Consider the following 144179-nt stretch of genomic DNA (forward strand, 5'->3'; position numbering starts at 1 on the left):
CACAATCATGGTGTTTTCACTAATAGTTGTCTGAGAAGAATATAAAATTGTTATGTCTTCAAGAAATACAATTTTCGCCACCTAAATGTGTCGCCGAATACAACACTGATATAATCTATTAGCACAGAACAATTCTATACGACTAATGAATTCATGATTGCACAGTGACACACTTGTTTAATATGTACAATTTTACAAGCTCAGTATATATATATATATTTTAATATTTCTTCCTACGGTACGTTTGTTATATATGTTTTTATCATGTCAAAATGAATTCGTAGAATATTTTTGACATAAATATTTAACCAATATTTTAGAATTGTATGTGGTTGTGTTCACGGTGTCTTCAGAATATGTAGCCCTGTTGGTGTGGTACAAAGAGGATGAATAAAATGTAGGAGTTAAGTGGTGATAGATAAAGCTCGTGATTAAGTATGTTTTCTTTACCCAGCGGAAATGCACAGGTAATGAGAGTAAACCAAGGTGACAGACACTTTGGTTTACTCTCATTACCTGTGCATTTCCGCCCTAGGAACAGCGTCTGTAGTGGTACTGGCTATATCAGCTCTTGGCACAGTTCCTGCTTTGGTACTGTTTATGACCACCATTGGGTCTGCCACAGTACCGGCACCTGTACTGGTTTTGCTCGACCCTGGAACAGATCAGCGGTGGGGCAGGTTCCGCACTGCAACTGCACCAGTACTGATCCTTCCGGCTCTTGGCACGGTAGACCTGACCCAGTACTGTTTCTGTTGGTTCTTGCGCAGTACCTGCACCAGTACATGTGGTTCTGTCCCTGGCTCACTTCCTGCGTGCTCCCTTGCCACAGCCTGTTGAAGGCTCCGTGGGCGCCTGGCCGGGTCAGAGCATGAATGTGGCTCTCCCGGCGCAGGCTTCCACCACCTCCACGCCGGGTGATCTCAGACTTGCAGGCCCTGGTTTCATCTGCTTGGCTTTGTTATTTCCATTTCTGTCCCCGTTTATCGTCAACAAGGAAACACGAAGAAAAACAAACAAAGGTTGGGCTAATTGAATGGTTTGGTGCATGTTCCTTCTCCACCCCGGCCGGTGACCTTTCTCCTCAGCTGTTGTCCTCGCCCACCCTGCTCCCTCTCCGCCGGCGCTCCGCGTGCAGTCAGCTTCCGGTTACGCACTGCGCGGAGGGTGACCGGAAGTACATCCCTGGGTCAGCGTCGGGCGGCACGTACCAGCCGTAGGAGCGCGTCTGGGCGCCCGCGTGCCCAGCAGAATTACCAGAGGGCACTGGGTATCGGGAGGAGATGAGGCCGGTACAAGAGACACACAGGTGCAGAAAGGTGAACACACCAACTTGGCACATTTTTTGATTCTCCTCAGTTCAGACAAAACCGAGACTTTCCCAAGGCCACTGTGAAGGCCCCATACCACTTTCTCTGTGGTAGCGGATGCATTTCTTGGTCACGTTACCTTGATGGGAAAGGAATGACCGTCGACATGCTTGTCTTGTTGGTCTTACAATTTTACATCCATCGGTTACGACATTAAAAGTGACATTTGCTAAACAACGCACTAACTGCCCCTTCCGTCTGCCCCTAAATAAACTCTAATTTATTGCAGTTGCCCACGCCAGCCCTCCCCTTTCATTATCGGCAGGGCACTTTCAAGCAGAGTTATGTTTTTCGGCCCTCATACAGTCGCCCTCCCAGCTCCTGATGCTTCACCTTGCATGATGTGGCTGTCGCAGGACCAGGCATACCTCTTGTTTCACCTTTCTTTTTCTCCCCCGCCCACTTCTCCCATCCTTCCTTTAACCGATATCAAAATCTCTGTTCTATCTAAACATCTAAACTACCTGCTCCCAGCTACAACACACTGCTGTTGAGTGCAGCAGAACTATGACCCCGCTGCATGGCATCACCATAACAGTTGTGCAGCTGCGGTGTACCTTGCTAGCCTAGCCCCCTCTTCTAAACTCCCCAGGAGAGAGGGCAGTTCCCTCCCCTCCATTTTGAGCCATCATTCTGACCTGACTTCTGTAAACACACAGTATACCATAGCAAATTATAACATATCCCTAGTATGCCAAATTCATATTTTTAGTTTATATACGTTTTTGGGGGTTTGCGCAGTGTTGTTTTTCAAAACTGAAATTATTTAAAGACAGCAGGCACGGTCCATCCTTTAGGGCGGAGGGGCCACGCCCCCCCCCCCCACCTTTTGCCCCTCATGAAGAGTATCTGTCAGGCTGAACAAAGGTCAGCCTGACAGGCACAAAAAAAAATTCTAGCATTCGCGCCAAGAATTTTTCAATTCTATTAAGGACACGGAGGCGAGGATTATGCTTCTCTTTCCATGCTTTATTTCACAGCAGCCAATGAACATCATAGAAAGTAAAAAAAAAATAAACTACATGACCCAATATTAGTCATAACACGTGATCAACCATAGAGGAGGCAGCCTATAAAGTGTTGAATCACACCTAGCCACTCCTCTTTCTTTGTCTAAGTTTAAGATTCAAAAATCAAAATCCAAAAGTCGCCACAGAAAAAATCAAAGTCTTAACCAAAAACTTGCAAACGAAATCTCGCAAAACAGACGAACTGGCATCCCACTTGACTGGAAGAAGAACGAAATTGTGGCAGATCGCATTACTTCTCATCATTACCTAGAAAAATGAAAAAATTCAGGCCATAAAAACTGAATAACATAAGAAATACTTATATTACTAAAATAATAGGGTGGGATAGCACTGACGTACAGTAATTTGCACATAATATCAACAAAATGTCATGACACACCAACATCATATATTACAGTGCAGCAGGATAATCCTCGCCTCCGTGTCCTTAATAGAATTGAAAAATTCTTAGCGCGAATGCTAGAATTTGTTTTATTCTATGTCAGGACCGGAGGCTCAGATTATGCTTGTTCAAAGCTGATTCACCACTACTGATGCTATATCAACAATAGGTTTATAATAAAAAGTTTTAAACGTAGAAGGCGAAGACCAATCTGCCGCCTTTAAAATGTCCTCCAAACTAAAACCCAAAATTAAAGACTTCGATGCCATAGCTCCTCTGGCAGAATGCGCACCAAATTTAGAAACATCAATACCTGCCTCACTCAGCAACCAACGCATCCACCTAGCGAGAGTGGCTGAGGAAACAGGATGATATGGTTTAACTAATGAAATGAGTAATTGACCCCCATATCAGAACGAAATTCTTCTGTACTCACCTCGTAAGCTTTAAGACATTGAACCACACAAAGCTTGGGGTTGTCCACAAAACAAGGGTAAGACACAGACTTCAGATTACATTTGGTTCTACGCGAAATGGAGAAAGAGACTCCTTCAGGAGAAAAAACTCTCCCCGCCAAATCTGGAGCTCTAACATCTGACACTCTCTTACATAATATCAAACACAATAACATGGTGAGTTTAGCTGATAACTGTTTCCTAGACAAATATCTATTAGCAGGCCAGGATTCTAAAAATCAAAGAACAACATTAACGTCCCAAAGGGACGAATAACGGGGCCGAGGAGGATTAGCTAACCTGATACCCCTCATTAATTTACACACAATAGGAGACTCACCAATGGGTTTACCCTCTACTGGTAAATGCCCTGCTGAGATAGCGGACCTGTAATTATTAATAGAACGGTATGCCAAACCTGACGCTGCTAAGGAGGACAGGAAATTCAGGACCAGACAGCTATTTGCTGAAGAAGGATCTGCACTCCTAGAACTACAACAAGCACTCCATCGCTTCCACGCCGAAGCGTACCTCTTGTGAGTACTGGAGGACCAGGAACCTGCAATGAAGTCGGAAGACTCTTGCGAAAGTCCTGGGATGACCCATCTTTGCCTGAAAGACGCCATGCCATCAGGGATAGCTTGCCTGACAGGATCAATGGATGTAACAAGCCCTGAGGGTCCTGGAGGATATTCTCCCGGAAGGGGTGAAGGATCGGATGGTCACAACTCAGTTCCATTGCTATTGGAAACCAAGCTTGCGATCTCCAAAGGGGTGTCACTAGAACTAACTCCGCTTGCTGACTCCTGATCTGGGCCAAAACCCTGGGAATCATCAAGAAAGGAGGAAAGGCATAACTCCGCTCCTGAGACCAGTCCTGGAGAAACGCATCCTTCCTTAATGCCTCCGGATCTGGCCTCAAACTGAAAAAGCGTTTCATCTGCCGATTGAGGCGAGATGCAAACAGATCGATCGAAAATGGACCCCACTTCGCCGATATAGTTCGGAAAACTCTGGGATGTAACCTCCAATCGCTGAAATCCCTCAGGTGGTGAGAGTTCCAATCGGCCACTAAGTTGCTGGCCCCAGGAAGGTACTCCGCCACCACAGAAATCCTGTGTTGAAGGCAAAAGTGGCAGAATTCCTTGTCTATCTCCGCCAGAATGCGGGAGCGAGTTCCCCCCAACTTGTTGACATATCTCACTGCCGAGATATTGTCCATGCGAAGGAGAATACAACAATTCGCTCTGATGGGAGAAAGACTCTTGATTGCAAAGGAGCCTGCTAGGAGTTCCAAGCAATTTATGTGTAGACTCAACTCTGAGCTGGACCATCTGCCCCTCGTGGACACTGAGCCACACCGGGCTCCCCAGCCCCAAAGACTGGCGTCGGACTCTATCACTACATCCGGGAGAGAGCTGAATATGGCTCTGCCATTCCAGGCTTCCATATGATCGAGCCACCAATGCATCTCTTCTCTGGCTTCCTCCGACAGGGGAACTTGATCTGCATAACGGAGGCCCTTTTGAAGATGAGAAATCTTCAGTCGTTGAAGGGCTCTGTAATGCAAGGGACCCGGGAAGATTGCCTGAATCGAAGAAGAAAGCAGGCCCACCATGCGCGCAATCGCTCTCAAGGAAACAGTCTGTTTGGATAATAGACACTTCAATTCTCTCTTGATTGAACGGATCTTCACGGAAGGAAGGATCAGAAGGGACTGTAACGAGTCTATCTGGAACCCCAGAAATTCTATCTGATGGGAGGGGACCAGAACTGATTTTTGGGCATTGATTACGAAACCCAGACTCTGAAGTAGAGACACAGACCACTCGAGGTGATCTAACAGAAGGTCTCGATCTTGAGCCATGATTAAGATGTCGTCTAGGTATACAATTAGCCTGACCCCTTGGGAACAAAGGAATTCCACTACTGGACGCATAACCTTCGTGAAACACCAAAGGGCAGAGGACAGACCAAAGGGGAGAACCTTGTACTCGTAATATTCTGTCTCCCAACAGATGTGGAGGAAAAATAGGAATGGTCAAGTAGGCGTCCTTTAGATCTAAGCAGACTAACCAGTCTCCCTCTTGGAGAACATCTCTCAGTAAATGGATACCTTCCATTTTGAAATGACGATATAGCAAAAAACCGTTGAAATCTTTTAAGTTTAGAACTAGGCGCGAACCTCCTCCTTTCTTGTCTACCAGGAAAACTGGACTGACAAAACCTGAAGGGTGATGGGGAACTTTGATAACGGCACCCTTCTTGAGTAGAGCCGAAATTTCCGCGGAAATAAGACTGTGTTCTTGAAGGGAAAAATATCCCTGCCTGGGGAGGCATGTTTGATAAGGGGTCTTGTAAAATTCTAGCTTGAACCCCTGCACGGTCTCTAAAACCCAGGCATCTGATGAAATTATACGCCAATTCTCCAAAAACTTCTGAGTTCTGCCCCCCAAATTTACTTCTGAACTCAAGACCAAGCTCACCTGTGGCTCCCGACTCCTGGGAGAAAGATTGTTGTCCTTTGGCTCTCCCTCTGCGGAATCTGCCTCGACTGTATCTAGGTCTTGATGGGTAAAAGGTAGACGAGGAGTCGTAACCCTGATAGCCCCCTCTTCCTTGTTGGAAGGATCCACGATGGGGGCCTTGCTGATTGAAACGGCCGAAGGCACGCCCTCTGTAGCGTCCGGCCCCTCGAAAAAGTGGACGTAGCACTCTCCGGATGGATCCTTGTGCCTTGTCCAAACTGGCGTAGGTGGATACAAACTTAGAAAGTTCCTTCATGAAGGGAGACCCAAAAAGCAAACCCTTGGCCACGGGGCCTGATTCCGATGCAGCGAGGTCCGCCAATTTGGGATCCAGCTTCATCAAAACCGATCTGCGACGTTCCGATGAGATAGCGCAATTAGCATTGCCCAAAAAACAAAAAGCTCTCTGAGCCCAGCCTACCAGGATATACGGGTTAATGGGGTCACCCGATTCCTTGGCTTGAAAGGCCAGTTCCAGGATCTTGGTTAGAGGTCCGGAAATGTCTAAAAGTTTATCTTGGCAGCCACGCCAAGCGTGATCGATACCCTTCTTAGGATCCTTGGCGGAATTTTTGAGGAACGTAACAAGGGTAGGATCTAACTCCGGAGTCTCTGTAACCTTAGAGGGAAAATCAGGTCTGGGGCACTCAGACCTTAATCTAGAACGAATATCTTTATCAAATCCGTGTCTAATATGGGCTTCGACATAATCAGCCACCTCAGGGGGTGGTAACCACAGAGGGGATCTGGGATGCACGATGTCCTCTGGCTCGATAGTCAACACCTTAGGGGTAGGGACCTCTTGGTGATGGGCTTTCTTCTTGCGTTTACGAGGAGGAGCATCCTCCTGCTCGGAAGAGTGCTCAGATGACGAAGAAGAAGAGGCTGGATCCTCCATCGCTTTCTTTTGTGAGCCCGATTTGTAATCATGCTCTCTTGCCATATTCCTTATAAGAGATTGGAAATCCGCAGAATGCGGGTAAGAAGTCTGTTTAGCAGGCTGCGGGTTTGCCGCAAAGGAAGAATCTCCCATGGTAGGGGCGCTCACCGGAGCTGCCCAAGCCTGTTGATCCACTAAGCCCAAAAGATGATGCTTGATGGGCTGGATGGCCTGAGCCAAGGCCTGATTAACTGAGTGACGCACACCTGCGTCTAGAGCATACACTAGGTCCTGGTCAAAAGAGCCAGAAGCATCATCCATATAATACAAATCCTCGGCTTGGTCATCATAGCCAGCCATACTGATGGGTAAGCAGTATAATCAATAAATAGTAAATCAGGGCATAAACCAAAATAATAGACTTTAGTATGTGGAGGGAGCAGCCCTGATAGGGTTAAAAAACCCTTAAACCAGGCCCAGCCTGAATCTGAATTATTTCAACCCCAGTGTCCAAGCACTGGGGCGTAATAGAGAGCTGAGCCGGTGGAGGAACACTAAAGGGCTTAAAGCGCTAAGAAACGCTTTGGTTTTATGAGGCATAGCCTCTAATAATGTCCCCGAGGAGAGGGGGTTATTAGCGCTGAAGCGCTTAAATTTTGAGAGGCAGAGCCTCCAGAGATTGCCCTCGTGGGTGAAGAAAGAAAATCTAATTAGGAAGGCTCCGGCAAGCTCGGATACGAGCGCCGTAATTAAGCCCCCCCGGACGAAGCACAAAGGCAAAAGGAAACGCTCTGCACGAGCAAGAGCAGATCAAAGGGAAATACCGCTCCGAGTCGAGCGTACAACAAAAGGCGTCCTGGGGAATTCCGAAATGAAGCGGCCTGGCAGAGCGAGTCGGGCCCTTCAGAGATACGAAGCTGACGGCTTCACACGCGGTGAAGGAGACAATGGGGACAGGGGAAGGTAGACCCATAAAACGCGCTAACGCTGAGCGCGGGTCATACAATTAAATAAAAAGGAAGAAAGAACCTCACCGCCAATAAAAAGGACTGCGCCTGAAGCGCGAGTCCTCGCTCCCTTGCTCCCACTCCACTGCTGAGAAAAGCAATCCAAAGGACGCTTATAAGGAGGGGAAAAGCCCGCTCCACATGTTAACATATACCAGTAGTAAAAAGGAAATCACACTTACCTGGCTGCGGAGCAGCAAAGAAAGAGGAGTGGCTAGGTGTGATTCAACACTTTATAGGCTGCCTCCTCTATGGTTGATCACGTGTTATGACTAATATTGGGTCATGTAGTTTTTTTTTTTTTACTTTCCATGATGTTCATTGGCTGCTGTGAAATAAAGCATGGAAAGAGAAGCATAATCTGAGCCTCCGGTCCTGACATAGAATCTTCATTTTCAGCTCAGACAGCCAGGAGTGAGATATGCGCGATTTGCACAGACTCCTGGCTGCCTTAGCTGAACTTTGCTGGGCTGAGGAGGTCACTGCTCCCGGGGCCGTGACCTCCTCAGCTCAGCAAAGGTACCTCGAGGCCCTCCCCTGGGTGACCAGGAAAGCGTCACCCATTGACTTCGACCTGGGCGCTTCAGGTTTAAGCCCTGAAGCGCTCAGGGCGAGTGTCAATCAGTGACACTTCGTCACAGAGTGGGGTGGGGTCAGCAGTCTCACTGGCTCCATCCCACTCTGTGACGAGGCTGGGACTGCTGCCTTCCCTCATTGGCTGACCTAAGGTCAACAAAATCAGCCAATGAGGGAAGGCAGCAGTCCCAACCCTCCTGGGACCTCAAGGCTGAAGGTAAGTGTGTGTGTGTGATGTTTTAAAATGAATGTTTGGTGCGTGTGTGTGTGCATGCATATTTGAATGTTATGAGTGTTGATAATGGATGTGCGTGCGTGGGTATGAAAGAATGAGTGTGTGTGATGTTTTAAAATGAATGTTTGGTGCGTGTGTGCATGTTTGAATGTTATGAGTGTTGTTAATGGATGTGCGTGTGTGTGTGTGAAAGAATGAGTGTGTGTGAACTTTTAAAATGAATGTTTGGTGCGTGCATGTTTGAATGTTATGAGTATTAATGGATGGGCGTGCATGCATGTCTGTGTGTGAAAGAATGAGTGTGTTTGTGTGTGCTTCCCGCCCGCCCCCTCCCTCCTAAAGCTACCGGCCGCCACTGAAAGACAGTGTCGGATTAAACCCTATGGAGGCCCCTACGCAGTTGAATTTTTGGGACCCCCCCCTCGCAAATTATCTCCTAATACGTTTTTCATTTTACCAACCAACAATTTTAATAAACCTATTTTATTACACAAAACTAAACATTACATGCACCAAATTTTTTAACAAACTGGCATCTGACAGAAGATGAGCTTTTAAGAGACAAACTTATGTGAATCTGATGTGCATGGTTTATGTACTTTAAGTTGTTAATGGGTACACTACATAATACAGTATTTTCTCTAAAGAGTTTTTAATTTAATATTTTTCGTTTGTTTGAGTTGATTCATTTTTTTCTATCTTTTGGAAACAATTTAAGAAAGCTTGATTGTAATTTTCCTTCAAGAGCAAATCAATGTAAATTTGATCCGTTGTTGCGGAGCCCCTAATAGGAGTGAGGCCTATAGGCCATTGCCTACTTTGCCTATTTGGTAATCTGGCACTAATTCAGGAACACATTTTTGACTCACTGACATAACATACTAATAACTCCATTGGGCCTCGCTTAGTGCCCTATTACAACATGCCAACTATGTATCTGACATTAAAAAAAATTGAGCAAATAAAATCTAGAGATAGCCTGGGTCAATAAAAGCGAAGACCCCTATGGTCCTGCCCCAGCTCTTCATTTGGAATTGTTGAGTCCCTTGATAGTGGGGCAGTGGTGAGGGTAAATTAGGCTGAAACTCGCTGTCTCTCAAGCATATGTACTCTTACTCTCCCCATCCTTATGTTTGTTATTCCTTCTGTCTGCTCATCTCATTATCTTCATTCCCTACTTCACAAGAAGGTAAAATACCTGAAGAACTTGTGTTTCTCTGACGTGAGTCTAAAATTACAAAATGGCTTAGTGTTCTAAGAGTCTTTTCTTAAGATACACAAATTACCCATCAACCTATGAGCTCGGACTGCAGCAAAGAAATAGGTTTAAAACATATCCTAGTAAAACGTAATGCAACAACACTGAATGCTTATGTATGGTAACTACTCTTCTGTAAAGCGCTCTGTCACGTATCGAGTCTTGCTTGTAAAGTGTTCTGATATCCATTGGGTCTGGTTTGTGCCATATAAAACTACACAACTCAAGACAGTTGTTAAGATGATTTTAAAAACAAATTTGCCTTTCCTGCATAAAGAGAGTTTTAAGACTAGTAAATCAGTAAATCAGACCCTAAGTACTGAAGAAATAGGAGTAAGTCTTGGTGCATGGTTGCACTGGCTATTCATTGTGTAGGGCCTACTCTGTATAGCACTGCTGGTCTTAAATATAAGATCCTACCTGGCTCTCAGATGCTGCTAGTTAGGTGTTAAGACAAAATATCGGAACCAAAAATATTGTGGGACAAAATACTGTGTCAAGAGCATTGAGGACAAAAATATCATGAGTGTAAGTTTCTATTGGTAAGGAAAGTTTTACTGAATATAACTCCACATACATGTACCTTGAGGACATATATATTTTCAAGGTATGTAGATGTGCAGTTAAGAATAGTACATATATACTTACCTATTTGCAATTACATTCTCAATATTTTAGTCCTTGATATTTTTGACACGAAAGTCGGTCCTCACAATATTTTTGGGTCCAGTATTCTGAAAAGAGGCGACAGAGATTCTCAGTGAAGCCAGAACTATATCACTCACTGCTGTTGAACACATTGCTTCTGTTGGGCCTTAAAATAAGTAACAAAATCAGTCATGTTCCTTAGTCATGATTTGCTTAGTCTGTGTATAAAGATGCCTTTTTGAATGTAGTGTATCTGTTGGTAAAAAATGAATGAAATATAAAAGAGCTGTTTCGCATAATATCAGAACCCACCACCTCACGCTACAGGCAAGGAAATAGTAACACAGCTAAGCTGTTGTTCTCCAAGTCCCATCAAAACTCCATCTCATCCACTGATCAGCTGTGTATCACTCTACTCTGACTCCACTCCCTTTTTCTGCCATCATTATTCCCCTTTAATGTGACTGCATGTCTCCATTTTACTTAGCCACTGTAATTGTTTCCCATGCCTAAAATCACATACGTTCTTGCTGTACAGGATTGTCACATGGGGGATGGGGCGGGACAGAGGATGTAGTGTGGTGAAGCTGTATGCCAGGACCCTTGAGTTCCAGGCAGACTCACTAGAGAAATTACATACATTGATGGGAGGTGTTAAGGTGTGATCATTAACGGTTATGATGTAATCAGAGTGTACTGTGTGATTGTGTGCTGAGGAATAAATACGTCTGCTATAGAGCTCCTCATGTGGCATTTTCATTTGTATGCTGCCGGACTGGGGAGGACGCTACAACTGACAACGAGCTTGGGGTATGTCCCCGAAGAAACAAGACTGTATTCCCCAAGAGTTTGCAACAGTACAGCCAACTGCTTATGCGTACCACATGCACTCACATCAATGAGAAGCAGTTCAAAGTTGGCGTGTTTGCAGTCAAAGCACCACTCCAGCCCTTATTTGGTCCTTGAAGAGCTTGAAGGCCCTACTGAGGAGAGTCTTCGGAAAGACCACCAGAATCCATTGGTAAGGCCGAAAGAAGAAATACTGTGATGCGCCATAACACAGAGCCATCATCGATAACAGTGAAACGCTAAAGTCAGTGACAAGTAGGTACAATGCAAAAAGCTAAATGCAACAATGATCAAGTGCGAGAAACTGAATTGTTACTCACCATCAAGAAAGAGGATGACAATCTATGACCTCAGATCAGCTGTGTTGACCCAAATACAAGCACACTGCCAGTGCTTGCAGAAGTCACAGGAACAGGTATGCCTTCAACAGCATATGCCTTCAACGGTAGCAGAAAAGAGCACACAGTACGATGCAGCTGTGTTTTTTAAACCACCACTGCGATTCAACACCACCAGAAACAGAATACTGGCACCAGGTAGACTGCATGGATCAAGATGTTCGATAACTTAATAGTTGACCCTATGAAGTAGATGATAAAAAAGTCATTAAATATTTTTTTTTAAACTTGTCGGTGACAGATTAAGAGAAGTATTAAAGAAAATCTTGCATACTGATGCAATATCGTACCATCAGATCAAAGAGCCATTGAGTACCAAGTTAAATTTGATGCAGAATGTCGACTATGAAAGGTACATTTTCAATCAAGCAAGACAACAAGCTAGTGAAATGAGGGTTGAGTTTGTGGAAAGACTTGTAAGATAAGTTAATTTAATGATATAAAGCTATACACCTCAGAGTCACCAATTGCTGTCTCTTAGACTCCTTCAGATGACATGTTGAGAGAGATGCTCAGTTTAGAAAAAATACTAATGGCTGCAAGAGCCGATGAAAAAGCAAGCTGCTGATATGAAAGCTGGAGCAGCGAAAAATGAATCACCGTTGATCAGGAAATGCAAGTACTGGCAGATAGATACACAGAAGTCTGCATCTTCAAAGAAGGAAAAGTTGTATTTCTGATGTGGGTTTTCATTTCTGCATGAAAGTACATATCCAGCCATAGGGCAGACATGCAAAGGTTAAAGGAAAGAAAACCACTTTAACATTGGTGTTCAAAGCAAAAGAGAAACCAGATACATCACAACCAGAAGAGAAAATGCATGCCAGAAGAGTCCAGAAACATTCTCGCCACAACCACAAAGGGGAAAAGCAACATCAGTTACGACAAGTAGAAACCAGACAAAGTTGATCATTATCAAGCTCATCTTACAACGGCTTTTCAACGTCAGATGGATATGTGATGATGATGTCGACCAAAGAACGACATGCGCATGTCGGTTTGGCTGCTTGTAAAGAAGAACAAAAGGCAACCCATCAAACGAGACAGCTGAGTTCATTTGAACACTGCCTCAAGATTACAATAAAAGCCAAGAGTTGCCCCATAACCTTTACCATAGACATTAGTGTATCAATGAACATCATGCCAGTTGAGAAGTTTAGTAGCCTGTCTCCTGTTCCATGCCACAACCCATCAAACACTAAGATATACACGTGGGTTGCTTCTAACCCATTGCAAAGTCAAGGGTCATTCACAGTGACAATGCAATAAAAAATAGTGTCCATGCAAGCACCAATGCATGTTCTTCAAGGAACTTTTTCCAGGGAATGCCTACCCAGGTTTGCCACCACTGCTGACATGGGACTGATACCTCTCAGTTACATCCTACACACTCAATCTGAATTTGTGAGTCAGTTTGCACCATTGTGTATGGCCTGACGACTTAAAACAATGAAAGCGCAACCACATTAATGAGGGCATTCACCCTGTTGCCCAGAGACACCGCAGAAGCACTTTTCACTTACAAGACGTTATGGAGACAAAAACAGGCATGATATCATTGAGCGTTAAACCGGTCCTACGCCATGAGTTTATCCCATAGTGGTGGTGCCAAAATAGGACAGTGGAGGCGCAGTGCGCATCTGTGTTGATATGCACCAAGATAACAAAGCAATCAAGATAGAAAGACATCCTGGGCCACACACAGAAGACAGGATCATGCAACTGAACGGTGCCAAAATCTTCTCCCGTCTTGACCTGAACAAGGGATACCATCAACTCAAGCTGGAAGAGAACTCCAGGTAGATCACTACTTTTTCAACTAATGTTGGTTTGTTCAGATGCAAAAGGTTCTGTTTTGGAGTGTCATCAACTACAGAAATATTTCAGGATGTTATACATTGAATAATTCAACCTGTCACACATGCTTTTAATTACAGTAATGACATACTGGTATTTGGAGTAACAAAGGAAAAGCATGACTCTTACACAAATGTGTATGTTATTTGCTGATGCAGGTCTCACTCTGAATGTAGCAAAGTGTGAGTTTCACAAGACCAAACTTAAATTCTGTGGATACATATTCTCTAATGGGGGAATGACTCCTGACCCAGATAAAGTGCAAGCACTGTCAGCTTCTTGCCCCCCACAATATGTTACCATGCTGTGATCCTTCTGAGGCATGGCGAGTCATTGCTCTAGATAAAGTCATGATTTTGCTACAGTGAGCTCCCCATCGAGAGACTTGACAAACCAAAATGTTCCTTTCCAGTGGTCTGCAGAATGTGATCAAAGCTTCAAAAGAATAAAACATGCAATTGAGAATGCAACCGAAATGGCCTATTCTGACCCTAAGTTACATACTGAGATCACAGTAGATTCTAGCCTGGTGTGGTTGCAGACAATCCCTGCTCAACATAATGGTCATCCGAATGCTCAGAGACATATTGTGGCCTATGCCAGATGGAGCCTGTCTGACACAGAACGTGCCTATTTTCAGCCGGAAAAGGAGAGTCTAGCCGTAGAGTGGGCCTGCAAATATTTTCATGCATTCTTATACGTAAAACGTTTCACTGTCATTACAGACGACCAAGCACTGCTCACCATTTTTGGAAACCCAAAAGCCAGGATGCCCCATCACATTGAGAGGCGAGGGGTTGTGACTGCAAGAGGATGACTATGTGATTGTACACGAGCTGGGTAAAGATTAGAACCCTGCTGATTACTTTTCACAAGTACTACTACATAGACACATTTCAACATCTAAAACATCTGAGGAGTACATTAATTTCATTGCAAGGTCCAGCACGCCAGCAGCCCTATCCATTAAACAGATTATTGCTGCTACTAATGCCGATAAGAACATGCTTATCTTCAAAGACATCATTGCAACTCAGTCATGAAAGAGGGGCACTCGACCTTTTGCTGTCAATGTTTAAATACATTTTTTTTTTTTTAAAGTACAATCTGTGACCAAGGAAGGTGTTATATTGAGAGGTTTGCGAATTATCATACCAGAGAGTCTAAGACACCAAGTCATTGAAGTAGCCCATGAAGCACATCATGGCATTGTAACCACCAAATAAGCCCTAAGAGACTGAGCGTGGGTCCTGTGCCTAGATGAGCAGGTGGAGAAGGAACTAAAAGAGTGTCATCTTTGCAACTGCCTTTCCCCTAAAGTGACGCAACACCCCTTGACAATGTCTGATCTTCCTACACAGGCTTGGGAAGGAGTTGTTTGATAAGGGGTCTTGTAAAATTGATTTCTTCTAAACGGAGGGGGGGCTAGGGCGTCGGCGCATTCGGTGATCCAGGAGTTGAGGTTGCGTGCTGCGGGGTTGGCGTCATCGGAGGAAGGCGGGGGTGACTTGGCGAGTGTCGTGGTGAGTTACTCGCTGATGATTTCATTCTATTACCTGTGGGGGGCCCTTTGGGCGTGGGTGCGACTGCTGGGTGCATTGATGGTGAAGTGTAGGCAGTGGTGATCTGTCCAGTCTCGGGTGGAGATGGTTTTGATGGCAATCTGGTTGCTTGAGGTAAAGATGGGGTTCTACTGTGTGTCCTGTACCGTGCGTGGGTGCGGTGATCAGTAGCCTGAGGCCGAGGATGGTGAGGTTGTCTAGTAGGGAGGTGGTGTTTTGGTTGTTGTGGCCTTCGAGGTGGAAATTCAGGTCACGGAGGAGGAGGTGAATACTGGGCAGGGACTAGGCGGCCTGTAGACCAGGGTGCTGTATATGGAGGAGTTGTGGTCGGCATGGATTAAAAAGTGAAGGTGTTCCATTGCGTTGCAGTGCTCCTCCGTGTTGGTTGTGATGCGTAGTGAGGACTTGTGTACAATGGCAAGTCCTCCGCCGGGACGGGAGGGCCGGTCTTTCCTTAGGATGCTGTAGCGTCCGGTATAGCACTGTCGATGTCTGGTCCAGAGGTGAAGTTGGTCCAGGTCTCGGTAAGGAAAGCAATGTATGGTCTGGCGGAGTCGATCAGGTCCCAGAGTTCAGTGGCATGCTTATGGAGGGAGTGTATATTCAGAAGTTGCAGTTGATGAGGTTATGGTGGGCGTCAGTGTTTCTGGGTGTGCAGTGTTGCTGTCAATCCTCTGAGTGTGGTGACGTACACAGAACAAATGGTGATGGAGCATTGTCCTGGAAAGTCCATCACACAGGACTAGACAGACTTTAAGCATCTACCTTGATATTTGTCAACTCCTTCAATTATGAATGAGGTGATACCGCTTAACAGTCCAGGTCATGCATCAGAACTTTTGCCAGAGGTGTTAAGGCGTGGTTAATGACGGTCATGATGTAATCAGTGTGTTGTGTATGATCGTGTGGTGAGGAATAAAAATGTTTGTTATCGATCTCCATGTGTGGCATGTTCATTTGTAAGCTCCCAGGCTAGAGAGGACGCAACAAAGGAGACATAATGCTTGAGGCCCCCGTGCTTTTCTAAGTCTCACATTCCTTCATAAAAATGCATTTACAGGCATTTAAGTGAACAGAAGCCTGCTGTCTTATTGATAGAGGCTGCTGTTTAGCCATACCTCGAGATGGTGCCAGACACCATGCTTTGCTTCCTCTGGAGTACATTGATCGTTTTATAGTTATCCGCCTGCCTCCACACCTTTCGCATGCTCCACAAGATCTTCCAGTGGCTCCCAGCAAACACCAGAAGGACCGTCACGCAGGCCCTCAACACCAGCAGACTGGCTATGGAAACACGCTCTATGTAGGAATCACAGCATGCCTCCTGAAGAGACTCCATACAATACAGAACTCAACGGCAAAACTCATACTCGCTCTCCCCAGAAGGACCCAAATCACCCCCATCTCAAGAAACTACACTGGCTCCCGATTCAGAAGGGATGCAAGTTTAAAATATTGACCTGACAACGTGTCCCAAACTAGATAATTTATTCACTCTGGGACTCGTTTTAGGCTGATGAATCTTTTGACCCTGATTGAAGTCTCCTTAAGACGAGATAACTAGTCAACATGTCAATTAATAATGAATAATTCCGTCAATAATCACAATAGAAATTCAAATTAATCAATGACATTAATAATACTCGAACACCACCATGACCTTTCAGTCATGAATAACCACGCCAGATTTTAGCAAGTTTATGATATTTTATTCCCTATTGATTACACTCTACTAGCTAGTTTATTAGAAGCACATCAACATTGTCATAATATGGCAACTCGAATAAGATTTCATCAAAGCAAAGATGATGAATATTAGAACATAGCACAACGTCAACATGGATTAACTTTAGCAGAGTTTTATTAGCGCGTTGTTCAACAAGGCATAGATTCAGTCATTTGTCTATTTGCGTCCGTTTAGTGAACCCCTTAACTAACCTTGAATTAGCATTGGCATGTTGGGCTTCATGCAAAACAATTTTAGTAACACAAATTTAGAAAACATCTAACTATGGTCTCTGTCAAAAGAAGCAGTTGGTACCTAGAAAGGAAAGGCAAACAGACAATTACAATTTCATCATCATATAGTTACCCTTCGTAATGGGTCAGCATACAGAGTCGGTCTTTGTCCTCAGGACATCAGTTGATTCGCCATCAGCCAGGAAACACAGCAAAGTTCAGTAAGAAGGGACACTTCCCTCATGAGGAGAAGTATAGAACGGGCAAGATAAGGGTGAGAATGGGTTGAAGAGTCAAACTACAAAGTCTTTAGGCAGAGTGACAAAGTGTCTGGGTAATAGCAAGAATAGTTTGCAATGGCATCTCTCTCTCTCCCCCCCATGGCTCCTTGTGTCAAAGGGTTTTATTCCTTTTCTGTTGTACAGTCCCCTAATTTCCAATTGGGCAGGTTTGGCACACCACTATCTCCATCCAATAGTTTACTGCTCATCCTGTCAAAATTGTCACCTCATAACAGTTCTCACGTAGTTCATTGGTTCTTGTGATTGACGTCTCCAACTGGTAGAATGTCCGGTATGATTTCATATTCTCGTGGTCCTCTCGCATCCCCAGTCAGTAGTTCCATTGTCTATACCGGTTTAGGCGACCTTGTACCTGTTGCAAATCTACACTGTTGCATTCAGCAAGAATGTTTCCTTGAGCAAGTCGAATTTCATGAGAACGGATCTACTACAGTTACACTCATCTTCTAGCTTCTGCAAAAATACGATTACATGTCCTTCAGCAAGTCAGCACACTGCACGTTAGAAAACACATTTAATATGCAACCAGGCAGCTAGGCCCCGACTCATGCTAACTAAGGCCTAGTGAATTAATTAGCAAAATCCTTAACGTATAACTCTTAATACTAATACAAAATCATATATTAGTGCATTATTATTTAATTAGTAGTCAATTTCATTAATCATCGTATATAATGGCGGTCACTCCGCTCGGGCACATTTGAAACGCACGTTTAGTAGAACACAGCAATATTTTCTATGCAGCATTATTATGCATTAGTTCGCAAACATCTTCATGTTAATTTTGATTATAAGAGCTACGCTCCAACAGACCCATGCCTACAAAGCTCTGCACATCAAAGGGCCAGCATACATCAACAAACGCCTGAACTTCCAACAGGTCAGACACCTCCAATCAACTTCCTTCTCACTCGCAGACACCCCACTGATCCGCTGAACCAACAGCGGAGGACGCTCCTTCTCAAACTTGGTAGCCAAGGTTTGGAACAACCTCCCCTTGTACCTTAGGACCGCACCGTCACTCCAGTTATTCATAAGAGAACTCAAGACCTGGATGTTCGAGTGATCATTCCTCCACACAGCAGTATACATCTCCGGTGCCTCGAGACCCTCACAGGTGATTTGCTGTGCTTTATAAATGTTTGATTGATTGAATAGGCAGACGTTTCCAAATGGCCCCAAAGTGGCGCAAGTTAAATTTTGTCCAGAGCCCTCGAAGAGGCTTTGGACAAGCCTGTTGTCACATTAGTGCATAAAAGAGGAGATATGGGATTAACACGTGGGAAAGAATAACTGTGACTGGCTTCACCTAATGGGAATGATGAAGGAGCAGAAGCGATGCACTAGTGAGCATTGGCTGAGCACTAACCTGGTCTGGATTTCAGAGGGAAGGGTTTGATCTTCTGTCATTCCTCAAAGTGCTCTAGCTCCACAGCAGATCCGCCAATTATTTATCACTCAGATGGGAATTGTGAATTCAGTTCCTTGAGCCCTCGAACCCTAGAGATGTTAACTGCTGGCTACACATTCCCACTCTACTGATTTATTGGACCAACAAGTGTTTTGATCTACAAACCAGTAAATAACAACCAAAAAGAGTTGCTTTGAAGCAACATGTGTGGACATTTTCAAATAAAAACCTACAATGACCATAACCCAATGGGATTTGAGACTATGGGTTATTAAGTTACTGATGTAATTGTGAGGAAGCAGATATTTCACTCTGCAACAGGAGACTATAAAGAGAGACAGAACAATTAAACTCAAGAACCACCATTGAAAATCAATATTGCTAACTTGCTAGTGTGCAAACAGTAGGTTGTAACAGACTCAAATTGTGAATAATTGCCCTGATTACAATGCAATGAGATTAAAGAATTTGGGCTATGAAGCCATGGACTGGTTGGAATTCTCTATATAACAGATGAATGCAAAATATGTGAACACAGCTCACTAAGCAATGGGAGCAAAGGAAGAGAAGAAGCATTATGAAAGTTAAGGAACTTCCCTGACAGTTATTGTTGCTACTTACATTGTTATGGTTCATTGTTGACCTACATGAAGACAATTGATCCAATACCAGTAGGGAAATATTGAGCAACAATGTTTGAAAATAAGACTCTTTATGTATGAGAAATGATGTGGGTCAAAAAAAAATCCTAATACTGAAGGTAGTGTGGAAAAACTGACATTTGAAGCCTTTTTTCCAGAGATACTCTCTGCCTGACAGTCTTTGATGCAACTGGAAGGCTCTTGTTGTAAATGCATGGAACTTTTTTAAAAACGTTAGTTCTACTACATATGTATTTGGGTCACAGCAGACACAGATCACTGTCCTTGGTGACTAGATGTGACTCAAAAGATGTACGAGAAGCCTTGGAAGATGCTGTCAACTTTCCCCACAGAAGGCATGTATGTTGCAGAAACTGTCAAGTATTTTTAATGTCTTCCTCTTGGAAAGCTCTGTTCTACCCATGGCATCCATTGAGTCCCCATCTTTCCTTTGCCTGACTCCATCCACGGAAGGCACCCAGAGAGCAGAAGAAAAACAGGGTTGGTTGGAAGTGGAAGTTCCATACAGTATTTTAGATTCCACTGTGTAGGTTGATGGATCTTCCTGCTATCCACGGCTTTAGATTTAACCAAGTCACTTTTGGAGCCTTTCTAGCACTTTCTTGTTCAGAATTGTTTTACAACCTTCAGGTTTTCTCTTCCTATCACCTCTCCCTTGCCATTGTCTCTGCCTCTTGTCCTTTCTTGGTATATGGATGGGGACCTACAAGCAACTCTGGGTGAAGTTGAGAGAAGCATACTATTGGGTCTGGTGGCTGGAGGAACTCTTTAACAATGGCCACCAAGATAAACAAGTGTCTTTAATAAATACTGTCTGGACTTTCTACAGGCAAAACAGTCCAATAGATACTACCCACACTATTTTCTAGGGAGATCAGTGACGCCTGGTTATACCCTAGGTCAAACTGTCATCTAAACGATGCTTTGAATTCTCATTATAAAAGTGGCAATAATCCCATTCTAAAGTACTACCAATCCACCTCACGCTCAGATGATCAACGATTGATTGTATTTTGACACTTCTTACGGGTCTTTTAAATGCTTGTGCTAGGGAAAAACAGAACAAATGCATTTGCGCCCATTAATAGCACTAATGTTGATTTAAAACCTAAGCACAAATTGGAATTGCTTCTGTGTTGGCCAGATAGTTACCAGTGGCCGGAAGCAAATGAATGCCAATTGCATGTGATGTGTCCTGTTATCAGCCTCGATCAGATGCAAAAGCATTTTTGCTGACCAGGCACAAATGGTATTTGCGCAGGGGTGTTTCAGCACCTAATTTTAGAGAGCAGAATAAATGCCCAACAGGACAAACTGCCTAAATTATTAACCTGAACTAAAAAATTGCCCTCACTTTGCTGCTTGCTCATCCAATGTGAGGTATACAACTGCTTACAGAAGGTGACCCGTTGCTGTGCTGAAAGGTCTGTGTTTGTGGCTTTGAAGTAGGCAATTTTCTTTGCGTTAACAAAGGCCAGTTTCAGAGATGGATTAATAATGGGAGTTTAGGAGACTCTATACTGACATACATTGCTAGGGTGTAAGATTACAGTGGTCTGTGCCTGACATGGTAACTGCCCTGTGAGACTAGTCGATATGGTGCCTGAGATAGATTTGTATTGTGTGAGAATAGGTTATGTGCCTGAGATGGACTGTTGTTGTTTGATGTTAGGAGGTTCTGTGCATGAAATGGATTGTTAGTCATTGACGGGTCACCAGAAGTGCATGTACTCAGTACCGGGCACTACCAACCCATTTAATGCACTGGCCATGTTGTGTCTAAAATGGTTTAATATTGCCTACAATTAAGAGGCTCTTAGCTTGTGGTGGTTTATTAGTGCCTGAACTTAGAAGGCTCTGTCCCTGAGATGGTTTATTAGTGTCTGTGAGGTGGAGAGTCTATGACGTGGACACTTTATTAGTGCCTGATAAGGTGCTGGCCTCGTGCGAGACCACGGGAGAGTGGGATGATAAGAGTGTGTGTCTGAGAAGGATTCTGAGTTTTAGCTCTATGGGTCTTCAATGAATTCTGGGCTTGATGCGAATATTGGGGTTAGAAGGGTCTGGACCAGAGGCTCATAATTTGAAAACCCTGAGGGTAGAGAGATCTGTGGCGCGGCACCTGCGTGTTAGTGCCTGAGATTCGTGCTGACGCGCGCCTGGCCTGGTTTATTGCCTCCAGGCTGGAAGGCTTGCTATCCTTCCTCTTCAACCCCCAGACAGCTTCTCTCCGGCGCTGTCTGTAGTCGCGGACAGCGGTGCTGACGGAGGGCTGAGCGGTATCCATCCCAGTGTGACGCCATCACCAGCGAGAACGTGCCTGCAGCCCCCCAGTCCGGCGACGCCCCCTCTTCCGGCTCCGTTGGGACTAAAGGGTTGGACGCCTGCTCTGTCTCCATCCTCCTTCATCGTAGTCTGACGCTGAGCCCCACCACACGACAGCCTCTTGCTTGGGGACGGGGACTCCGTCTCTGCACGTGCGCACCAGACGCCCACCCGCACCCAGTCAAGTACCGACTGCCTGGCCCGGAGACAGACACACAGACAAACTCATGATCCAGACAGGTGCACGCACACACTGAAGTACCAACTGTTGTCTCATCCACACACAAGCACCAGCCACGGCCAGTGAGGTAATCAGTGCTGTCTGACACACAGATACATGATCCAGACACGTGCACGCCCACACTGAAGTACCAACTGTTGTCTGATCCACACACAAGCACCAGCCACGGCCAGTGAGGTAATGAGTGCTGTCTGACGGACAGACACATGATGCTGACACGTGCACACGCACACACTGAAGTACCAACTGTTGTCTGTTCCACTCACAGGCACCAACCACAGCCAGTGAGGTAAGGAGTGATGTCTGACGCACGGACAGACACACATGATCCTGACACGTGTACGCGCGCACTCTGAAGTACCAACTATTGTCTGTTCCACACACAGGCACCAGCCACAGCCAGTGAGGTAATGAGTGCTGTCTGTCTGACTCAGAGACAGGTACACAGACACAGATATACATATAATCTAGACACAGGAGCGAACACACACTGAAGGAATACCTGTTGTCTGATCCACACACAACCGCAGCAAGCGAGGTAATTAATGAGAGCTGTAGATGCAGACACACAGACCCAGAAATACATATAATCCAGACACAAGGGCGAACTCAGACACACACACTGAAATACCAGTTGTCTGATTCACACACGAGCACCCACCACAGCCAGTAAAGTGATGAGCGTTGCCATCCAGTTACGCTATCCCACAGCGTTTTTGTTTTGCTTTGCTTTTGCCGCCCTAAGTGCGACTAAGTAGGGGTTTCACCCCTCATCAGCCAGGCTAGCTTGAATCCAGTGGCACAGTGAGCCCGGGACCCACGTCTGGGCATACCCGGCGCACTTAGGGCGGCAAAAGCAAAGCAAAACAAAAACGCTGTGGGATAGCGTAACTGGATGGACGGAATGCGGAACCAATCAAACATTCACCCCCAGTCACAGATCTGGGTTTAATCCATCCGTTATTTTGCTCACCATGCCACCCCAGTTTGAACCCAGCCATATGCAAATCAGTCTTGACCCTGTTCCTCATGGGAACAGTCCAGCCCGAACTGCCAGGCCAGGTTCTCCCTGGACCGGAAACAAGCATCCTAGGACCGGTTTCGGGGTTTCACCCCTCATCAGCCTGTGTGTGGAACAGACAATAGTTGGTACTTCAGTGTGCGCGCGTACACGTGTCAGGATCATGTGTGTCTGTCCGTGCGTCAGACATCACTCCTTACCTCACTGGCTGTGGTTGGTGCCTGTGAGTGGAACAAAGCAAAACCATCCATCCGTTATTTTGCTCACCATGCCACCCCAGTTTGAACCCAGCCATATGCAAATCAGTCTTGACCCTGTTCCTCATGGGAACAGTCCAGCCCGAACTGCCAGGCCAGGTTCTCCCTGGACCGGAAACAAGCATCCTGGGACCGGTTTTCGGGGTTTCACCCCTCATCAGCCAGGCTAGCTTGAATCCAGTGGCACAGTGAGCCCGGGACCCACGTCTGGGCATACCCGGCGCACTTAGGGCGGCAAAAGCAAAGCAAAACAAAAACGCTGTGGGATAGCGTAACTGGATGGACGGAATGCGGAACCAATCAAACATTCACCCCCAGTCACAGATCTGGGTTTAATCCATCCGTTATTTTGCTCACCATGCCACCCCAGTTTGAACCCAGCCATATGCAAATCAGTCTTGACCCTGTTCCTCATGGGAACAGTCCAGCCCGAACTGCCAGGCCAGGTTCTCCCTGGACCGGAAACAAGCATCCTGGGACCGGTTTCGGGGTTTCACCCCTCATCAGCCAGGCTAGCTTGAATCCAGTGGCACAGTGAGCCCGCGACCCACGTCTGGGCATACCCGGCGCACTTAGGGCGGCAAAAGCAAAGCAAAACAAAAACGCTGTGGGATAGCGTAACTGGATGGACGGAATGCGGAACCAATCAAACATTCACCCCCAGTCACAGATCTGGGTTTAATCCATCCGTTATTTTGCTCACCCTGCCACCCCAGTTTGAACCCAGCCATATGCAAATCAGTCTTGACCCTGTTCCTCGTGGGAACAGTCCAGCCCGAACTGCCAGGCCAGGTTCTCCCTGGACCGGAAACAAGCATCCTGGGACCGGTTTCGGGGTTTCACCCCTCATCAGCCAGGCTAGCTTGAATCCAGTGGCACAGTGAGCCCGGTACCCACGTCTGGGCATACCCGGCGCACTTAGGGCGGCAAAAGCAAAGCAAAACAAAAACGCTGTGGGATAGCGTAACTGGATGGACGGAATGCGGAACCAATCAAACATTCACCCCCAGTCACAGATCTGGGTTTAATCCATCCGTTATTTTGCTCACCATGCCACCCCAGTTTGAACCCAGCCATATGCAAATCAGTCTTGACCCTGTTCCTCATGGGAACAGTCCAGCCCGAACTGCCAGGCCAGGTTCTCCCTGGACCGGAAACAAGCATCCTGGGACCGGTTTCGGGGTTTCACCCCTCATCAGCCAGGCTAGCTTGAATCCAGTGGCACAGTGAGCCCGGGACCCACGTCTGGGCATACCCGGCGCACTTAGGGCGGCAAAAGCAAAGCAAAACAAAAACGCTGTGGGATAGCGTAACTGGATGGACGGAATGCGGAACCAATCAAACATTCACCCCCCAGTCACAGATCTGGGTTTAATCCATCCGTTATTTTGCTCACCATGCCACCCCAGTTTGAACCCAGCCATATGCAAATCAGTCTTGACCCTGTTCCTCATGGGAACAGTCCAGCCCGAACTGCCAGGCCAGGTTCTCCCTGGACCGGAAACAAGCATCCTGGGACCGGTTTCGGGGTTTCACCCCTCATCAGCCAGGCTAGCTTGAATCCAGTGGCACAGTGAGCCCGGGACCCACGTCTGGGCATACCCGGCGCACTTAGGGCGGCAAAAGCAAAGCAAAACAAAAACGCTGTGGGATAGCGTAACTGGATGGACGGAATGCGGAACCAATCAAACATTCACCCCCAGTCACAGATCTGGGTTTAATCCATCCGTTATTTTGCTCACCATGCCACCCCAGTTTGAACCCAGCCATATGCAAATCAGTCTTGACCCTGTTCCTCGTGGGAACAGTCCGGCCCGAACTGCCAGGCCAGGTTCTCCCTGGACCGGAAACAAGCATCCTGGGACCGGTTTCGGGGTTTCACCCCTCATCAGCCAGGCTAGCTTGAATCCAGTGGCACAGTGAGCCCGGGACCCACGTCTGGGCATACCCGGCGCACTTAGGGCGGCAAAAGCAAAGCAAAACAAAAACGCTGTGGGATAGCGTAACTGGATGGACGGAATGCGGAACCAATCAAACATTCACCCCCAGTCACAGATCTGGGTTTAATCCATCCGTTATTTTGCTCACCATGCCACCCCAGTTTGAACCCAGCCATATGCAAATCAGTCTTGACCCTGTTCCTCGTGGGAACAGTCCGGCCCGAACTGCCAGGCCAGGTTCTCCCTGGACCGGAAACAAGCATCCTGGGACCGGTTTCGGGGTTTCACCCCTCATCAGCCAGGCTAGCTTGAATCCAGTGGCACAGTGAGCCCGGGACCCACGTCTGGGCATACCCGGCGCACTTAGGGCGGCAAAAGCAAAGCAAAACAAAAACGCTGTGGGATAGCGTAACTGGATGGACGGAATGCGGAACCAATCAAACATTCACCCCCAGTCACAGATCTGGGTTTAATCCATCCATTATTTTGCTCACCATGCCACCCCAGTTTGAACCCAGCCATATGCAAATCAGTCTTGACCCTGTTCCTCATGGGAACAGTCCAGCCCGAACTGCCAGGCCAGGTTCTCCCTGGACCGGAAACAAGCATCCTGGGACCGGTTTCGGGGTTTCACCCCTCATCAGCCAGGCTAGCTTGAATCCAGTGGCACAGTGAGCCCGGCACCCACGTCTGGGCATACCCGGCGCACTTAGGGCGGCAAAAGCAAAGCAAAACAAAAACGCTGTGGGATAGCGTAACTGGATGGACGGAATGCGGAAGCAATCAAACATCCTGGGATGACCCACAGACAGGCGCACAGACACAGGCGCGCACACAGGGGAATACCAGCTACTGACTGATCGAGGCACAAACTCAACCACAGCCAGTGAAGTAATGAGTGCTGCGGCCTGGCCCTCAGACAGGCACATAGACACACACGACGATCCAGATGCAGGCACGCACGCACGCACGCACACACTGAAGCCTCATCCAGACACAAACACCCAAACTCAGCCAGCGAGGTACTGCGTGCTGTCTGACGCAAAATACAAACGCACGCGAGCACGACCCAGACAAAGGCGCGCGTGCACGCACATGGATGCTCCTACTGCTGCCTGATGCAGTCACTCGCCTACAGCCTGTCAGTTACTTTGTGCTGCTTGACTCAGAGACAGGCACGCAGACATTCTCACGATCGAAATACAGGTGTACATACACCCACCCTGACGTTTCAACTGCAGCCTGATCTAGTGCCACGTAACTACAGCCAGTGAGATACTGAGTGCTGCCTGATCCAGAGACAGGCAGACACACACACACACACACAAAAGAACCGGCTGCTGCATGATACAACCAGTGAAGTACTTTCTACTGCCTGACACAGACCCCCACCCGCAGTCAGTGAGTTACTATTGGCTGTATCCTGATCCACAGATCGGCGCAGGGTCTGAAGTTACAGATAGCTGCATTATCCACAAACCCACCCAAAGCCACTCAGGTACTGCTGGCAGTTGTCTGATCCAGACCATCTGACCCAGGCACTCATCCGCATCGGGGCCCCAGCTCACAGCCAGTGAGGTGCTGGGTTCTGCAAACTTCAGAAACAGGTACCCAGTTACAGATACACAGAAATGATCAAGGCGCAGGTGCAAACACAAGAAAGTACTGACGTCTGCCAGAGCCAGACACCCTACCAAACGCACATCAAACAAAGTCCAATTCTTTTCTAAGTTCTCCTTGGTAAGGAAAACGTAGATACCAAAACCGCTCCTTTATTCATACTGACTAGCCTGGCATCGGAAGGCGGAAGATGTTACTTGTTTTTGACTCCCACTGAGAATACGTGGCGCTATTTGTTCCGTGCTCTTGGAGAATTGTTCCTTTACACATTAGTCTGGCATTGGATTCCTTATACTTTGGTGTAACTGTTGTGTTGTAGAATTCTCGACAAGCACGCGCATGTCGAAAATTCTACATTCCAGGAGAGGACGGTTGGAGTCGATGGAGAAGACGGAGGTGGGCGAGGGATCGTTTCTGTGTTGCGGCTATTTTTAACAAATAAATATATGTATATAAAATCGTTATCGGAGCAACCAACTTTATTACATTGGCGACGAGCGCCTACCTCCATCTCTGCGTCGCCGTGACACGGAAACGTCAAGAGTGGACCCGCGATCCTGACTGCGATGGCGATTTCCCTCGGATGGCACGAAGGAGAGGGTCGACGCGCATGAATTGTGAGGAGGAAGCGCGTAGTGAGCAGGAAATATATATATATATATATATATATTTTTTTTTTTCCAGAAAACAACCCCTACCGCCTATAAAAAAAACTCCGAATGAAGCGGCGGCCATCTTGGGGGTAGAAATACAAGAAGAAGAAAAAAAACAACCCCTAGCGCCTATAAAAAAAAAAAACTGAATGACGCGGCGGCCATTTTGGGGGTAGAAATACAGGCTGGAATGAGCTTCAAATAACGTGGCGGCCATCTTGGGAGTATAAAATCGATTTTATTTTGAAATTGGACAATTTAATGTGGGAAAATCATCACACAAGACTGAAACTGTTTATCGCGATGTTAGATATTGCCTACATTTATGTATTAAGACTTAGTGGGCAGGACTTTTCTAAGAACAAAATATATCTAACAATAGTTTGTCCATATTGTAGCATTGTGTATTACCATGGCTACCAATACGCAAGGTATAGTGCCACCTCCCCCATTCCTTGCACAACCAGGTAATCCACCCATTCCTTGGGGTGAATGGATTGACATTTTTGAGAATTATTTGGTAGCACTTGATGGCCAGGATTTGAGACCTGAAAGAAAAATAGCTATTCTTTTAAGTACTATGGGACAGGAAGGCCAACGTGTGTTTAAGTATTTACCTCAACCATTAATAGAAGAAGGTCAACCGGAAATGGATGTATATAAGGAGGCGCGGAAAAGATTGGAAAAAAGATTTTCGAAAGAAATCAACATTGTCATGGCAAGACATACATTCTATACTCAACCACAAAGATATGAGGAGAGTATTGACGAATTTGTCACAAGGTTAAGAGAGTTTTCCACCAAATGTCAATTTGGTGCAATGACTGAAGAATTAATACGAGATCAATTAATCGTTCAGTGTCATAGCAAAAAAATGCAGGAGAGGTTATGGGCAGCCAAGAATCCGTCGTTGAAAGATGCTATCGATATAGCAAAAGTTGTTGAACAATCTGAATATTGTATGAGGGAAATGGAAAAGAAGGAGAGGGTATCTAATGGCAGTTCTGAAACAAATACAACTTGTGCTATGACAAAAGGAAATGATGTTTTGACAAATACAAAAGGGGTGCGTATGCTCAAGGGTGTTAATAAGAATAACAATGTCAACAAGTATAACATGAAGGTGTGTACGAGATTTGGGAGTAAGTTTCACAATGCAGACTCAAAATCTTGTTTTGCCTTGGGTAAAGACTGCATGAAGTGTGGTAAAAAGGGGCATTTTGCACGTATGTGTAAAAGTACTGGAAAATCTAGAGTGGGGGTCATTCATCAAGATCATATGGAGGAGGCCGAGGAAATAGATAGAGTTTTATCCATAGAGAACACGGGACAGGAAATAAGAAGTATACATAGACCTCCCAGACCGACTGCAAATTTTATGGTACGTGGGAGAAAGGTGCGACTGATGATTGATTCTGGTTCGTTATACACAATTGTGCCCAAGAGCTTATTAAGTAAAGAATGGCCCAATGTGCGTCTTCTACCAAAAGATATCAATCCTGGTGGGTATCAAGGTGAGAAAATAGATATAATTGGCTACATGTTAGCCAATATAAGTTTTGCAGGGAGACAAATTGAGGGTAAGGTTTATGTGGCTACTAATGGTCCACCAATTCTTGGTTGGCATCACCAGTATGATTTACACATAAAATTGGATCCTAGGACAGACAATACGGTCATGGTGTTGCAAGATGATAACTTAGGTAATATATTGGAGGAATACAAAGAAGTTTTCACTGATAAGGTAGGAGAACTTAAAGGGTATACACACAAGATCATGCTAAGGAAAGATGCTGTTCCTGTGCAGCACAAATTGAGGAGGGTTCCTATCAAGGCAAGGGGTGAGGTAAAAAAGATGATTTGTGACATGGTACAAGAGGGTGTTATAGAACGCATTGAAACATCATGTTGGATCTCCCCAGTGGTCATCACAAGTAAGCCTGATGGGTCTTTGAGATTCTGTGTCGACCTCAGGACACTTAACCAGAATATTGTGGTGGATAATTATCCATTGCCCAATATTAATGAGCTGGTTTTACTCTTGAGAGGGGGAAATACTTTTCAAAGCTAGATCTTAGGAGTGCATATCACCAGGTCAAATTGCATGATGAATCCAAAGAGTTAACTGCGTTTATTACTATGGAAGGGGTTTATCAATTTAATAGGATGCCATTTGGGTTGGCTTCTGCGGCAGGTGTATTTCAGAGAATAATGAGTGATATATTTGAAGGGGTTGATAATGTGCTGTATTTTCAAGATGATATCCTAATTTTTGGGGAAACCTTGGAAAAACATAACCAAGTATTGAAGTGTGCTTTATAGAGAGTGATGAGTGCAGGTCTAACCCTAAAAAGAGAAAAATGTAAATTCTTAGTTGAGGAAATTGAGTATTTGGGTTATACTCTCTCTGAACAAGGAGTAAAACCAATGAGGAAACTTTTGGATGCCATTGAAAAGGTTCCACCCCCCAGGATAAAGAACAGCTGAGGTCATTCATGGGACTCATTGAGTACTACTCCAAATTCATAAAGAATTTTGCTGACAAAACGGAGAGTATAAGAAAACTCTTACGCAAGGGGCAAAAGTTCCAATGGGAGGGTGATCAAGAGATGGCTTTTCAAAATATAAAGAAAGAAATGTGTGCAGCAAAAGTTTTGGTACCTTTCAATGTTGAAGCTAAAACTATTATAACAGTGGATGCGAGTGCAATTGGACTAGGAGCTGTACTTTCACAGAACTCTGACAAAGGTGAAGAGACTGTAGCTTTTGCATCACGGTCGTTGACCAAGTCGAAACGAAATTATTCAGTCATCGAAAAAGAGACATTGGCTGCATCGTGGGGCATTGAGTATTTCAGAACTTATGTTTGGGGACGTAAGATTACATTACGCACTGATCATAAACCATTGTTGAGAGTACTGTTACCTGGGGGTGCCAACAAAGTGTCTCCACGCCTGGCCAGATTAGCTGCAAGGTTACAGGAGTATCAATTTACTATAGAATACATTCCTGGATGGCGTAACGTTCAGGCAGATTGCCTATCTCGCTTGCCATTGAATTGGCAGGAGGTAGATAAACAATGTGTGCAGGATTATGAGAACGAAGGTGCTGTGGCAAGTGTTGAAGACGTGCTGGAATGCACTCAAGGTGTGGTATCGCGTGAGGAATGGTGTGAGGAAATGAGAAAAGATGAGGTGATAAAGGACGTAATTAATTTAATTGTTGGTGGAGAAAGAAGAGAGAGTACGTTGAACCCTCAAGTTCGACCCTATGCAAAAATTCTGGAAGAATTGTCTATAGTTACTAGGAATATCGTTGTGAGGGGTGACAAGTTTGTTCCTCCGGTGGGCGTGAGGTATAAACTGTTTTGGTTGGCTCACGAAGGTCATTTAGGGCAGACTTTAACGAAGAAAAGACTAAAGGAACATTTTTGGTGGCCAGGGATTGATAACGATGTTAGTAGTTGGGTCGAAAGGTGTGTTGATTGTGTGGAGAGTGAGAAGAGATTGAAAGTGGGAAAACAAGGTTTATCGGGATCCATATCAGATCCTGGCATAATGTGGCATACAGTGTGTATGGATTTCATTGGACCTTTGAATGGTGTTCTATGGGATCTAAAGTATGCGTTAGTAATGATTGATGTGCATTCAAAATGGTTGACAGTGAAATTTATGAAGGAGATCACTACCAGAGCAACTATTAACACAATGCAGGAGATTTTTCATGAAGAAGGTTATCCAACGAAACTCATTACAGATAATGGGACACAGTTAATTTCCCATGAGATGGAGAAATTTCTTAAACACGCAGGGATACATCATTCACGTACTGCATTGTACAATCCTTAGGCTAATGGCATGGTAGAGAGGTGCAATCGGATGGTAAAAGGGGTTATTAACATGGCTATAAGGAATGGCAAAACTGTACGTACCATGGTTGATGATCTTGTGTGGGCGTATCGCACCACTGTGCACAGTGTTATGGGTAGAATTCCTTTTGAGGTGATGAGAGGCAGGAAAGCATGTACAAGAGTTTACCCATCATGGTTGGTGTCAGTGTTAGAGGAAGGAGATTCGATCCAAAAGAGTGCAGGGACATCACAATCAGTTTCAGAAAAGGATATTAATAAGGGAGATTTGGTGAAAATTAGAGTGGTGAATACTGGAAATAGTTTTAGGAAATTTAGAGGGCCCTACTTAGTTAAAGATGTACGTGAATTTCATGTTGTTTTGGAAAATGGTGAACGGTGGAATAAGAGGAGAGTAGCCTTGTATTGCAGAGGTAATGGTAATGGAAAGAGGAAGGTATGCTCTCAGAGATGGATTCCAGACGAGAATAGTGGATTTTTGTTTATGAGTGATGAAGATTTGTTGGATAAAGGAAGAGTGGATGTACAGGAGAGGGATAATGTGCAAAATGGGAATCAACATGAAACAGAGATGAAAACACTTATAGATGTGAATAAAGGGAATGTTCAAACTAAAAGAATAGGGTCAAGACCTCGTAAACCTCCAGAATACTTACGAGATTATGTTGAGTGAAGTTGATTCTGAATTATTCTACATATGTTGTGTATCTAGTAAAACTTCGTATATAGTTTCGAGATATATGGGGTTGTGCAATTCCAATTTGTTTTAACCCCATGAATGTTATTGCCGATGGTTTTAATGTGCAATTTGTATTTGTATCTTTTTATTTGATGGTCTATTATTGGTTTCAATCCATTATTGTGTTATTCATTGTTTGTAAAGGGGGTGGATATGTTGTGTTGTAGAATTCTCGACAAGCACGCGCATGTCGAAAATTCTACATTCCAGGAGAGGACGGTTGGAGTCGATGGAGAAGACGGAGGTGGGCGAGGGATCGTTTCTGTGTTGCGGCTAATTTTAACTAATAAATATATGTATATAAAATCGTTATCAGAGCAACCAACTTTATTACAGTAACACAACCCAGGTTTTTTATCTGTTGTCCCCCTTTTTACCCAGCTATAGACAGTGGACTAATCATGGTCCGGATTTGCTTTCATCAACCGCTAGAGAGACGCCTGTCGCTGTAGGGTATGTTGCTTATTTGTTTACTTGGCATGTCTTACCGTAGTATTGACTTTTCGGCTGCTTATTTCTATTAATCATTTTTGATTTTTATTGTACTCATTAAATGCAGGCACCCATGTATTTGGATTAGACTAACTGGAGATTACTATGATCTTGATCATTGGCACTTGTCGACCCTTACCATTTGGGTTTACTCGTGTACTCGAGACAGGTTAGTGTGCCGTCATTTTCTGTGTGAGGACAGTAATACCGTGCAAGTGCATCATTTCACATATCTGCATGCCTATCGTCCTTTAGGACTATTGCCGGATACATTTTTTGTGGTGCTTTTTGCATTATTGCGTGCATCAACCGTGGATCTATTTACTACTTGATAGTAGGTTAGCAAAATTCTTGATTTCTTACCTCTTTACGTCTTACCCATATCTCATTCCCTTTTTCATTTGCCTACATTTATTTCCACTTAGACTCTAATTTCTTTTGGTTAGATCAGGTGCCTTCTCACTCTTTGATCCATGCTTATGGTTGGAAGTCTATATTCACACCTTCTTTAGTACTGCAAACGGAGATAATTTGCCGATTTGCACGCCAACACGCTTTGGACCTTTGCATGGTCACAGATTTTATTAGCTTGTTTTCATTTACATCTGAATCTAAGGGCTTTTTTAAATTCCTTGACACCACCTATATATATTTTTCTTTTTGGCATAGCACTTTTGGTGGAACGTTTGGTGTCACCCTGGTCTGTTGACATGTTAGACTCGTATCTACCAGATTGTCTTTTTGTCATCCAGCTCGATTTACTGTTTGGTGTGTTCTTTATATACTTTTACAGCCTTGAAGAAGTTACTGATGTGATGAAACGTGTCAGCTGTTGTGTTGGAAATTTGATTGAGTAGAAAAACTGATCACGTTACATAAAATAAAGAAATTGAACTACGCTTGGCTTCTACATTTTCCTTACCACAGAGAACTTAGACAAGTTATTGGACTTTGTTTGGTGTGCATTTGGTACTTTTTGGATCTATACAGTACAGTGGACCTTTCAGGCAACACTGACTACCAGACCTTTAGCAGTATGGGTAACATTGCATATGGCACCCAAGATCTACTATTTGCTGCATATAGATTTGCCCATTTCCTTTCATGCCAACTGAATTTGGAAGTGTGATTATAACACTACTGCCATCTCTAATATTGTACCACTCAAAGCTCGTCAGGTACTGACTCTTGTCTGCTCCATCACCCACGCACACCCAGTGAAGTACTGACTTCTGCCTAATCAAGACACCAACCCTGACCTAGACAACCACACACATCCAAAGAAGTACCAACTACTTTCCTAACTTAGACACCTATACGCACCCAATGAAATAGACTGCTGCATAATAGAGGCACCCACCCGCACACAGTAACACATTGACTGCTGCCTATACAGACACCCACCCGCACACCGTGAAATACTGACTGCTGACTCATTCTGAGGCCCACCTCCACACAATGACATACTGGCTGCTAACTCTTCCTGGCACCCCCCCCCCAAACAGTGAAATATTGACTTCTGACTCATCCTGGCCCCCACCCCTAAACAGTGAAATACTGACTGCTGACTCATCCTGACACCCACCTCCACACAGTGAAATACTGACTGCTGACTCATCCTGACACCCACCTCCACACAGTGACATACTGGTTGCTGACTCATCCTGGCACCCACCTCTAAACAGTGAAAAACTGACTGTTGACTCATCCTGGCACAATGAAATACTGATAGCTGCCTAATACAGGCCCTCACCCGCATGCAGTGAAATAGTGACTGCTGCTTTATACAGGTACCCACCTACACACAGTGAAATACTGACTGCTGACTCATCCTGGCACCACCTCCACACAGTGAAATACTGACTGCTGACTCATCCTGGCACCACCTCCACACAGTGAAATACTCACTGCTGACTCATCCTGGCACCCACCCCTAAACAGTGAAATACTCACTGCTGACTCATCCTGACACCCACCTCCACACAGTGAAATACTGACTGCTGACTCATCCTGACACCCACCACCACACAGTGACATACTGGTTGCTGACTCATCCTGACACCCACCCCCAAACAGTGAAATACTGACTGCTGACTCATCCTGGCACCACCTCCACACAGTGAAATACTGACTGCTGACTCATCCTGGCACCCACCCCTAAACAGTGAAATACTGACTGCTGACTCATCCTGACACCCACCTCCACACAGTGAAATACTGACTGCTGACTCATCCTGACACCCACCTCCACACAGTGACATACTGGTTGCTGACTTATCCTGACACCCACCCCCAAACAGTGAAATACTGACTTCTGACTCATCCTGGCACCCACCTCTAAACAGTGAAATACTGACTGTTGACTCATCCTGGCACAATGAAATACTGATAGCTGCCTAATACAGGCCCTCACCCGCATGCAGTGAAATAGTGACTGCTGCTTTATACAGGTACCCACCCACATACAGTGAAATACTGACTGCTGACTCATCCTGGCACCACCTCCACACAGTGAAATACTGACTGCTGACTCATCCTGGCACCACCTCCACACAGTGAAATACTGACTGCTGACTCATCCTGGCACCACCTCCACACAGTGAAATACTGACTACTGACTTATCCTGGCACCACCTCCACACAGTGAAATACTGATTGCTGATACATCCTGGACCCAGCTCAAACGCAGTGAAATGCTGCCTGCTGACTCACCCAGACCCTCAGCCACTGCCAGTGAGGCACGGAGTGTTACCTGTTCCACGCACTATCCACAACCAAGTACTGACTGCTGCCTGATCTCGACAACCACCCACATACAGAATATACTGGCACCTGTCTGATCCTAGAGTTCCACGAGTTTCATTTACAAATAGTAACCTCAATCCCACCTTGAATGCATTTACCAATGTAGCAGCATGCGACAAATGCGTCCGAAGGCTACTCTTTGTAAAGGTCTTTATATTGTATTATTATACTGTCATAATACATTTAGTTTTTAGACACTGGTGCAGACGGCGCAGTGCAAGAAAGTTACGAGTGTAATTTACATACACAGATACACAAACAGCACCAGAGCTGTCACATCAATTGACCATCAAAATAGTCCAACTGAAGATTTGCGCATCGCTGTTCCAAATAATTAATAATGGTAACCCTGGAGTAATTTCGAAATTTTGACCCTATATATTAAATGCATGTGTCTCATCAGGACAAGGTAGTCTAACAACCTTTCCATTGAATAGTTTAATTTGATCCATACTTCACTGGAAGTGCGTCCAATTGCACTGGACGTTGACAGGCATGGGTAGACAGTGACTAGAGGCCCTGGATTTGTTACTGAGCCTAACAGAATACAGTACGGGAATACAAATTGATTTGACAGATGACAGTAGCCTTTTTTGTGGACTGGACATTTTCGTGCAAACAAGACATGTTGATGGTTCTACTCCAGTCCTAACCTTTCAGAGGCACACGTACAACGCCACTGATGCTGTTGAAGCCTTACTAGCCCTAGGGAAGTACACCAGGGGAAGAATTACAGAAAGTGCTCTGGAGGCGCAACAGGATTGAGGCCCACTTTGTGTGGCCACAGAGCACTTTGGTATTACAAAGGGGACCACAGACACTTGTGTACCTTGTAATACTGCTTTTGGGAAAGGCCGTACCTCATTTGCATGGGGACGTGGCCCCATTCAAATGAAAGAATCAATTTGCCTCTGCACCCGCCACATATTACAGGCGCAAAGACAAGCATGCCCTTTGGAGGTGCACTGAAAAGAGGACATAAAAAGGGTCCCATGAACCATCCATACATCCCCTTACAGAAGGGTGCAGTCATTCACTGCCTCCGCATGAATGCAGATCTCTAATCCCTCTTCAAAGTTCAGGGCCTGGATTACTGATAGGGCGCATTTACCCTGTTTGTGCCACGGTTCACCCTTTGTACAGATGTGACGAGTGCAAACATGATAAGTGCACACCTTTATGATGAATGTGTTGCCCTCAGGGCAGCTGCAATCTTGCGCTGCCCTGGTGGTACCCTATTGAAGTGAAATATATAGTATCTGCTTCAAAGCTGCTCCATGTTTCTAACTGCAGGTGGCAACTGTGCTTTGAAGAGAATTGAGTGACTGTATCCACCTACATCTGTGAGGTCCACGGGACCCCCTATATTCCCTTGAGAGGGCTATCCTCAGGGGGCTGTGAGACTTGGCATCTTTGGCGTGGTCTCCCCTAACTTTTTACCTCTGCTTCCCAGGTTGTTGATGTGTGCTGGACTCTGTTTATTTTGCAGTTTGTTATACTCTGGGCACTTTACCACTGCTAACCAGTGTTGAAGTGCAAGTGCTCCTATGTAAAATGTATGTGTAATTGGCTTATCCATGATTGCCATATTTGATTGACTAATAAGTCCCTAGTAAAGTGCCCTAGAGGTGCCCAGGGCCCGTAAATCTAATGCTACTACTGGGCCTGCAGCACTGGTTGCGCCACCCACATTAGTAGTCTGTAACCATGGCTCAGACCCGCCACTCCAGTGTCAGTGTGTGCAGTTTTAAACTGCAAATTTTACTTTACTTTACCCAGGCCTAAACCTTCCCTTTTTATACATGTAAGGCACCCCTAAGGTATGCCCTAGGTAGCCCCATGGGCAAGGTACAGTGTAGGCTAACGGTGGGACATGTACTGGTGTGTGTTGCATATCCTAACAGTGAAATACTGCTAGATTCAGTCTTCACTGTTGCAAGGCCTATCTCTCTCATAGGTTAACATGGGGGCTGCCTTTAAATATTATTAAAGTGCAGATTCCATGTGGGAGCAGATGGAAATATGGAGTTTGGGGTCTCCGAGCTCACAATTTAAAAATACATCTTTTGGTAAAGTTGGTTTTTAGATTGCTAGTTTGAAAAGGCCACTTTTAGAAAGTAGGCATTTTCTTACTTAAACCATTCTGTGACTCTGCCTGTTTTTGGATTGCCTGTCTGGGTCAGTTGGACAGTTGGGCTGTTTGTGAATCCCCTTTAGACAGTGAGACAAAGGGAGCTGGGGTGTAGCCTGCATATCCTGATGAGCTCTCTGTGCGAGAGTGGAGGGAGGAGTGGTCACTTACACCTGAATGGGCTGTGCCTGCCCCCTCACAATGTAGTCTCCAACCCTTTGGTGTGTGTCTGGTGCCTGGCCTGGGCAAGGCAGGATCTTGTGAACAACAGAGACTTTCATTTTAAGTATGCCTACTATAAAGGCAGAAAGGGGTATAAGTATTGGACCCAAAACCCCTGAAAATTAGATCACTTCCGGATTCAAGAGGAACATCTGCCAAGGGGAAGAGCTGAGGAGAAGTGCTGCCCCTGCCTGTGACTGTACATTGTTGGGCTATCCTGCAGTTGCTGCTTCTGCCTGTGAAAGGGGTCAAAGACTGGACTTTGTTGTGAATTCCTGCTTGAGAAGAATCTCCAAGGGCTTGAACTGAGCTTGCCTCCTGTTATGAAGTCTCAGGGCCATCAAAGACTTCCTCTGCCAGGACCTGGACTCTCTGCTGAGACTCCTACCCTGCCAAGTGGTGCCCTTTCCAGTCCCTGGGCCCTTGAAAGGTAAAGTTGGCAGAACAGGAGCTGAAAATCCACACACAGAACGCCATGCGAGGAAATTTATGATGCACCATCTGCAACGTGGCTGATAAACGACGTGCCGCTGGTTTCACTGCTAAAATCGACGTTCCACTGGCATCACGGCTGGGAGACCGACGCATCACAGCTGGAGAAGTGACACGCAACACCCGCTTATGGCTACTGATAATGATGCAAACCCCACGCAGCGTGGTTTTCTTACACTACGCGACAGAATTTTCCATGCATCATCCCTGGGCGTCAAAGTCACCCCAACTCTGCACATATTTTAGGTGCCCCATCCAGAAATCGACGCATCACTCTCTTGTGAGGGAGAAAAATGACACATTGCCTACCCGACCGGAGAAGAAACGACGCACGGTCTCCCTTGTGAGGACGGAATCTATGCATCGCTGGCTTTCCCGATGCAGGCTCGCCCGTGCAGCTTTATTTTTGACATTACACAGGTAATTTGTGCAAAATCATAGTTTCCATTGTTTTCTTTGGAGTAAGACTCTTATTCTTTTGAAAATTCATATTTTAACTTGTGTATGTTGGATTTTTGTCGTTTTGGTCTTGTTTGATTTAGATAAATATTACCTATTTTTCTAAACTAGTGTGTCCATTTTGTAGTATTTTCACTGTATTACTGTGTGTGTTGGTACAAATACTTTATACATTGCTACTGTGTTAAGCCTGCCTGCTTGTGCCAAGTTACCCAGGGGACGAGCGGGGGTTAACTGAGTATTATTCTCCTTTACCCTGACTAGAGTGAGGGTCCTTGCTTGGACAGGGGGTAACCTGACTGCCAACCAAAGACCCCCTTCTAACAGGGGCACACTGACAGTGCGTCACCTTTTTGCGGCGCAGTTTCAGTGAGCCTCCTAAGGGCATGTTTGCCTCTGCATCTGTACCTGCCTCTGGAATCAGCATGGACACAGAGGCAAAGTGATTCCCTCATTTGTATGGGGCCACACCCCCATGCAAATGAGAGAGCACTCTCTCATAACAGTGCTTGTGCTATATGTGCCTCAGCACTAGCGGTATTAAAGAAGGGGCTTGTAATGGGTTCTCGTTCGAAATAGGTCTGTAAAGAACTATGAAGACACCTAATTTAGTGGTAACATTCTTTCTCTTTTATTGTGATATTGGTTAGGGGAATTATATATGCTGTTCGGGTTTTTCTTCTTGACCAATGTCTCTGATATTGCCTTCTTCTAGTTTAATCAGGAAGATGATAATTTCTCTGTCCTTTCCCTAGGGATTCCAGGTGTTAGTCGCGATCCCAGCCTCAAAAGGAAGATGACGTCCCCCAAAAGAAAGTGGAAAGAAAAACCAGGTAAGTGTAGACGTTTGGGTTTAGATATATATATATATATAAGTTAGTAGGGAGGTGAGGGTAGGGTGTGGGTTGGTGTGGGGAGCAATTTGGTTTATCGTGTTTCACCCGTCCCTAATTTTCTCTCTTTCTCTCTGTCTCTTGTTTATATGGTAGGAGAGTGGTTTACTTCACCCCCTCCTTACGTGTTGTTAGGGTGTTTAAGCACTCCTTTTTAGCTTCCCTCCTCCCGGTACCTTCCCGGTTCCTCGCTCCCTTTCTCTCTCTTTTTCTCTACCCGCAACCACTCGGGTAGGACTTTTCCAATAAGGTACGCCCGTACCAATGAGAGCCACGCCCCTCCAGGGACGTGGCGGCGTTGATCGTTATCCCTTGGTTTCTCGGTGTCCTCATCGTCGGTTTCTCCGTTTTCCTCTGTGTCTCCTCCCGCGGTCCTCGATCCAGCACTCGGACTGCTCACTCTCTCTTCAGGCTCCGCTCCTCCCGTCTCTCCTGCGCGTGCCGCCTCTCATCTCTCTTCCTCTCCTTTTGCGTCTCGCTCCCAGATCTCCGTATCGGATTCTACTTCTGGATTAGCGACTCTCGCGGCCGTACCCCCGGGGTATGGGCCGTCGGGTTCAGTGCTTTGTTGTGTAACCGTGGCGACAGGCGCCCGGTTACAGGGCTACACAAGTGTTTGCGGCCCCTTCTGTAATACCAAAGTGCTCCACGGTGCACAAAGCGGGTGCACATGCCCATTGCGCCCAGGGCACTTTCTGTAATCCGGCCCCTGGCATGTGACTGACATCACCCCAGCCCTGCCACTTCTTAGATATGTACTCGAAATGTGATTAATGTGGCTCCAGGATTACTGCACTGTCTGGCATGTTCATCACACATAACTATCAGCTTCCCTGTTATTTACAATTCTGAAAGAGAGAAACACAAAAAGCAGAATTTGAAAGCCAAATTGTCTATTCAAACAATACACAGCTGATTGTCAGAACAACTGAAAAGTGACAATACTCTGCTTTCATTCACTTCCGCTCCGGAAGTAAATAAAACAATCTACAGAAAACAAAGAAAGGAGGATGCGTCTCTCTATGTGACATCACATTACTCCCCCATCAGTGAAATTACATGCAAGTGCTGTGTGCCATGGCAAAGCTTCACATGTCAAGAAAACACCTAAGCAACCAGCTGCCTGCTGGTAAATGCGATTAATAGCACTTCACTAACCAATAGCAATGATGGGTCTTTGCGTAGAGATCAAATAATCCCAGAGAAAGCTAAAGATATATTTCTGCACCTAATGGGAAGGCACAAGTCACCAACATACATTTCAGAAGGTCATTTAAGCACATTGAATACTGCCTTACAGGGGCAACGCTTTTAGACCTGTCAGCCTTAGGGTGGTCTTCCAACAAACATTTTGCCTCCTCCTTTTTCTGCTGATTTCGATTTTGTGGGCCTTAGGACTCAATGCATTTTACCACTTCTAATCCGTGCTAAAGTGTGTGTGCTCACTCCCTAAAATATGGTAACATTGGCTTCTACTCAGTTGGCACATTTAAGTTCCTTAGAAGTCCGTAGAAGAGCGATACTACATGTACCTGGGCCTGTAAATTAAATGCTACTAGTGGGCCTGCAGCACTGATGGTGCCACTCACTTAAGGAAACCTTTAAACATGTCTCAGGCATGCCATTGCAGCCCGTGTGTGCAGTTGTAAACTGTCATTTTGACTTGGCAACATAAACCCTCTGCCAAACCTAAACTTTCCTTTTTATGGCATATACATCACCCATAGGGAAGGCCCTAAACAGCCCATAAGGCAGGGTGCAGTGTATTTAAAAAGTTCGAGATGTACTTTTAAGTTTTACATGTCTTGGTAGTGAAAAGATCTAAAATGTGTTTTTCATTACTGCAAGACCTACCTCTCCCATAGGACAACATAGGGTTACCGTATTACATTTAGTAAGTGATATCTTTCAATTGGGAGCAAGGAGAAATGTCAAGTTTGTTGTCTGAAGAATTTTAACTTAAAACCCTGTGTAATGGCAAAGTCTGATTTTAAGACACAAAACTGAAAATGCCACTTTTAGAAATACGGCATTTTCTTTTCCTAACGATTGTGGGCCTGTATCATGGATAACATGATTACGTGTAGCTGGCAGTTGGTCTTTGTGTATTGCTCCCAGACAGTGAGACAAAGGGGGCCTACGTGTTGGCAGGGTGGACCATCTCTTACTTGATGGGGGAGGAGCTGTCACTTACCACACTTGCACATCACAAAATGCACTGCCACAGCACACTTACAAAGGGTTTGACATTAGTCTTTTGTGCCTGCACACTAGCTGTGGCTAGGGCAGGGAGGCAGAACATTCCAAACACCACTCCAGAACCTTTTTCTACTTCAAAGCTGGCCCCAAGTATAAATATTGGACTTTCAGATCTAACTGTTCAGTATTCCTGTGGAAGACTCAGAAGGACTGCTGTGGTGCTCTGCTGTAATAAGAACTGCTGCACTGCTGCTCTGCTACTCTACTGCCCTGCTGCCTGAGTGAAAAGACTGGACCTGCCTCTTGAACCCAGGGCCATGTGAGTGTCGCCAAGAGCAAGCTGGCTGGCCTCCAGATCAGGGCCTCAGGGACAGAACACCCAGCACCTGGATGCCGTCTGCTGTGAGTCTTGCCACCAAGTAGTGCCACCCCAGCCCTGGACCTTTGCAGGTGCTCTGCCAGCCAAACTGTGGTCCAAGCAGAACCAACGCAGCATGACACATCACAGATCTGCATCGGAACTGCCACTGCACAATGCATCCCAGACACAGGACCCATGCAGATCCATGGAACAGCTGCTGCCTCCTCGACGCAGGACCTCTCACTGCAGCTCTGAAACTCCTCGGAATTTCAGCTGTGCTATGCCTCTTTTATGAAGAACCTCATATTGAAGCCTTGCAACTCCTTAGAACTGCCACCGTGTGGCTCACCCTGAAAGCAGGATGTAGCATTGCAGCCTCCCAGCTCCCTGGAATCACAGCTGAGTGACAAATCCACAATTCAGGACTTTGCATCATAGCCCGCCGAACCATTGCAGCATGACACAACTTCCTTGTGGGATCTTGCAACCCTCCACAACCTGAATTTAACGTACTTTGTTCAGCAGGACACACGTAGTCCCTGTATTCAGCCTGAGCTCCATCGAGGTCGGTCTGAACTTGTGTCTTTGTCCAGGTCCAGCACAACCAGTTAATCACAGTGGACGCTTTGTGCTTTTAGGCACTATTTTGACTTAAATCTTTAAAATTGCTCATCTCCAGGTTATACAGATTGGTTTTGTGTTATTTTGGTCTCAAATAATTTTAAAAAGTTACTCTATTTTTCTCATTTGGTGTGGGATTTTTCTTGTGTTGTGTTTTCTCTTAATTACTGTGTGAAGTGCTGCATAAATACTTTACACATTGCCTCTAAGTAAGCCTGACTGCTTTTGTTCCAAGCTACCAGAAGGTTAAGCGCAGGTTATTTTGGGGTTTCTTGTGACTTCACCACCTCTCAACCAGTAACCCTCTGCATGCAGCTATAGGGGACAATGCAGAACTTCATATCTCTCTACATGCAGTCTTACAGAGGACTGTGCTGAGCCTCAGAACTTTCTGCATTCTGTCTTACAGAGGACAGCACTGAACCTCACAAACCTCTGTATGCAACCTTCATGGAAAATACAGAATTTCAGAACCCTCTGTATGCAGCCTTAAAGGACAATACAGAACTTCACAGCTCCCTGCACGCAGTCTTACAGAAGACAGCACTGAATCTCAAAAACGTCTGCATGCAACCTTAAGGGAAAATTGAGAACTTCAGAACCCTCTGTATCCAGCCTTAAGGGACAATACAGAACTTCACAGCTCTGCATGCAGTCTCCCAGAGGCCAGTACTGAATCTCACACCCCCTGTACCCAGTCTTAAAGAGGATAGTGCTGAAGCTCGGAACCCCTAGCATACAGCTTTAAGGGAAACTGCAGAAATGTAGAACTCTCTGTGTGCAGTCTTTCAGCCAAAGGACTGCTGAACCTCAGAATAGTCTCTCTGCAGTTTTACAGAAGACTCTCATGAAATATTACTGAGGACAGTGGTGATCTTCAGGACCCTCTTTAAGCATGCTTAGAGGATGATGCTGAATGTCAGAAGGCTCAGCATGCAGTCTTAGAGGACAGTGTCCAGCTTCACACCATGCTCCTGGCAGCCTAACCGGGGCCAAAGGTAAATTACAGGAGCCTCCCAATGCAGCCTTTCAGAGATGTGTGTCGAGCTCAAACAATTCTTCGTAAAGCAATACACTTTTGTGCTAAACTTCAGACCCCACACCATAAAGCCTTATGGACCTGTGCCTCCAACCCAGTCCAGTCTGACGTCCATTCAGTGATTTCTTAGAAGCCCCCATGTGCTTCGAAGATCTGAATCTCTAATGTCCTTGCCTTGCTCCTACACTACGCTCAGTAGGAAATCTGGGATCTTGGTGCTCCCCTCTACCACGCAGTAATGTGTCCTAGTTGCTCCGTTTATGCTCCTGAGGCAGCCACTGCTGCTTTCACCTTCATTCACCCCATGGAGCCCCTGGTGTTTGCTCCATGCTACCAGTGCATCCTATTGTGTTTGTTCTATGCTCCTGGTGGAGTACCTGGTGTTTGCTCCATGCTCCCGATGCAGCACCTTGTGCTTGCTCCATGCACTTACGGGGCAGCCACAGCAGCTTTCACCTTCCTGCTCCTCTGGAGCCTTTGGTGCATGCCCTGAACTCCCAGTGAAGCCCTCAGTGCTTGCTCCATGCTTTTGGTGTACCCCCTGATACAGTCTCTGGTGTTTCTTTTATGCTCCTGGTGGAGTCCCAGGGGCTTGCTGCTTGCTCCCGGCGGAGCAGCTCATGCTTGCTCCATGCTCACAGAGCAGCCATGGTGGCTTTCACCTTCATGCTCCTCATGGAGCATTCGGTGCATGCTCTGTGCTCCCAGTGCAGCCCTCTGTGCTTGCTCCTTGCTTTTAGTGTACACCCTGATGCCTGCTTCATGTTCCTGGCATAACCTCAGGAACTTGCTTCATACTTCTGGGGCAGCCAGTGCTGCTTTCACCTTCATGTTTCCCAAGGAGCCTTTGCGGTGTGCTCCCAGTGCAGCACCTGGTACTTGCTCCATGCTGCCGGTGAAGCCCCTGGTGCTCGCTTCATGCTCCCAGTGCAGCCACTAGTGCTTGATCCATGCTCCCAGTGCAGCCCCGGTGCTCACTCCATGCTCTTGGTGCAGCCTCTGGTGCTTGCTCCATGCCCTTGGTACAGCTCCTAGTGCTTGCTCCATGCTCCCAGTGCAGCCACTAGTGCTTGCTCCATGCTCTTGGTACAGCTCCTAGTGCTTACTCCATGCTCCTGGTGCAGCCTCTGATGCTTGCTCCATGCTCTTGGTACAGCTCCTAGTGCTTGCTCCATGCTCCCGGTGCAGCCCCTGGTGCTCGCTTCATGCTCCCAGTGCAGCCACTAGTGCTTGCTCCATGCTCTTGGTACAGCTCCTAGTGCTTGCTCCATGCTCCCGGTGACGCCCCTGGTGCTCACTCCATGCTCCTGGTGTAGCCTCTGGTGCTTTCTCCATACTCTTGGTACAGCTCCTAGTGCTTGCTCCATGCTCTTGGTACAGCTCCTAGTGCTTACTCCATGCTCCTGGTGCAGCCTCTGATGCTTGCTCCATGCTCTTGGTACAGCTCCTAGTGCTTGCTCCATGCTCCCGGTGCAGCCCCTGGTGCTCGCTTCATGCTCCCAGTGCAGCCACTAGTGCTTGCTCCATGCTCTTGGTACAGCTCCTAGTGCTTGCTCCATGCTCCCGGTGACGCCCCTGGTGCTCACTCCATGCTCCTGGTGTAGCCTCTGGTGCTTTCTCCATGCTCTTGGTACAGCTCCTAGTGCTTGCTCCATGCTCTTGGTACAGCTCCTAGTGCTTACTCCATGCTCCTGGTGCAGCCTCTGATGCTTGCTCCATGCTCTTGGTACAGCTCCTAGTGCTTGCTCCATGCTCCCGGTGCAGCCCCTGGTGCTCGCCTCATGCTCCCTGTGCAGCCACTAGTGCTTGCTCCATGCTCTTGGTACAGCTCCTAGTGCTTGCTCCAGGCTCCCGGTGCAGCCCCTGGTGCTCACTCTATGCTCCTGGTGTAGCCTCTGGTGCTTGCTCCATGTTCTTTGTACAGCTCCTAGTGCTTGCTCCATGCTCTTGGTACAGCTCCTAGTGCTCGCTCCATGCTCCCAGTGCAGCCCCAGTGCTCACTCCATGCTCCTGGTGCAGCTCCGGTGCTTGTTCTATGCTCTTGATGCAGTCCTTAGTGATTGTCTTCTCAGTCTGTCTCGTTAGAATTAAAAGGTTGCAAGGTTCCTACCGGCTACCTTTTGTCTGCACTTTATAATACTACTGAAGATTTTACGTGTCACCTTATGCTGTTTATTACACTTTACTGGAACTGGGAGTAATTTGCAAAATTTGCTGTAGTGTAATTACGTATTACAGTGAAATTACGTGGAACTACGCAAGGAGCGTAACCCAGAATTTAGCACTATTTTCTTAGCTCAAAATTTGCCCTTCCACCCAAAATGAACCCAGGGAAGCATTTCACTCTAAGAAAATAGCGCTGCCTGCAACAGAACATTAACAGCAGCAACCAGCAGCTGCTCCTGCTCAATAAGTTTGCTGTTCCTGTGCTGCTGTGGTAGGACTTTTAAGCTTAATTTCGCATAATTATGCAAATGCACGTAATTGCATACATTTTGGTAATTTCACGTCAAAAGAGTAACACAAAGTTACGGAAATTACTCTGATTACTCCAGCATAAATAACATTTTGCCCAGGCCTACCCTTTACCCCCAGTTTTTCCTTTTGATTATTAACAATATCGACTGCAAGATACTACCTTGCACAATATCTTGATTAGTAAATCAGCACTCCCCTGTTCACGTCGACCTTGATGACATCTTGCTGTTGCTGCAAGAATCACATTTTGTATGCAATATTTTGGCACTTGTCGACCCTTACCATTTGGGTTTACTAGTGTACTCGAGACAGGTTAGTGTGCCGACATTTTCTGTGTGAGGACAGTAATACCGTGCAAGTGCATCATTTCACATATCTGCATGCCTATCGTCCTTTAGGACTATTGCCGGATACATTTTTTGTGGTGCTTTTTGCATTATTGCGTGCATCAATCGTGGATCTATTTACTACTTGATAGTAGGTTAGCAAAATTCTTGATTTCTTACCTCTTTACATCTTACCCGTATCTCATTCCCTTTTTCATTTGCCTACATTTATTTCCACTTAGACTCTAATTTCTTTTGGTTAGATCAGGTGCCTTCTCACTCTTTGATCCATGCTTACGGTTGGAAGTCTATATTCACACCTTCTTTAGTACTGCAAACGGAGATAATTTGCCGATTTGCACGCCAACACGCTTTGGACCTTTGCATGGTCACAGATTTTATTAGCTTGTTTTCATTCACATCTGAATCTAAGGGCTTTTTTTTAATTCTTTGACATCCACCTATATTTTTCTTTTTGGCATAGCACTTTTGGTGGAATTTTTGGTGTCACCCTGGTCTGTTGACATATTAGACTCGTATCTACCAGATTGTCTTTTTGTCATCCAGCTCGATTTACTATGTTTGGTGTGTTCTTTATATACTTTTACAGCCTTGAAGAAGTTACTGATGTGATGAAACGTGTCAGCTGTTGTGTTGGAAATTTGATTGAGTAGAAAAACTGATCCCGTTACATAAAATAAAGAAATTGAACTACGCTTGGCTTCTACATTTTCCTTACCACAGAGAACTTAGACAAGTTATTGGACTTTGTTTGGTGTGCATTTGGTACTTTTTGGATCTATACAGTACAGTGGACCCTTCAGGCAACTCTGACTACCAGCCCTTTAGCAGTATGGGTAACATTCCAAATGGCACCCAGGATCTACTATTTGCTGCCTATAGATTTGCCCATTTCCTTGCATGCCAATTGAATCTGGAAGTGTAATTATAACACTACTACTGCCATCTCTAATATTGTACCACTCAAAGCTCGTCAGGTACTGACTCTTGTCTGCTCCATCACCCACGCACACCCAGTGAAGTACTGCCTTCTGCCTGATCAAGACACCAGCCCTGACCTAGACAACCACACACGTCCAAAGAAGTACCAACTACTTTCCTAACTTAGACACCCACACTCACCCAATGAAATAGACTGCTGCCTAATAGAAGCACCCACCCGCACACAGTAACATACTGACTGCTGCCTATACAGACCCCCACCCACACAGTGAAATACTGACTGCTGACTCATTCTGAGGCCCACCTCCACACAGTGAAATACTGACTGCTGACTCATGCTGTCACCGACCTCCACACAGTGAAATACTGACTGCTGACTCATCCTGTCACCCACCTCCACACAGTGACATACTGGCTGCTAACTCATCCTGCCCCCCAAACAGTGAAATACTGACTACTGACTCATCCTGGCCCCCACCCCTAAACAGTGAAATACTGACTGCTGATTCATCCTGACACCCACCTCCACACAGTGAAATACTGACTGCTGACTCATCCTGACACCCACCCCAAACAGTGAAATACTGGCTGCTAACTCATCCTGGCACCACCTCCACACAGTGAAATACTGACTGCTGACTCATCCTGACACCCACCTCCACATAGTGACATACTGGTTGCTGACTTATCCTGACACCCACCCCCAAACAGTGAAATACTGACTTCTGACTCATCCTGGCACCCACCGCTAAACAGTGAAATACTGACTGTTGACTCATCCTGGCACAATGAAATACTGATAGCTGCCTAATACAGGCCCTCACCCGCATGCAGTGAAATAGTGACTGCTGCTTTATACAGGTACCCACCCACACACAGTGAAATACTGACTGCTGACTCATCCTGGCACCACCTCCACACAGTGAAATACTGACTGCTGACTCATCCTGGCACCACCTCCACACAGTGAAATACTGATTGCTGATACATCCTGGACCCATCTCAAACGCAGTGAAATGCTGCCTGCTGACTCACCCAGACCCTCAGCCACTGCCAGTGAGGCACGGAGTGTTACCTGTTCCACGCACTATCCACAACCAAGTACTGACTGCTGCCTGATCTCGACAACCACCACATACAGAATATACTGGCACCTGTCTGATCCTAGAGTTCCATGAGTTTCATTTACAAATAGTAACCTCAATCCCACCTTGAATGCATTGACCAATGTAGCAGCATGCGACAAATGCGTCCGAAGGCTACTCTTTGTAAAGGTCTTTATATTGTATTATTATATTGTCATAATACATTTAGTTTTTAGACACTGGTGCAGACGGCGCAGTGCAAGAAAGTTACGAGTGTAATTTACATACACAGATACACAAACAGCACCAGAGCTGTCACATCAATTGACCATCAAAATAGTCCAACTGAAGTTTTGCGCATCGCTGTTCCAAATAATTAATAATGGTAACCCTGGAGTAATTTCGAAATTTTGACCCTATATATTAAATGCATGTGTCTCATCAGGACAAGGTAGTCTAACAACCTTTCCATTGAATAGTTTAATTTGATCCATACTTCACTGGAAGTGCGTCCAATTGCACTGGACGTTGACAGGCATGGGTAGACAGTGACTAGAGGCCCTGGATTTGTTACTGAGCCTAACAGAATACAGTACAGGAATACAAATTGATTTGACAGATGACAGTAGCCTTTTTTGTGGACTGGACATTTTCGTGCAAACAAGATATGTTGATGGTTCTACTCCAGTCCTAACCTTTCAGAGGCACACGTACAACGCCACTGATGCTGCTGAAGCCTTACTAGCCCTAGGGAAGTACACCAGGGGAAGAATTACAGAAATTGCTCTGGAGGCGCAACAGGATTGAGGCCCACTTTGTGTGGCCACAGAGCACTTTGGTATTACAAAGGGGACCACAGACACTTGTGTACCTTGTAATATTGCTTTTGGGAAAGGCCGTACCTCATTTGCATGGGGACGTGGCCTCATTCAAATGAAAGAATCAATTTGCCTCTGCACCCGCCACATATTACAGGCGCAAAGACAAGCATGCCCTTTGGAGGTGCACTGAAAAGAGGACATAAAAAGGGTCCCATGAACCATCCATACATCCCCTTACAGAAGGGTGCAGTCATTCACTGCCTCCGCATGAATGCAGATCTCTAATCCCTCTTCAAAGTTCAGGGCCTGGATTACTGATAGGGCGCATTTACCCTGTTTGTGCCACGGTTCACCCTTTGTACAGATGTGACGAGTGCAAACATGATAAGTGCACACTTTTATGATGAATGTGTTGCCCTCAGGGCAGCTGCAATCTTGCGCTGCCCTGGTGGTACCCTATTGAAGTGAAATAAATAGTATCTGCTTCAAAGCTGCTCCATGTTTCTAACTGCAGGTGGCAACTGTGCTTTGAAGAGAATTGAGTGACTGTATCCACCTACATCTGTGAGGTCCACGGGACCCCCTATATTCCCTTGAGAGGGCTATCCTCAGGGGGCTGTGAGACTTGGCATCTTTGGCGTGGTCTCCCCTAACTTTTTACCTCTGCTTCCCAGGTTGTTGATGTGTGCTGGACTCTGTTTATTTTGCAGTTTGTTATACTCTGGGCACTTTACCACTGCTAACCAGTGTTGAAGTGCAAGTGCTCCTATGTAAAATGTATGTGTAATTGGCTTATCCATGATTGCCATATTTGATTGACTAATAAGTCCCTAGTAAAGTCCCCTAGAGGTGCCCAGGGCCCGTAAATCTAATGCTACTACTGGGCCTGCAGCACTGGTTGCGCCACCCACATTAGTAGCCTGTAACAATGGCTCAGACCCGCCACTCCAGTGTCAGTGTGTGCAGTTTTAAACTGCCAATTTTACTTTACTTTACCCAGGCCTAAACCTTCCCTTTTTATACATGTAAGGCACCCTAAGGTATGCCCTAGGTAGCCCCATGGGCAAGGTACAGTAGGTTAACGGTGGGACATGTACTGGTGTGTGTTGCATATCCTAACAGTGAAATACTGCTAGATTCAGTCTTCACTGTTGCAAGGCCTATCTCTCTCATAGGTTAACATGGGGGCTGCCTTTAAATATTATTAAAGTGCAGATTCCATGTGGGAGCAGATAGAAATATGGAGTTTGGGGTCTCCTAACTCACAATTTAAAAATACATCTTTTGGTAAAGTTGGTTTTTAGATTGCTAGTTTGAAAATGCCACTTTTAGAAAGTAGGCATTTTCTTACTTAAACCATTCTGTGACTCTGCCTGTTTTTGGATTGCCTGTCTGGGTCAGTTGGACAGTTGGGCTGTTTGTGAATCCCCTTTAGACAGTGAGACAAAGGGAGCTGGGGTGTAGCCTGCATATCCTGATGAGCTCTCTGTGCGAGAGTGGAGGGAGGAGTGGTCACTTACACCTGAATGGGCTGTGCCTGCCCCCTCACAATGTAGTCTCCAACCCTTTGGTGTGTGTCTGGTGCCTGGCCTGGGCAAGGCAGGATCTTGTGAACAACAGAGACTTTCATTTTAAGTATGCCTACTATAAAGGCAGAAAGGGGTATAAGTATTGGACCCAAAACCCCTGAAAATTAGATCACTTCCGGATTCAAGAGGAACCTCTGCCAAGGGGAAGAGCTGAGGAGAAGTGCTGCCCCTGCCTGTGACTGTACATTGTTGGGCTATCCTGCAGTTGCTGCTTCTGCCTGTGAAAGGGGTCAAAGACTGGACTTTGTTGTGAATTCCTGCTTGAGAAGAATCTCCAAGGGCTTGAACTGAGCTTGCCTCCTGTTATGAAGTCTCAGGGCCATCAAAGACTTCCTCTGCCAGGACCTGGACTCTCTGCTGAGACTCCTACCCTGCCAAGTGGTGCCCTTTCCAGTCCCAGGGCCCTTGAAAGGTAAAGTTGGCAGAACAGGAGCTGAAAATCCACACACAGAACGCCATGCGAGGAAATTTATGATGCACCATCTGCAACGTGGCTGATAAACGACGTGCCGCCGGTTTCACTGCTAAAATCGACGTTCCACCTGCATCACGGCTGGGAGACCGACGCATCACAGCTGGAGAAGTGACACGCAACACCCGCTTATGGCTACTGATAATGATGCAAACCCCACGCAGCGTGGTTTTCTTACACTGCGCGACAGAATTTTCCATGCATCATCCCTGGGCGTCAAAGTCACCCCAACTCTGCGCATATTTTAGGTGCCCCATCCAGAAATCGACGCATCACTCTCTTGTGAGGGAGAAAAATGACACATTGCCTATCCGACCGGAGAAGAAACGACGCACGGTCTCCCTTGTGAGGACGGAATCTATGCATCGCTGGCTTTCCCGATGCAGGCTCGCCCGTGCAGCTTTATTTTTGACATTACACAGGTAATTTGTGCAAAATCATAGTTTCCATTGTTTTCTTTGGAGTAAGACTCTTATTCTTTTGAAAATTCATATTTTAACTTGTGTATGTTGGATTTTTGTCGTTTTGGTCTTGTTTGATTTAGATAAATATTACCTATTTTTCTAAACTAGTGTGTCCATTTTGTAGTATTTTCACTGTATTACTGTGTGTGTTGGTACAAATACTTTATACATTGCTACTGTGTTAAGCCTGCCTGCTTGTGCCAAGTTACCCAGGGGACGAGCGGGGGTTAACTGAGTATTATTCTCCTTTACCCTGACTAGAGTGAGGGTCCTTGCTTGGACAGGGGGTAACCTGACTGCCAACCAAAGACCCCACTTCTAACAGGGGCACACTGACAGTGCGTCACCTTTTTGCGGCGCAGTTTCAGTGAGCCTCCTAAGGGCATGTTTGCCTCTGCATCTGTACCTGCCTCTGGAATCAGCATGGACACAGAGGCAAAGTGATTCCCTCATTTGTATGGGGCCACACCCCCATGCAAATGAGAGAGCACTCTCTCATAACAGTGCTTGTGCTATATGTGCCTCAGCACTAGCGGTATTAAAGAAGGGGCTTGTAATGGGTTGTCGTTCGAAACAGGTCTGTAAAGAACTATGAAGACACCTAATTCAGTGGTAACATTCTTTCTCTTTTATTGTGATATGGGTTAGGGGAATTATATATGCTGTTTGGGTTTTTCTTCTTGACCAATGTCTCTGATATTGCCTTCTTCTCGTTTAATCAGGAAGATGATAATTTCTCTGTCCTTTCCCTAGGGATTCCAGGTGTTAGTCGCGATCCCAGCCTCAAAAGGAAGATGACGTCCCCCAAAAGAAAGTGGAAAGAAAAACCAGGTAAGTGTAGACGTTTGGGTTTAGATATATATATATATATAAGTTAGTAGGGAGGTGAGGGTAGGGTGTGGGTTGGTGTGGGGAGCAATTTGGTTTATCGTGTTTCACCCGTCCCTAATTTTCTCTCTTTCTCTCTGTCTCTTGTTTATATGGTAGGAGAGTGGTTTACTTCACCCCCTTCTTATGTGTTGTTAGGGTGTTTAAGCACTCCTTTTTAGCTTCCCTCCTCCCGGTCCCTTCCCGGTTCCTCGCTCCCTTTCGCTCTCTTTTTCTCTACCCGCAACCACTCGGGTAGGACTTTTCCAATAAGGTACGCCCGTACCAATGAGAGCCACGCCCCTCCAGGGACGTGGCGGCGTTGATCGTTATCCCTTGGTTTCTCGGTGTCCTCATCGTCGGTTTCTCCGTTTTCCTCTGTGTCTCCTCCCGCGGTCCTCGATCCAGCACTCGGACTGCTCACTCTCTCTTCAGGCTCCGCTCCTCCTGTCTCTCCTGCGCGTACCGCCTCTCATCTCTCTTCCTCTCCTTTTGCGTCTCGCTCCCAGATCTCCGTATCGGATTCTACTTCCGGGTTAGCGACTCTCGCGGCCGTAGCCCCGGGGTATGGGCCGTCGGGTTCAGTGCTTTGTTGTGTAACCGTGGCGACAGGCGCCCGGTTACATGGCTACACAAGTGTTTGCGGACCCTTCTGTAATACCAAAGTGCTCCACGGTGCACAAAGCGGGTGCACATGCTCATTGCGCCCAGGGCACTTTCTGTAATCCGGCCCCTGGCATGTGACTGACATCACCCCAGCCCTGCCACTTCTTAGATATGTACTCGAAATGTGATTAATGTGGCTCCAGGATTACTGCACTGTCTGGCATGTTCCTCACACATAACTATCAGCTTCCCTGTTATTTACAATTCTGAAAGAGAGAAACACAAAAAGCAGAATTTGAAAGCCAAATTGTCAATTCAAAGAATTCACAGCTGATTGTCAGAACAACTGAAAAGAACAATACTCTGCTTTCATTCACTTCCACTCCGGAAGTAAATAAAACAATCTACAGAAAACAAAGAAAGGAGGATGCGTCTCTCTATGTGACATCACATTCCTCCCCCATCAGTGAAATTACATGCAAGTGCTGTGTGCCATGGCAAAGCTTCACATGTCAAGAAAACACCTAAGCAACCAGCTGCCTGCTGGTAAATGCGATTAATAACACTTCACTAACCAATAGCAAAGATGGGTCTTTGCGTAGAGATCAAATAAACCCAGAGAAAGCTAAAGATATATTTCTGCACCTAATGGGAAGGCACAAGTCACCAACATACATTTCAGAAGGTCATTTAAGCACATTGAATACTGCCTTACAGGGGCAACGCTTTTAGACCTGTCAGCCTTAGGGTGGTCTTCCAACAAACATTTTGCCTCCTCCTTTTTCTGCTGATTTCGATTTTGTGGGCCTTAGGACTCAATGCATTTTACCACTTCTAATCCGTGCTAAAGTGTGTGTGCTCACTCCCTAAAACATGGTAACATTGGCTTCTACTCAGTTGGCACATTTAAGTTCCTTAGAAGTCCGTAGAAGAGCGATACTACATGTACCTGGGCCTGTAAATTAAATGCTACTAGTGGGCCTGCAGCACTGATGGTGCCACTCACTTAAGGAAACTTTTAAACATGTCTCAGGCATGCCATTGCAGCCCGTGTGTGCAGTTGTAAACTGTCATTTTGACTTGGCAACATAAACCCTCTGCCAAACCTAAACTTTCCTTTTTTATGGCATATACATCACCCATAGGGAAGGCCCTAAACAGCCCATAAGGCAGGGTCCAGTGTATTTAAAAAGTTAGAGATGTACTTTTAAGTTTTACATGTCTTGGTAGTGAAAAGATCTAAAATGTGTTTTTCATTACTGCAAGACCTACCTCTCCCATAGGACAACATAGGGTTACCGTATTACATTTAGTAAGTGATATCTTTCAATTGGGAGCAAGGAGAAATGTCAAGTTTGATGTCTGAAGAATTTTAACTTAAAACCCTGTGTAATGGCAAAGTCTGATTTTAAGACACAAAACTGAAAATGCCACTTTTAGAAATACAGCATTTTCTTTTCCTAACGATTGTGGGCCTGTATCATGGATAACATGATTACGTGTAGCTGGCAGTTGGTCTTTGTGTATTGCTCCCAGACAGTGAGACAAAGGGGGCCTACGTGTTGGCAGGGTGGACCATCTCTTACTTGATGGGGGGAGGAGCTGTCACTTACCACACTTGCACATCACAAAACGCACTGCCACAGAACACTTACAAAGGGTTTGACATTAGTCTTTTGTGCCTGCACACTAGCTGTGGCTAGGGCAGGGAGGCAGAACATTCCAAACACCATTGGGAGTAGAAGCCTCCAGAAGCTTCTTCTACTTCAAAGCTGGCCCCAAGTATAAATATTGGACTCTCAGATCTAACTGTTCAGTATACCTGTGGAAGACTCAGAAGGACTGCTGTGGTGCTCTGCTGTAATAAGAACTGCTGCACTGCTGCTCTGCTACTCTACTGCCCTGCTGCCTGAGTGAAAAGACTGGACCTGCCTCTTGAACCCAGGGCCATGTGAGTGTCGCCAAGAGCAAGCTGGCTGGCCTCCAGATCAGGGCCTCAGGGACAGAACACCCAGCACCTGGATGCCGTCTGCTGTGAGTCTTGCCACCAAGTATTGCCACCCCAGCCCTGGACCTTTGCAGGTGCTCTGCCAGCCAAACTGTGGTCCAAGCAGAACCAACGCAGCATGACACATCACAGATCTGCATCGGAACTGCCACTGCACAATGCATCCCAGACACAGGACCCATGCAGATCCATGGAACAGCTGCTGCCTCCTCGACGCAGGACCTCTCACTGCAGCTCTGAAACTCCTCGGAATTTCAGCTGTGCTTTGTCTCTTTTATGAAGAACCTCATATTGAAGCCTTGCAACTCCTTAGAACTGCCACCGTGTGGCACACCCTGAAAGCAGGACGTAGCATTGCAGCCTCCCAGCTCCCTGGAATCACAGCTGAGTGACAAATCCACAATTCAGGACTTTGCATCATAGCCCGCCGAACCATTGCAGCATGACACAACTTCCTTGTGGGATCTTGCAACCCTCCACAACCTGAATTTAACGTACTTTGTTCAGCAGGAGACACGTAGTCCCTGTATTCAGCCTGAGCTCCATCGAGGTCGGTCTAAACTTGTGTCTTTGTCCAGGTCCAGCACAACCAGTTAATCACAGTGGACGCTTTGTGCTTTTAGGCACTATTTTGACTTAAATCTTTAAAATTGCTCATCTCCAGGTTATACAGATTGGTTTTGTGTTATTTTGGTCTCAAATAATTTTAAAAAGTTACTCTATTTTTCTCATTTGGTGTGGGATTTTTCTTGTGTTGTGTTTTCTCTTTATTACTGTGTGAAGTGCTGCATAAATACTTTACACATTGCCTCTAAGTAAGCCTGACTGCTTTTGTTCCAAGCTACCAGAAGGTTAAGCGCAGGTTATTTTGGGGTTTCTTGTGACTTCACCACCTCTCAACCAGTAACCCTCTGCATGCAGCTATAGGGGACAATGCAGAACTTCATATCTCTCTACATGCAGTCTTACAGAGGACTGTGCTGAGCCTCAGAACTTTCTGCATTCTGTCTTACAGAGGACAGCACTGAACCTCACAAACCTCTGTATGCAACCTTCATGGAAAATACAGAATTTCAGAACCCTCTGTATGCAGCCTTAAAGGACAATACAGAACTTCACAGCTCCCTGCACGCAGTCTTACAGAAGACAGCACTGAATCTCAAAAACGTCTGCATGCAACCTTAAGGGAAAATTGAGAACTTCAGAACCCTCTGTATCCAGCCTTAAGGGACAATACAGAACTTCACAGCTCTGCATGCAGTCTCCCAGAGGCCAGTACTGAATCTCACACCCCCTGTACCCAATCTTAAAGAGGACAGTGCTGAAGCTCGGAACCCCTAGCATACAGCTTTAAGGGAAACTGCAGAAATGTAGAACTCTCTGTGTGCAGTCTTTCAGCCAAAGGACTGCTGAACCTCAGAATAGTCTCTCTGCAGTTTTACAGAAGACTCTCATGAAATATTACTGAGGACAGTGGTGATCTTCAGGACCCTCTTTAAGCATGCTTAGAGGATGATGCTGAATGTCAGAAGGCTCAGCATGCAGTCTTAGAGGACAGTGTCCAGCTTCACACCATGCTCCTGGCAGCCTAACCAGGGCCAAAGGTAAATTACAGGAGCCTCCCAATGCAGCCTTTCAGAGATGTGTGTCGAGCTCAAACAATTCTTCGTAAAGCAATACACTTTTGTGCTAAACTTCAGACCCCACACCATAAAGCCTTATGGACCTGTGCCTCCAACCCAGTCCAGTCTGACGTCCATTCAGTGGTTTCTTAGAAGCCCCCATGTGCTTCGAAGATCGGAATCTCTAATGTCCTTGCCTTGCTCCTACACTACACTCAGTAGGAAATCTGGGATCTTGGTGCTCCCCTCTACCACGCAGTAATGTGTCCTAGTTGCTCCGTTTATGCTCCTGAGGCAGCCACTGCTGCTTTCACCTTCATTCACCCCATGGAGCCCCTGGTGTTTGCTCCATGCTACCAGTGCATCCTATTGTGTTTGTTCTATGCTCCTGGTGGAGTCCCTGGTGTTTGCTCCATGCTCCCGATGGAGCACCTCGTGCTTGCTCCATGCACTTACGGGGCAGCCACTGCAGCTTTCACCTTCCTGCTCCTCGGGAGCCTTTGGTGCATGCCCTGCACTCCCAGTGAAGCCCTCAGTGTTTGCTCCATGCTTTTGGTGTACCCCCTGATACAGTCTCTGGTGTTTCTTTTATGCTCCTGGTGGAGTCCCAGGGGCTTGCTGCTTGCTCCCGGCGGAGCAGCTCATGCTTGCTCCATGCTCACAGAGCAGACATGGTGGCTTTCACCTTCATGCTCCTCATGGAGCATTCGGTGCATGCTCTGTGCTCCCAGTGCAGCCCTCTGTGCTTGCTCCTTGCTTTTAGTGTACACCCTGATGCCTGCTTCATGTTCCTGGCATAACCTCAGGAACTTGCTTCATACTTCTGGGGCAGCCAGTGCTGCTTTCACCTTCATGTTTCCCAAGGAGCCTTTGCGGTGTGCTCCCAGTGCAGCACCTGGTACTTGCTCCATGCTGCCGGTGAAGCCCCTGGTGCTCGCTTCATGCTCCCAGTGCAGCCACTAGTGCTTGATCCATGCTCCCAGTGCAGCCCCGGTGCTCACTCCATGCTCTTGGTGCAGCCTCTGGTGCTTGCTCCATGCTCTTGGTACAGCTCCTAGTGCTTGCTCCATGCTCCCAGTGCAGCCACTAGTGCTTGCTCCATGCTCTTGGTACAGCTCCTAGTGCTTACTCCATGCTCCTGGTGCAGCCTCTGATGCTTGCTCCATGCTCTTGGTACAGCTCCTAGTGCTTGCTCCATGCTCCCGGTGCAGCCCCTGGTGCTCGCTTCATGCTCCCAGTGCAGCCACTAGTGCTTGCTCTATGCTCTTGGTACAGCTCCTAGTGCTTGCTCCATGCTCCCGGTGACGCCCCTGGTGCTCACTCCATGCTCCTGGTGTAGCCTCTGGTGCTTTCTCCATGCTCTTGGTACAGCTCCTAGTGCTTGCTCCATGCTCTTGGTACAGCTCCTAGTGCTTACTCCATGCTCCTGGTGCAGCCTCTGATGCTTGCTCCATGCTCTTGGTACAGCTCCTAGTGCTTGCTCCATGCTCCCGGTGCAGCCCCTGGTGCTCGCCTCATGCTCCCTGTGCAGCCACCAGTGCTTGCTCCATGCTCTTGGTACAGCTCCTAGTGCTTGCTCCAGGCTCCCGGTGCAGCCCCTGGTGCTCACTCTATGCTCCTGGTGTAGCCTCTGGTGCTTGCTCCATGTTCTTTGTACAGCTCCTAGTGCTTGCTCCATGCTCTTGGTACAGCTCCTAGTGCTCGCTCCATGCTCCCAGTGCAGCCCCAGTGCTCACTCCATGCTCCTGGTGCAGCCCCGGTGCTTGTTCTATGCTCTTGATGTAGTCCTTAGTGATTGTCTTCTCAGTCTGTCTCTTTAGAATTAAAAGGTTGCAAGGTTCCTACCGGCTACCTTTTGTCTGCACTTTATAATACTACTGAAGATTTTACGTGTCACCTTATGCTGTTTATTACACTTTACTGGAACTGGGAGTAATTTGCAAAATTTGCTGTAGTGTAATTACGTATTACAGTGAAATTACGTGGAACTACGCAAGTAGCGTAACCCAGAATTTAGCACTATTTTCTTAGCTCAAAATTTGCCCTTCCACCCAAAATGAACCCAGGGAAGCATTTCACTCTAAGAAAATAGCGCTGCCTGCAACAGAACATTAACAGCAGCAACCAGCAGCTGCTCCTGCTCAATAAGTTTGCTGTTCCTGTGCTGCTGTGGTAGGACTTTTAAGCTTAATTTCGCATAATTATGCAAATGCACGTAATTGCATACATTTTGGTAATTTCACGTCAAAAGAGTAACACAAAGCTACGGAAATTACTCTGATTACTCCAGCATAAATAACATTTTGCCCAGGCCTACCCTTTACCCCCAGTTTTTCCTTTTGATTATTAACAATATCGACTGCAAGATACTACCTTGCACAATATCTTGATTAGTAAATCAGCACTCCCCTGTTCACGTCGACCTTGATGACATCTTGCTGTTGCTGCAAGAATCACATTTTGTATGCAATATTTTGGCATTCAGCCACCGAGTGACAGATTGTGCATCAAAAGAAGAGGAAGCCTTTGAGAGCTTGTCTAAAAGCTTGATGGTCCAAGGATTCAGGGGGTTCCATTGCTGACACGTGAAAGGTGGAACACAAAGAAGATGGTGATAGTCTGAAGGAAGAAATATTGGAGGCCTGTACTGGGAAAACATTACTGACGAAACAAAGAGCAATGTTTGCAGTAGGCTTTATGGACCAAGAATACAACTTTACACAGAGTCTTAAGCTGGGTTTTGAGCAGGGGCAAAGACCCAGTCCAGTGTACCGGGGACTTGATCCGTTTTCGGCATGCACACCACAAAGTTCTGTATTTGCTGAAGGTTGGCTAACAGGTTATCTGGAAGACCCAGCTAGTGAGAGAATACAACTATCCAAGACGAATGAGTCACTGAAGGATTCAGGAAGCAGATACTGCATGTATGTGCACCTTCAAGAAGAGGAGTACTCAAAGCTTTTTCACTTTGGAAGCTAGCTTAGGGGGAGGGCCGTAGCTCGAGGGTCTCTACGGGTACATTTTTACTGCAGATGACTTGCATTTCCATGATGGAATTAAGCTTTTAAAACCATGGCCCATTCGTTGCTGGTGGCCAGGAAGGAACTCCTGGAGCACTGATGCTGATCTGGGAGAAGGATTGGCTGAGTGCCATCAGCACATGTAAGAGAGAGGCATTAAATAATCTGATAAAAAAGCCCCAGCGCATGACTTTAGGGATTGAGCAGAATAGGTCAGTGAACTACCCTGTGAGACACAGCAAGTGACTGTGAAGCTGGCAGAACGAGAGGGCGAGAGAGCAAGAAAAGACCTCCAAAATGGAATGATTACAACAACTGCAGATCCATCCCAGCACTGCTGCAGCAGCAAGCTTCTCTAAAGGAGTCCACCTTACACTCAGTGACCTAATGATCTGACTAAGGGGGTTATTACAACTTTGGAGGAGGTGTTAATCCGTCCCAAAAGTGACGGTAAAGTGACGGATATACCACCAGCCGTATTACGAGTCCATTATATCCTATGGAATACGGCTGGTGGTATATCCGTCACTTTTGGGACGGATTAACACCTCCTCCAAAGTTGTAATAACCCCCTAAGTCATTTAGGGGATAGTACAGCATGAGCAAACACAAGGTCAAATTGAGGAAAATAGCTGAGGTAGCCTCAAAAGTGCTCCCCAACCTGGGGTGTGCACAGCCTTTAGTAAAAAAAAAGTAAAGTTGCAGGGATGACCTCAGCAAGGTCTCGTTGAGGCATATTTCTGTAGACTTCTTATGCAAAAGGTCAATATGTTCTGTAGAGAGAGAGGGGCCGTAGAACAAGGCTGTGAGAATCATGTCACCATGACATTGATGTGATTGTGAGAATGGCATGATTGGAAGGCTCGTGTTATTGCAAGAATCTCTATACTGTGATAATCATGTGATCTTGACAATGATGTGCTTGCCAGAATGATTTGACAGTACAAATCATGTTATTGGATGAATCTTTTCACTGTGAGAAGCTTGTGACCTTGAGAAGGAAGTGATTGTTAGAATGATGTGACTGTAAAAATCATGGTATTGTAAGAATTTCTTTACTATAAGAATCATGTGACCTTGACAATGATGTGATTGATAGAATGATGTGACTGTAAAAATCATGTTATTATTAGAATCTCTTTTCGGTGAGAATCGTGTGGCCTTGACAAGGATGTGATTGCTAGAATAATGTGAGTGTAAAACTCATATTATAAGAATTTCTTTACTTTGAGAATCATCTGACCAAGAGTACCTTAAATGTGAGAATCGTGTAACCATGATAATTAAGGGACTGTGACAATCCTGTGATTATTGGAATCTAGTTATTGTGAGAGTAATGTGACTATGAGACTCATGTGACTGTGAAATACGTGATTTAGAGAATCCAGTCCTGTTAAAAAAACAACTCTCTCCTACCCCATACAGCTTGCCCATGGACCCTGTGTGCACGATGCATGCACCACCAGGATGGTGGCTCAGCCTCAGCTGTACATGGGAGATGGGAGATGCTACCCCTCCACTCGGAAGCCTTTGGGCAGTTGCTGCAAGCTTCAGCCTTAGGCAGCAGGCGTTAGAAGACTGCACATCCAGTTAGAGCATCTGTTGCAGGCATCCCTTCCATTCATATGTAAGCTTGGTGTCACCCGTTTCGCACATCTGGATGCCAGCCCTGTGGCAGTTAGTGCGTCTCTCGCATTGTTGAAGGCAGCTCTGAGGACCGACCTTTCTGGGCCCAAGAGCTGTCGTGCAATTCAGCGAGGCAGGCTGCCAGTAGTCCCACGTCACCCCTGTCCTCAGCAGCCATAACCCTTTCCCTATTGCTGTCTTGTCCTCCCTACGGGGCCCGACATTTCTTCTGCCTCGCGCCAAGCACTCGAAAACCCTAACCCCATTGTCTTCACGGTGACGTCGAACTTTCCGGGACCCTCGGCGCTTCCAAGGAGGATCTGGAAAACAAGAGGCCCCGTCCCGCCCTAGCTCCTCGCCTCCTCTGCACTCAGGCCCAGAGACGCTATTTTGGGGACATCAAACGGGGGGGGGGGCACCCTCGTGAGGGACAAACAGATGGCCATCCTGATTACGGCGCTGGAAGCCCCCCGCAATCCTCCTGTCACCTGGGCAGGAAGTGTGGGAGAAAGCTGTGCTAATAATATCGCCGGCCTTCAGGGCCATTGTTCGTATGCTTGTCATCTCGCCCCCAACAAAGAGCCATCATGGAGGGGGCTTGCGCGCCAGGGTGCCAGGACCCCACGACTGGACATCTCTAGTTACGAATATAGGAGAATGCATCTCTATGGAGAAAAAAGTCAGACTCCGTCTAATTTACGTTCCCCTGGGTACATAGCAGGGTGTTGGGCAATAGCCCCCGCACCTTGCCGAGCCCCAGGGTGTCCTCTCACCACAGTACACCGACAGTGTACCCAGTGGATCCAGTCAGTGCCTGACTTGATCCATCAAGGAAGGGGGGGCCTTGTGTACTTTGCAGGGGGGTCCCCGCTAGTTTCGTTGCGCTCAGTCTACCCTTATTCCATTGGGCACGACTAGAGCCAGCTGTGACTCTCATCCCAAAATCGGTTCCATGGTTAGAGCAAGCTGTGCTCTGCTTCATCCCAGGATCTGCTCCCAAGAGCCCGCCATCCTCCATATCCCAGAAGACCTTCATAGACAGAGCACGGTGTTCCTGTCCCCGTGTCAGCTCAATCCATCCCAAAGATAGAGCAGGTCATTGCTCTTCCAAGGAGCTTTTTTAATAGATGGGGAAGCCTTGTCCCTTGGTAAGGTAGATTAAAGGGATCTGTCCCAAGAACACAGCGAGTTCTACCACTTATCCCATGACTCTTCACAGAGAGAAATATGCAGGACTCATACCACACACTCTTAATGGGAATAAATGGCTTATGTCGTGAGTCCAATGTACAGAGCAGGCTGTTTCCTATACTCACTGGAGCTGGCCCAGGAATAGTGCAGGCCATGAAATCCGAAACCTCTGCCCCTTACCTTTGAACAAGTTTTCAGCCAGAGCTAGGGTTCTGCTTCACACTCTTGTTCCTATATGCTAAAGTCTCTACTTGAGACTATTGATGAGTGAACTAAAGAAACTGATTGTTCATGGTCAGCTTGCTGACACAGACTACATGGGTGCAGAAGATACAATGGGAGTATTTTGAAGCACATTTAGCTGGCCAGCAACTCAGAATAGGGAGCATTCTTGGCAGGTCTGAGCCATGGTGAGGCATAAAAAACTGGGCGAGATATCAAGGATGTGTTTTTCAGCTCGTGAGTACAAGTGAGACAGCTGGAAAACACGTGCACTCTTCTGGAGTGCTGTAGGAGGCTGGACTGGCTTGTAGTGAGTACCAAGGGGTACTTGCACCTTGCACCAGGCCCAGTTATCCCTTATTAGTGTATAGGGTGTCTAGCAGCTTAGGCTGATAGATAATGGTAGCTTAGCAGAGCAGCTTAGGCTGAACTAGGAGACGTGTGAAGCTACTACAGTACCACTTAGTGTCATATGCACAATATCATAAGAAAACACAATACACAGTTATACTAAAAATAAAGGTACTTTATTTTTATGACAATATGCCAAAGTATCTTAGAGTGTACCCTCAGTGAGAGGATAGGAAATATACACAAGATATATATACACAATAGCAAAAATATGCAGTATAGTCTTAGAAAACAGTGCAAACAATGTATAGTTACAATAGGATGCAATGGGGAAACATAGGGATAGGGGCAACACAAACCATATACTCCAAAAGTGGAATGCGAACCACGAATGGACCCCAAACCTATGTGACCTTGTAGAGGGTCGCTGGGACTATTAGAAAATAGTGAGAGTTAGAAAAATAACCCTCCCCAAGACCCTGAAAAGTGAGTGCAAAGTGCACTAAAGTTCCCCTAAGGACAAAATAGTCGTGTTAGAGGAATAATGCAGGAAAGACACAAACCAGCAATGCAACAACTGTGGATTTCCAATCTAGGGTACCTGTGGAACAAGGGGACCAAGTCCAAAAGTCACAAGCAAGTCGGAGATGGGCAGATGCCCAGGAAATGCCAGCTGCGGGTGCAAAGAAGCTTCGACTGGACAGAAGAAGCTGAGGTTTCTGCAGGAACGAAAAGGGCTAGAGGCTTCCCCTTTGGTGGACGGATCCCTCTCGCCTTGGAGAGTCGTGCAGAAGTGTTTTCCCGCCGGAAGGACGCCAACAAGCCTTGCTAGTCGCAAATCGTGCGTTTGGCGTTTTTGGACGCTGCCAGGGACCAGGAGGTCGCAAATTGGACCTGAAGAGAGAGGGGACGTCGAGCAAGACAAAGAGCCCTCACTGAAGCAGGTAGCACCCGGAGAAGTGCCAGAAACAGGCACTACGAGGATGCGTGAAACGGTGCTCGCCGAAGTTGCACAAAGGAGTCCCACGTCGCCGGAGACCAACTTAGAAAGTCGTGCAATGCAGGTTAGAGTGCCGTGGACCCAGGCTTGGCTGTGCACAAAGGATTTCCGCCGGAAGTGCACAGGGGCCGGAGTAGCTGCAAAGTCGCGGTTCCCAGCAATGCAGCCCAGCGAGGTGAGGCAAGGACTTACCTCCACCAAACTTGGGCTGAAGAGTCACTGGACTGTGGGGGTCACTTGGACAGAGTCGCTGGATTCGAGGGACCTCGCTCGTCGTGCTGAGAGGAGACCCAAGGGACCGGTAATGCAGCTTTTTGGTGCCTGCGGTTGCAGGGGGAAGATTCCGTCGACCCACGGGAGATTTCTTCGGAGCTTCTGGTGCAGAGAGGAGGCAGACTACCCCCACAGCATGCACAAGCAGGAAAACAGTCGAGAAGGCGGCAGGATCGGCGTTACAGAGTTGCAGTAGTCGTCTTTGCTACTATGTTGCAGGTTTGCAGGCTTCCAGCGCGGTCAGCGGTCGATTCCTTATCAGATGGTGAAGAGAGAGATGCAGAGGAACTCGGCTGAGCTCATGCATTCGTTATCTACAGTTTCCCCAGAGATAGAGACCCTAAATAGCCAGAAAAGAGGGTTTGGCTACCTAGGAGAGAGGATAGGCTACTAACACCTGAAGGAGCCTATCAGCAGGAGTCTCTGACGTCACCTGGTGGCACTGGCCACTCAGAGCAGTCCAGTGTGCCAGCAGCACCTCTGTTTCCAAGATGGCAGAGGTCTGGAGCACACTGGAGGAGCTCTGGACACCTCCCAGGGGAGGTGCAGGTCAGGGGAGTGGTCACTCCCCTTTCCTTTGTCCAGTTTCGCGCCAGAGCAGGGGCTAAGGGGTCCCTGAACCGGTGTAGACTGGCTTATGCAGAATTGGGCACCTCTGTGCCCAACAAAGCATTTCCAGAGGCTGGGGGAGGCTACTCCTCCCCTGCCTTCACACCATTTCCAAAGGGAGAGGGTGTCACACCCTCTCTCAGAGGAAGTTCTTTGTTCCGCCATCCTGGGCCAGGCCTGGCTGGACCCCAGGAGGGCAGCTGCCTGTCTGAGGGGTTGGCAGCAGCAGCAGCTGCAGTGAAACCCCAGGAAGGGCAGTTTGGCAGTACCAGGGTCTGTGCTACAGACCACTGGGATCATGGGATTGTGCCAACTATGCCAGGATGGCATAGAGGGGGCAATTCCATGATCATAGACATGTTACATGGCCATATTCGGAGTTACCATGGTGAAGCTACATATAGGTAGTGACCTATATGTAGTGCACGCGTGTAATGGTGTCCCCGCACTCACAAAGTTCAGGGAATTGGCTCTGAACAATGTGGGGGCACCTTGGCTAGTGCCAGGGTGCCCTCACACTAAGTAACTTTGCACCTAACCTTTACCAGGTAAAGGTTAGACATATAGGTGACTTATAAGTTACTTAAGTGCAGTGTAAAATGGCTGTGAAATAACGTGGACGTTATTTCACTCAGGCTGCAGTGGCAGGCCTGTGTAAGAATTGTCAGAGCTCCCTATGGGTGGCAAAAGAAATGCTGCAGCCCATAGAGATCTCCTGGAACCCCAATACCCTGGGTACCTCAGTACCATATACTAGGGAATTATAAGGGTGTTCCAGTAAGCTAATGTAAATTGGTAAAATTGGTCACTAGCCTGTTAGTGACAATTTGAAAGTAATGAGAGAGCATAACCACTGAGGTTCTGGTTAGCAGAGCCTCAGTGAGACAGTTAGGCACCACACAGGGAACATATACATGCACACCTATGAGCACTGGGGCCCTGTGTGACAGGGTCCCAGTGACACATACATATAGGCCACAAACCTATGAGCCCTGGGGTCCTGACCAGCAGGATCCCAGTGACACATAACAAACATACTGAAAACATAGTGTTTTCACTATGAGCACTGAGGCCTGGCTATCAGGATCCCAGTGAGACAGTGAAAACAGTGACAAACACCCTGACATACACTCACAAACAGGCCAAAAGTGGGGGTAACAAGGCTAGAAAGAGGCTACCTTCTCACAAGTGCTAAACAAAAAGAACAAATGTAAAGCCTGAAAAGTGAGCAGGGGAAGGGTACACGTAAATCGTCCATTGTCCAGGGAGGGACACACGCACAACGAGGATGTAAAGCCCACATACACTAACTAATAAGATGCCAGCAAATGAAAGTAACAATGAAGCCAACTATTGGTAAACATCAGACAGGCCCTAAGCCCACTGTAAGATGACATACAGGGCATGTGTAATGGCATAGCAAGGTTGCCATGGACCTGGGTTCAAGAAGAAAATGCCCCTCCATACTGATGGATGGCTGGTAAAGTCCAATAATCAGGCTACAGTGGGCCCCTGAGGCCATAGGCCCCAGTGCCACTGCATTTCGCGAATCATTGGTAGCCAAGCACCTGCGCTTTCGCATTCTAGTAGGTGATACCAGAAAAAGCAGGGTTTTGGGTACCACTGCATCCCGGACTTCGGCCCTTACATGTCTGATCGTGACCTGAATAAATTAGTTATTCTCTTAAGTGCAGTGGTGGTGCTCTCAGAGCTGGCGATGAGTCTGTGTGTGGAGTGCGGATTGGCGCTGACAAGCTATTTTGAGCGACCGAAAGGCTATTCGTTAAGTGTTTTGGCAAGAAGCGCTGAGACACCACTTCGCAGGCGAGCTTCAAGGCGCTGCCCTGCCGGCATAGTTTAGACAAGCTAACGAGTCAATTTTCCTACCCATGCTTCACACACAGACAATGCAGGTCACTGTGCATACAATAATATCGGCATTTGTGCACGTCTCGGCTCTTTCTGGATTCATGAGCGATTTTAATTTCCATACATTTCAGAGAGTTTATTCTACGCATTAATTGTTCTTTCTGCACAAACATGTTTATTAATATTGCCCACCCCGCTTTAAGTGGGTTGCAAAGGGTAGAAGGTCTCTAAAAATGGTGTGCCTCATAGAAGGCATGGCTTAAACTTATTCAAAGCGTGGTTTACATTAGTGAGGGCGTGGCTCAATAAGTGTGACGTGGACCCCTAAACTTGATAAATTATTACACAGAATAGGGTGACCAGGCATCCCGGATTAGCTGGTCAGTCCCAATTTTCCACCTGCTGTCCCTGCAGATTTCGGTAAATTTGGTTCATGTCGCGGATTTTAAAGGGTGTCGATTGGAAAACTGTGTATTTCGCGTATTTATAGCAGGTGTTCTAACGCTGTGCTGGTTAGCAACTTCTATAAGTAAGCAATTTAATTAACAGGTATGATGCAGGTTTTAAAAATTACATTTCATTTATTTTTTTACCGCCTTTTCTCTGTTCCTGTGTTGACGAGAGCTGTCATTCTGAATCCGTTGATGTAAAATTATAGTCTTTCTTCTATTTTTGCAAAATGTCCCGGTTTTTCGTTCTCAAGATCTAGTGAACCTAACACAGAAACATGTCTTAAAGTGAAAATAACAGAAATCCGCAAGTTACCGTATGCATTTAACTAGTTACAAGGCACTCTTAGATTGGGACAGGAGCTACAAATATTAACTAACAGCATGAAACGTCCTGGGTGGGCAATACCTACAAAGTGTTTATGTGTGCTGCTTGGTTCAGTCAATCAATCAATGCTGATAAAGTGCAGCTACTCACCGTGAGGGTCTCAAGGCACTGGAGGCGGGGGGGGGGGGGAGGGGGGGGGGGTGGTGGAGGGGTACCTCCACTGAAGCCACCAGGGTTCCTGGCACTAGGCACGGTCCAGGCACGGACGGGTGAAAAACGGGCGCAGGCGAGCTTGCCTTCGGCATGCCAGAGGTGCAGCTGCCATTATGAAGGGGAGGGGGTGGGGGGAACAGTCAACTGGGAAGCAGGAGGGCAGGAAAGGTGCTTCGCGAGGGGGGCAGAGGAAGAGAAGAGAAAGGAAAAAGCACTAGGGAAAAACAAGGGGTGGTAGAAGAAAAAGGCAGAACATGCAAAAGTGAAAGAATGACAGAGAAGAAAAGAAAAGTCAAATGATAGAAGAGAAAGGCAGAAAATGCAATCGTGAAAGAGAGACAGAGAGAAGATAAGAAAAGGAAAATATTTACTTGTGATGGCCACTAGACCACCAGGGATGAGGCACAGGGACGGGCCTGCGGGTGGAGGAAGGCCTCGAACTGAGAGTCAGGAGACTCTCAGTTTGTCCCAGGCAAGAGGCAGAGGCAGCAGCAGCCAGAGGAGCTGGGGAGGGCAGCATACACCGACCAGGAGGTCGGTGCAGCTGCTCTCTCACAGCGCTGCAGCCGCCATTAAGAAAGGGAGGGGAATGGGGGGAGTAGTCAGCAGGGAGGTGGGAGGGCAGGAAAGGTGCTTCGCACGGATGAAGGTGCAGAGGAAGAGGGGAGAAAGGAAAAGGCACTAGGGAAAAACGAGGGGTGATAGAAGAAAAAGGTAGACAATGCAAAAGTGAAAGAGCGACAGAGAAGAAAAGAAAAGAAAAGGCAAATGATAGAGGCAGAAAGTGAAAGAGCGACAGAGAGAAGAAAAGAAGAGGCAAATGATAGAAGAGAAAGTCGGAAAATGCAAGAGTGAAAGAGCGACAGAGAAAAGAAAAGGAAAATACTTACTTGGGATGACCACTAGACCACCAGGGATGAGGCGCAGGGATGAGCCTGCGGGTAGAGGAGGGCCTCAAACTGAGTGTCAGGAGACTCTCAGTTTGTCCCAGGCAAGAGGCAGAGGCAGCAGCAGCAACCAGAGGAGCTGGGGAGGGCAGCAGACACCGACCAGGAGGTCGTAGGCCTTGGTAGCAGGCCTTTGAGGAGCATTAGTCAAAGTAAGAATTGCATGGTGTGAGCTCTCAGCAAGGACTCGCGCTTAGTGGGCTGATGACAGCTATCTTTAATTAAAGGGTGAATCCTCTTCCTTCCAGTCTGCAGAGCCTTTCCCCTTATCCATCTCACATATGTGCCCATTTGCATCTGAAATCAGGCTCCTTCCATGCCTGGGTGATCGGGGGTCCTTTCATGCAACCTGTGTGCTGATGTATTCCCACAGAAAACAAAATGATTAAAAAAATGTAGAGCACACACAGGAAACTACTACTTTTTAGGCCTGTTCTACTACTGTCTGTTGTGAGATGTACTGTTAGCTTACAGTGCGCTTCGAGCCCTTCCATTCCTTACCATTGGTTGGCTTCCTTGTCACTCTTATTTCCTTGCTTCTTATTTGTTAGCTTGTGTGGGCTTTCCCTCATTTTCTTGTGTTTGTTCCCCCACTAGAGCATGATCACATTACTGTGTCCTTACACGGTTCACTTTTTCAGTCTCCAGATTTTTCATTTTAACCACTCACAGCGCATGTGTTTCCCAGCTGTCTCCCTAGTTTGCTTCTCTTCCCTTTTTCACAATGCTCATTCGTGTGCTTCTCCCATACACTCCTTTGTAATGTGCTTGCCCTTGGGTTCTCACCCCACCACTTGTGTTGTTTTCTAGTCTGTGTGCTTTTATCCCCTCCCTGCTCCAAATTGTTTCTCACCATTTGGCATCTTCTACACCCCACTGGACCACTCAGGATAGGTTCCTATAGGTTTAAAGAAGCCTTGCGTAGCTAACATTATTGTCATTGGTAGTGGATGTCTGAGCTGATGGGCTTTGATGTATTAGCATACAGGGAATTAATTATCTGGGAGCCACCATAAATTGATTCTAGCTAATGCAGGTTGACCGTGGCTACCAAGAACACTTCAATAACTATTCCATCTGTCTGTTACTGAGGAAGGGTTCCTGCACCCCAGGCCACCATAACGTTGTAAGGGGGAAGAAGCATACGAGGTAAGCCAGCCAGACACTTCCAAAATAGAAATGTAACATATTGGAGAAGCCTTTCTTGCTCCTTGATTCTTAAAAACTCCATCCACTTCATAGAAACACATGTCCCACTCACTGCACTATCAGTAGGATCAGTGTGACAATCTTTGTCTGGTGGGTCTGACACTCTGCACAAATACTGTCATTGATTATACTTTTTGCCGCCTTACATTTCTTCAGAATCCACGGTTAGCATCACACCAAAATACAAAGGGTAGCAGAAGTGACATCACACACCATGTGACATCTTGTGCCATCACGTAGCTGGTCTCTTTTCCATTACTTAAGCCATTGGCAGTCTCCTATCCTCTGCCAAGTGGATAGGGGAAGGGAAAGGGAACATGGCTTTGCAAGTTCGGTTTACATCCTGTTTCTGTGTTCGTGACTTTTCAGATAAAGTGCAGTGACAGGAACAGCAAAGGACAAGTCCGGGTTTTTAGCTAATAGCCCTGGCACCATTTTTTGCCAGTCATGGCAGAATCCTGTGTGTAATGCCATTGCTAAACATATCACTCTCTACTCCCATTACAGGGCCAGAAGGACAATGTGAGGGTGAAATGCTGGGATATTACTTTGTAAGATTGTCAGATGCTCACGTAGGGGAATGAGGTGCTACTCAAACATTAGAATTGTTTTTGCAGTTTTATATAGCATAGACTTGGTCTGAGAGCATCAGCGTGCTTTTCAAGAGAACCAGAAGTAACATGTTTTTAGGCATATGGAGATTTTGGGGGTCATTCCAACCTTGGCGGTCGGTGTTAAAGCGGCGGCTAAACCGCCAACAGTCTGGCGGTAAAAAAAATGGAATTCCGACCCTGGCGGAAACCGCCAACAGAGACCGCCACTTCAACACACAGCCCGCCACGGTGGGACAAACAAACAGCGCAGCGGTCACCGCCAACAGACAGGCGAGAGTCAATGTACCGCCCACCCCATCACAACCTACCAATCCGCCACCTTTTCCGGGGCGGTAGCCCCGCCGATAAAAACACGTCGGAAACAGCCATTTCGAACGGAAAACGCTCACCTCCACACACCCCACGAGGAATCTGGACAGCATGGAACCCGAACTCCACATCCTCCCAGCGATTGTCTACCTGCTCCTCTACCAGGAGCACGAATGCCGGCGCAGAAGACAACGGTGAGTACTGCACCTACGACACAGGGGAGGGGGGAGGGAAAAAATTACGGGGACACACATACGCGACACACCCACGCTCACCCACTACAACACACACATCAATGCATAGCAATACATCACAGTTACCCCCCCAAACCCCCCGGAAGAATGCAAAGACAAAAGGAAATGATTCTAAACATTGGAATATATTGTATCACTGGCTTAAAAATATATCACACATCTAAAACCTTTATATACATAAATTTTAAAGTCCGATCATTGTAGCAGGCATTGTCCGTGGACCACTGGGCCCAAATCAAATGGGCAAAGCCCACACAGGATACCTGACTCCAACGGAGAGAACACTGCAGGGGCATCAGATAGCAAAACTACAGGCACCTCAGGGGGAAGGAAAGGGGGGGCACCTCAGCCAGATGAGTCCACGACGCCAGATCCACGATGGGCCTCCATGGCCACTGTTCCATCCTGGGGAGTGCAAAGCCACAGTCTCTCAAGTCTCTACAGTGGGTGGTTTGCCCACTGTTACATCCTGGGGAGTGCAAAGCCACAGTCTCTCAAGTCTCTACAGTGGGTGGGTTGCCCACTGTTACATCCTGGGGAGTGCAAAGCCACAGTCTCTTAAGTCTCTACAGTGGGTGGGTTGCCCACTGTTACATCCTGGGGAGTGCAAAGCCACAGTCTCTCAAGTCTCTACAGTGGGTGGGTTGCCCACTGCTTCATCCTGGGGAGTGCAAAGCCACAGTCTCTCAAGTCTCTAAAGTGGGTGGCTTGCCCACTGTACCATCCTGGGGAGTGCAAAGCCACAGTCTCACAAGTGGATAACAGTCTCCACTGGTTCTGGAGGGGGACTGGTGCCCAGAGTGCTTCGTGCAGCCCTGCCCAAAACAGAGGCGGGCCTGCCCCTTCCGCCAATGGGCCAGCGGTGCTTGAGACGGCGGTGCCCTGTTCAGCGGTGCTTGAGACGGCGGTGCCCTGTTCAGCGGTGCTTGAGACGGCGGTGCACAGTGCAGCGGTGCTTGAGACGGCAGTGCCCTGTTCAGCGGTGCTTGAGACGGCGGTGCCCTGTTCAGCGGTGCTTGAGACGGCGGTGCACAGTGCCGCCGTGCTTGAGATGAAGTGCCCTGTTCAGCGGTGCTTGAGACGGCGGTGCACAGTGCAGCGGTGCTTGAGATGAAGGGCCCTGTTCAGCGGTGCTTGAGACGGCGGTGCACAGTGCAGCGGTGCTTGAGATGAAGGGCCCTGTTCAGCGGTGCTTGAGACGGCGGTGCACAGTGTAGCGGTGCTTGAGATGAAGGGCCCTGTTCAGCGGTGCTTGAGACAACGGTGCCCTGTTCAGCGGGGCTTGAGACGGTGGTGCCCTGTTCAGCGGTGCTTGAGACGGCGGTGCACAGTGCAGCGGTGCTTGAGATGAAGGGCCCTGTTCAGCGGTGCTTGAGACGGCGGTGCACAGTGTAGCGGTGCTTGAGATGAAGGGCCCTGTTCAGCGGTGCTTGAGACAACGGTGCCCTGTTCAGCGGTGCTTGAGACGGTGGTGCCCTGTTCAGCGGTGCTTGAGACGGCGGTGCACAGTGCAGCAGTGCTTGAGATGAAGGGCCCTGTTCAGCGGTGCTTGAGACGGCGGTGCACAGTGCAGCGGCGCTTGAGATGAAGGGCCCTGTTCAGCGGTGCTTGAGACGGCGGTGCCCAGTTCAGCGGTGCTTGAGACGGCTGTGCCCTGTTCAGCGGTGCTTGAGACGGCGGTGCCCTGTTCAGCGGTGCTTGAGACGGCGGTGCACAGTGCAGCGGTGCTTGAGATGAAGGGCCCTGTTCAGCGGTGCTTGAGACGGCGGTGCACAGTGCAGCGGTGCTTGAGATGAAGGGCCTTTTTCAGCGGTGCTAGCGACGGCGGTGCCCTGTTCAGCGGTGCTTGAGACGGCGGTGCCCTGTTCAGCGGTGCTTGAGAAGGCGGTGCCCTGTTCAGCGGTGCTTGAGATGAAGGGCCCTCTTCAGCGGTGCTTGAGACGGCGGTGCCCTGTTCAGCGGTGCTTGAGACGGCGGTGGAAAGTGCAGCGGTGCTTGAGATGAAGGGCCCTGTTCAGCGGTGCTTGAGACGGCGGTGCCCTGTTCAGCGGTGCTTGAGACGGCGGTGCACAGTGCAGCGGTGCTTGAGATGAAGGGCCCTGTTCAGTGGTGCTTGAGACGGCGGTGCCCAGTGCAGCGGTGCTAGTGATGAAGGGCCCTGTTCAGCGGTGCTTGAGACGGCGGTGCACAGTGCAGCGGTGCTTGAGATGAAGGGGCCTGTTCAGCGGTGCTTGAGACGGCGGTGCCCGGTTCAGCGGTGCATCGGATGAGTGTCCAGCTCAGCGGATCCGGCCATGGCATGGAGGTCATTCGCCACCTGACCTGTGGCTGGCGGTGCCTTCCTGCCCATCTGTCGTGTGGCTGGCGGGGTCCTCCTGGGCTGCATTACCGGGCCTGTGGGTATCCTGCCCACCTGGGATGGGGCAGGCGGGGCCCTCCGGGCCAGCTGGGCTGCTGGCGTATTGTCGGGCGTGCTGCCCTTCCCAGCCTTCCCTGTTCGCCTGTGGCCCTTCCCCACCTTTGGCGGTGTGCCAGGTGGCACCACACTTCCTTCCCGAGCCATGGTCGGGATTTTGGTCCCTGGTGTCTTCGGCCTCTCGTGCCGGCCACTGACAATCTTCGGATGTTTTACCGGGGGTGGGCTGGCCGTGCCTTGGCTCCTTCCTGAACTGGCTGCCCTTGAGGGTGGGGGACTCCACAGTCCATGGCACACTGTCATTCCAGGTCCCGCTTTTGTGGTGGCTGAGGTGCTGACTGGAGTCCTATGAGATGGACGGGGTGGGGGAGTTGTAGGAAAGAGGTCAAGTTTGGAAAGGAAAACCAATTTAGGAACAGAGGGACGGGTAGGTGTAGTGGGTATGGGAGTGGAGGAAGAGGTTGTGGTTGTAGGAGTCTTCAGTCTGGTGTCTTTGGGTGCAGGTGCTTGGGCTGGATGCTGTCGTGAGGTGGATGGCTGTTGGGTGGGTGGCTGCCTGCGTTTGTGTAGCTTGGAAGAGGGGGTCACAGACACAGTGGGAGAGGACACAGGGGACGTGTAAATGGTAGTGGGGGTGGTGACTGCACGTGTGCGGGGGGTTCTGGTGGGTGTGCTGGTGATGGACGTAGTGGCTGAAGATGTTGTGCATGCAGGTGTGAGTGGAGACGTGACAGGGAGGGAGGAGGGAGACGAGGAGGAGGGGGACACAGTGGAGGCAGTGGGTGTTGGTATGTCTGTATGTGGATGTTGCTTGTGTGAATGCTTGTGTGATGTGTGGTGCTTATGTCTGGATGAGCTTCCCTTGGGTGTTGAGGTGTGTGCAGGCTGGTCTGATGGAGTGTCTGGGATAGGCAGAGGTACAGGTGATAGGGTATGGGTGGAGGAAGTTGGAGGGGGGAGGCTAGAGACAGGGACAATTGCTGCCATCAGTGCTGAGGCCAGAGTGTTGAACGATCGCTGATGGGCAGCCTGACCCGAATGAATGCCCTCCAGGTATGCATTACTCTGGTGCACCTCCCTTTCTACACCCTGGATGGCATTCAAAAGGGTAGACTGCCCAACAATGAGCGTCCTCAGGAGGTCAATGACCTCCTCACTGAGGGCAGCAGGGGTGACAGGGGGCAGGGCCTGAGGTGCCTGGGGCGAAGGAGATGCCCACCTTCCTGGGTGAGCGGGCACGGGGCAAACGCTAAGGGGCTGCTGGGAGGGCGGTGCTGGTGCGCTGGGTGTCGGCTGTACCTGTTGTTGCGGGGGGCACGGATGTTGCCGCCACCACAAGGGAGCTCCCTTCAGAGGACGAGTCCGTGTCACTAATGTCTGCACGAGTCCCCGCTGTGGAGCTCCCCTCGCCCTCCGTCCCACTGGTGTACTCGGAATCCGTTGCATGGCCCTCCAGGGCCATGTGGAATGCAGCTCCCTCGTGCTCCGATGCCACTTCTCCTCCGCCTGATGATGCTAATGCACACATGAACAGGAAGACCACAAAAAAGGGGGGGGGGAAATAAAGACATGTTGAGTGCATGCATTGGTGACACAGTTGGCGGAGAGGACAGACACAGAAGTCCCCTGCACTACGCCGCGCACTTGGGGTCCACTACTCAATCTGTGGGACATGGCCTACAAGCCTATGGACGACAACTGCACACATAGATGACACAGGGCCATGGATAACTGTACTTGGCACCCTACAGAGGTGGGGGGCGGGGGCACAGTGCCATGCCTTACGGAGGGGCCTAGCCTACAGAAATCGCCCTGGCCTAGGGATACCCACAGCCCTCCTCCCCCACCAAGACACCTCCACTGCGCGCAAAGTCAGCAGAATGAGGTTGTACTCACCCAGTTGTGTCTGCTGTGATGTCCTCACGCGCCCATCCAAATCGGGGTAGGCCACCGCCAGGATCCGGGACATCAGGGGGGTCAAAGTACTACTGGCACCCCTCCCACGTTGGGAGGCCATCCCCCGCTGAGCCTCCGCCGTCTTCCTGCTCCAGCGTCGGATGTCCTCCCATCTCTTCCAACAGTGGGTGCCCCGTCTGTGGTGGACCCCCAGGGCCCGGACGTCCTTGGCGATGGCACGCCAAATGGCTATCTTCTGGTGGGCGCTGACCTATGTGAAATGTACAGGGGGAGAAAAAGAGTCATCACCTTCTGCACCCTCAATATGAGTGGCCCCCCATCCCTACTCTTGCCATGTGGCACATCCTGTCATCCGTCGTCTGATGCATGCCTTATTCGCTCCCCTCCCCACCATCTTTCATCCACCCGACTCAACACAGGCATTGGCCACAAAGCATGGTCCCAGTGTACTTACCTGTTGGTCTGGAGGACCGTAGAGTAGCGCATACTGGGGGAGGACCCCATCCACGAGTTTCTCCTATTCCTGAGCAGTGAAGGCAGGGGCCCTTTCCCCAGTCGCATGAGCCATTGTCTCTTCCAGACCGAGGTCACAGCAGCACTTGCAGTGTAGGTCCTCTCCTGTCGAAGATCAGGTATCGAGTGATTAAGCCGATAGAAAATGGCGGTCACGCCCGCGGCGGTGCGTACCGCGACCGCCGGCGCACATTGTCATTGGCTCCTGAGACCCATAGGGTTCAATGTTAACCAATGCTGCTTTACGCCGCGGTCTTCGACCGCCTACCGCCACGGTGTGCCACGCCAGTGCATTGACCTCACATCCCATTGTCACACTTCACAGGTCAGGCAGCCACCATTTCAAGGGCCCACATGGCTTACTTTTAACTGCGTCACACATACCTAGGCCTTGCATCAACACTCCTACAAACCATTCAATGCATTGGGAATTGTGTTTGGTGCAAACTGTGGTAACGTACCTGTGGGCTGATTGACTCTGTGCTCGCTGTTGTCCTATATAGGCACCGTCCGCTGGGACATGCGAGGAGATGGAGGAATCTTCTCGTGTACAGGCCGCTGGTAGACCTGTCGACAATGGAGGAAAGACATGTCATACTGACATACAGGCTTGACCGAGCCACTATTCAGGAACTGTGTGCCCAGCTGGAGCCAGACCTGATGTCACCCATCCGCCAACCCACAGGGATCCCACCTCTAGTGCAGGTGCTGTCAGTACTCCATTTCTTTGCAAGTGGGTCATTTCAAACAACAGTGGCCATATCATCAGGGATGTCCCAGCCTATGTTTTCCAAGGTGTTGTCCAGAGTGTTGTCTGCCCTTCTGAAATACATGCGGAGCTACATTGTTTTCCCTGAGGTGGAGGATTTGCCTACAGTGAAAGGTGATTTCTATGCCCTTGGACATATCCCCAACATCATAGGTGCCATTGATGGGACCCATGTGGCTTTAGTACCCCCCAGCAGGAGTGAACAAGTGTACAGAAACAGAAAGAGTTATCATTCTATGAATGTACAGATGGTGTGTTTGGCAGACCAGTACATCTCCCAGGTAAATGCTATGTTCCCTGGCTCTGTGCATGACGCCTACATCCTGCGGAATAGCAGCATCCCGTATGTGATGGGTCAACTCCAGAGGCACTGTGTGTGGCTAATAGGTGACTCTGGTTACCCCAACCTGTCCTGGCTACTGACCCCAGTGAGGAATCCCCGGACAAGGGCAGAGGAACGGTACAATGAGGCCCATGGGAGAACTAGGAGGGTGATCGAGCGGACCTTCGGCCTTCTGAAGGCCAGGTTCCTCTGCCTCCATATGACAGGTGGATCCCTATTGTACTCACCAAAGTAGGTGTGCCAGATCATCGTGGCCTGCTGTATGCTTCACAACCTGGCTTTGCGACGCCAGGTGCCTTTTCTGCAGGAGGATGGTCCAGATGGTGGTGTTGTAGCAGCTGTGGAGCCTGTGGAGAGTGAAGAAGAGGAAGCCGAAGAGGACGACATAGACAACAGGAACACAGTAATACAGCAGTATTTTCAATGACACACAGGTAAGAGTCCAACCCGTCATATTACATATACTTAACCCCTACTACCTCTCTACTGTCTGACCTTTTCCCCCAGTGTATGGTAACTGAGTTGTGACTTTCCCTTCCAATTTAAGTGTATGACATCTGCTTTGTTTCCCCCTGGACTACAGCTGTGTGACAGTGGTATGTTGGCATCACAATGTAAATATGCATTTTCGGACGGTAATGTCTAATACATTAGTACAAAATCACAGCCAGACTCCTGATTGTTTTGTGCAATAACTGTGTTTATTTCAGTGCTCTATATTGGTGGGTGATTGCAAATCGGTGAGGGGTGATGGTGGAGGATTGTCCATGGCAGAGTCCAGACTATTAGTCTCACAGGTGCAATGTCCAAATGCCTGTGGAAAGTGGAGCATGGGCAGTATAAGAATGGACAGGGTGTCAATGTGGGACAGTGGGATGACAATCAGGGAGGTATCCTTTCCTGGCAGGGGTCTTGGCATCTTACTCTGTCTTCTTCCTGGATCTCAGGGCCCGCTTCTGGGGTGGCTCTCCTTCTGCAGGGGGTGGGGTGCTGGTGGCCTGTTGATCCTGTGGCGGGCCTCCTGTCCACTAGCGCCGGCGGAGGTGGTAGGCAGTTCTTGGTCCATGCTAGTGTCAGGGACCCTTTGTCCTGCCACAGTGTCCCACAATGTGGTGACTACCTGATTCAGAGCCCCTACAATGGTGGCCAGGGCGGAACTGATGTTTCGTAGTTCCTCCCTGAACCCCAAATACTGTTCCTCCTGCATGCGCTGGGTCTCCTGAAACCTGGCCAGGACCGTCGCCATCGTCTCCTGGGAGTGTTGGTATGCTCCCATGATGGAGGAGAGGGCCTCGTGGAGAGTGGGTTCCCTGGGCCTGTCCCCCCCCTGTCGCACAGCAGCCCTCCCAGTTCCCCTGTTTCCCTGTGCCTCTGTCCCCTGGACAGTGTGCCCACTACCACTGCCCCCAGGTCCCTGTTGTTGTTGGGGTGGTGGGTTAACCTGGGTGCCCTGTAGTGGTGGACACACCGCTGATTGACGTGTCCTGGGGACTGAGGGATGGGCCCACTGGGTGGGTGCTGTGCTGGTGATCCCAGAGGGGGGAAGGTCTGCTATGGGCTGTGGCTGTCTGAGGGGAACCGACTGTCCCGAGGTCCCTGATGGGCCGGGCTGGTCATCTAGATCCAGGTCGACAGAGGTGCTGTCCTCACTGTGGGCCTCTTCTGGGGGTGGAGTGGACATTTGTGGACCCTCCTGCGCGGTGACGTGGCGTTCGGGTCCCGCAGGGGTATAAAAGTATGGTTATTGCATTTGTGTGTGCCATAGCGTGTAATGGGTGGGTGCCCTTGTACCCCAGTGCTGGCATTCCCGTGTGGGGGCTTTTGTGATGGTGATTTGGTGGGGGATGGGTATGTGCAGTGGGCATGCTTTGGTGATGGGTGTCCATGCTTTGTGGTCGCATGCAGGGCTTGGTGTTGGGATGGGTGGGCTGTGATGTGGAGACATTTGCAAGGAGCAGGATGTGATGGGGGTGAGGGTGGGGGTATGAGTTGGCATGCTGGTGGGGTGGGAGGGATGAAGTAGTGAATATGAGACTTACCAGAGTTCATTCCTCCAGATACTCCTGCAAGGCCCTCAGGATGCAGGATCGCCAAGACTTGCTCCTCCCATGTTGTAAATTCTGGGGGAGGAGGTGGGAGTCCGCTGCACCGCAATGTTGTGCCTGGATACCATTGAACGCACCTTCCCCCGTAGGTCGTTCCACCGCTTCCTGATGTCGTCCCTATTTCTTGGGTGCTGTCCCACAGCGTTGACCCTATCGACTATTCTGCTCCATAGCTCCATTTTCCTGGCAATGGTGGTGTGCTGCACCTGTGTCCCGAAGAGCTGTGGCTCTACCCGTACAATTTCCTCCACCATGACCCTGAGTTCATTCTCGGAGAACCTGGGGTGTCTTTGCGGTGCCATGGGGTGGTGTGGGGTGGATTGTGTGGTGATGTGTATTGGTGTGTTGTGTGAAGTGCGTGGAAATATTGCTGGGTGAAAGTTAAATGCGCGTCTGGGTGCTCAGTTCTCTTTTTCTCAGTGCGTGGTCCCGATTCTGTAGAAGTGGGTGTTTGTGGGTGATGTGGGTGTGTGTTTTATATTGTGTTGGGTGTGTGGGAGTGGTGTGTGTATGTGTATCAGGTGTGTGTTTTTCGATTTGTCCAATGTGGATGTGTTTTGTAAATGTGTGTGTATTTTGAGCGCGGCGGTGTGTACCGCCAATGGAATACCGCGGTAGAAAGACTGCTGCGTGGATTCGTGTGTCGTGATAGTGTGGGCGTATTTCTGTTTGCGTGGCGGTGGAGGCTTGGTCATCGCCAGTTTCTCGCTGGCCTTTGGTGTGGCGGACTTTTGTGGATGTCTGTATTTTGGCGGTTTGCCTGTTGTGGGTCAGAATGACCGTGGCGGTTTACCGCAGCCGCGGCGGTATCTTGGCGGTCTTCTGACAGCGGTAAGCGGCTTTTACCACCAAGGTTGGAATGACCACCTAAGTGATTTGCCCAGAAGAGCAAGATGTTGAGCCGAAGCTGGAATTCAAAGCTAGTTTCAGAGTTGGCAGCAATAGCCGCTGAGCCACATTTCCTCCCCATTACTACCCCCTTTTGAGGTTCAATATGGTAGGCAGAGTAAAGCACTCCATAAACTAGGGTGAAGACTTTGTTTGTTTGTGATAGACAATAAAAATATAGTATTACCCAGGTAATATCACAGTTCTAACCTTGTCACTGCTAAATTGACATAACAAAGACATCAGGGTAAAAAGTGAATTATTTCTTATAAACCTCCCGCATTACAAAAACACTAGGACGTCTCTTTGGCATTCATATGCCGGATCCTTTTGGAGATATACAACATACTGTGTTGAAAAAGAAATTGCAGACGTTGCGATTGGTTGAGCTGCCAGCGTCATGCTGCAGGAATAGATTTTAGCATCAGCACAGCATTATTCAAACAACATTTGATATTTATTTTCATGTGGCAGACATGGAGCTTTGTTCTGAAGCCCTATCACTGCATATTCCTGTCAGAGGAAGGTCTATTCCATTCCTCTTGGACATCAGAAAATGTTTTGAATGGGGTCAAGTTCCTTCAAACATAAACAGAGCTCAGCAGAGTCAAATGTGTTTCTTGACCTGGGTTTTTGTGCAGTAATTGTTTGCATTCAGGGATGTGAGGCCCTTTGATTGCTTAATTGAATTAACACACATTATACAGATGAAGAAAACTATTTTCCACAGCATCCTCCAACAATACTTAGGTAATTCACAACAAAAGTATTGGTTTGGCCATGCAAACTGAAATATTTGGTGGAAGAAGCTCCATTGTACCAGGCTCAACTCACTAGAACCATTTACCTCTTTCCTCAACTCTTTCAAGAAAGGTACATACCCAACAGGGTTTAAAACAAAGGTGTGTTTTGGTTCAATCTGTTGTTCACTGATTTACCACAGGTACTTGACACAGTTTAGTGTCATCCACCCAAGCTAGGATGCCAACAAATTTTTTAAAATGATATGCGGAGGATGGCATACTGATAAGCGAAACACAATTTGGCCTTCAGTGCCTCATTGACAACTCAAGATATGCAAAAGAGAACTGCATGACTGCCAATCACAAAATCAAGCAAGATAATGGTGAAACAAAATAGAAGAATGAATAAATTACATGGATACCTACACGATCAGCAGCTAGACCACGCAAGTGAATATAAATAGGTGTATCTAGATGTCCTGCTTGATGATAAGGGTGCAACTTTTTACTTCACAAGCAAGAGCTACAACGAAAATTGAATGCCTTAACTGTTGCTTTCCAAACCTTAAAAAGACCTTGGTACCAGTTTTGACCCTCTGCTACAGGTTATTGCTGCCATCTTTCACATATGGCAGCGAAGCGCCCCGGAGGTGGGACTTTGCAGTCTCAATACAATAATTTCAAAACCTATAGTCACCTTTTCAGTCTGCCCACTAGTGCTTCTCCTGCCCAAATGCAGCTGGAGTTTAGGCTTATAAAACATTCAGTTGCAAGGAAGGGGGCTCATCTCAAAACCTGGCAGAGGTGGAAGACATCAGGCGACAAAACTCTAAGCAATACTCTGTGGCTAGAACTTCACCAAACCAAAGTACCCCAGCCAGGATATAACTAGTCTGCCACCAGTACCTTGGGGGCATGATCAGTATGCACTCTTAATGTCTCTCCTGCAGTCTTTGAAAAGTCAATCACTCAATGAGGAAGCTCTCAGCATTTGAAGAGAAGGCTGTCTTAGCAAATAGATCACACGGCTGCTGATATTAAATGAGTATAAAACCCTTAAACCACAGAACTACCTGACAGCAGTCTGGGCTCTGCAACTAAAGAGGAAATTCATGGGATTTCGTTTCTGCCACTTACCCGCCCTTTCTCACACTTTACCCTGACTATGGTTAGGAGTTCCAAGCTGCTGCAGCTCATGTGGGTCATATGTGGAACACATGGTCCATTTATTGGTTATCTGTCCCAAGCTTCTAATGGACAGGAGAGTCCTCTTAAGATTACCTTTTAATAATAGGGGCATTTGTAGGCTGTCATTGTGTGCTTTAATTCCCTCTATACACATCTAAATTGCTATTTTACAAAAATTTTAACAAAAGCGGATCAAAAACGTAAGGCCTCAGAAGCACATTTTGCCACTTATTTGACTTTTAAAATTTTACTGAAATTCTTCCTTTTCAAATCTTGAACCATATCCTTTTTTAGGGTCTAGCGCGCAAAGCGCTCTGTCCATGTTATAATCTCTCTGTGGGTTTTTAACCACACCCATGTCACACCCATCAGTTTGGTTGGTTCGTGGGCTTGCCTTTTAAAATTTGCTTGATTTCATTGATGTATACGTCATGCCTTTTCCGGTGTTTAGCCCACCTCGAGCGCACCGGCCAACTACTGAAAACATACGATGCTCCATGTTTTCCGTGTGGTTTCTGGGCTAATGTTTCTCTTTATTTTGTGCGCAGCATGATCTCACTGGGCAGTAGTCAAGCGCTTTACATTACATTGACCCTGTTACATTGATATTTGCACTTTTGACGGTTACATGGATAATTGCACTTTTGCTGATAAGTTTCACTGCTAGTGAACTTCTGTTTCCCTTTGTGTGTCTGTTTCGCTCTCATGGTGGCCATTGGCTCGCTTATGTGAAACTGTTTTAGTTTTCATTTTCAGTTTATGTGGCAAGAAAAGTCTGGTTAGGAGTTTACAACGCTAATAACTGTAACTCGAGCAAACATGAGACCCATTGCATTGCAAATGCTTGTTTAAAAATTGACATCTATTATGGGTACAATAGTTTTTTATATGCAAAAAATTTAATTTGTTAGGCATAACAATACAATCAATCAAGCTCTCCTCAGTGCTCAAAATGAAACTCCTTAGATTCAGGAAACAATCGAAACCCACCTCTTTTGCTCAGTTTACAACTTGATGAGTGTGAATGAAACTCCAAACCTTCTGTATCAGTCCTTCACCACTGACGCATCTTGTTGTAACATGATGCATAAAACGATTGTTCCCACTGAGCATCATTCAAGTCTCTTGGATACAGTCTGTAAATGCGGGACTGTATTCCACAACACAGACTCATAAACAGATATTGACAGAGATGGATAGATAGAGACGAAGAGCGTAGATAGATAGATAGATAGATAGATAGATAGATAGATAGATAGATAGATAGATAGATAGATAGATAGATAGATAGATAGATAGATAGATAGATAGACCCAGATGGATGGATGGATGTTAGATAGATAGATAGATAGATAGATAGATAGATAGATAGATAGATAGATAGATAGATAGATAGATAGATATTGACAGAGATAGATAGATAGATAGATAGATAGATAGATAGATAGATAGATAGATAGATAGATAGATAGAGATGAAGAGCATAGATAGATAGATAGATAGATAGATAGATAGATAGATAGATAAACCTGGATGGATGGATGGATAATAGATAGAGAGATAGAGAGATGTAGGGCAATAGATACGTAGATAAACAGAGAGATGGATGGATAGATAGATAGATAGATAGATAGATAGATAGATAGATAGATAGATAGATAGATAGATAGATAGATAGATAGATAGATAGATAGATCAGCCCGGATGGATGATAGATAGATAGATAGATATTGACAGAGATGGATAGATAGAGAGATGAAGAGCGTAGATAGATAGATAAACCCAGATGGATGGATGGATGTTAGATAGATAGATAGATAGATAGGGATGGATAGACAGGGATGGATAGATAGAGAGATGAAGAGCGTAGATAGATAGATAAACCCAGATGGATGGATGATAGATAGATAGATATAGATTGATAGAGATAGAGATGGATAGATAGAGAGATGTAGGGCGATAGATACGTAGATAAACAGAGATGGATAGATAGATAGATAGATAGATAGATAGATAGATAGATAGATAGATAGATAGATTGATTGATTTAGACAGATAGATATATTGATAGATTGATAGATTTAGGAAGATAGATAGATAGTAGATAGATAGAAAGAGGTGGATAGATGAGAGATGGAGAGATTTAAGCGGATAGATAGATAAGTAGTAGATAGATTGATAGATAGATAGATAGGGATTGATAGAGATGGAGAAATGTCTGCAGATAGATAGATAGATAGATAGATAGATAGATAGATAGATAGATAGATAGATAGATAGACAGACAGACAGACAGACAGACAGACAGACAGACAGACAGACAGAGGCCAGGCAGACACAGAGATAGATCTAAACATACATACCATTAGGATGGAATTATATTTAGACCCAGATAGTTTGTTCCTGTCTATAGATAAAAGGTCCTGGCCGAGTGCCAGAAGAGTCCCTCCCCCGTCTGCTCTCACCTCCTCCTCGCCTGGCCCGGGAGGGGGCGAGGTGGTCGGGACGGCGCCAGGAGGGGTGCTGCGAAAGTGGTGCACGTGCAGAGATCTGGGTGTGATAAGAGGGGCAGGAAGGGGCTGTGGGCAGAGCTCGGGGTCAGGGTATAAAGTTGTGTCCGTGGAAGCTGAAAGGTCCACAGCTCAGGCGCCCCCGGACATTGGGCAAAGACCACCTTACCCAATCGTGGCGCTCGCATCTCACCGGACAGAACCTCATCCTGACAGCGCAGACCAGAGACCACCTCACCGCACAGAGGCCACCGACAGAGGCACTCGCCCCTCAAGAGAGAGACGGAAAGAAAACTTCACATCTCTGCACAGTGTCCACCTTGGCGGTCAGACGACCCAAAGCACTAGACGGAGACCCTCTAGGGTGCAGGCACCCACATATCCGGACAGAGATCTTCCAGCGGGCAGAGACCCCACTTCTAAGAACAGAGGCACCTGCCCTCTGCCTTCCCCTGACGCCCTCGCACCGAGCCTTGCCCAGGAGAAGACTATGGCACCCGCAGAGATGGCACTCCTGGCATTGATCGTCGTCTTTTCCTCAGGTAAGGGGCATCTCCATTGGTGACTACTGCACTGGAGGCAAGACGAGAGGGCATTTACAGTGCTGGCCACTGTACTGCAAACAAGAGGAGGGACCACCCTAGTGATGGCCACTGTACTGAATAAAGGGGTCACCACCAGTGCTGACCACTGCACTAGAGACAAGGGGGGCACCTCCAGTGATTGCTACTGCACTGGAGGCGAGGGGAAGGGCACCTCCAGTGCTGACCACTGCAATCGATTACAAAGTGGGCACCTCCAGTGCTAGCCACTACACTGGAGACGAGGGGAAGGGCACCTCCAGTGCTGACCGCTCCAATCGATAAGAGAAGTGGGCACTGCACTGGAGATGGGGTGGGGAATATTCAAGTGCTAACACCTGTAATACAGATGGGGGTCGTCACCACTGTTGACCACTGCACTGGAGACAGAATGGACTCCAGTTGGTGACCTCTGCACTAGAGAGGGGGAGTACCAGCTAGTGCCCTCAGCAGAGAAGGCAGGGGCACCCCCATCTCTCAGGCAGAGCCTAGGTGTCGGATGGGTTGCTGAAAGTGTATGCAGCTATTCAGGTATTCTGGTCCTGTGTTGTGCAGGGCTTTGCATGTGTCTCTCTTCGGTCACTGCATCTATGCCAAGATCAGCTGGCAGCACCTGAAGTGCTTCTGTGCCTGGGGTCAGCTACAAACACTTCTCCTAGACGTGGCTGGCTCGCTGCAGAGACAAGCCCCTGTTTGTGCCTGCCTGTAGTGCTTAGAGTCAATTGATATAATCCAGTATTTCTTTGAGTTAGTGCTCTATTTTCAGACAGTACAGCTCAGCAACGGGGAGCAAGATGTGTCTCGTTCTGTGTCTGAGCCCTGGTGTCTGTCATACAATGCATAACCCAGAAGAATTCCGGATTAAGTGAACTGACTTTACACAGGCAGGCATATAAAACAGGCGCTGGGCTCTGCGCTGCGTCAGGAACAGCCCACCAGGATGTGACCTCAGTGAGCTACAGGCACTCTCTGTCACTGGCTGTGTGCCTAAGGTCAGCAAGCATCATCGCTCCTATCACTGTACCAATGCTCACGTCCAGCAACATGCACCTACATATTTATGTCTGTTATGTAAAACATAAACTTAACATTTCACTGCAAAATGTCTGTATTCGACTCCCAATACCACCCACATTAAAAATAATTGAAAGAAAAATATATTTAAAACAATCTATTTAGGAATTATTAAAGGTCATCAGAACAAGGCTGTGCAGAACAGAGCTGTCTCAATCGAGGCTGGCCCTAAAAGGCTGGGGCCCTGGGCAGGACTCACTTTGACCATGTCTTAAAACATCTCACTGTCACTTTGCCTAAGGTTGGAAATAGGCTCCTCTCCTCGTCACTGAATGCATGTCTAATGTCATTTACAGGGAAGACACCTCCTCTGTCACTGCTTCTATGCCGATGACCAGTTACAGGTACCTTTCCTGTCACGGTACCTATACCTAAAATTAGTTACAGTGAAGTATGCAAAAAAAGTGATGGGTGGATTACTTGAAATAATCTCAGCCATGGGTAATTACTGTGGGCTGCATTCCAGTCCATCATTCCTTGGCCCACCTTGCCACCCTACACAGAAAACAGACATAGGTAAATAAGTCTTAAACCTTCTCAGAGGAATTAGTCTCAGCCACTGGCATTGTTTTTCTCCCACTTTGCCACTCTAGTCAAATACTAGGCATTTGCAAATCAGCCTTGCTCCTTCTCCAATTGGAACAGTCCAGCCTAAGTTACCCACAAACAACTGTCTGTCACTGTTCGTGCACCAATCTTCAGTTACAGGCACCTTTCTGTCACAGTATGTGTTTCCATGGCCTTCTACAGGCCCCTCTTAGTTCCTCACACATGAAAGAACTGGTGGATTCCTGCCTCTGTGAGTTTCACCGTAAGTGCTCCCACTGCCCAGGGTATCTGCCCAATTCAGTTTTCTTGCTGTCAGTATTTGTATTATCATTTTCCTACACAACAAAATATTAAGGGCCTGATTATTACCTTGGCGGATGGGATATTTCGTCATAAATGTGACGGATATCCCGTTCGCCGTATCACAAGTGTCATTTTATCCTGTGGAACATGTAATAGGTTGGGTGAGATATCCGTTACGTTTGTTATGGAGTATCCCATCTGCCAAGATCGTAATCAGGCTATAAGTTTCTCTCCATACCTAAAAGCGCCCCTTGAATAATTAAATTACCACTTCTCGTATTTATCAAACGCAAAGAAGGACTAATTCATTTCCTCAATTTTTCGCATGGATCGCCTGATTACAAAAATGGCAGGGAATCAGCTTGCAGGTGCCCTCATTATATTCAGTCAATTAAATGATCTCTCAAACAACTCCCACTAAAACTGATAAATATTCAAGGATTTCTTTTTACCAGTCATTGTAGCACACCTGTGAAACAGCAATGTGTTCTGTGGCTTTTCAATAATCACCTATATGGCAAATAAAATCTGGGATCTGTTCTGAAATCGCACAAGGACTTCAATACATTGGTGTCTCTCATTTAACTGGCCTTTATTTATTGACCTACAGATATTAATGTGTGAAAGTCCTAGTGTCAAGTATAACGTTTACATGGGAATAAATGTCTGACATCACTTGTTAAATGGACTAGAAGGTATTTCTCACATTGAGATGTTAGAGTGCGTCTCACTAACACGAGTGATGAGTATAGCCTAGGCAGAACATCACCCAGTACTGGAGATGTAGGGTGAGATATAGGCAGTGCCAGATTAAACTCTGTGAAGGCCCCTAGGCAGTCGAAATGTTGGGCCCCCCCTCGCAAATTATCTCCTAATACGTTTTTAATTTTACCAAACAATTTTAATAAACCACTATTATTACACAGAACTAAACATTACACGTATGTAGTTTGCACCGAAAACTGACAGCTGACAGAAGATGAGTTTTTAAGAGACAAACTGTTCTGTGAATCTGATGTCTATGGTTTATGTACTTGAAGTTGTTAATGGGTACATTACATTAATACAGTATTTTCTCTATAGTGTCCTTAATGTAAAGTTTTAGTTTCTTTGAGTTGATTCTTTTTTTCTATCTTTTGGAAACAATATAAGAAAGCTTGACTGTAATTTTCTTTCAATATCAAATCAATATTATTTTGATATGTTGTCGCGGGGCCCCTAACAGGAGTGGGACCTATAGGCCAGTGCCTACTTTGCCTATTTGGTAATATGGCAGTGGCTGTAGGAGTAAGGGTTGAGGGTGCTAGTAACAGTGTTATAGGATAGTTAAGGATGGTGATTTCCTCTGCCTCGCCCTACACCGATTTATATTTGTTCACTCAAGTGTACACCGATGAAGAGTTATACAGATGGTAGCCAATGTTGATGGCGCAGAAGCCCCTTTGGTGTTGCTCCGGTGATTCAATCATTTATCTTTTTTATATAGTTTTTGGGTCTGGCTTGAGTGTGCAGCTGTCACCGGACATTATGTGATCATTCTAAAAAAGTGCTTTAGGGAGCACTTTCAGGTGATGGGCTTGGGCTCTGCCCACAAGTTGCTAGCCAGGGCTACATGTTTTGATTGGGCAGAGGTTGGGTGCTTCCACAAGATAGTGCCTGTTATGCTTTTTGTCAAATTCTTGTTTTGTGATTGCCCAGTTAAATTTTATGTTCAGCATCGCACCAGGGATATGAAAAGTGTCTTGGTGTCCCTTTTCACTTATTTTGAGACTTGATTCCCGGGACACTTGGACTCAGATTTATGTGGGCCTAGCACCATTGTAACGACACATTAACTTCATTTATTGATGCTAATGTGGCGTTAGAAGGCCAAAAACGCTGTGCCATATTTACAAAGTGGTGCAGTGGTTGCATTGTGCCACTTTGTAACCCCTTGCGCCACATTATGATTGCGCCAGGCATATTGAATACAAGGGGGGTGTCTGGCGCTAGGGGGGGCCTTACAAATGGTGCAAAGGAATCTATGAGATTCCTTTGCGCCATTTTTATCTGCATTTTTAACGCCTGCTAGGTGCAGACATTAAAAAGAGGCTCCCATTGTGTTCAATGGACCTCTGGGTGCTTTGCAGGATTAGTGATAACATTTTTGACGCTAGTCCTGCAAAACGTCGGACTAGCGTCAAAAATTGACACTAGTCCCCCTGACTACAGCCATAGTGCACCGTATTTTAAAAACGGCGCACACATGGTACCGTTAGGGGGGCACTAAGGGGCGCAAGAAAAGTGGCGGAGCACTATCTGAAGCACCACTTTTCATAAATGTGGGCCTTGCGTGTGTTAAAACTCTGCTGTGGTCTCTGTCAAGGGCTATATTTTGTTGATAATGTTGTTGATTTTGTTTTGGGTGCCTAAGCAGAATTTTGTTCTTTAAATCCATTGAGCACTATTACTAAAACTAAACCAATTTAAATAAAATAAAAGTAGTCTAGGGCCAGAGACTGCGTCACCGACATACCTTTACTACTTTAGAAGTTCACACACTGCCATATCCCCTAAAAAAAAAAAATAACCTTTAACGTGCATTCCTTCGGGTGAAGGGAGTGACATTTTTGACTTGTGTGAAATTCGACACTGGTGATGAGATTTGATACAGATTATGACATACAGGCCTAGGGCTTTTTGAGCATCTGTGCAAAAATTCAAACTGTGGGGGGAAATGTTTTCCTGGTAAGCACATTTTGTGTCAGTTACTTTCCACCTGCAGATCAAATTTACTCCAGTTGACAACCTATAAGCTGTGTGACCATGAAAGAATGTTAACACCCACAAGCATGGATGTTTGTACAATGCTTACTATGGAAAGAGTATGTGCCAGGGCCAGTGCCCAATCGGAGCTGGTGGTTTCCGGTGCGGGGCACCAGCACTTATTTTTGAGGGCCGGCACTTATTCCTCTGCCTTAAACATTTACTGCAAGCAAAAGACACATATGGGAAAGAGGGAAGAAGAGAAAAACGAAAAAAGCGTTACAAAGGGAGAAAACAGAAAGCTGCAAGAGTGAGCCGAAGGGGTAGGGAGGGGCTGTAAATGGATTAAAGAGGCTCGGAGTGGCTTCAGGATTACACTGCCGCAGTATTCTCTGCTCGCATATTTAATTGCAGCAGCCGCCTGTTTCATACAAATTAAGCACTGGCTAGAGACCAAGGTTTGGCTTGGAAGCCCGCGGTCGGCACTATTGTATGTCAGAGAGAGAATACCAAGGTTGCGTAGTCTTGGGTCCAGCTCATGCCTATTTTTTCCACCACCAGACACCCCCTGCCTCTTTCTTGCAGGTTCCTTTGTTACCATTTTATCATCTTTCTTTTCTTACGTCTCCCCCTGTTGTGTTTTTCTCTTTCCTACTCTGGGTCAAAGGCTGAGGAGGGGGGGGGGGGAGGAGAGAGATATGAAAAAACGCAAATACGAAAGAAACAAAAGAGTAAATGAATAAAAAAATCGAAATAACAAAAACTACAAGAGACAAGACGCAGTTTTATTAACTGATCCCTGGCTTCGTTTCTCAGTGAGCAGGTACCTGGCACTGTCATTTATCTCTGGCTGTAATATGTAATGTTTTACTGCAATTGGAAGGCCTTCGTTTCCTTGAAGCATTATAATCTGTGCACCCTGGCCCGGGCCGCGTGCCTGCTCTTGTATCAGGAAACAGGCCGCTTCCGCACTTTCATCTAACTTTACAAAACTCTGGGCCACTTTACCTCCTGAATCACTGGACTCTGCCTGGCATGCGACTGACATCCCCCCAGCTCTGCTAGGATGGGGAGATCTCCTGAGTGCCTGTGGCGCAGACGGTGGCTATTGGACCCTAGTGCCCCCAGCCGCTGTTCAAACTGTAAAATACATCAATATCCAGGGTTCAGCGGGCCCCTCTGGGCTCCGGTGCAACTGCACGTTCAGCACCAATGGGAGCCACGCTCCTGCTGAGTTCCCGCGGTTGGAACAGTCTTAGGGTGTGAGGGGGGTGTAGAGATGAGGAGTTGGCTGGGGGGGGGGGGGGCAGAGGGGAGAGGGGGGGGGCGTTGAGCTCAAAGGATAGGCCGCCCGGGGAAGGATTTTGTCCTAGACAGGAGGCGGATTGGAGAACTCATGACAGGTTCTGGCGGGAGGACGGTAGGGCTGGGGCTAGGCAGTCACATCAGAATCCCTTCATGCACGCGGCGATGTTGTAACGACTCTACGCGTAATACCGCTTCTGGTAAAAAAAACAACAACAAAAAAACAATATTAACTGAGTTCCTGTACAGCACTTTTATCACCTAAGTCTGAAAGTGCTGTAGGAGCAAAGGCCCATTTCAGTGAACTCGGAATGATGAAAGGCTGGACAGATCTTCCAAGATTTGAAGGTGTTCAGCCCTTTGCCTGTTTCTGCAGCGTCTGCATTCGCCCACTGTGGTGCTACCTTGCCAATACGTTTCAAACGAAAAAGGAGTTTTAAAACTACAAAAACAAAAGTAATTACTACGAAAACTGACACGGAGAGGCAGTGAAGAGTTAGCCACAGAGAGCCTGCTGGCCATTGTCATAAACATATCGCACATCACTTGCACACATTAGACGGTTGTTTTTGAAGCTTTAACAACAAAGAGTGTTGCTGGGACTGAGCGTGCATAGGTGACACGCCCTCTCCTCGGCAGTGTCTCACTCACTCTGATGTGTGCGTCCCTTTCTCTCTCTCCCCCCTTCCTCTCGCTCCCCTCTCCCTCCCTCCTTCCTCTCGCTCTTCTCTCTTTCTCTCCTTCCTTACTCTCTCTCTTTCCTTACTCTCTCTCTTTCCTTACTCTCTCTCTCTCCAATCCTTGCTGTCCCTCTCCTTCCTCCCTCTCTCTCCTTTCTCTTCCTCTCGCCCCCTCTCTCTCCTTCCTTCCTCTCTCTCTCTCCTTCCTCTCCCTCTCGCTCCCATCTCTCTCCTTCCTTCCTCTCTCTCTCCCTCTCTTGCCCTCCTTCGTCTCCCTCGTCCCCCTCTCTCTGTCTCCCCCTCTCTCTCTCTCTCTCCTTCATCCCTCTCGCTCCCATCTCTCTCTCTCCCCTTCCTTCCTCTCTCTCTCCCTCTCCCTCTCTTGCCCTCCTTCCTCCCGCTCCCCTCTCTCTCTCTCCTGCCTTCATCTCTCTCTCTCTTGCCCTCCTTCCTCTCGCTCCCCCCTCTCTCTCTCCTTCCTCTTCCTCTCGCTCCCCTCTCTCTCCTGTGCCCCGTACGAATTTCTTTATCCGTCCTGTGCTGTCGTTCTCCGCCTCTCCCACCTCACTCTAACCTCAATCCCTCTTTCTCCCCCTCTCTCTCCTGCTCTCCTTCTCCGTACTCCGCACCCACAGTCTCTCTCTGGGTGCTGTTTTTGTAGCTATCTCAGCTTTATCCTCTCTTTCACTTTCAGCCATGTGTTCTCTCATTCGGGAATGAGCTCTTCCCTGTATGATTTCTCTTTTTCTCCTCCCCCGTCTGTTCTTTCTTTCTCGTCTGTGAGTTCTCTCATTTTCCTCTCCTATGTGTCGTCTTTCTCTCTCAGGTGTGGGCTCTATCCTCTTCATCTCCTCTGTCTTTCCTTCTCTCTCTTTTGTGTGCTCTCTCCTCTTCCTCTCCTCTGTGCATTCTTTCTTTTTCTGCTGTGTGCTCGCTTTTATTCCCCTGTATGGTTTCTCTCTCTCTTCTATGCCATCTCTCATGTGCCTTCTTTCATGTGCTCTGCCCCCAGTGCTTAATTTTTAAATAAAAACGTGCCGGTGCCCAAAGCCCTCCTCTTAAATACGTGGCTGCTTCGATTAAATGTGCGAACAAGGAATACTGAGGCTGCGTAATCCTGAAACCATCTCGGGCCTCTTCACTCCATTTACAGCCACTCCCTGCCCCTTCAGCTCAATCTTGCAGCTTTCTGCTCTCTCCTTTGTGACGCTTTTTCGTTTTTCTCTTCCTCCATCTTTCTCAGATGTTTCTTTTGCTCGCAATAAATGCTTGAGGCACAAAACTAAGTGCCAGCCCTAAAAAATAAGTGCTGGTGCTCCGCACCGGAAACAACAAGCACAAATTAAGCACTGTCTGCTTCTCTCATCTCTACTGCGTAGTGTCCCTCTTTATCCTACTGTCACTTTTTCCTCTTCTCATCACTGTCCCTATCTCTCTTCATGCAATGCGCTCTATGTGTTTCTCGCTCTGTCTCCTACCTACGCTATTTCTCTATCTTTCCCTCTCTGTCTCTCTCTCATCCCTTCTCTCCTTGCTTTGTGCATTGCATGTGTCTCTTTTCTTCTCCCCTCTCTGCTGTCCCCCTCTTTCTCTCGATGCTGTTCAATCTCACTGTATCATCTGTTCTGTTTCTTTCTCGAGCACAGTGGAGGTTGCTGGCAACAGAAAGTGGTGGGGCAGCGCAGGGGGAAACACAAGAAAAACTTACTTGCCCCTGCCGATCTCGCTGCCAGCCACCTTGGTGCTTCTCTGCTTCTGGCGGCCTTACATGCCAGGCTCCCAGACTCCCCACCCAATCCAGACGCTGCTGTCTTGCTATTACCCAGCATGAGAGCAGCACTAGGATTGGCTTGAGCAGGCTGGTTTAACCCTCACTCAGGAACAGGGCCTTTTCTCGACCTGGCTGTACAACACAGCTGGGTTGGAGAAATGTAAATGCGCATGTCGGTTTGGCAGTCCTAAAACAGCGGGCCAAACCAGCATGTGCCCTTACAGTGCCCATCACTCCTCCTCCCTGCCATGGCCCGCCCTGTCCCTCCCTGCACTCGCATGGTTCAGTCAGGGAATTAAACATAAAATGATAATAAAATAGTTTTATAATTTTATTTTTTATTTGCTGGCGCTGAGCAGTGGGACGACGCTCCTCCGCCATTGCGAAGGAGCCGCTTCTGTCCTTTTCTTCATTTGTCTCTATTTTCTTCCCCTTCTGTGCAGTCCATGTCTCTGGTTTGGTATTGACCCTAAGAGACACTCACAAGCTCAGATCTCAAACAATTTGACATGTAATTCCTGCAACAAATGTCTTGTGACAGTACGATAACGATTCTTAAAAAAATCATTAAAAAACACATTTTATTGACATTGACAGGATTTATGACACAAATCTGCATCATCTGTTTAAGTGTTTCCATTACATAAAGTACTAAGCAACCAGCAGTAGTCTGAGGTTTATTTTCCTCCCCAACCCCCCACCCTCCGAGTGTCTCCTGTTAGGCTGGGGCCTATGAGTTTTATCCGTATCACACATGTTCCTCATAGTTCCGAATTTCTTCATCCAGTGTCTCGCCCATGGGATGTATCGGTTCCGAGCATATGCCCTGGTAATCGTCCCATGCCTGCCAGACCTTGCCATATTTCCAAAGGCAGCCCCTTGCCTCATATAGAGGTCGCTCCATACTCCTGCAGTGATCAAGGCGCTTTTTCCACTCCCCAAACGATGACGGGGGTGGGAGGTCTGCATCCTCCCAATGCTGGGCCACATCCCATTTGGCGATTAAAAGCCCCAGCTAGGGTAGCGCCCACTGTGTCAGTTAAGGTCCAGGTCTTCACTTGTGTAGTGCAGGACCAATTGATTTAAAATTATTTATTATTAAAAAAAGTCATGAAGTTTAATACATTAGCGTATATGAACGTGTTGGATACCGTTTTTTGAAAGTAATAGTTTCTAAAAATGACATTACATTACAGACTACATTAGAGAGAGGAGGGACAGCGCCTGGGTGCTCTGCCTGGAAGTAATAGTATCTAAAAAAAAAACAAGCATTTGCAATGCAATGGGTCTCGCATTTGCTTGTATTAGCGCTATTAGCGTTGTAAACTCCTAACCGGACTTTTCTTGCCGCATAACTTGAAAATCAAAAGTAAAACAGTTTCACATAAGCGGGCGATTTAAAGCGCCACGGCCAGCATGAGCGTGAAGAGAGACACAAAAGGAACAAGCATTTGCAATGCAACGGGTCTCGCGTTTGCTCATGTTAGAGCTGATCGAGTTGTAAACTCCTAACCCGACTTTTCATCTATCGACAAAAGTGCTTTTATGTACCTAACCCGAAAAAGTGAAATTAACTGTGTAAAGCGCTCGACTTCTGCCAAGCGAAATCGCGCTAGGAAAATAGAGAAAAAGTAGTCCAAGATCCGACATAAAACAGCGAGCCTCACATGTTTTCTGTACTTGGTCGATGCGCTCGAGGAGGGCTAGCCACCGGAAAAGGCATGACGTATGCATGCCTTCCACCTGACGTCAACAGGGCTCCGAGCCCTTTTCTAATAACTAAAGCGTCTCGCTGCGATACGCATGCGCGAGCGCATGCAACGCAGGCTCGACCCTAAAAAGAAGTTCGCTCGCAGTCAAACTTATTGCAAAGTTGCAATTAGCCAGGTAACAGGGGCGATGGCCAAGGCGGTATCAAAACCTCTCTAAGGAGGAATAAATGTAAAGCATTTACCAACAGAAAGAAAGGATTTTTGAAAGAAAAGCCCAGGAACCAGTGATAGTGATGGGCGTGAGGTGGGCGTTGTTAAAATCCCAGATACGTACAACGTCGGAAAAGCAGCGCATGCGCCCTGCTATGCGCGACTTAAAAAAACATTAGGGAGAGCAGGTGCAGTGCCTAGGTGTTGGCCTGTTGGTAATAGTTTCTAAAAGAAAATCAAAAACTAAAAAAATTACATTACGTTGGCCCGGCTCTGTTTTGGCTTACGAGCCTCCCACTGGGCACGAGCCAGAGTCAAACGTTCGTCTAAGGTAAGACTCAGGCCTTGCCCGCCTCTAGGCGCGAGACGCTGGCTCCATCGTGTGCCAGGCCGTCCGTGCCATGCGCCGCACAGAGCCCGTCAGCCCGGAGCATTCCATCTCCCCAGGGTCCAATCCAGCAGCAGGTAGGAGTTCTTCGGTCTTGGGCCCAAGGCCAGGGGCTGCTTCCTGTTGGGGGCCCAGAACAATACAGGAAGGCATTGGAGTCCGCGCCGGAAGCTGCTTCTATTAAATGTTTAATAACAATCTCCGACAAGCACGGAAACTCATCCTCTCTCGAGCCAAGACAGAAGCGTCCCATCTGCCCCTTGCTATCAATAGCAACATCTATTTTAAGACGCCGCCATACCCTATCTCCTCAAAACAATAGTGCTGACGAACAGGCCGTCGTCGCCAGGAAGGACCATTCGGGGACATGGCCAATGTTTTCGTGAGTATTTTTGTTTGGTTCTAAACATTGATATTTATCATAAACTGTAGCGCCCCCAGTCCGAGGCTCCCTTCTACCCGTCAGTCCTCTGCATGATTATCCACAGGAAGGGGTATATACCCCAATGTAAGGGAGCTTAAAGTGCTGATTGGCCCAGGATCACACAGTGTGGCTGAATCAGAGGTTGGCGGTAAGTGACAACCCTTAATTTCTTGACCAAATGTTAAATGCGAAGTAAAATTCGCCGCTGATCATCCTCCATCATAGTATCCCCAGATAGAGGAAGTTCTGCTGCTGGATTCGCCTCTATATTTGTCATTTCCCCCGGAAATGAAGAATTTCTGTTACCTCCAAACTCAACAACGGGCCCAGTGGGGTCGAGTGGGAAGCCACGATTGGTATTGAGGGCTCCTGGCTCCATGGACAATTACGGTGTGACCATATGGCAACATCTCACCTCTTGCTGCGGATCAAGATGTTGAGAAAAAATATGCCCCATCTCTGATCCTGATAAATACACGAAATGAAAAAGAATGACTGCACCACTGGGCAACAGCAGGAGCCAGGGCTACCTATTAAAGGAGGTCCTTTGGCACTATAGGGCTTTACAGTAGTAAATACAACTTACCTAGCGGTTGCCAATCCTGTTCTGGTACTAAATCTCATGGCTCTTACTTGCACTCATACTCTGCACTCAAATTACAGTTTCAGTGCAAGAGCCAGTTGCCAACTTCCACCTTCTCATGTGTTCTGAATACTGAGCTTCAAGGCACCATAAGACGGCCAGCAGAGACATCCATCACTGAGTCTCTCTGGGACCTCACGGTTCTGTCCCTTCTCGGCTACAGAGACCACAGCTACTCAGAAAGTCTCAAAGACCGTCAGCAACTACAAAACCTGTTCCTGGGATGGTGCCAGGGGAAAGGCAGCCCTGTCCTGCAGTCAGTTCCGAGCCCTGAATGGATAGACTCAGACGACCATCTCTTTGTTTTGCCAAGTAGTGCGACCCCTACAATTGTTTTAGGTGGTGGTCCACGGCTTGACATTTTCTGGGGCAATGCTAAATATGGACTGAAAGGGATTTTAAGCACCTAAGCTAGAATCAGGGGGATCTCTGTATGTTTTTGAAACATAAACATTTGCTGTTTAACCTTCCAAGCATCACTGGACATTCCAAGATAGCATCCAAGCCCCCTCCCAGAAGAAGTCTCAGAAGCCCTCTCCATGACTTAGGCCCCTTGGAGAAGGCCAAGTAGGTTGAAACTTGAGTGACAGGAGAGATGAACTCCAAGCTTAAGGTATATTTCCTGCTACACACGCTCACACCTGTCCTGGGTGAACACAAAGACCTGTCCTTGTTAAAGATGTTCCCATAAAGCCAGGCTGGCATCCCATAGTGCTCTTCCAGAATCGAAGCCAGACCGGACCAAAGGTAATGTTCTGGCTGAACAAACAAAATGGGGTGAACAAATGGAAAATAGAGAAGGAGAGAACAGGGCTGACAGATCGCCTACGTTCCATTCATATCCAATAGAAAATGCAAGCAGGAGTTCTAATGCAACAAATATCGTGAACAGAATGAAACGTCACGGGGGAGCCACAGGTCACACACTGCAAAAGCTATTGGTTGAGGGATCTATAGGTTGCAACATATGAACTCTGCTAATGAGTTTTTTTTTCTTTTATCTCGCAGAGGATTTGAATATTTAGTTACCCAGCTGTTCATAGTGGCCTGCGTTAATGCATTAAAGTTGTAAGTTTGTATTTTAAATAGGTTACATTTTCTATGGTATGAATGTATCGAATATGATTCATAATACTTTTGGAAAATCAAGTTCTTTACGTGTGGACAGCTTATAGATCTTCCTTATTATCCCTTCTCTTGTGTCCACACTACCCTGCAAGAGTGCTGTAAAAGCTGTGTCTTTCCACAGCCACTGATTTCGATATATAGTAGACGTGTTTAACAAACTGGACTCCATTCCTGCACCGTTCACGAGATTGTGCAAAAACAAAACTTGTAAAATCTGTGTTTTTTTTTGTTTTTTTAAACTTAACAGTGACGGACATAAAAACATGCAAACATATTTTTTTTATCAAAAATAGAGCAAATAAAAATATTCAGATATGCATTTTTTTTGCAGAATAAATGACACAGACTTCCTTCGACTGACAATCAACCATGCTCATTTATTTTCTCCTCAATTACATTTTAGCGGGTAATTGTATGAGAGGCAATTTGTTTTGAAAATTTTCATTAAAAAGAAAACTCCCTGACAGTTTGGCCATTAAAATGTTACGCACTTCTAAAATTCAGGTTACTGACAGAGGCTGTCTCTGTGTTAAAGGTGCATTGCTATATACCCTAATTCTATATTTGTTTATAAATAAGAATGAGAATCAGTCACTGTCACCACACTCCGCGACAGTCCTAGGCTGGGGTTCTGTATTTTCACTTGATATTACACTAGGGCGAGCCATGAGGGAAGAAGGGATCTATGGATAAGGAGTGTGGCCAGAGAAGAAATGTTTGTTCATAAAGAGAGGGAAGGTGAATGAAGGATTCCGAAGCGTTCATGGGATCAGCCTTCTCTGTGTAGGGCCAGGGCTGATTCCGTCTTGGTTAGGAGTTACCGAATAAGGTCTGTGATGAGAAAGATGTGCCAGATGGTATTTCTACCCACATATCTCCACTTGGGCAGACTCTTACAACAAATACGTATTGTAATGGGCCTGGTCTTGTGTGTTATGTCGATGTGAAGCAGGATCCGCCCCCGCGGGAAGCAGTGGAATTTCGCCCCCAAAGACGGGTCTCTTTGTGTTGAGCGTTACTTAGACTCTGGCCCCCTGCGGACTGTGCTGACGAGCGGCATGGGGGTTTATCTTACTCTCTTTGTTGTTGGGTTCTTGGGGGCTGGTAAATAGGCTTGTTATAACTGCTCAATTCTAATCTTCTAATTTTGGTTTTATCTACAGGAGTCCATAGCAAGAAATTAGCCATCACCATCATCCCGGCCAACGGAGACATTCACCTGGGCGAGTCTGCATTCTTTCTCTGTAAAAGTAAGTGTCAGCTTTGCTCTCAGCCCCATCCTTGGGTCCTTCTTAGACCTTTCCACCTTTTCAATTTCCCCTTCTCTCCTTTCTATTCCTCCACATCTTTTCTTGCTTGGGTCCCTAATAATACGCCTCCATCGTAGTTACAGCATCCCACCTTGGGAATCCTAGAATGGAAGCGAATGGTGACCATAAGGGGCAACTTTATTTCCTTTTGTGGGCAAAGTGGAGGCACTGGTCTCCTCCAGGCTAGTAGCTCTCATCGCCACGAAGAGCACCATCAATTTAAATCTTTTCAACCAGCAATAAGGTCACACATGTAACAAAGGTTGAGGGGGGGAGGTGTTGAGCTATTTACACAAATTCAGGAGCGATAGGGGACCAAGTAATCTGTGGAATGGTATATAATAACCATATAACAACCTGAAACTGCACCCCTGACATTGCTTCTCTCAGGGGCTAGAGGAAGGGGAAGGTGTCCTGGCAGGAATTGAAGAGACTTAACCTTCTTTAAACCCTTCTTTATCGCCTTCTGTTGCCCCCGTTAGTCTCCAAGCACACGCTTCACCTGAGGCATTGGGAGAGCTGCCATCCTTGCCTCATTTGTTCTAGCTTTCCCTATAGTTTGTCTTCCTCATGTTACTCTCCCACACGTTCTCACTCTCCTTTCACACAATGAACCCCCTTTGACAACTTTGTCTGTAACTACTCAACATTTCTTCTGTTGGTTCTTCATCCTTTCTGCTCCTCTGCTTAGTTTTCCCTTCTCTGTTGTGTTTGCATTTAGTTCTAAAATGTAACGTAAGAAAACATTCTTCCTTCTCCCTATCCTCTCTCTCCACTTTATGTGTTGGTAATGTTTTACTATACTATGTTCATCCTTTATTTGTAAATCTCATGGTGATCTTCTCTCGTCTCCTCTGCTCCACCTTCTTTTTTACCTTCTACCCACAAATTAAGTCGGCAATGTTCTACTTCACCCCCCCTTTCTTGTTTGCTTTGGTAATTGTGTCCCTTTACTCCTTTAATCATATCCCCTCTCTCTCTTTTTTTTTTTTAACTTTGCTGTGATTTCTCGCTCTTCTTTGAAATAACGATCTTTGTAGGTGTCACACATATGTTCTTTGCATTTACTCTTTCACCTTTACTCTTCTCACTCCTGCCTTGGTTGTCTTGGTAGTTTTCCATCCTATTTCTCACCCCCTCTGTCTTCCTGTGTTGGCACTGTTCTTCTTTCCATCCTTACCGCCTCCCTGATCTTTGCCTTTAATGGTCTTTCATTGTCCTAGCTCCTTTCACCTCCTTGTCTTCAATGGTCTTTCTTTGTCCTATACCTACTCTCTTCTTAGTCTTTAGTCATCTATCTGTGCCCCATCACCTAATTCATCTTTGTCTATAATAATCTTTCTTTGTCCTATCCCGTCTCTCTTCTTTGTGTGCAGCGCTCTTTGGCTAATCCCCTTTCTCTTCTTAGTGATCTCTTGTTGCCCCATCTCCTCTTGTTTTTTAATGGTCTTCCTTTGCTTATGTAACACTTATTCCTCTGAAGCTACTGGAAGTGGAGAGGCCACCTTTCAGTGGTTCAAGCCAAACGGAGAACAAGTTGAGGAGGAGGAGGACGAGGATTATCGCCTGAAGCCTATTGATGAGAGTTCGGTTGGGATCAACATCACAGTGTCGCGAGCGGATCAGAGCGGCGAGGTCCGGTGCCGCGCCGAATCCGATAGTGATGATGAGACGACCGAGCAGAGTATCCACATCCGCGTGATCCGTAAGTACACCCCTTGGAATGGAACTAGACATCACCTAGACATGGTCAACAGGGCCAGGCTCATCCATGGGGAAAACTCGATAAATCCCAGAAAGGCAGAGGGCAGTGATAGTTATTTAAATGTCAGTTGCACTTGCCATGTGACTCATACAGAGGGGGCCACCCGTTTGGAAATTTCCCCGAGTGTGATCAACAGAGGTGTGATCATATTAGATTCCCTCTGTTGCTTATTTTTTTTTTTTACTACTTTTTAAGCTTTGTATTTTGTCTTCTGTTTAGTTTCATATTATTCTGTAGTACTACAAGCCTTTATTCCTCTCCAAGTTGTGATCTTTATGATTATTTTATTATACAACCCTACAAAACTTTGTCCTTGTGAGGGGCTTCAGCAAGCCTTTATATGAAGGAGTGAGTCAGGAAAAGTTTTTTTTAGTAGGATTGTGTAATAGGATAGGGGAGAAAGACAGTTGAAAAGAGGAGAAAAAGAAAGATAAAAGGAAAGAAAGGGGAGAGGCAGTAGTGTCAAAGGGTGGGTGATGATTGACAACTGAATGCCTCAGAGTAAATACACACGAGTTTGTTGATGCTATTGCCTATCAGATGGAAGCCATACAATGTAGCGGAGTCTCTTACCCCTGTACGTCACTCTTGGCTCCTCGTTCTGCTTTACCTGTTGCCTACGATACCACAGCTATACGCCTGTCTCAATCTATGCACCCCTCACCTGAATTGTCTCCTTTGCTTACCCCACAGAGCGGCCCACCTTCACTTCGAATGAAAACCTCTACAGAGAGTTCCAGGAGGGCTCGGATGCTGAGATGCGCTGCAGTGTGACTGGGATCCCCATGCCCACCATCACCTGGATCCGCAACGGCAAGGACGTCTCACTGCTCAGAGATGGTGAGTGGTCCACACACAGCACTATGGTACTTTTTCGTATTTATAAACAAGCATTTCTACCTAAAATACTGTGCAAAGTCATACAGGACTGCATTAGGCCACTGGCAGCAGAAAGGTTACAGCGGAGGCGCTTGGTGATGAATGTGGCAGCACAGATGCATCATTTACATTGAAGGCTGTCGTAGAAGTGGTGTAGTGGTGTGTGACCTGAAGGTGTGCAGTTCGGACCCATAAGGAAGTGGTGCATTGCGTGTTAAGGAGAAGTTGTTGCAATACAGTATGCCATGGAATGGTGTGTTACCTGGTGCAATGAGGGGGCTGTACAGAGTGACACAGACTGGGTGCATTTTATAGAGATGTAGAGACATGGAAGGTGTGAATTGCTAAGCGACATCACAATGGATGATCTACAGATGGGCCCTGAAGGAGTGCGTTGCAGGTTTACATAGAAAGCGTGGGTTGCGTTTAAGGGCAATACTCTGCGCCCTCACCTCTCATCTATCTCGTCATTGCTCTATACCTTCCTCACCCCTCTCCTCGGTTTATCATGTTTCCTTCACCCTTCTGAAATGTCATCACTTCTTCATTACTGCCTTTTGCTCTTTCACCTGTAAGTAATGCTGATTGTATTCTCTCCCTTTCTACTTCCACTCTGGCAGTGGTTCCCAACCCTTGACTTCTCCACTTTATCATTACTGGAACCCGGGGACCCCCACTGAGTCATTACTGGAAACCAGGGACCCCCCCCACTGAGTCATTACTGAAAGCTGTGGACCCAAGCTTAAATATTGTCAATGATTTGAACTGCAAAATAATATACAAAAAATACAGAGTCCGGCATTCCATCAAACACATACACAAATGATAACACATTTGATTTAATTTGCAAACAAATAAAATAAAAAAATACAAAATTTAATTTTAATAGGAAGTTTGGAGCCTTTCTTAATTCAGTGAAGCCACACATCGTCCATACTATATTCTTTTTGATGCTCCTTCACTGCTCCCATGAATCAATCTGAGAATCCTAATTTAATTTTTAGTCTCTAGTTTCAAAGTCCTTGACATTTACAGTACGTTTTAAAATATTCATTTGTACATTTAGCCACTTTATGTATATACGCTTTATTTAATCTGTTAATATTAGCTAATTTTCTAAGCAATCACGAACCCCCTAAAGAGACTTTGTGGACCCCCAGGGGTCCCTGGACCACAGGTTGGTAATCGCTGCGCTGTAGTTATTGCTGGCTGATTCACTATAATGAAGTAAGGAGTTACTGATTGTCCTGGTGAGGTAAATGGGTAATTGTTACCTTCTATTCACAAAGTACTCTTGCACCAGCTAGTAGAGTTCTTCATCCTCTGTTTTCCAGGCCACTCTGTTACAATAATTCGATGGAATTGCATATGACTGCAGCCTGACCACTTAATGCCCAGTGTTGTTGGATTCTGCTTTATTTTAAGCCCGTATGGCTATCCTCATGCCCAGTACACCGAGGTAGCTATACACATGTCTGAACTCCCTACCTTGCAGGTGTGTGCTGTGCTGTAAGGCACTTGAGAGGCCTCTTCTCCCTGTTGCCATTGCTGCCATTCTCTGGATGCTACTGCAATCTGAAAACGATTTCTCTCTTGATATGTTCAGTTCCACAAACTTCAAATACGATGGTGGAAATAGATTTAAATCAATTGTTTTGTGTGTTTTTGCAAAGTTAGAGACAAGGGGCCAGATCCAATAATTTTTTTAAGTTGTCCGAAACACTTGATTCGCAAAATCAGAGGGTTTGCGGCATCTAAAAACTTATTTTGTATGTTCTAAACCCTTTTTGGGGAGTCAGAAAAGTTTTACAGACGCCTAAAATGGGTTTTGAAATTGATACTGATTCACAATTTAGAAGAGGCGTGTTGTGGGAGTACCTTCCGAATTGCAGTTCAGTCCTCTAAGTATCAATGGTTTTCTACCAGAATTCGTTGACATTTTGGGTTTTGGTGCAGCATGTCCTTGCTGGTCATGGTGGGTTTGGTCCCTGAGAAGGGGAACTTGTCCCAGTCATTCATTGGTGTGCTTGAGATATGGGTGTTTAGGCCTTTCCTGAACTAGCAGTAAATCGGTTGACCTCATGGGGACGTCTCTAGTTGGTTGCAGAACCGCATCTTCAGCCCAAAATCTATTTTTATTGAATCTCTGAGCCAATTTCTGCAATATGCACAGACCTTGAACGGCTTGCAGGACTTTGTTGGGGTGGGGCGGTGCAGGAGGGTGCAGTTGGGGAGGTGTAAATAATTTTTTTTTTAAATAAAAAAATCATCTTCCTGTTTCTCCGATGCCGCCACCGCCACCGCGCCACTCCTCTCCTGCACTGCAGGCACAGGGCTCCTGCAGCCAATCCTGACGCTGCTCAAAGCAGCGTTCGGATTGGCTGGGAGCGCCCAGCCAGGGCGCTCCCAGGCAGACTGGGAGCCTGTGCAGGCTCTCTCCAGCCCGGCAGCTGTGTTGCTGGGCTGGAGAGAGCCTACTGCGTATATATGTGAGGCCAGTCCGAGACAGCTGACCAAACATACATGCGCACTGAGGGGGAGAGCTGTGCTCCTCCACCATAGCGGAGGAGCCGCGACTGGCACAGACCCTGTCCAGCATTCACAACCAACGATCTGTTGATAATGTATTTCCATTCTGTGGTCTGACAATACTGTAAACTCCAACCTGTGGTCTGTTTTATGCTATATCAAACCTGTGACAGGTTTCACACCTGCAGCTTCGGGTTGTTTGTAGTATATATATATCCATGCTATGGCCTATGTATACTCTATCCTCAGCCTGTGGTCTGTTTAAAAATAGATAAAAAAATGTATCTTCAACTCCTGTCATCTACTGTAACTCCAGATTGTGGCCCTAGTATATTTAATTTCCATGATGTGGCTTGTTTACAATGCCTGTTTAGGCTGTATCCTGTTTTCGAAGGATCTCCAGTCTTTGCTTATGGTTTACTGTACCGCAACACCATGGTGTGTTATAATGGATCTAGTGGGTGTAGCTTGATTTTTCTGTTTCATTACCCCATGGCTGGTTTATACTGTATTTGCATTATGTGGCCCATTGCAGTTGAATCGTTAGCTCATGGTATGTTTATATTGTATATTCTGCCTGTGACCTGTTCACACTGCACCTCTAGACAGTGGTATGTTTATACTGTTACAGTGGCCACTTCATTGTTTTCATGCTTTGGTAACATGTGTCACTGTTTCTTCTGCACCCATCTCTCGCAGCCCGCGTCTCTGTCAGGAATGGGAACTTGCAGATCAGTAAAGTGCAGACCTCTGATGCTGGACTGTACAGCTGCAGAGCCAGCATAGAATCCAGGAATGAGGTGGACCAGAAAACCTTCACCCTCTCAGTAAATGGTATGTCTGGCCCCTGCAACTCTTGAATATTGTTACTCTGTATGTAGGGGTGAGCGAAATTGCATGATTTTTTTCTCCATATATAACATGCATAATAATCACAAGAATTATGAGTTTCACTTATATTACAATTGGGTGGGAGTCTGTGTGAAAAATGAACGAGAACGCATCACTAGCAAACAAAAGGCATGCAGGATCCTGACAAATGAATGAACCAGTAGGTGAAGGACTATAAGGGAAAAAGACACTGATAGGTCGGTGTCTGAAGAATCATAAGAGACAAAGAAGCTGATACTCAAGTGTCTAAAGAATTATAAAGGACTGGCAAACTGATGAACAGTGTCTTTAGAATTATAAGAGAGAGATTTATACTCCAGTGCCTGAAGAATTATAAGGGACCACCGAACGCATCAATCAGTGTCTAAAACATGATATGGGATAGAGAGTCTGATACTCCAGTGTCTGAGGAAATATAAGATGGATAAACAGTTACTCCAGTGTGTGAAGAATTATAAGAGGCAGATAAACTGTTACTCCAGTGTCTAAAGAATTATATGAGACAGGGGAACTAATACTCCTGTGTCGTGTCTTAAGAACTATAAGAGACAGATAGACATACTCCAGAGTCTGAAGAATTATAAGAGGCAGGCAAACTAATACTCCAGTGTCTGAAGAATTATAAGAGAAACTGATGCTCCAGTGTCTGAAGAATTATAAGAGACAGGCAAACTAGTACTCCAGTGTCTGAAGAGTTATAAGAGACAGAGAAACTGATACTCCAGTGTCTGAAGAATTATAAGAGACAGGGAAACTGATACTCCAGTGTCTGAAGAATTATAAAAGACAGGGAAACTAATACTCCTGTGTCATGTCTTAAGAACTATAAGAGACAAATAGACTAATACTCCAGTGTCTGAAGAATTATAAGAGACAAACTAATACTCCAGTGTCTGAAGAATTATAAGAGACAGAGAAACTGATACTCCAGTTTCTGAAGAATTATCAGAGACAGAGAAACTGTTACTCCAGCACTGGAAGAAACATAGAAGACAGAGACACGTATACTCTAGTGTCTGAAGGATGATATGAGACAGAGAAACTGATACTCCATTTTCCGAAGAATTATAAGAGACAGAGACAGTGTTACTCCAGTGTCTGAAATATTATAAGAGACAGAGAAATTGATACTCCAGTGTACGAAGAATTATAAGAATCAGAGAAACTGATACTCCAGTGTCTGAAGAATTATAAGAGACAGAGAAACTGATACTCCAGTGTCTGAAGAATTAAAAGGGACTGACAAACAGGATGAACCAGTGTCTGGAGAATTATAAAGGAGGGAGAGGCTTGATACTCATGTGCCTTTAAAATTATAAGGGACTGACAGGCAGATGAGCCGGTGTCTGAAGGATAATGAGGGGTAGAGAGATCAATGCTGCAATGTCTGAAGAATTTTAAAGGATGGCAAAATAATTAACCAGAGTCTAAAGGACTATCATGGACAGAGAAACAGGCTAGAATTAGAAAGTGCTGTTTCTGAAACAGGAACCGACAAACAGTGAAACCATTGTCTGAAAAATTACAAGGATCAGAGAAACTGGGAAAGCAGGTTCTGGAGAATTGCAAGAGGCAGAGAACTAAGAAATGCAATGGCTGCAAAAATACTTAGGACTTAAACCCTGATATACTGTGGTCTTTAGTATTGCCCATGACAGAGAAACTGGTAAACCAATGACGGCTGAGTATGGGACAAAGAAGCTGCCAGACCAGGACCTGAACAATTACACTGGGTAGCAAAACTGGATAGACAGGAGTAGTAAACCAAGGAACCAAGTGTCGCCTGTGCAAGATAGAGGAGCAGTCGATCTAGGGTGTTCAGAATTTCATACGACATTGTGTGAGACAGAGAAACAGAAAAATGTGTGCAGAATTCCATAGCACTAGGAAATTTATAGATTTTTGTCTGCAAAACTACACAAGGCTGGGAAATTAGAAGACTGGGGTCTGCAGAACAGAACATGCCAGAGAATGATTATGGCCAGCAATGATATGGGTGGGTACACCTTCTAACATCTTCTGTTAAATGCACATAATCCCACCAACACGTGCATATAAGAAGTTGTGTTTTTGACAGTTTATGTAAAAGTGATGTCTGGTCATTTTGTATATGCCCCTAGTTCCCGCAAGCGCCCACTTCAAAAACAACTCAACGACGGCCATGGGAGGAACCAACAGCACTGCATCCCTGATCTGCCTGGTTGCTGGACACCCCAAGCCCCAGATCACATGGAGCAGGTGAGCAAAGTTTTGTTTACTAAGGCATGCATCAAGATCAGCTTCTGAACCAATCAGAATTCTTCCCAAAAGTGCTGAGGTCTGGCATTGTTCACTATGCTCTGTCGAGCACTATGCCGCTTTCTTACTGAGTTAACCCTTTCGATGGCTTCGCAAGCCTGCCATGGACCCTAATTAAAGCTAGTTAAATGACCAGCCCCCTTCCATCCTAATTCAATGAATCCCTCAGCCACCCGTAAATGAGTTAATTCCTGGTTTGAAGACTGGTACTGGTTCTGTTTTACCATGTTTAAACTCTTTTGCCATTCATATTGTGAATAACCGTAAAGGATTTTGAGATATTTGATTAGGGAATTCTGTTAACAGCATGCCAGCCATGACTTGGCCACCACTCCATGAGAGACCCAATGACATGCCTAGAGGAGGCTCTGGCAGTGAGTGTCCCCCCAACTAACACCAGGATATACAGATGGAGAGCAGCTGGATGGGCACTGAGAAATTGTTACTTCTTTTTGAGAAGGATTATTCAAACTGACCGTCTCTAAATCAGGGGGTAAATCTTCTTGGCTTTGATTCTATATGTAGGAAATTGGCATGAGTTAGGTACATATGTCATGTGACTATTAGGGAAGAAGGGCCTGTGAACAAACTTATCGGGAGGACATCAGTGCCTTTTGCAATTTATGACATGAAACCAGTATTAAGAGATCCAGATCCCTTTGGAGCGGAAATTAAGGCTTTCATGCTTGTTTCAGGGCCGGCAGTCCTGTGAGTGCTGTAGATGGGAAGTATGCCTTTAATACGGATGCAAGTGAGCTGCAGGTCCAGAACGTGGAGAAAGCTGATGAAGGAAACTACACCTGCACAGCGCGCAACAAATTACGCCAGGACGTGGCCACCATCACTCTTGAGGTTCTGGGTAAGAATGACTGTGCAAGAACTGGTAGAATAACAACTACATCTGCAGTCTTTGATGCCATCCTACAAGGTGTTTAAATGCAGCCCCATAGTCGACCCTGTGAATAGCTTTAATCTAGCAAACAATGTCAGCATCCCAGAAGAGCCTCCAAATCTACCTAGCCTGTTTCCGCCGTGCCTGGTTCAGCACGAGATCGAGGTAACTTCTGGTTAATTAAATCTGATCTTCACCACGCGGGGTAATACTGATATTGAAGGGGCTATGGGGCAATTGATTCCGAACATCCTGATGTTTTAACATAAGTAGAATAGTAACGCACTGTTCTTCAAAACAGACAATAAAGCGAGGCATGATCCTTTGAGGTTGCCCCCATAAAGTGAGGTAGCTTGGATATAGTTGGGTCTGGTTGTCTTTGGAGTCTGTCCCACAGCATGCATAATACAGAGCGATTTATTTCATTACCCAAGACAGCCTGCATATTAACGAATAATATAGCACAGAAGCCGCAGCACTTAAAACAATGTTTATAATAACGATGTCCTCCAGTTGAGTTGGGTGTAGTTGGTTCCTTTAATTAGTAGCCAAGGGCATCAAGAGATCGGTTGAGCATTGATCCATAAATACAGCCAAGTAGTCAGTTGAGCATAGTTCCATATCCACAGCCAATATGTGTTTCGTCACAACAGGTGACTTTTTCAAGGCTATGAGATGACACAGTAAGTAGGGAAGTAAGTAAGGTCATTCACTAGTAAAATGAGCAGGGTGAAGGGTAAACCTTGCTGACCAAAACCGTGGTAAGTCTTGTTCCTGTCTATGTTGACCACATCCATGCAGGAAATGGAGTCCGACATACAAAGAATAATAAGGAATAATAGAGGCAAAGAGTAATCCTGGTTAATTGACTGCCTTTCTCCTCCTGGTGTAATCAGCTGATGGACATATCTCATAGTCTAAGGGGTCTGTACCAAACCAAGGTGTAATAGGAGAGATACATAAGGTTGTGATTGTTCTTTGACTCCGGGGGGGGGGGAGGGTTATATAAAGTTTTTTTTAGATGTGGGATATCTGTCACAAATTAGTGTATATGGGTACATAGTCTAAATAAGGCAGACAGGACACCTGCAAAATTTGGAGCATTTACCTTGTGCGCCAAGCTCTATGTAACCCATTTTATCTCTGTCCTCATATTGTAATATAGAGTTACAAAGCCATCACTGTTATTGATTCCCCTACCCCTTTTTCATGGCTTAACAGAGGATATGTCTGCAGCAGTCCACCCGAGTATCAATGAGTAAGCTTATCACATATGGTTGTCTGATAGAATATTGATGACAAATATATTGTGTGTACAGAATATCATGTCAGACATATTGAGGACAAAAGTAGAGATGCTAAGTGCAAATAGGCAAGTGTAGATTTGCTATTCTTACTCCACATCTATACCTAAATAATCTAGGTTCATATGGGTGGAGTTAAGTATAGTAAAACTTTGTTTTTCCATAGAAATTTCCTTTCACAATATATTTGTCCTTGATAATCTTCACACTACATTTTGTTCATGTAGTATTTTTGACTCTGTATTTAGGGCCTAATTTATATCTTGGCTTAGGGAATACTCAGTCACAAATGTGACGGATATCCCGTCCGCTGTCTTACGATCCCCATAGGGTATCATGGGATCGTAATAGGACGGACGGGATATCCGTCATGTTTGTGAGAGACTATTCCCCTCTGCCAAGAGTTAAATCAGGGCCTTAGTCTAAACAAAGTCAATCCAGAACACCAGCCCGAGGAAGATACATGTATCACATGAACATGCTGAACAAGCCTTTGATGTATCCTGACAGGCTATATTTACAGTTTGGAGGGAACCCAATTTCATCCAATTTGTGGAGGAAATTCTGAACGCAGAGTACACTCCACGGGCTAAATTTCTCCCAAGCAAATGCATACTATTGTGGTGGAAATTGAGCCAGAGGGTTCTGTTCGATATTTAGAGTTTCCTCCAGAAGCTGGAAAATGTCCAGTTACCTTCAGGCTGAACATGAGGTAGTTTGTCAGATAACCTATCTAGCAACATAAAGAAAGAATGGTCTCATTATCCGTTTACTTTACCCCTCCTCACATGGTGTAATATAGTGAGGAAAGACAGAGACCCTCCTTGTTGGCTGACTTTGTCCTGTATTACATAGAGAAGGAAGGGTCAACATTGTTCATTGACTTTACGCCTCATCATATGGTGTAAGGTAGTGAGAGAAGGCCTTCCTTCATGGTTGATTATTTCATTTATCATACTGAATTTGGCCCTCACTTCATGCTCTACCCTAGAAGCAGAAGAGAATTATGGTCCATCAAGTTTCTTCCTGCACCTTTGCCTGTGACATAGAAGTAAACTAACTTTCTGCCAAGCATCTTTCCTGCTCCACCAGGTGGGACCACACTGACAAAGAGGAGGAAGGGGCTGCTGCATGTGGTGCATAGCATTACACATAGACCAGAAGGGTTTAGGGTTCAGTAATTCTCTCCCCTTAAACTCAGTGATTTTGTCCCCTTTTCAGCAAGAGTTCTCTGTACACCAGGAGGTGGAACCCCTTGCAGTCACCAGGAATTTGACAAGGGAGGTGAACCTCCTTACCACTTTTATCTGTCTCTACAGAGGTCCAGCGAAGTGTCCAGCCCAAGGGTGTTGGCGCAGGTGGCATTGTCGGCATCGTGATGGTCATCTTCCTCGTGGTGCTGCTGGCGGTCGACGTCTCCTGCTACTACACCAATAATTGCGGCGTCCTGATGTGCCTTGCAGTGAACTTTCTGGGGAAGCACCCTCATGGAGGCAAAGGTCATATCCTTGAAGACAGGTAAGGTAACTACTTGCACATTGAGAGGGTAACGCTTGTACGTAGGTGCCTACAGCTAGTCCACGTCGAGTAGTACTCAGTACTGCTGTGACTCCAACTGAGGTGTTGTTACACCAATGAACTTCTTATCAAAACGTGTGCTGATGTCTTATCCCTAGTGATACACATGAGACAGGGTAGTTTCTATGTTATAGCAAGTCAACTCATACTTTCATCCTTCTGAGGTTGAAAAATGAAGAATCATAGAGCTCAAATAGTAATCAACATAAGCTATTCCAGTAGCTTTAAAGCTGCTATCCTATGACATTAAGTGTTATGTATATTTATTTATACATTTACTAAAATGCATCCGCACCCTCAAGGACAGCGAAGTGCTGTACAATGAAAAATAATATCCAAGGAGACAAATCAACAGGGTTATGATGGGACAGGAATAAATATTGCTCGGTTATCATACTGTATGTAAGCAGGCCCTATCTTTTGCCATATACACATGATTAGAAGACTACAACCTTGTTTAATATTTACATTACTACTACAATATCAAATGATGAATGACACCAACAGCTCTATTAGTATCACAATAGTTCTAACAGCGGGAGGAGGGAAGTTGTCTAGAAGCCATACCTGGCTTATTAAATGCTAGAAGTCTGCTGCAGTCTCAGCCCCAAAGGACGGAGAGAGTGTTGGCCTAAATGTAATACTATTTCACTTCCCACCACTTAGGCTGTATAGAGGGCTTCCTTAACATAAAGATACCGCCCTAGCCGACCTCCTTTGCGACACCAGTTAACTGGGCAGTTGCTACTCCCACTGATTATTCCATGCGGCCCCTAGCTCTCCCCATTGGGTTATTCCGCCCTCCCTGTTTCTGCTACTTTCAAAGCACAGCAATCACTCACTTGCTACTTCTGAGAATTACTAGAGATCTACTTACAGCTGTTATGTACAGATGTTATCCTGGTCTAAAAACCCACTGGGTAAAGGACAAGGAGGAAAGCTTTCCTGAGGCACCCTAATGTGACAACTAATCCATGTGTGTTCAAGATGCCATCCGTGGGCTGGGAATCCTGCGGTAGGACCATTATTTACCTGTAGACCTGGTAAACTGTTCAGTCTGTGGCCAGCACCCAACCCATTGTACCTTGTACACTTTTAGACCACATGGTAACAGGTTTTGTAGACTCAGAATGGGTCTGCTGGCCAACTGTTCTCATAATACAGCTTGCATAGTCCATTCAGACCGTAGAAACATTATCCATTGGTCTATGCTGTCATTCCCAACCAGTCCTACACAGAGTATGTATCTTCTCACCCTAGCAAATGGGACCATTGTCTTGACAACAGGCATCTTATCCTTGTGGACTTAGATCACAAATTCAAGGAGGTCTTACACCATCACCTCTGGTTCTCCATGACGTGACCTGAGGCTGCCACCACTTCCGAGGCTGCCCTGTTCCAACTCTCACATGGTCTGTACAGTCCTCATGGCTCTGTTAGTCTGCCAAATGGACAGGGAGCTCTCACGTTCATGAATGATGCAGACCAGCTGTACTGCCTCTAACATACATTCTACTAAGGCTTGGGTGGAAATACTTTCCTGCCACAGTGGGAGGCCATACCAAAGTCAGCACAATGGTATTACATAAATCCTGGGGCGTCAGTACACCAGAATGCCAGGGGCAGCGGAAGTGCCATCACATGCCCTTTGACCTTGGCTTTCACTCACATGCACATGTATACATACACATTATACACACACTCTCACATAAAATCACTCTCTCCCGCAAGCAGTTTTTTAGTTACTGAGCTGCCAGGCATGGTCAGATTCCAGCTAACTCTACTCCATGATTTTTTAAACCAATAGTCAACAATGTAACATTATTCACTGTTAATGTAATGGAAAAATTGCAGGAAAACAAGAGTGAGGTGCCCCAACTGACATCCATAAGGACGAGCTGCCACTGTGTTCCTGGCACTGATTTTGCCACTTCTGAGGTCAGGGGTCGCAAAGGCAGAGCCAGGGGTATCCCACGCTCTCAGCCACTGCCTCACTCTCCCAGTGGCTCGGGAATAAGGGGCTTCTGTGCCGAATCACGTTGTGTGCACGACAAGCCCAAACCTCTAAAGGTCTTATTAGAAGGATTCATATCTCCATCCCCACCGGGAGCCAGGCTCCAGGAAGGGTAAAACTAGCCCTGGGGAGTTTCAATTACGCCAGAGTGATTGGAGTAATTTCAGTAATTCTGTATCACTCTGTGACACAAAATGATCAATAGTTATGCCCACTTGCAGAAGTAAGACTACTTTTTGGGGGGAAATCTTACAGCAAGGACTCATTAAGTGAGCGCGAGCGGCTGCTCACCCTCGCAATTTGTGTTGTTGGTGCTATTCTTAGAGCAAAAGACATCCTCATATCCATTTTTGACACAAGGGTGCATTTTGTACTAAGAAAATAATGCTAAATGCCGGGAGTATGTTGGGGGGAAAATCCTGGCTCAAGTGCACTTTTAGTGAGTTGTGAGCAGCGGCTAAGTCTCACTATCATGTTCTGTTGCATTTAATGATTTTTCTTAGCTTAATATGTATCCTTGCATCCATTTTTGTACAAGAGGGAACATTTTTGCACTAAAAAACAGCCTAAATGCAGGTTCACTCTTCTCACGTAATGTCACAGACGTTTTGGGTAATTTTGCGTGAGATGGAACTACGCAAGTTACGCCCACCCCTAGGAAAAATTAGATGAAGGAAATAGAGTGATTCACACATATGCATCTCCCCTTCCTTTTAGGAAAAAGAATGAAAAGTCAGCAAGATGCACTGTGGTCAATGTCTCCGGTATTGAAGCCTGATACCTCCTTTTGAGTTTGAAAGAACCATCAGCCTACCACATTAAGAAGGACAAATGTTCCTCAGAGACTTAAGTTTTGCTTCTTGGACTAAAGGATCTTCATCGGTCTTTGTTTCTTCATTGCTGCCTGCGAATCTGCAACTTTAAAGTGGCAAGATGAGTTTAGACTGCATGCCTTTGACTGTGACCTTCATGTGTCCATGACTATTGCCAAAGATGTCAGCAGTGCTGTGTAGAAGCCTGTTAGCTATGTGCGCCGCGCCTACTTTGTACAAGGTTCTGGTCTATGAAGTTGGAAGTCTTGTGTATAAGGAGTCTGTCCACTGTAGTCTACCGTATTTATATTCAATACGGGTCTACCTTACTCTGTGCAAAACCACAGGACCATTTGCCATTGGATGTGGCGAGGCTGTATGCAGGTCTACCGGCCATCAGAGTCCACCATATACAAGGCAGTAATCCTGATTATATGGGCCCTTATCACTGAATTCTACAATAGGGTATACAAGGCCTGTGGCATCAGAGTCAGCCTTTCTCTATACAAGGGTCTAATCAACAAAGCTTTCAGTATGGTATACATGGCTTCTGGCCATCTGAGCCAACCATTTTCTATACAAGGTCTTAACCATTGACGTTTGAGACATGGCATTCAGGAGTTCAGGCCCTTAGAATCAATCACACTCTAGACAAGGTCCCAGGCTATCAGTCACCCATCTTATAGTTAGGTCCATTGTCCTCTGGACCAGCCACTGGACGCCTAGGCCTCCATATTCCACAAAAAGCACTGATGAGAAGAAGTTTAACTCTCAAATTATAGATGAGATAAGGTGTCTGGCATCATTCTGCCTGGTGGATGGAAGAGAGAGGGAATGAGAAATCTTCTTTAAATAATTACTAACCATAGTATGTTTCCTTAATACTGTACATGCTGAATAAAAGCATGAATGTGCGCTGTGTTTGACAATCTTTTCCCCTTTCCTGCCTTAGAGAACAGCTTGCAACCGTATCTTAGACGAACCACAGGACACGCGTTCCTATGAAGCCTGGAACCGAGATGAATTCAGGCCACACACGAATCTCGGGTCCACAAGACCCCACTAAGATGAGGGTTACTGTAGTTACGTGAACCTTAGGGATGTTAGATGAGGAGTACAGGCAATCTGGGAACTCCTATTAATTAGTGTGCGCTATGCTTGGAAAAGTTACTACTTTTCAGTCCTTTGCCCTTGTCTTGAGTTCAACATTGACGAACAGGCTAATGTGTCAAATTATTTTCCTTAATATTTTAAAATCCCTGAAAATATCCCTAAATATTTGACCACATATATGAACTATATTTTAGTATGTACGAGCTGCTTTGATTAGTCCAGATCTTTAAATACCTTGCCATAATTTCGCCATTAACACATATTTGCGTATGTAAGTATTTTGGTTAATATTTTCTAATCTCTATAAATGTCCCGTAGAGTCTGGCCACAATTCTAAATTTATCAAAGAACCAAACATAATTATGGCGCTTTGCCAATTTAATAAACCACCCGCCCATAACGTAGCTGTTGGTACAGAATGATACAAAACTTTGTGACATGAACATGTCCTCTCAGAATCAATCTTCTCCATGGCTGCTCCAGACCCACGACCATCCAAGTCACTTCATCAGAACCTTTCATATTTTACGCAACCAATGCATGCTTTTACTGGGTTATACAACCCACACTGTATTGGAAATCGTTCCAACGTTATTTTCAATATTGTTATTGTGCTGGTAAAATAGCTCCTTGGGTTAATGCACGTGCAGCAAAGATGTGTGAGTAAGCTGAAGGATACAGGTTTGGATTCAGCCTCCTCATTTGATAACGCTATATACACATTTTATATTATCCATCATCTAAACGTTTGCTGTGTGAGCTAAGAGGTGGTAAAGTGCTTTCCTTTTCTTCCTAAGAGGTCTGAGCACATTCAGTACTGAGGCCTGTGCTTGTCTCAGTACGGTACAAGGAAGCATGAATTATTGGACCATATAACCTTTTCTATTGAATTGTATACTGAATATAACATGAAAACACACGCTCTTTGATTACAAGATTTCATGTACATAGATTCTTTCTATGAATTGTTTAATGTTTAAACTAATGTTACACATTGTAAAAAAAATAAACATCATTTTGATACAAATCTATTTGCAGTTTGTTTTTAATTAGAAGGACAAGAACAAAGCCATTCTACTAGAACTGTGATATGAGGATTTTTAGGTTGATTCCCGGAGTCTAAAGTTGTGGCAACTGCCACCACCTAGTGGTCAGACTGTAAACTGCTTCTCATAAACTGCTATTAAAAAATAAATAATTGTGCAGAGCAAGAAGCGCCTTTGTCCATTGCCGAGTATTACAACTTCAGCATTTCGAGTTTCACTGGCTTAGTTCACAGTGAGACCCTGCCATAGCAGGCAGGGACATGTTTTCTCATTTTTGCCTCATATGTTGATGCCACCGTCCGCTGCAATCCGTTCCTACACTGACTATGGAAACAATGGTCCTTTGCACTGCGACTTCAGTATAATTTATTCGCAAAACCCAGTCCATTTTACTAATTTTGCTATTTTGGGATGACTACACCATCCACTTTAAGAATTAGTGCCGCTGCATTAATCATGTCAGCTATTGCAGAACAGGGCAAAATATCGGAGACACTGTCTAGTAATGTGAACTCTGGAAAGGCCATAGAACACAGTAGCATTAAGAAAGAACTCCTAAAACATATATTTAAAAAACTGGAAAAAAGTAAAATAAATGAACTATCCAAATGGTGGGACTCTATTACTCATAAACAATATCTGGAGATCAATAGAATCCAGAGGGGGCTTAGACCTCAGATGTTCCCACATATGATGAACTTGATGAGGATTGGTTAATTCAGTGTGAAAAAAATAATTTACTAAGAATTCAATGAACGATAGAAATGATCTAAATGTTGGTTATTAATGTAGATAGGAAAGCACTTAAGTTACAATCCGAAGTTGAAGGTTTTGTGAAAAAGAAATGAACGTCCCTGAAAGAACAACAACAAATTATGATGTTCTCAATGAAGTTTCAAGGAAATATCAGCCGATATCAAAACAAGAAAAGTCCTTAGGAAGTCGGTTGAAAATAATTATCTAACCTCGAAACATATGTTGGCTACTTTTGAAGAAGTTTTACATCAAGGATATGATTATTTTTTTTTGCGAATTAAGTTGAACTCTTGTGGTGGAGAGCTCGGGAATAAATTTCTTTTGCATGGACATTGCCTGATTTGGTGACTATTCCTCGCCCTGGAGCACACGAAATCTGTTCTTATAATATAATTTATTGTACTGTTATTTTATTTTTATTGCTAATTCTTAGTTCATGTGCGCCGCTCCTACTCAGCCTCGACATCTTATTCATTTTACTTGTGAAATAGAATATTCCTGAAAAATAACCTGAGAGTCGCACCTAACGAGTGCAAACTATGTATTTTCCACGCTTGGTCTAGTGTAAAAGTAGCAAAAGGTATTATGCGTCAAAAGGTTTGTGTCATTTTTCTCTTTGCTCAAATAATATCTGCTCCATCCCGTTTCACACAGCAAATACGATTCAAGGACATTTCATACTTTTTTTGCACCAGAGTTTCTGTAAAACGGCCCCACGCGTGAAGACATAGGTAGAATATGGGAAGAAATAAGTGGGCTATAGATAAGAGCTTTGTAGTACAGTGATGGGAAGGGAAATTAGGTTGCTTCTTTAATGTACTTGAGTCAGGCATTTGAGCTCAGTAAGGGAAACTTCCTTACAGCAAGGCTTAGCTTTGTGACACTGCTATTCAGTGTGCACAGTAACTGAAAAGAGTTCAGTCATTTTAACCACAGTCTTTAATGACATTTCTGAGTAACAAGAAACTCTTTAAAACAGTTAGTTTCTGTTAGTGCCTAATTCCTTCACAAAAGAGGCCCATCAAGGTCTACATAAGTCCATCCCAGAACCTCACAAGCGCAGGTTCAGTTGTCTTTGCATGTGCTTCTTTCTATCCATCCTCATGTTTAAAATGCAGGCATGTCCCGCAGGGACGCAGAATCCTCTCCAAGCACAGCCGTAGGTCAGCATTTCTTAATCAAAACAGAATGCAGACCAGTACACACTACAAATACAGCAGATCGGTCTGTTCTTTAACATGGTAAAATGGCTGTCCTGAATATCCTATCAACACTTCCAAATAGAAACACATATTTGCCTTTCAATGTCCTGAGCCTGTAAAACAAACAAAACCTGCTACGAGGAGCACATTTCATCTTCTATTAAAAAACAGTGAAGTACTCTGGCTAAGCTTGTTAGGTTGTTTTATTGTAGAATGAGGTCACTAGTTTCGGCTGTCCCGGAAAAGGAGTGGCTGGGCGGGACAAGGGGAGAAGGGGGGCATTTAAAATTAAAAATGACAAAAAAATAAAAAATAAACAAATAAACACTTACCTTTGGAGGGAGACACGTTCGTCTCCCGTCTGTCCTCTTCCTGGCTGCACAGACTCCCAGCCAATCACGACGATGCGTCGTAGCAGCCTGCTTTGCCACTCAGACTGGGAATGAGAGTCTGGGCATGTCCTCTACCCGGCTGTGCTATACAATGGTGTAGAGAACATGCCAAGTGCGCATGTCTTTGTGGCCGAACCAACACGGCTGGCCAAACAGACATGCACACTTTGTGTGAACATAGCCCTACTATGGCCCCCTTCTTCCCCGCCCCGCCCCACAGTGAAAAATAAAATGATAATATCGTATTGAATGTTATTTTCATTTTATTTTTTCTTTTTCGGTAAATCCAGCGCGGTTCCGCCTTAGCGGAAGAGCAGCCCCTGGAGGTCACTTCCTCTAGGTTTTGCACCAAGATGAAAAGAAAGGACAATAACACGTCTGCAGTTAAGAGCAGGTTGATCTGTCACCTCACTCAACAATTTAAGAGAGTCCTTTTCTCTGCCTTGCTCCATAGCTTACCACCCCAATGGTTGGTAATTGAAACATCTGAGGTGTTGTGGCGAATAAGACTCTGTGGCCAGCCGCCCTCGACCCCGTCCCTCCAATCCTGGCCTCATTATATCAAACAAGCTTAAACTTCAGTGAGATAGACATTTACTATAACAATGGCGCTATACATCGCTTGGTACACTGAGATCGATCCTCATCCTGAAAGTTGGTCCAAGGTGGTCACTGTTCATTTGCTAGGTAGAGGGATTTCTACTTCCTCCTCTATTCCAGCAGAATCTCTCCTGCCTGCTTCTAGTTTGATGCTGGGGTTCTTCTTGTTGGGAGTCTGGAGTTTCTGTGCTAGAAGGTTTCAGTATTGCTTTCCACCCTTAGGATAGCCTGATTACATTAGTTTTTTTTTCCTCTGGTTGAAATACTAAAGGAATGCTCACCTGTATCGCTCCTGTCTGTCTCTGAGGCTTCTTGTTGCATCTTGCAGGGCTTTTCTTTTATCAAGTCTGGCATGTGACGTCATCCTCATAGTGCTAGAGGTGAATTCTATCGTTTCTCACCATATAGCTCAATGTAGGACCTTGTCTTTTAGCATTGATGCGGATAGCTTGGCCTAAATGGCTCTGGGATGCTCTTCTTCCACTCACTCTGCGCCTTTATTGTGCCTACTGTGATGATTTTCTCTCTTCTTAGAACATGCTTGGATAGAACAGTACAAAAGACCACAAAATTGTTGCCCTCCCCAAATATTCCATGTTTCTAATCTATATACTGTCTCTCCTAGATCTATCTTAAAAATCATTGTGTTTCTCTCTCCTGTCCTTTAGTTCTTTGGACATGGCTGGTATAGAAGAATGTGTCTCATCCATTGTTGGTTCATCAGTGATACAGATTTCCCATTTGCTCTCACCCAATCTCCAACCCCTTGCATGTCTTTTTGCAATGTTGTCCATCGCGGACTCATCTCTACCTTCACTGTGAGTAGCTGATCTATGAAGGTTTCCTTTGGTTGATCCTGGAAGGCTGAAAAGCAACTCATCAGATCTTTTTTAGTGAGCCGTGCTGATTCATTTCCTTGGGTGGCAATCGTGTTATCAAATTTAAAAGTATAATCTCCTAATCTGAAGTTTCGGCGCTCTTCTTTGACACCCTTCCTTACCTCTCCAACAGGAACCAAGGTGGTGTTGAGATATTTCCGACTCTCTTCTTCACGGGATGCAGTCAGTTCCAAGTGCGAGGTGTTTTTATGGGTTTCCCTAGCAATCAGTAAGCAGTCCCACCATACAGTACATTGTCACACTAATGGCTTTTGATTATTACTCATATTCTCTCCTCTATATTCTCTGAGTTTCCTGTTTGTAGTGGTGGCAGCTTCCTTTAATACAGTGGCTTCCTGGGGCTGTCATTGTAAAATTTTCCCTGGTTCCTTTCACAAAGGCCATATGTTAGGAGGATAAAATTCAAAAGTCCACAGAATTAGTGCAAATGTTCTCTTATACTACGGTCCACTGGGGGCGATGAGCCTCATGCTTTGATCCCCTTGTGCAGGTTGAAGGGCCAGGGGGCACAGGGACAGACTGCCCAAGAGATGTGGCTGACCCACTACTCATGCTTGCTGGGTCATATCCCTAGGCAAATTTGCTGGTGGGGCTTTCCTCTTCAGTAAGGCCCAAGATGGCCTCTGCCACAGGGAACCCTGGAGCCTGTCCTGATGCATTAGTCCATCCCAAAAACAGACAGAACGCCCCCTGCCCCTTTCTTGGTGCCAGCCTCACCTCCTCCCCACTGCCCGATTGTAGCAGCCAATCTCAAGCTCCTTACCAGAGCGCCATCTTTGCTCCAGTTCTCGCCACTCCCCTCATTATGCGTTCTTTGTTTACCCTAGGGTGATAACATCACATTTGCTGCAGGGTCCTCCCCTGACAGGAGCTTTTGTGTGATGTTTGCAAATAGTGTCTGTTGTGTGAGGTTTGCGGATTGCTGTTGTGTTTGAAATATGGTGATTTCTGCTCCCAAAAGGAGTGTACTGCCAAAGCACGAGCTCTCATCCCTGTCTCCTAATGTTCATCTAAAACCAAACCTCCCTTAACCCTCACACACACGAAAGGGCCTTTGAAATCCTATATTACCGCTCCTGACTAGTGCTGGACTTGCTTTGCTTGCGAGCTCTGCTGTTTATGAGTGGTGCACGAACCAAAAAAAAGTCATATTTCCTGTCTTTTTCACAAAACCATTTTAAGTGTATCTGCCTGACTTTCAGTGATAATACAGGGTAATTCCCTAAACCCAGAGGCAAGACCTAGAGTGAGAGATTTTTAACCACTAGCACCTGCACAGCCAGAGGGGTGCGCAGAACTAGAACAGCCCGGCAGGAAAAGCCTCCAGCATAAAAAGCTCAGAGCTCTGCTCTGCCTTCCAAAACATAAGGGGTTATTCCATTTTTGGAGGAGTGTTAATCCGTCCCAAAAGTGACGGTAAAGTGACGGATATACCACCAGCCGTATTACGAGTTCCATAGGATATAATTGACTCGTAATACGGCTGGTGGTAAATCCGTCACTTTTCCGTCACTTTTGGGACGGATTAACACCTCCTCCAAAGTTGGAATAACCCCCATAGTCTCCCTGTTCTCCCCTTCAGGACGCTCTCACATTTTAAACCGGGAATTTGTATTACAGCTAGGGGGTGCTCTTGCCACATTGAAGGATTTTTCACAATCAGACCAGGCCAGATGCCGCACTTGAGGGGAGAGTGATGAATAGTGAAATAATGCTGCAACATTTGTATCAGGCCTGATGAATGGACTGTGCCTTTTCCACAGTCTAGCCTTAGGGCCCTGTATACAAGAGATAACTTTGCAACAATATTTGACACATCTCGAACCATAGGTCATAAATGCACAATGTTAGGAGTTGAATTTCAGCATTTTTTCTTTGTACAGTTCAGCTCGACAGTGTTATGCATCTCTGCAGAGTTTCAGATTATCAGTATTTAGCAATGAAACCACAACCCCTACACCTGAGCTAGGACAGCACGTTGTCACGAGCATTATAGAAAACGAGCTGTCTTCATTTTAAACGTCCTGGTACAATGTCATAAATAATGCAAAAAAGCACTAGAAGTATTTTACATATAGAAACATCTGCCTCTTGAATGGTGCAGATTTGTGATTGTCAGAAACCATTTTATAAATTGATGTGTTGGAATATAAAGTGCCTCTCTACCCCAATCTACCCCACCCCATCCCAGTTCAGTCCACCCTTTGCCAAGCTAATCCACCACAATCCACCCCACCACACCCTACCCCACTCCAATCCACCACACTCCACTACACCCTTCTCCCATCCACCACAATCCACTCCACTTCAATCCAACACATCCCCTCCAATCCAAACCTCCCCACCCAGTCCAATCCAGTCCATCCCACGGAACCCCTCCACACCCCATTCCAATCCACCACACCCCATTTCAATCCACCCCACTCCACCGCATGCAAATCCACCCCACTCACTCCAGTCCACCACAATCCAATCCAACACACCCCTTTCAGCTCACCACACCCCATTCCAATCCACCACACCCCATTCCAATCGACCCAACCCCATTTCATTCCAACCCACTCCAATCCAATCCACCCCATTCCACTGCATGCACACCCACCCCACTCACCCCAATCCACCACACTCTATTCCAATCCAATCCACCTATCCCATTCCAGTTCAGTCCACCCCACTCCAATCTAATCCATCCAGCCCAGCCCACCCCACTCCAATCCACCCACTCCAATCCAATCCACCCCACTCCAAACCAGTGAATCCATTCCACCTCACTCCATGCCAATCCACTCCAGTCCAATCTAATCCACCCACTCTACCCCAATCCAAGCTACCTCAGCCCTATAACTCCAATCCAAACCACCCACCCAAATCCAATCTAATCTACCCCTCTCAAATCTATCCCAATTCGCCTCACCCCATTTCAATCCTCCCACTCTAATCCAATCCACTCAACTCTACAACACTCTACTCCACGTATTCCACTCTACGACACTCCAACAAATCCACTGTACAACACTCTACTCCCCCACTCCACTCTGACACTCCACACCACTAACCTTTAGCCATGCTGAACAGCAGCTACACTGGTGTATAACATGGAAAAACACATTGACAAAGCCAATAGCTCTTGTATAGGTGAGACCTACTGGCTTTGCCAATACTTGTTATAAACTGCTGGCACCTGAGGGACTCTGGAGTCTGTTCCTTTAACCCTGCAAGAAGTGTAAAAAGCAGCCCTCCCCACAGCTTGGCCCCTGGTGCGGTGACACCAGCCTCTGAACAAAATCAGAAAGCCATGCCCTAGATCGGGCAGGATGAGGCCTCACCAGCACATGCTGTGACTGCACAGAGTGGCCTATTATCATTCTATATGTTATAATCAGACAAACAGAATGACTGTGGGACAATAGCAGGCTGTGCCAGGTCGGGGAGGGGCTGCTGCAGACCCTCGAGTTCAGAGTAGGAGAGTGAGCTGGCCCCATGAGTGTTAAAGAAATTCGGGTTCTCGAAGGTGGAAAGAGCATCTCGCAGTAAAGTGCAGAATTATGGGCAAAAGTTATCCATGAAAGGGCTCTTCATGGACAACGGATATGAGGCCCAAATAATAGCCAGTCCATGAAATTTACAGACAGGTGGTCAGTCTACCACAGGCTCTCTTCAAAGATAGAAGGGATGTGTCATCCTGGAATTTCCTTAGACTAGTACATGCTGGAATAGTTTGCAGCAAAGCAAACAGGATGTAGTGTAAAAGTGGGTATGGTTGCTTCTGAGAACCTTTCCCCCATTGGGTCGGAAGTGTTCAGGAGCCACCCCTCGTCACTGGCTACTAAACTGTCCAAAAGTGGAACTCACTACAAGCCCTCAGAACACTTCCTTCACCTGCAGAAGAACCACACCTGCTGTTTGAGACCTGAGAGGAGGTTTTAGTTTCCTATTTCAGACACTAGGGGCCTTATTTAGATGTTTGCGGTAACAGTCCAGCCGTCAATTTTTCTAATGGAACCCAGCCTGCCGCCGTGACGGTCAATCTGCCATAATTACATGTCAGCAGGTGCATAGGCAAAAAACCTTGATGGCCCGTCGTCACCGCCAAGAATCTCCACCTGCTTCGATGGCACCATAGACAAAAACATGACTTGCAGTCCCGCCAACGCAACTGTGGTGGCTAAACCTCCACACCTGAGTTGGTGGATTGGGAGCTACATAAGGAGGAAACTCACTTTTGAATGCTTTACATGTATCCTGCTGCCATGAACCCGCTACTACTTGTCCTTCCGTTGCTCTTGAGTCAGGTCCAAAATGGAAATTAACCCTGTTGTTGCTGGAAAAGAAGGTAAGTCATGAGAATTCCTGTTACCCTTGGAGTTGTAGAATCACAACAACACTGGACTCGTGCATGGATCAATAATTTGTGCAAACATCACCATAATGCTGTGCAATGCTAAAATATGTAATGTTGTAGTCAGAAAATGTATCAGAACAGACCTCGAGGTATTGTTAGCAACCACCAATCTGGTATGGACTGCCTTCATGACAATGGGCTCATACACAAAGGGTCTCAACAATCGCAAATAGAAATGTGTCTGCACAGGTGTGTGCAATAATGTCCCCACAATCTCAAAAGTATCAACTGAAGCAAACAATCCCATGATAATGTAGCAACTGCACTACAACATGTAGCAGGTGGATGTATACAGAATAGACTACACATTTTACTGGTGAACTGGAAACATGTCAGAGATGTATGAAGGGCACATGTGTCCTTGGTATGTGGAATATGTATCACAAACATAAGATCCCATTTAACTGTAAAGTGCCAAGTTCCTTGTGTAATGTATATGTGCATATTCTTGACACACTATGTCAAAATAAACAGACATGCATTCTCCAATGACAAAAACAGGAACATATACAATTTTGGTGTAATTGTCCAGTAACAAGATGAATGCTTGCACCAAATTTAATATGGCCATCGCAAATGTACAACACTAACGTATGTTTTGACAAAATATCTAAAACATAGAATCTCTGCTTGTCACCGTCACAAATGAGAGGAAGTGCATTGCGCACACATTAGGAGAAAGAACATCATCAGCAAACTCTTAGTAACAATTACAAAATAAGGCCAGAACAAAGGTATTCTCAAAATAAAAATCTATTATATAAATGATATAACACTCTCATATGCAAATAAATAAAATAGCACAGAAAAAACAGTAGTCCATTGTGTGGGTGCTCCCATATCATGTATGCCTTTGCCACATACACACTTGTAGTTCACTCCATGACAAAAGGTTCCAACAGCATGAATAAACACATAGGCCTGGAGACATCTCTGAACCACTGCAGTACAGAGCTACAATTGATTCACTTCTTCCAAAGGGTAAGTTTTTTGGATGGAAATTGACTGCTCAAGATGGGACACCACAATATCTATGTGATGTAACCTTCCATATGCAAACGGCCCTTTCAGTATCACTTTGCTCTCCATCATCAGTTTCTCCTCTGGGCTGGAATAAGGACACAAAAATGTTGTCTGTGGGACGCACAACTTTCTCACCATTGTAGACACATTCCTCTCTGTTGCAGTCAATACAGTTTGGCACACAAATATACGTTGGTAATCACAGACTGGTTTACATGCACATTTGTAAAGGAATAAGGACCCAGATCCACCTGCTATTGTCCACATTAACTTACTTGACGTTTGCTGGACAAACTGCTTTCAAACGTGTCAGATAAGGAATGATGCCAGTGTACACACAATACCATTCATTTTGGGGAAGATACACATTCTCATATTGCCATAGCACCAACGTACCTAAGTCAACTCTGATTGCCACAGTCACCGTAATGGAGCCTACATCATTCACTACACACATTTGTGATGTACCATCCCACCTGAACTAATCATGACATGGGGATGTTTTGTGAAACTGTTCGTCATGCAGTTGTGAAAATGATGGCAATTCCTTGGTTTGCATGCAGTCATGTGTCTGTCCACAACAGTACTTGCATTGTGAGGCACAATATAGACTCATCCTTCAGCACAAAGCAATTCACCCCACACAGCACAAGACACTGTCTGATCAACTTACATCTCCAGAAATCCCCATGGGCTTTGGATGTGTGTTAACCTCAATGCTGGTGTGTACCTCCTTGGTGCTCAGGAAGTGGAGGTGTCCTAATGCTGAGATATTGTTGCAGCTGTGGTGGGAGATGTAGGTGTTGTCTGAGGTTGACTCACCTGAGCTGTCTGGCCAGACAGACCTGATGGACCAGCTGGCACCTGATCATCTGGACTTGCGTTAGTGGAGTCCTGACTGAAGGCTTGTTCCTGGTTTTGAGTGGAGGTATCTTGGCTGGCAGACATTGGTCCACTGGCTGGGTTTTTGGACCTGTGAAGGTTGCATAGATAATGCCATTATTACATAATTTGGCATTTAATGTGTCTTTGTCTACAAATGGGCCAACCTTGAATGAGAAACAGAGTGACAGACAGATTAGGACTTTGTTTTATTTTCATAATTTCACACATGCAGCCTCATTTACACATATGACAGCTCCAGTGCTGCCATTGTCGAGATGTCCTGAAATGCAAAAGTGTTTCTTTACAATTATATGTTACATGTAGCAGACCTTGAACCCAACACACTGGGGAGTAGAATGGAGTACAGGACCATTCCAAGGCCTAGCAGGCAACAGAACATGGTAATCAAAATGATTCAATGTTCATATGTTACTGTATTTGGTTATCATATGGAAAGTGAAGATGAACTTGTGTGTGTCTACTACTTCTATTCAGCATGCCAAAACATAGTTTAGGGTAACTTGGATCCAATAGACAAAGAATTTTGTAAACATTGTCATCAATTCTATGTAGCTATGAGCAGGTGCCAACATGATTGTGATTCACAAGAAGTGAGATTTTAATCTACAGCATGACACAGTGAGTAACAAATGCACTAGTTTTTTAAATGTGTGCACATATGGAAATAAAGGCCGGTGGAACAACATTACATTGCACTATTGTTTTTCAGATCCAGAAGGTATGTTACGCATATCACCTTCAATGACTATATTGGAGATGAACACACATTTGCAACATGTACACACATGTGAATATGATGTAAGAAGGAGGAAATACCACTTAGAAACACTATAATTTCCTGTGAAAATGGATGTAGTTTTGGACCTGTTTTTGGAAGCACAACAACATACATTGATGGAAAGTAATGGACAGAGCCAATGCAAGGGGTGATCTATGGGGAACTAAACACTGTTGGACTTTTGGCCCTACGCAGGGTCATCCCCAGTCTTTTTGCCTCCTTCTTCCTGGTTTTTCTGACCTCTCGTTGTTGGCTCTAGGACTCTGAGCACTTTATCACTGCTGAACAGTGCTAAAGTGCAGGTGCTCTCCCATCTAAAGTTGGTATGATTGGCTTATACCTAATTGGCATATTTAATTTACCTATAAGTCCCTTGAACAGTGGTATCTCTATACCCAGGGCCTGTAAATTAAATACGACTAGTGGGCCTGCAGCGCTGCTTGCGCCACCCACTGAAGTAGACTTTCAAAACCTGTCTCAGGCCTGCTAGCGCAGTTTCCTGCCACAGGGACCTGGCATCTAAACTTACTTGCCAGGCCCAGAACTCCCCTTTTACTACATGTAAGTCACCCCTAAGGTACGCCCTAGCTTGCCCTATGGGCAGGGTCCATGTATGTAGAAAGGCAGGACATGTGCCATATTGCATGGCCTGTCCTGGTAGTGACAAACAGTCTAACTTGGTGTCTCACTGCTGTGAGTGCTGCTTTCTCATAGGATTGCATTAGAAATGCCCTGCCTTATGTGTAAGGGGTATTGTCTGATTTATGAGGGGTAGCGTAGGCGTGTTTGGTATGGTTGTGATGGTAATAATAAATAGTGCTTACTGGTGTGGGTGTATTTTTTATTACTATCTCAGAAATGCCACTTCTAGAAAGTGCGCATTTATCTGTGCTTATGACTGGTGTTTTGCAGCTTGACTCCAATCCACGTCTGGGCAGAGTGACAGTTGGGGCTTTGTGCATACTTTTCAGACAGCCTGTACTCAGGGAAGGTGGAAGTGTCACAGAGGTGCATCTGCATACTGAATAGTCTTCCTGGGCGGAGAGGCGGGGCACACCTACATTTGTAAAGGCTGTGCCCTGGCCTCGCACAATAGGGGTGTTAACCCCCACTGATGTTTGGAGCCTGTGCTGAAAGGAGAGAGGGGGCACTCCCAGAACCAGTTGTAACTGGCTGGAACCTCCTCTCCCTACCATTGTAAAACACTGTAAGAACTGACTATAAGTACAGGGGAATTTTCCCCACAATTTGAACTCTCTTGGAACTTGAAACTGGACACAGAACGCTGATGAATGGACTCACCAGGAAACCGCCTTGGACTGCTGCTGCTGTGCTAACCTGTGACCTGCCTGGTCACTAGGAGGAACTGCCATCATCTGCACCCCTTGTGATGGCCTGTAGCTGGACCCACCAGCCTTGTGCTCCTTCCTGCTTCCTTGTTCCCAGGGGCAGGGTGCCGTGGCCCTGACCCCTGTAACTTTTTCCTGCTGCCTTTGCGCTGAGAGACCGCTCTTCTGTGCCCTCAGGCACTTCAAGGCACCGGATTCTGGCTAAAAAGATCACCGCCGCTGCCCGTGCTTTAGAGGTGTCCTAGCGCTTTGAAAAGCGCTTTACTTTTGCCCAAGGAAATCACCGCCACACCCGGGCCGAAGTGGATGGCTCGGGTGCTTGTTAAAATGCACCTCGCGCTGCCCAGGAACTCCACTGCCACAGCCGGGTCTTTGATTCAATCCAGCGCGCCAGAGCGCGCTGTCCACTAATCGCCGGAGCACTCCAGGAGAGGGAGAGGAGCTGGTGCGCTCCTCTCAATGCCCCTGGGGGATCCGACGTCGAGGTAGTACCCCCGTGGCACCCGCAGCTCTCCTGCTGTCAAGGAGACCACTGCGACCCCGAGGCACCAGAGCAGCTCCAGAGAGGAGCCCAACACGTGAGGGAGAGGCGCGGCCTCTCCCTGCTCGGCTGGCCCTCACTTCGCAGGACTTGGGGGAGGCGTGGAGAGCGCCCCATTCCCCCATCTCTGCGGTTGGAGCAGAACGCTCCATTTTGTTGTTGTTCCACTTCGGACATTTTCTACCCGGAAGGGAGACCTCGACGGAGGCCCCCTTCGGGTCGCCCCTACTTGAGGTTGGGCTTCGCCTGGCCCCCACCCCGAGGACAGGGTGTGGCGAGACCGAGGCTGGTCCCCAGCTAAATTACGGGTCCCCGGAGGGGCCCGTTTTCGGAAAGGAGAGGGTGCCTCTACCGCCCCTTTCCCTCCAGGAGCACTGTGTGGCCCCCATGGTGAGCGCAGAAGTGCCAGGGGCCCCTTCATGCTATCTTAAGCACGGGAGGTGCCTTTATCATCCACCAGGTATTTCTAAGTGACAATATATATACCACAAGTTCTTACTAGAGACTTTATTGCATTATATATTGCCTACCTAGGATGCTTTTACATCATCCACCAGGTATTTCTAAGTGACAATATATATACCACAAGTTCTTACTAGAGACTTTATTGCATTATATAATGCCTGTCTAGGATGCTTTTACATATATGTGCAAATGTTCCTTTTATGGGCATGACTTGCTAATATGTTTCCCTAACTTGCCATATGTTTTCTAATGTTCCTACTATGGGCGTTTTATGATATTCTTATGACAAGTGTTCTAATGTGCTAACGTGTGTCCTGACTACTGCTTATGTTGCAGAATACTGAGTAACCTGTGTGTTGTGTGTGACTACTGCGAATTGGCAGAGTAACTAATGTGTAACGTTCTGACACTGCTAAGGTAGCAGGATAGTACTGATATGTGATGTTTGGTCTGATAATTGCGTTGTGTACAATACAGTATATTTTCATATAATCTGGTGTTGTGTTTCCTTTGTGGTGGGGATATTGCGTCACATGTGTGGGTGTGTTGTGCAAACGCTTTACACATTGCCTCCGGGTTAAGCCTGACTGCTTGTGCCAAGCTACCAAGGGGGTGAGCAGGGGTTATCTTGGACGTGTAACTCCCTTGCCCTGACTAGAGTGGGTAAGTTCTGCCTGGCTGAGGTGCATACCCTAGCCAACCAGAAACCCCATTTCTAACATTGGTGGCAGCGGGGGGATAGGACTTGCGCTTGCACAATACCATTGTGACTCATTATTTCACTACAAGGATTGCGTTTAGACCATCACATGTTTGGCCTCTCTTAACTTTCTCTCTTTGGTCATTTTTCCTGTTTTCAGTTCTCACGCTTGGGTATTGTGGTTGTCACATTTGAGTTATTTGTACTTTTTCAAGATGGGGCTTACCTTTGATTTAGAGGACCTGCCGTTTTACACGCAGGATGAATTAGAGGGGTTCGGGGACCTCAGGAGATCTCTGAATTTCTTTGAAAGGTTTGTGACATATACCCAGGGCGGGAGTGTGCTTAGGGGGTACCGAGACGATCCTGAGTGTAACAAGGGTTCCCAATGTGAGGGCTCCCAGACCTCATCCCTGACTATACATATTGCACATTGTTAAAACTTAAAAGGAGAGCTACATCCATGCTGCTAGTACTTAGTATGACACAAAATATTTTATGTAATCTGAATTAGCTATCTATGTTTTGCTAAGGGTGCTGCAGCATTCTTAACATCTAACTTAAAGGCAGGACTTCATTAGTGAGACATAGATAGATGTAACATACCAGTCTCCAGTCTACCAGGGATTCCTGTCAAGCCTTCAGGATGGAAGATTTGTAAGACCCTCTCCTCCCAGTGAAAGAGGTGTAAAGGGGTAAGGGGAGAATCACTACCATTCCTCTGGGCCTCTAGGTGATACTTGGAGGCCAGCGAACACACTTTCCCCCGCAAGTTCCACCTCTTCTTAACCCCTTGCGGGCCACGGACGTAATGGTTACGTCCATGGATGTGCCTCTCAGGCGCCACGGACATAACCACTACATCTGATTACGGGCCCTCGGGGAAGCGGTAGCGCTCCCCCGAAGGCTGCCCCCCACCCCCCAGGTCAGGGCTGGAAGGAGAATCGCTTCCCCTTCCACCCCCGACCCCCCCAGTGACGTCTGATGACATCAGCACGCGAGAGCGTGCTGACCTCATCAGAGGTCATCTCCCATGCTTCCAGCGCAATTGCGGAAGAGAAATGCTCAGCATTTCTCTTCCACTCTGGAGGAGGGGGCCAGCAGAGGCATGAAAGGAAAGGAAAGGCCTTTCCTTTCCTTTCAGGTCTCTGCAAGCATTTCTGCTGCCCAATCGCGATGCGACCGGGCAGCAGAAATGCCCACTAGACAACAGGGATTTTTTTTGGGGGGTGAAATAGACATGAGGGGAGCGGCCCCTTGGGCAAGGGCCGCTCCCCAGGCGGGCAAATAATTTTTAGGCCATTTCTGCCCCCCTGGGTGTAGATTGGCCCAATATAATTAACCCCTAAACACCAGGGATAATTTTTTTGTTTGTTTTTGTTTTCATTTATGTGTGGGGAGCGACCCCTTAGGCAAGGGTCGCTCCCTGGGGGGCCAAATTGTTTTTAGGCCATTCTTCCCCCCTGGGGGCAGATCGGCCTAATATAACTAGGCCGATCTATCCCCAGGGGGGCAGAAACCACTAGACACCATGGAATTTTGTTGTTTATTACACTTAGCAGGGCCGCTCCCCAGGGGTCCAAATATTTTTTAGGCCATTTCTGCCCCCCACTAGACACTAGGGATTGGTGTGTGTGTGTGTTTTGTTTGGGGGGCTGCCCCTTGGGCAAGGGTCGCTCCCCATGGGGGCATATTACTGTTGGCCATATCTGCCGCTCTTGTGGGCAGATTGGCCTATTTTTGGAAGGCCTATCTGCCCCCCAGGGGGTGGGTGTATGACCATACCCCTACCCCAAATAAATGGGGCCAAAGTTGTTCAGCCCACGGGTGGGCAGATGGGGCAATTACCCCCGATCCACACCCCGGGGGCAGAAAATCTACTAGATGGCATGGAATAAAAAAAAAAAAAAAAAAATAGTGGGGTGGTGGCTACCAAGCAGTATGGGCCTGGTTATGCCACCACCCCAACTGAAGGGGGTAACAGTCTTTCAGCTCTCTCCTGCACACTAACACATCTTATCCCATGGCAAGCAAGAGGACATTTGATTATTTTGGGTTTTGGTTTTACATTTGGGCCATGAGAGCTTGGTAACTCTCCCACTTAGAATGGTGAGGGCTGCAATTTTTTGACTTCGGGACGCTGCCATGTACAAAAATCCACAAGATCCAGACACATCTAAAAACTAAACATCTGGTTGATTCCAGGGTGGTGTGCTTCACATTCAACCTGCACCATTTTCTTACCCACAATGTCCTGCAAACCTCCAACTTTGCTGGAAATCACACATTTTTCCCACCTTTTTGGGATGGAACCTTCCGGAATCTGCAGGAATCCACAAAATTCCTACCTCCCAACACTGTCTCATCTATACCAATAACAATTCTGCTGCACTTGTCAGCCTAAGAATGTTTTTTTTCAAACTTCCCTTTTGGACATGCTTTGGTTCCCCCTAAATTTAGACATGTTTTTGGCTCATCCCTGTCACAGGCACTTGGCCCACCTACACAAGTGAGGTATCATTTTTTCCTGGAGATGGAGGGGAACATTTGGTGGTAGGAAATTTGTCCCGGTGCTGTGATCCCACACAGAAATGTGGGGAAAAAGTGATTTTTTAGCTAAATTTGAGGTTTGCTGAGGATTCTGGGTAAGAAAACATTGGGGGATCCACGCAAGTCACACCTCCCTGGACTCCTTCGGGTGTCTAGTTTTCAGAAATGTCTGGGTTTGGTAGGTTTCCCTAGATGGATGCTGAGCCCAGGATCAAACACGCAGGTGCCCCCCCACCCCCCCCCCAAAAAAACAGGTAGTTTTGTATTTGATGATTTTGATGTGTCCAGATAGTGTTTTGGGGCATTTCCTTTCGTGAGCACTAGGCCTAACCACACAAGTGAGGTACCATTTTTATCGGGAGACTTGGGGGAATGCTGGGTGGAAGGAAATTTGTGGCTCCTCTCAGATTCCAGGAAAAAGTGTTTTTGTTGGCCAAATTTTGAGGTTTGCAAAGGATTCTGGGTAACAGAACCTGGTCAGAGCCCCACAAGTCACCCCATCTTGGATTCCCATAGGTGTCTAGTTTTAAAAAATGTGCAGGTTTGGTAGGTTTCCCTAGGTGCCGGCTGAGCTAGAGGCCAAAATCTACAGATAGGCACTGCAAAAAACATGTCAGATTTCAATGTAAAAATGTGATGTGTCCATGTTGTGTTTCCTGTCGCGAGCATTAGGCCTACCCACGCAAGTGAAAAACCATTTTTATGGGAGACTTGGGGGAACAGAATAGCAAAACAAGTGTTATTGCCCCGTTTCTTTCTCTACATTTTTTCCTTCCAAATGTATGACAGTGTGTAAAAAAGACGTCTATTTGAGAAATGCCCTGTAATTCACATGCTAGTATGGGCACCCTGGAATTCAGAGATGTGCAAATAACCACTGCTTCTCATCACCTTATCTTGTGCCCATTTTGTAAATACAAAGGTTTTCTTGATACCTATTTTTCACTTTTTATATTTCAGCAAATTAATTGCTGTATGCCCGGTATAGAATGAAAACCCATTGCAAGGTGCAGCTCATTTATTGGCTCTACGTACCTAGGGTTCTTGATGAACCTACAAGCCCTATATATCCCCACAACCAGAGGAGTCCAGCAGACGTAACGGTATATTGCTTTAAAAAATCTGACATCGCAGGAAAAAGTTACAGAGTAAAACGTGGAGAAATATTGCTGTTTTTTTCACCTCAATTTCAATATTTGTTTTATTTCAGCTGTTATTTTCTGTAGGAAACACTTGTAGGATTTACACAAAGTACCCCTTGCTGAATTCAGAATTGTGCCTACTTTTCAGAAATGGTTAGCTTTCTGGGATCCAGCATTGGTTTCACACCCATTTCTGTCACTAAGTTGAAGGAGGCTGAAAGCACAAAAAATAGTAAAAATGAGGTATGTCACAGTAAAATGACAAAATTGTGTTAAAAAATTGGGTTTTCTGATTCAAGTCTGCCTGTTCCTGAAAGCTGGGAAGATGGTGATTTTAGCACCACAAACCTTTTGTTGATGCCATTTTCAGGGGAAAAACCACAAGCCTTGATTCCAATTTATTTTTTTTAAACAAAGTTTCGCTGTATTTCAGCTAATGTCTTGGGCTCCTGCAGGGGAACCCACAAAGCCTGGGTACCTCTAAAATCCCTAGGATGTTGGAAAAAAAGGACATGAATTTGGCTTGGGTAGCTTATGTGGCAAAAGGTTATGAGGGCCTAAGCACGAACTGCCCCAAATAGCCCAAAAAAGGCTTGGCACCTCAGGGGGAAAAGGCTTGTCAGCGAAGGGGTTAGTCTCTGCCTGTGTGCACAGATTGTTAGCTACAGCATTCACTCTGTTAACTATTCTGTACCACATTTGCCTCTTGTGGGATATGGTAGTATTTTGGACTTGTGCTCCAAACAAACATGGCTCTACTCTAATGATTTCATCCACCACGACAGACAACTTTCCCTCTGAAAAATGGGAGTTCTCGTCCCTGCAATTGTGAAAATAGTGAACATTGGAAGAGCGAGCATGTGTGTGTGTGTGGGGGGAGGCTGGAAAAATAAAAACATATGGGTACAAAAAACACATAGGGAGAGCAAAACAGAATGGGAAAAAACCTGTACATGTTGTGATACTCAGCTTTCAAATGCTCTGCTACAGTAGAATGGCAAAGGCGCAGGGTCTGAAATGGAGTGTGTTTTATTGTGGTGTGTTTTGCAGGTGTTCACAATTGTCCAATATTCAACAGGTGGGGACTGCTAGTATCCAACCAATGGCAACAGGCATAGTACTATTCTGAATGGGTTCCGCAATGGAATCCCGACATGAGGGGCCCGCCGCGGACACATCGCGAGCACAACTGTATGATCTAAATAGGCTTGGAGGGATGCCGCCATCAAGGCGGTGATGGAGGGCCTACTCTTTGGCATTGGAGTCCGCCGCATTGGCTGCGGGATACAGCTGACAGGATGGAGTACACTCCGTTGTGGCGGTGTGAGAAAATGGCACCCTGTTGCAGTACCCTTCGCCCCACACTTTCTGACTGGTTCCTGGATGCTACTTGAACTGGAGTGAACTGGGATCCTGCTAACCAGGTTCCTAGTGCCAATGTTCTCTCCCTAAAATTGCAAAGGTATTGATACAATTGGCAACACCTTTAGCTGCCACTATGAGTCCCTAGAAAATGGTACTTAGGTACCCATGGCATGGGGTAGGCCACTGAGGGCAGCATCACGTATTGTGCCACACTCAAGGGCCATGCATCCAGATGCACCCATCACTGCCATTGTCGGCTATGTCCTGGTGCAATCTCAAAACGCAAACTTGACATGGAGCAAAGCGCTGTCCACTATCCACTGCATTCAATATAGATAAGTCACCCCTCTGGCAGGCCTTATTAGCCCTAAGGCAGGGTACACTATACTGTATGTGAGGGCATAGCTGCATGAGCAATATGCCCCTACTGTGTTCTTGCCAAACCTGGGATGTGATAAGTGAACAGAACAGCCATTTTAAATGCATGTGCTGGACAAGTGTCCCAGCTACATTATGGCCACTCTGAACCCTGGGTTGTTTGGTATCAAACAACTCAGAATGATAAATCCAAACTGGTACCAGTACTGGATTAATTACAAAATGTACCCAGGGCCACCTTAGAGGTGCCCTCTGCCACAGCTAACTACCCTGGCCTGGTTGCTGGCCAGTCCCAACCAGCCTGTCACCACCACACAGGATTCTGGACCCCTGGGGAGAGAGCCATTGCTCTCCGGGGCAAGAGAACAACGCCCTTCCTGAGCAGAGGTGGATCCCCAAATCCCCAGGAATGTGCACAGCCCTGCCTAAGAGCTTCAATGGGCTTACCACCCTTGAAACTGGACCCCCAAGCCTGCTGCTAGCAGCAGATGGCATCCCCCATTGCAACCCCCCACTTTTGGTGGGAGCAACAGTGGGAAAACACAAAAAGGACAGGAGTGGTCAGCCCCTGCTTGTACCACCCCTAGGGAGTTACATGCAAAGTGACCTCTCAATTTAATTTTCCTCCATCTTGCATGGAAGGAAAATAGTCAATCGGGTGTGGAGAAGTGACCTCTCCCACAGGAAGTGGTCACTTAGTGGGTGTAGCCACCCTAAGGTAGATGACCCCTTGGTCACTACTAGGTACTCCTTAAAATGCCCACTAAATACAGTATTCAGTGAGCATCCCTACAACAAGAAATAATGTTCTAAGGACACAAGAAGACCAGCCACACAGTAGACCCAAGGCATGAGAACTGAAGACCCACTGCACAAAGAAAAGGTGGCAACCTTGCCTGTGCACCCAGGACTCGACAATCGCCGCTGAGGGGTTGCTTGGACGTCAGATGGACTCTACAAACCCCCAGAGGACATTAACTCTTAGAAAATCACCAAAGATCTCCTTCCAGAGTGAAGGCATCACTCTGCAACCCCAAGAAACCAAAGCCCTAGTGAAGGCCACTTTACTGACCGAATGCTGACCAAGGAACCTGATGCTGTAGCTAGACTAAACTTCACCTGTCGGGCAGTGAGGGCAAAACCTACCAGTGTGCCACATTTGGTGGCACTGCGACCTCTAGTGGCCAGACCGTGCAATAGCCCCAGGTACTGGTCACCCAGAAGGACAGTCCATTGCAGACTGAAAAAAAAACCAGGAGGAAGCTCCAGCCAAGGGACTTCAGGAACCACCTGGGCCTCCCACTAGAGTGCCCCTGCTGACCTGCAAGTGACCCTCAAAGTAACCTACCTCCTGCTTCCAAGGGCACTTTTGCATAAAACTCCTGGCTCACGGATTTGCATTGCACCCAGCACCCTGCCCTGAAGATCAAACTGTGCCCTAAGGGTCCCACACCCCTTGTGACCTCGGCTCTTCAAGGGGACCCACTGGGCTTACCTTTAAGTCCACCTGTGCAGTGCTTTTCCAAGTGGTCCCCTGCAGTCGCCTAGTACCAGCTCCATCGACTGTCTGCAGCTGCTCCCTCTGGAACCGGGAGTCGCCTGAACTTCTTCAGCTGGTCCAGGGTACCCAACGACCTTGACCTACCTGCAAAAGGAGACATTGGTAAACGCATTGAGTGTATGCCTATTGATACTGGTGAGTACAACAAATGCTTTGCCCTTCTCCAAGATTAGCCTAACTGCTCGACCAAGCTACCATAAAAATTAGAGCATTAGGTGGTCTAGTTTTTACCCCTGTAAACCAATGTGTGGTTGCCTGAACACCCTACACAGTGTGCCTAGCTTTGCACACTACATAGAGGGCCAGCCTCTTACAAGTCTTTCCAAAGTGAAAATGTTAGTTTTGCATGTTTACCACGGGTGCATTTAAAATGCATGTTCTGCCCATGTCATATGTTGCTTCCTGCCTTGTGCAGTCGGTAGACCTCCCAGGGGGGTGACTTGCACAAATATACAAGGGAAGTAATGGCTTTGCCATTGCTTTCAATGGCAAAGTAAGGCTAGCAATACACGACCGCTCTACCACGTTTACATAGGGGACTTCCAAGGTGAAGCAACCAGTGCTGCAAGCCCTGGGGCACCCCTCTAACTTACGTGCCCTGCGTCCCATGGAACGATATACTAGGAACTTACACGTAACTCAGCCATTTCCAGTTGGATACAGACAATTCAATCTACACTGTAGGGTCAGGGCACTGGCACTGAGGTCAGGTTAGCAGGCCTCAGTATAAAAAAAAATGCAGCATCAGTCAAAAAGCATGAGACCATATAAAAAAGGCATTTCCATACAATATAAAACAACAAACTAACAACTATAACCCTCAAACAATAATCATAGATTTTGAACAGGCAATGATTTGCTAACCAGAACCTCAGTGTTTATGCTCTCTCTTCTTTTAAAATTGTCACTACAGGCTAGTGACTAATTTTACCAATTCTTATTGGCACACTGGAACACCCTTATAATCCCCTAGTATATGGTACCTAGGTACCCAGGGTATTGGGGTTCCAGGAGATCCCTATGGGCTGCAACATTTCTTTTGCCACCCATAGGGAGCTCAGACAATTCTTACACAGGACTGTCACTGCAGCCTGAGTGAAATAACGTCCACGCTATTTCACAGCCATTTTACATTGCACTTAAGTAACTTATAAGTCACCTATATGTCTAACCCTCACTTAGTGAAGGTTAGGTGCAAAGTTACTTAGTGTGAGGGCACCCTGGCACTAGCCAAGGTGCCCCCACATTGTTCAGGGCAAATTCCCCGGACTTTGTGAGTACGGGGACACCATTACACGTGTGAACTACATATAGGTCAATACCTATATGTAGGGTCACAATGGTAACTCTGAACATGGCCATGTAACATGTCTAGGATCATTGAATTGTCCCCCCAATACCACTCTGGTATTGGGGGGACTATTCCATGCATCCCCGGGGCTCCAGCATAGAGCCCAGGTACTGCCAAACAAACTCTCTGGGGTTTTCTCTGCAGCAACTACTGCTGCTGCCAACCCTCAGACAGGTTTCTGCTCTCCTGGGGTCTGGGCAGCCCAGTCCCAAGAAGACAGAACAAAGGATTTCCTCTGAGAGAGGGTGTTACATCCTCTCCCTTTGGAAATAGGTGTTACGGGCCTGAGATGAGTAGCCTCTCCTGGCCTCTTGAAATGCTTTGAAGGGCACAGATGGTGCCCTCCTTGCATAAGCCAGTCTACACCGGTTGAGGGATCCCCCCAGCCCTGCTCTGGCGCGAAACTGGACAAAGGAAAGGGGAGTGACCACTCCCCTGTCCTGCACCTCCCCAGGGGAGGTGCCCAGAGTTCCTCCAGAGTGTCCCAGACCTCTGCCATCTTGAATACAGAGGTATGAGGGCACAATGGAGACCTCTGAGTGGCCAGTGCCAGCAGGTGATGTCAGAGACCCCTCTTGATAGGTGCTTACCTCTCTCTGTAGCCAATCCTCCTCTGAGGGCTATTTAGTGTCTCTCCTTTGGGTTTCTCACCAGATATCGAATGCAAGAGCTCACCAGAGTTCCTCTGCACTTCCCTCTTTGACTTCTGCCAAGGATCGACTGCTGACTGCTCCAGGACGCCTGTAAAACTGCAACAAAGTAGCAAGAACACTACCAACAACATTGTAGCGCCTAATCCTGCCGGCTTTCTCGACTGCTTCCTGGTGGTGCATGCTCTGAGGGCTGTCTGCCTTCACCCTGCACTGGAAATCCTGAAGAAATCTCCCGTGGGTTGACGGAGTCTTCCCCCTGCTACCGCAGGCACCAAATTTCTGCTTCACCCGTCCTCTGGGTCCCCTCTCATGTCGACGAGAGTGATCCCTGGAACACAGGAGCTAGATCCAAGTGACCCCCACAGTCCAGTGGTCCTTCTGTCCAAATTTGGTGGAGGTAAGTCCTTGCCTCCCTACGCCAGACAGTAATCCTGAGTACTGCGTGAACTGCAGCTGCTAGGGCCTCTGTGCACTCTTGCAAGGATTCCTTTGTGCACAGCCTAGCCCAGGTCCCCAGCACTCCGTCCTGCATTGGCCAACTCTCTGTGTTGGATTCCGACTTCGAGGGACCTCCCTTTGTTGTTCTGAGATGACCGTCATGCTCAGATCTTCTGCGCGCCTGCTCAGGTGCTTCTGCGGGTGCTGCCTGCTTCTGCGTGAGCTCTCTCTGTTGCTGAGCACCCCCTCTGTCTCCTCCTCCAAGGGGCAACCTCCTGGTCCTTCCTGGGCCCTGGCAGCACCCAAAACCTTCAACTGCCACCCTTGCAGCTAGCAAGGCTTGTTTGCGGTCTTTCTGCGTGGAAACAACTCTGCATTCTCCAGCACATCGTGGGACATCTTCTGATCAAAGGAGAAGTTCCTGGCACCTTCTGTTGTTGCTGAATCTTTGGCTTCTTCCACCCGGAGGCAGCCCTTTCGCACCTTCATCTGGGGTTTGGTGGGCTCCTGCCCCCTGGACACTTGCGTGACTCTTGGACTTGGTCTCCTTCCTTTGCAGGTCCTCAGGTCCAGGAATCCGTCTTCAGTGCTTTGCAGTCAGTTGTTGTCTTTGCAGAATCCCCTTTCTCGACTTTACTGTCTTTCTGGGGTAGTAGGGTAACTTTACTCCTACTTTTCAGGGTCTTGGGGTGGTGTATCTTGGACACCCTTAGTGTTTTTGTACACTCCCAGTGACCCTCTACACACTACACTAGGTCTGGGGTCCATTTGTGGTTTGCATTCCACTTTTGGAGTATATGGTTTGTGTTGCCCCTAGGCCTATTGTCTCCTATTGCATTCTATTGTGTTCTACAGTGTTTGCACTACTTTTCTAACTGTTTACTTACCTGATTTTGGTTTGTGTGTATATTTTGTGTATTTTACTTACCTCCTAAGGGAGTATATCCTCTGAGATACTTTTGGCATATTGTCACTAAAATGAAGTACCTTTATTTTTGGTAACTCTGAGTATTGTGTTTCTTATGATATAGTGCTATATGATATAAGTGGTATAGTAGGAGCTTTGCATGTCTCCTAGTTCAGCCTAAACTGCTCTGCTACAGCTACATCTATCAGCCTAAGCTGCTAGAACACTACCAATCTACTAATAAGGGATAACTGGTCCTGGCACAAGGTGTACGTACCACAAGGTACCCACTATAAACCAGGCCAGCCTCCTACATTGGTGGTGCAGCGGTGGGATAAGTACTTGTAACTGCTTTACCACTTTGTCATTGGTGCTTTTCATAAGAACAACATATACCAAATACTTCAGAATATGCACAGTAACCTAAGCAGTTTCACTTTTCTTCTCTAAAACTTTCTAAAACGTTTCTGAAAAGTTTCTGAACAATTTCAAAAGTTTTCATAAGTTTGAAAAAGTTTTTCTCTGTCTTTTTAAAAGTTCAAAAAACGTTTTTCTCTCTCTGTCCTAAACCTTTTCTGTCATGTCTGCAGTAGAGCTTACCCCCACAGTTGTCCAGGCAACATATGGGAATTTAAACTTTAAAAGTTTGAGGGGTCTCTGCATTGAAAGAGGTTTAGCAATTGGTAAGAATCCTACAAAAGATCTTCTCCTTAGCCTTCTCCTAGAAAGTGACCAGAACCAGTCTGGATCAAGAGGTAGAGGAGAGGGATACCCAGCCAGACTCAGAGGAGTCCCCTGAGGAAGCTGGGGAGGGTTCTTCCAAGGACCTTTCAGCTAACAGGCCACCTAGTGACACTGGTAGTGGGAGGGGTCACACACTAGTAGGGCACCTTTCACTCCTAAAGGCCAGGTTACTAGGGTCCAGCCAGTTAGGGACAGGTCCAACTCTGCCAATTCCCAAATTTCTTCTGTGCCTCACAATTCCCAAGCCTCCGACCCTGAGGATAACCTAATGGAAATGGAACTCAGAAAGCTGAGGTTGGAAGAGGCCAGGCTGAAGCTTAAACAGCAGCAGCTGGCCTTAGACAGGGAATCTCTGGATGTGGAAAGGGAAAGGCAGAGGTTGTGGTTAGTTCCCCATGGTGGCAGCAGCAGTGTTTTTGATAATAATCCTGTTACAGAGCAAGATTCCAAAAACCTGCATAAGACAGTCCCCCCTTACAAGGAGGGGGATGACATTAACAAGTGGTTTGCTGCACTTGAGAGGGCCTGTATGGTACAGTTGGTTCCTCAAAGGCAGTGGGCGGCTATCTTGTGGCTATCTTTCACTGGTAAAGGTATGGATAGGCTCCTTACTGTCAGAGAAAGTGATGCTAATAATTACAAAGTTTTGAAGGATCCACTTTTGGATGGATTTGGCTTAACCACTGAACAATACAGGATTACGTTCAGAAACACCAGAAAAGAGTCCTCTCAAGACTGGACAGATTTTGTAGACTGTTCAGTGAAGGCCTTGGAGGGTTCGTTACATGGCAGTAAGGTGACTGCCTATGAAAGCCGGCATAATCTAATCTTGAGAGAGCATATTTTGAACAATTGTGTGTCTGGTTTGTTGCACCAGTACTTGGTAGACTCAGATCTGAGCTCTCCCCAAGAATTGGGAAAGAAGGCAGACAAATGGGTCAGGACAAGAGTGGACAGAAAAGTTCATACAGGGGGTGACAAGGATGGCAAGAAGAAGGATGGTAAGTCTTCTGACAAGGGTGGGGACAAAGATAAAAAACATTCTGAGTCTTCATCAGGCCCACAAAAATCCTCTCGGGGTGGTGAGTCCAAATCCTCTTCTCACAATCAGAAAAAGCCATGGTGTTATTTATGTAAAGTAAAAGGCCATTGGGCAAGTGATGCCACTTGCCCAAAGAAAAACACCAAGGCTCCCACTACCACAACCCCAACTGCAACCTCTAGTGCCCCTAGTAATAGCAGTGGTGGTGGGAAGTCTACTACAAATAGGCAATCCAAGGGTGTAGCTGGGCTCACTATTGGCAGTGTAGTTGGGGTTGGTCTTGTTAGGGAGACCACAGAGGCTGTTTTAGTCTCTGATGGTGGCATTGACTTTGCCACCTTGGTTGTTTGCCCCCTTAATATGGGTAAGTACAAGCAACTACCTCTAATTAATGGTGCTGAGGTTGAGGCCTACATGGACACAGGAGCCAGTGTAACTATGGTTATAGAGAAACTGGTTCACCCTGATCAACACCTACTTGGTCAGCAGTACCAAGTGACTGATGCTCACAATAACACACTTAGCCACCCCATGGCTGTTGTGAATCTCAACTGGGGGGGTTACTGGTCCAAAGAAAGTTGTGGTAGCCACTGAATTGCCTGTAGATTGCTTACTAGGCAATGATTTGGGGACATCAGCTTGGGCTGAAGTGGAGTTGGAGGCTCATGCAGCAATGCTGGGCATTCCTGGGCATATTTTTGCTTTGACAAGGGCTCAGGCCAAAAAGCAAAAAGGACAGGCAAACTTAGATCCTGAAACAATCGACCAAGTGCTCCCAAAAGCTAGTGGTTGGAAGGGTAAATCCTTGCCCACTATCCTTCCCTCACCAGAAGATTCCCCTTTTGAGGAAGAGGAATCATCTCCCTGTGCAGAACCTACACCAGATGAGCTGGCAGCAGACCCTGCTGAGCTTTTGGGTGCAGGGGGGCCTGCTAGGGTAGAGCTGAGTGTGGCACAGCAGACCTGTCCCACACTTGAGGGTTTGAGACAGAAAGCTGTCAAACAGCAGAATGGGGATGCCAGTGATAGCCATAAGGTGTACTGGGAAGACAACCTCCTGTATACTGAGTCAAGGGACCCTAAACATGGAGCTGCCAGGAGATTGGTCATCCCTTTGCAATACAGAGAGTTTCTTCTTACCTTGGCACATGACATTCCTTTGGCTG

At 46.5% G+C, this 144179-nt stretch overlaps 1 protein-coding gene across 1 annotated transcript; it reads left to right on the top strand.

The window, feature by feature from the left end:
* The first annotated feature begins 1195 nt into the window (after positions 1-1195).
* LOC138246507 (neural cell adhesion molecule 1-like) lies at positions 1196-116850 on the top strand. The gene is made up of 11 exons (XM_069201158.1): positions 1196-1319; positions 39391-39468; positions 52700-52777; positions 99602-99688; positions 101232-101453; positions 102207-102353; positions 105621-105755; positions 107933-108050; positions 108806-108969; positions 111626-111824; positions 114616-116850. The coding sequence occupies exons 2-11, from the start codon at positions 39432-39434 to the stop codon at positions 114674-114676; spliced, it is 1248 nt and encodes a 415-aa protein (XP_069057259.1). The 5' UTR covers positions 1196-1319; positions 39391-39431; the 3' UTR covers positions 114677-116850.
* Positions 116851-144179: the final 27329 nt, after the last annotated feature.

The sequence above is a fragment of the Pleurodeles waltl genome, chromosome 7, assembly GCF_031143425.1.
Source record: "Pleurodeles waltl isolate 20211129_DDA chromosome 7, aPleWal1.hap1.20221129, whole genome shotgun sequence".
Taxonomy (NCBI): Eukaryota; Metazoa; Chordata; class Amphibia; order Caudata; family Salamandridae; genus Pleurodeles; species Pleurodeles waltl.

Excerpts from the sequence above, each read along its gene's own strand:
- LOC138246507 (XM_069201158.1), top strand. The coding sequence starts at position 39,432 with ATGACGTCCCCCAAAAGAAAGTGGAAAGAAAAACCAG. Across the intron at positions 99,689-101,231 it reads TGCATTCTTTCTCTGTAAAA|CTACTGGAAGTGGAGAGGCC; the intron begins GTAAGTGTCAGC and ends ATTCCTCTGAAG. Across the intron at positions 102,354-105,620 it reads CGTCTCACTGCTCAGAGATG|CCCGCGTCTCTGTCAGGAAT; the intron begins GTGAGTGGTCCA and ends CATCTCTCGCAG.